Source organism: Delphinapterus leucas, chromosome X (assembly GCF_059928025.1).
Source record: "Delphinapterus leucas isolate spDelLeu-1000000601 "Yukka" chromosome X, BTC_Dleu_Yukka2, whole genome shotgun sequence".
Classification (NCBI taxonomy): Eukaryota; Metazoa; Chordata; class Mammalia; order Artiodactyla; family Monodontidae; genus Delphinapterus; species Delphinapterus leucas.
In genome coordinates, this window is record NC_143150.1 from 42739849 (window position 1) to 42884027 (window position 144179).

The 144179-nt window shown below is 39.9% G+C and overlaps 1 protein-coding gene across 1 annotated transcript; it reads left to right on the top strand.

Annotated features, from left to right (window-relative positions):
* The first annotated feature begins 138206 nt into the window (after nt 1-138206).
* ESX1 (ESX homeobox 1) lies at nt 138207-143448 on the top strand. Its single transcript, XM_089903853.1, has 5 exons — nt 138207-138276; nt 138441-138753; nt 139799-139844; nt 142930-143096; nt 143250-143448. Exons 1-5 carry the CDS (start codon nt 138207-138209, stop codon nt 143446-143448), a joined length of 795 nt encoding a protein of 264 aa, XP_089759979.1.
* Nucleotides 143449-144179: the final 731 nt, after the last annotated feature.

Sequence of the window (144179 nt, forward strand, 5' to 3'; positions counted from 1 at the left end):
TTTACTTTCTGACTCTTGGTGACCTTATCCATCTACATGGCTTTAAATATAAATCCCCAAATTTATATTTCCAGGCCTGATCTCTCCACTGAGTTTCAAATTTATATACCCAATTGCTTAACTGAGACTTCTCAGTGACATACATCTCAACCTTAACATGTTCAAAACTGTAGTCTTAATTCCTACACCCCACCATCACCCAAACCAAAACCCCACTGCTACTAAGGTGGGTGATTTTCCTACCTCAGTAAATATTCCACAAGTTATCCAGTTGCATAAGCTCCTCACTGACTCTTCATTTTCCCTCGTAACTAATAAGTAATTAGTCTGCAAGTCCTATCAAATGTACATTCACAATATATCCTATATCCTTCCATATCCCTTTCGAACTACCATCACCTTCATTCAAGTCACTATAATCTCTTGCCTGGACTTTTCCAATAGTTTACAATTGGTCTTTCTGTTGCGGGTCTTGCCCTCCTAAAATTCATTCCTCATACAGTAGATGGAGCATTTTTAAAAAATAAATGTATACTAAATCATGTAATGCCCCTTTTTAAAGCTCACCAATGGCTTCCCTTTGCTCTCAGAATAAAATCCAAATTCCTTTGTGAGCATACAGAGTTCAGAATTTTTAATTCTTGCCCCTGTTCACATCTCTGACTTCATCTCCTACCATTCTCCCCTTCATTCAATATACTGTAGCTGTACTGGCCTTCTTGCTGTTCCTCAAACACACAGAGCTTGTTTCTGCCTCAGGACCTTTGCACTTGCTCTTTCCTATACATCAAATATTCTTCCTCTGGGGAATTCCCTGGTGGTCCAGTGGTTAGGACTCTGTGCTTCCACTGCAGGGGGCACGGGTTCGATTCCTGGTCGGGGAACTAAGATCCCGCATGCCGAGCAGCGCAGCCAAAACAAAACAAATATTCTTCATCTTTGATTGGCTCTTTCCTGTCATTCAAGCCTCTGCTCCAAGGTCACCTCCTTAATGATACCTTCTCTTACTATTCAGCCTTAATTAGTTTAAGTATGTGCACACACACATGCATTGTGCATCATTCTATCCCATACTCCTGCTTCCTTTTCTTCATAACATTTACCATTATTTGAAATTATCTTTTGTTATGTGTTAGTTATTTTCCTCCCCCTCCAGATTATAAAGTCCACTAGAGAAGGGATTTTTGTCTATTTTGTTCATTGATGTGCACCACACATATTAGTTGAATGAATGCACAAACCAAGGTGGGGTGGTGGTGATTTAAAGTGGCAGATGCCAGAGATATTTTAAAGAGCCAGTCTCCAGGCTGATGCTATCAATATTTAGAGAACATCAAGGTCCCAGATGACTTGTAATCCCCAAATGCCTCCAAAAGTCTAAAACAAGGAAAGGAAATCTAACTTAACACTTTGGGTGGCTCTGGACCCATTTGCACTGCCATCTCTCTGCCTCTTGTCTCAGATCCCTTTCTGCTTCCCTATTTGGTTTTTCTCATCCCTTTGCTTTATCCTTCTCTGGTTATGCCTTCAGCATGCCTATGGGCACCCAGACGTCTGTCTTAGTTCTTCTTTGAGACCTTGGAGACTAAGGGGTTTCTGGATGGTTCCTAGAATCCATTCTGCGTATTATTTTCTTCTACCAAATCTTAGTGATGAATCTCCTTTCTTAAACAGAGCACATCACTCAGGGGTTTGGCGAAGATGATTGCTATAATTCATTTAAAGATGTGAGACATTATGAATATCAGAAAAACATTCTCTCATTCATTTAAGCAAAGCCACTCAAGAACTCTTTTCTAAAATTTTCTAACAGGTTACTAGGTCTGTCCTAATGTCATTGATTTTAAATTCTATCAGAAGGTTTAAGATAGAAATCAAACTAATAGATGGGCTCTGGTGTAAATCAACTATCCCATGCTCACTTCCTGTTGAGTTGGCACCAAATCAATCCAGTTAGCCAAGACACCATAAAAAAAGAAAAATTGAAACACAGACTTTAAACAAACTGACTAGTTCCATGGATACACACAACCAATTTCAGGCCTTTGTAGCTTAAGGAAGAATCTAGAACAGGCAACTCTCTCAACTGTATATTAACCCTAGTTCAGACTCAGCTTCAAGTCTATGAGCTGTGTTCTGATTTTAAACTCACGAATGTTTGATTCATTGTTATCGACAGTTTAGGGCAACTGCTCAGCACCTTTTCTGCTTCATCTGTTCCAAAATCTCAGAAAGTTGGGTGTGCTTCTGAATAAGTTCTGTTTCATGCTGACTTCAGAAAATCACCTCTAGCCTCTTCTATATATCTCTATACCTAGCCATGGTCGCTGAGAACTGTGTCACTCCCCCATCCGCTCTTCCCTGGTGGCAGCACTCACAGAATTCCACACCCAGTAGGATACTGCAAATAAGAATCTCTGTTCAGCAAGACAGGTTTTGCTACAACACTGTTCCCATCTTTTCCCTTCCTTATCCAGCCTTACTTCACTTTGTTTACCCACTGAGTTACCAGAGGTGGTGTGCTACTTTATCCAGTGAAGGAAGCCTCTGGTTCACTCCTGAAGGATTCCTATACCAGAGATTCTAGGACAATGTGTGGATGAACACGATTATGATTGCCAAGGAAGGGCATCCTCCTTCTTCCCCTGCATGGCTACCAGGGAGCTGCTCTCTGTGCTTCCAGGATGAGAAGGAGTTTGAAGCTCAGCCTCAGGGTTGGTCAGCTGATTTGAAATGGACTCAGTGAGTATAATGCCCTAACACACCCTATCAAATAGCAAAGTAGGGGTGTGGGGGTCAAAGGGAAGTGCTCCTGTGTGTACAACGTGGAGAGCTGGGCAATAAGAGGTTATTTGCAGCCTCACATCTGTGACTGGATGCTGTGGGCAAAAGCAAAAGAGCAAAAGAGCAATGAGCAAAAGAGGCAGAAGCAGAAGCAGAGGAAATGGCAGTATTAGGGCAAATGTCTTAGATATTTCCTGGACAGTATCAGCACCAAAGGTTTAAAAGTCTTCTAATATCTTTATCCATCACTATAAACTCCACTGTTCAAAAAGGAATCACACCTGAGACTGACCTTATGCTGTCTCCCTACCTCTGCCACACTCCCCTTGAACCAGAAGGACAGAGGAGGGATCGGGGTTCTCCCAAATCTACTTCACTCCTCAAAAGTGATGGAAACAGACCCCAGTTGCTGCTCTACTTGGAACCCACAATATGATGAGAAGACTTCAGAAATCCATCAAATGGGATTTTGGTGATTTGGCCTGCTCGAGACAGCAGTAACTGAGAAATGGGCCTTTCAGGCACCCATATGCATTATGTAGCTTTGTCCATGATGCCCTGGCCCAATTCAAAGGGGAATCTTCCCTGAAACTCCCTTCTTAAGCCAAAGCTGACAGCACTTACTTAGAAAACTTTGAAAAGCAAGTCTAATTGTGACTTTCAATTCAGGATTTTCCCACCTCCATTCTCCTTTTCATGGGCACTTCATTAATCCAGGTGCCAGGCATGACCTATTCACCCCAGTTTCTTGCCCTACTCTATCCTGATTATTAATATTCATTCTTGTGACACTTTGTTCTAGATTCCAACAATAACATCACAAACACACACACACACACACACAGATGCAACTCTGTTTCTGGTTTATTACCTCTAAATAAACACTTTTGAATAAATTTCTCTGGTCTCCATCAATAATTCAAACTCCATATCATATTCCCACTTTAACTTTTTAAGAATTGTATTTAAAATAAACCTCTACTTCCTCCTCTTTAAAAAAACCTCTCTTCTACCTCTCCTACATGTGAAAAATACTAAAGATCTCATGTCATCTTTCAAGAGACAATGGCAAAGAAATCAGACTAGCCAAATACAAAGAATTCTCATCCGTATGGAACGACAGACGCATAGAGTCTAGACTTTTCTCAGGGTAATACTTGGCAAATCACTTTCATTCTCGGAGCCTATTTCTTCACTGTAAAATTAAGGCATCAGACTCTCATTTGGAAAAGCTAGTTTCTGACCTAAGGATCACCAGGTGGCCTTTGGCTGAGAATTTTTAGTTTTCTTGTTTGTTATTTAATGGCCGACAGAGCTTCCCTGAAAATAACGTGCTTTTTTTTAAATTTATTTTTTATTTTTTAACATCTTTATTAGAGTATAATTGCTTTACAATGGTGTGTCAGTTTCTGCTTTATAACAGAGTGAATCAGTTATACATATACATATGTCCCCATATCTCTTCCCTCTTACGTCTCCCTCCCACCCACTCTCCCTATCCCACCCCTCTAGTTGGTCACAAAGCACCAAGCTAATCTCCCTGTGCTATGCGGCTGCTTCCCACTAGCTATCTATTTTACGTTTGGTAGTGTATATATGTCCATGCCACTCTCTCACTTTGTCCCAGCTTACCCGTCCCCCTCCCCGTATCCTCAAGTCCATTCTCTAGTAGGTCTGCATCTTTATTCCCGCCTAGCCCCTAGGTGCCTCTGACCTTTTTTTTTTTTTTTTTTGGATTCCATACATGTGTGTTACCATACAGTATTTGTTTTTCTCTTTCTGACTTACTTCACTCTGTATGACAGTCTCTAGGTCCATCCACCTCACTAAAAATAACTCAGTTTCGTTCCTATTTATGGCTGAGTAATATTCCATTGTATATATGTGCCACATCTTCTTTATCCATTCATCTGTTGATGGACACTGAGGTTGCTTCCATGTCCTGGCTATTGTAAATAGGGTTGTGATGAACATTTTGGTACATGACTCTTTTTGAATTACGGTTTTCTCAGGGTATATGCCCAGTAGTGGGATTGCTGGGTCATATGGTAGTTCTATTTTTAGTTTTTTAAGGAACCTCCAGACTGTTCTCCATAGTAGCTGTATCAATTTACATTCCCAACAACAGTGCAAGAGGGTTCCCTTTTCTCCACACCCTCTCCAGCATTTATTGTTTCTAGATTTTTTGATGATGGCCATTCTGACTGGTGTGAGATGATATCTCATTGTAGTTTTGATTTGCATTTCTCTAATGATTAATGATGTTGAGCATTCTTTTTAAAAAAAAATCTTTATTGGGGTATAATTGCTTTACAATGGTGTGTTAGTTTCTGCTTTATAACAAAGTGAGTCAGTTATACATATACATATGTTCCCATATCTCTTCCCTCTTGCATCTCCCTCCCTCCCACCCTCCCTATCCCACCCCTCCAGGCAGTCACAAAGCACTGAGCTGATCTCCCTGTGCTATGCGGCTGCTTCCCTCCAGCTATCTACCTTACGTTTGTTAGTGTATATATGTCCATGCCTCTCTCTCGCTTTGTCACAGCTCACCCTTCCCCCTCCCCATATCCTCAAGTCTGTTCTCCAGTAGGTCTGTGTCTTTATTCCTGTCTTACCACTAGGTTCTTCATGACATTTTTTTTTCTTAAATTCCATATATGTGTGTTAGCATACGGTATTTGTCTTTCTCTTTCTGACTTACTTCACTCTGTATGACAGACTCTAGGTCTATCCACCTCATTACAAATAGCTCAATTTCGTTTCTTTTTAAGGCTGAGTAATATTCCATTGTATATATGTGCCACATCTTCTTTATCCATTCATCTGATGATGGGCACTTAGGTTGTTTCCATCTCCGGGCTATTGTAAATAGAGCTACAATGAACATTTTGGTACATGACTCTTTTTGAATTTTTGTTTTCTCAGGGTATATGCCCAGGAGTGGGATGGCTGGGTCATATGGTAGTTCTATTTGTAGTTTTTTAAGGAACCTCCATACTGTTCTCCATAGTGGCTGAACCAATTCACATTCCCACCAGCAGTGAAAGAGTGTTCCCTTTTCTCCACACCCTCTCCAGCATTTATTGTTTCTAGATTTTTTGATGATGGCCATTCTGACTGGTGTGAGATGATATCTCATTGTAGTTTTGATTTGCATTTCTCTAATGATTAATGATGTTGAGCATTCTTTCATGTGCTTGTTGGCAGTCTGTATATCTTCTTTGGAGAAATGTCTATTTAGGTCTTCTGCCCATTTTTGGATTGGGTTGTTGTTTTTTTTGATATTGAGCTGCATGAGTTGCTTGTATGTTTTGGAGATTATTCCTTCCTCAGTTGCTTCATTGGAATATTTTCTCCCATCCTGAGGGTTGTCTTTTGGTCTTGTTTATGGTTTCCTTTGCTGTCCAAAAGCTTTGAAGTTTCATTAGGTCCCATTTGTTTACTTTTGTTTTTATTTCCATTTCTCTAGGAGGTGGGTCAAAAAGGATCTTGCTGTGATTTATGTCATAGAGTGTTCTCCCTATGTTTTCCTCTAAGAGTTTGATAGTTTCTGGCCTTACATTTAGGTCCTTAATCCATTTTGAGCTTATTTTTGTGTATGGTGTTAGGGAGTGATCTAATCTCATACTTCTACATGTACCCGTCCAGTTTTCCCAGCACCACTTATTGAAGAGGCTGTCCTTTCTCCACTGTACATTCCTGCCTCCTTTATCAAACATAAGGTGACCATATGTGCGTGGGTTTATCTCTGGGCTTTCTATCCTGTTCCATTGATCGATATTTCTGTTTTTGTGCCAGTACCATACTGTCTTGATTACTGTAGCTTTGTAATATTGTCTGAAGTCAGGTAGTGTGATTCCTCCAGCTCCATTTTTCGTTCTCAAGATTGCTTTGGCTATTCGGGGTCTTTTGTGTTTCCATACAAATTTTGAAACTTTTTGTTTTAGTTCTGTGAAAAATGCCAGTGGTAGTTGGATAGGGATTGCATTGAATCTGTAGATTGCTTTGGGTAGTAGAGTCATTTTCACTATGTTGATTCTTCCAATCCAAGAACATGGTATATCTCTCCATCTATTTGTATCATCTTTAATTTCTTTCATCAGTGTCTTATAATTTTCTGCATACAGGTCTTTTGTCTCCTTAGGTAGGTTTATTCCTAGATATTTTATTCTTTTTGTTGCAACGGTCAATGGGAGTGTTTTCTTGATTTCACTTTCAGATTTTTCATCGTTAGTGTATAGGAATGCAAGAGATTTCTGAGCATTAATTTTGTATCCTGCAACTTTACTGAATTCATTAATTATCTCTAGTAGTTTTCTGGTAGCATCTTTAGGATTCTCTATGCATAGTATCATGTCATCTGCAAACAGTGACAGTTTTACTTCTTCTTTTCCAATTTGGATTCCTTTTATTTCTTTTTGTTCTCTGATTGCTGTGGCTAAAACTTCCAAAACTATGTTGAATAATAGTGGTGAGATGGGGCAACCTTGTCTTGTTCCTGATCTTAGTGGAAATGGTTTCGGTTTTTCACCACTGAGGACGCATAACGTGCTTTGAGGGCACTAGGAAGGTCAGTTCTCCCTCCTTCTTGGAAAAAATATAGATTCCCCCTATTTGCTTGATTTATTGACAGAATTTCCAGCTGTTTTGCTACCTCTAAGCAGTTCCTTCTAAAATGTGTATCATTTCAGAAAGAGTAGCATGTTAAGCTGTCACCAGCCAAGAAATTGTAAGCTTACTGAAGGGAAGGGGAAATGAAAAGGGAAAAGTTAGCTTCTCACCTTTGGATGCCAGCAATCAGGGCAGACCCTAGCTAGAGGGCTTGTGGACAGGAGGGCACCAGCAGAGGCTTTGGGCATGGTATGGAACGAGGATAGGGTTTCCATCATCAGTTTGCCACATTCTCCAACAGTCTGCTACCAGGTAGAAGAGCTTTGGCCTTTTCTATTTCTCCTAAAAAGAATCTTATTCTTTCCTTCCTCATGTCAGTTGTATGCTGATGGAACAATCTGATCAGTACTTGACAAGACAATATTAGATCAAACAATAATTAGTCTTGTTCAGATGATTAAACATGAACTAGAATTAGATGAGGACAATGAAGATGTCCTGATAGAGGACAGCAACCCAGGCCCTTCACCATCTCTGGAACCCAAATTTTCTCCAACTTCACAAGTTTGCAAGTCTGTAAATTAAACCCAACAATCTTACTGAGTAACTACTAGGTAACAAGCTATGTTCTAGGTGCTAGAAGGGAAAATCAAGCAGCAAAAGCCTAAGCTCTGCCTTCAAGTAGCTTGTGATAGAGGTGAGATATTATATATCTTTGTACCAAACATTGGAGACTTGTTTTAATGCACAAGTTGAGCAAGGGTAAGATCCAGGGAGAACATCCTAGGATGCTAAGGTGATCCAAAACCATGGAGGTGCCAAGTCCCAAGATTTAAGCTGCTGGGAGGAAGTAGAGCAGGGAATGGAATCCTCATAACATGGCAGTCAGAAGCCTGAAAATGGAAACAGATTCCAGGTGAAGGGAAGCCTGGAAGATGGGGAAATAGTAGCTAGAAACCTAGAGCTGGGGAAGGAGCTGGTTCAAACAGAAAATGTCAGACATGGCGACAGGAACCTAAAAGTCAAGGCAGGTCAAACCAGGAAGTTATGCGATGGCCTGTCAGACAGGGCAAAGGCCCAGTAGCAGACAGAAGAATACCAAAGGAAGTCAAAAACTATGTCAAGGTGACTGTCAAAAGTTACACAAGGGACTAAGGAACAAAGGAACAATTTCGGTTGCTTAGCTGCTTTTCCAATTTGCTTGATTTTCTATTCCCCAGAGAGCCATTAAGCAGGGCTTCTCCACATTGGCTGACCATTAGAATCAGCTTGTACCAAAGCCCAAGGTCTACCATGGACCAACTGAATCCGAATCTCTAGGATGCAGCCCAGGCAGCAGTATTTTTAAAAGTTACCCAGATGATTACAATGATTAGTGAGGATGGAACACCACTGCTTTAAAGTGCTGGACAGCTTTAAGAGATTACCATAGGGTTACCTTAGTCAGGAAGGCTTCTGAGAGGATGGGAATGTTGATCAGTATCTTAAAGGGTAAGTGTATTAGTCAGAATTCTCCAGAAAAACAGAACCAACAGGCGGATAGATAATTTTTAAAGGAAATTTATTACAAGGAATTGGCTCATGCAGTTACTGAGGATGAGAAGTTCCACAATATGGGGTCTAAAAGCTGGAGACACAGGAAAGCTGGTGGTATAATTCAGTTCAAGTCCAAAGCCTGGGAACCCAGGAAGCCAGTGGTTTCAGTCCTGGTATGAGGACCAGAGAAGATGAGATGAGATATCAAGCAGTGAGGCAGGAAGCAAAAAGGGGCAAATTCCTCCTCCTACCCTTTGTTCAATTCAGGCTTTCAACAGATTGGATGAAGCCCACCCACAGTAGGGAGGACAGTCTACTGAGTCCACCAATTCAAATACTAATTTCATCCAGGAACACCCTCAGAGACACACCCAGAATCATGTTTAATCTGGGCACCCCACAGCCAGTCAAGTTGACATGTAAAATTAACCATCACAATAAGCAATATTTAGGCTAGATGGAAGGAAGTGGGTCTTCCATAGTGGAGGAACAAGGAACGTGACGGCAACGAAAGATATGATGGAGAAGGAACTGTCTGATATGATCCAACTGCAGTGGAGGGAGAGCCACTGTAAGTCTACAGAAATAGGCCAAGGAGAGGAGAAGGAACCTGGTGGGGGACCCTGAAATTTGGGTCAACCAAGTTGATCTTTTGCACCATATCAGAGGTAGTTCAAATAAGGAATCTATATTCTTGAAGGTTGTTCCCTTCTCTGTCTTTGCCCCCTCCCACCAACTTTCTATTAAAAGTTCCTTTTGAAAAAGTCCAAACTTGTTTCTTATTAACTAAGGTAAAAGGCATTTTCTCCCAATTGGGGAAGATAGATAAGTAATGCTGATACTCTGCTCTCATAGTGCATAGGCCATGGCCTTCTTTAGAGATCAGTAAATGATAGGTTTCTTGTTCAACACTGGCCAGATGGGCCACATCCTACATATCTGCTGAGACCTCCCTGCTCAACTGCTAGATAAACATTGATCCCAAACTGATGATTGAAGATTCGCGGCACAAAGCGCCCCCCAACTTTCTCCCAATGTGACTCTCTGAGCAGCTGGTCTATTTCTTGGCCCAGAGAAAATAAAAACCACTGGATACAAACTCCCCCAACTCCCTAGGCACCTCCCTACATACATTTCTATAACTGTACCCATGCCTACTTTCTTGTCTCTTATGGTGAGGAAAGGTCCTCCTCCTAACTCAGGCCAAACCTCCAGCTGGGTTCTGAATCCCATCCTCTGTCTCCCTCGGAATTATGCTCCAATGATTAGCCTTTATCTCTCCCATATCTTTAACATCTGTTTGGCTCATTCCCCTCCACAAATAAAAATTGAAAAATCTCACTCATCTTAAATAAGCAAATTCCTACCTCCCTTGATACTCTAACCCTTCTTGACACTATCCATCATCTCTCCTCACCTGACCATGCTTCTAAAGCAAGTAATCTACATTTGATATCTCTACATCTCACCACCAACTCTCTTTCCAACCTATAACCTGGCTTTCACTTTCACTGATCTACTGAAATTGTTCTCACTGAAGTCACCAATGTCCTCCTTGTTTCTCAAATACATGGACCCTTTTCAGTTCTTATCTTCTCCTCTCAGCAACATGTGATGCTTGACAGCTCCCTCCATCCTTATTTTTCCTCTTCCTTTGGCTTCTATGATGCCACAGTCTCCTGGTTTTCTTCCTACTTCTCTGCTCTTTTTCAGTCTTCCTACTGTATACCCCATCAGCTCTGAGTCATCAGTTTTCAATTCTTAGAGCATCCCCCTTTCGCATATATCCATTTGGCAAACTCCTTTAAATTCTAAAGGTTTATTTCAAATACTTCTTCCTGCCCTCATGGATCTTACAGTCATGTGAGGGAGATAGACATCGAAAAACTAAATAGATAAATGAAATAATTTCAAAAGTGATGAGTGAGATGAAGAAAATAAAATATGGTGATAAGAAAGAGTAACTGATCATATGGTAGCTAGAGTAGACCTCTCTGAAGAGGTAGAATGTGAGCTGACACCTAAATGACTTGAAGGAGCCAGGCATGAAAAGATCTAAGGGAAGAACATTACAAGAGAAAACATTTCTGTTTATCAAAACTAGCCAGTGAGGGGCTTCCCTGGTGGCGCAGTGGTTGAGAGTCCGCCTGCCGATGCAGGGGACACGGGTTCGTGCCCCAGTCCGGGAAGATCCCACGTGCCGCGGAGCAGCTGGGTCCGTGAGCCATGGCCGCTGAGCCTGTGCGTCCGGAGCCTGTGCTCCGCAATGGGAGAGGCCACAACAGTGAGAGGTCCGCATACCAGAGGAAAAAAAAAAAAAAAGATTAAAAAAAATAGCCAGTGAGGACAGAATAAAATAAGCAAGGTGGATAGTATTGAGCATAGGCCAAATCTTGGAGGGTCCTTTAGTAAAAGTAAAGAGTTACTTTATTTATTAGTAAGATTTTTACATTTATTTATTATAAAAACTAAAAAAAATATTTATTTTTGGCAAAATATTGGAGTTTTTTTCTATATGTGACAAAAAGCCACTAGAAGAGGGACCAAAATATGGTTTACATTTTTAAAAGATCACTCCAGAGGATGAATTGTAAGAGACAAGGGTGGAAGCAGGGAGACCAGTTAGGAAGTTATTGCAGTGGTCCTGGTGAGAGATGATGGAGGGATGGGCTAGGGTAATGGCAGTCAAGGTGGAAAAGTGATAGAAGTTATGACATATATTGAAAGTATACAAGACTGTAAGGTTTTGGAGGGTGAGAGAGAGAAATCAAAGATGATGAGTTTTCTGGCTCGAGCAACTAGGTGGATTGTGGTGCCTTTTACTAAGATGGAGACTACAGGGGAAGGAATAAATTTGTGATGAGAGAGTGGGAATCGAGGCATTTACACCTCTCTAGATGCTCTAGACAAATTATTTTAGACTTTGGAATTCCAGTCTATATCACACTTTCAGCCAAGCTTCTCTTCTACATTCTGCGTCAAAACCCATTTGCCTTCAGCACACTACCTGCAGGTCTTCTAAATGCTCCAGAAATGGCTTCTTTGGTGCTACTTCAGTCACCACTAAGATAAAGTGATTTTACTTCTCTCCACTACTGAATCTTGTGCCCCCTAGATGCACCTTAAAACCATGAAGGTCAGAAAAGATTCTATGGCAACAGTCTTCAAGAACCTTTTCAAACTAGATTGGTTATTCACCTGAATGCCTCTGTAATTCCCAGTCATTCATGGCACTATTTATCCATTTTCTAGGCCCCTGCTCAACTGCCAAAATTGTTAGTCTGGTGGTCTACAAATTTCAGGTTTACAGAGTACAGGTCTGTCTGGACTCCTGGCCCCTAAGGCCAAAGAACCTATCTAATAACTTGTGAACTAGAAAGGGTATGGTGCAAAAACTTCCATCTACATCCATATCCTTTTTAATGAAGGCTTTCCACTGCAAAAGAAAAAAAAAACAAAACACTGTATTTGATCCCCCTTCCAAAGCTTTCCTGGATGAAGGAGATGCTGTCCAGGCTTCAAAAGAACTTCTATCTACCTTAAAAGAGCAGCAATGCCTCCTGAGCAAGTAGCTAACAGGGAGATAACAGACACAATGATAATAACCGCATGGATGAGTACAGACTATGTGCCAGATACTGTGTGATGTGTTTAAAATTCTTTATAGCCTCAGAAAACCCCTATGGGATGGGTGTTATTCTCATTTTGGCATTGAGGAAACTGAGAGGTTTTACAAAATTAAAGTGACTTAGCCAAGGTCACATAGCTAGTAGGACCAGAACCCAGATCTATTGATTCCAAAACCCATGCCTTTAACTACTATATTATATATAAGTAGCTATTAGTGGAAATAGCTATCATTTCGTGAGCACATACTTGTGCCAGTCATCATGTTCTAAGTACTTTACATGCATTATCTCACTTAATACTCACAACAAACATATGAGATAGGGACATACCACTTTTAACCTGTTCTTCAAATAGTCCAGAACTCTTTAAGGTTGGAAAAAACTTACCTAGCCCTCCAGTCATCAGACTCCCCACAAAAAGTGGCACTTGATTAAGAACTTTCATTGACTCAATTCACCTCTCTAGGGAAAACTTTTTCTGTTGCACCTGGCCTCAGTCCAACTCCTGGCTACAAGTTACAGCCCCTGCCCTTGCCACTTCCCCAACTCCCCACTCAAATTTCTTACCTTCCAGGCTCCACAGCCCCTGCTCTATTGAGCCCACCTGCATAGCTGACCAAGAATATCTGTTGGCACAGACTCACATGCCCTAGACCAAAAGGGAGCATTCTCTAGACCCTCACCCTGGAGGATATTTAAATTTAAATTAATTAAAACTAAATAAAAATTTAAATATAGTTCCTCAGTCACACACTCTTAATTACTAATAGTCACTAAAATATGGTAATAAGGGTCTGAATTGGAAGGAGGTGAGTATAAGAGCTACTGAGAAAGGAAGAAGATTCTAGAAGACTGGATGACTGACTACTTAGGTCACAAGGGAGAAGAGGGAGAGAGAGATGAGAAGGAAAAAGAGGATGAGGAGAAAAGAAGAGGAGGAAGAAGAGAAAGGGAGGAGGGGAAGGAGAGAAAAGGGAGGAGGAGGGAGAGGAAGGGGAGGAGGAGAAGAAACAACAACCATAACCATGATGACAACAATGATGACCAACCTAAGCTCCTTAGGAAACAGCCATAGAGAGGGGTTAAGGAGAAACATTCTTGTAAATAAAAAGGAGGTGGAAGAATAAAAGAAGTAAGAAGAAAACCAGGCCAGTGTGATGCCACAGAAGTCAAGGAAGGGGACTGTTTCAAGAAAGGCAAAGAGGAGAGTGCGAACAGTGCCAAATGCTATGGAAAAAATCTAGTTGGATGAGAATTGAGCGAAAGTCATTGGAATGGAAACAGGGTAATATATAGAAGAGGCATTTTAGTTAAGTATTTATCCATAATTCTTTCAATAAATGTTTGCTGATGGCCTACCAGGGACCAGGCACTGTGCGAGGTCCTAGGTAATACATTTATGAATAGAATTATATACTTATTCTCTTCATACCACTTACAGTCTGGTGGGGGAGATAGACAATAAACAAGCAAATAAATGTATAGCAAATCCAATTATTATAAAAAACAAACAGTATGCAGGGGTAGTGAATAATGGAGGGAACCCACTAAATAGTGTGCTCAAAGAAGGCCTCTCTGGGTTGTTGAGTAGCATTAAGTGAAGAAGTCAGATTAAAGAGTGAAAGAGTGAGTGTGTTGTAGGGCAACGAGGCAGACAGTATGATTGCTATGTTCAGAAGTTGGCAATGAAAAGAAGCAAAGAGATAAAATAGTATCTATGAATGATTGAGGGACTTTTATTTCACCCTAGAGAAGTATGAGTAGAAGATAATGAAGAGAGAAAGACTGATTATATTAGAGAAAGAGCAGAAATTGATGGAGTGTAGCCCCACATTTGAAAGGAAAAGGAAAATTTTAAACTCAGGTGGACGGGCTAGCCTCACTTCTTTCACTGAGATAGGAGGGGAAGTTGACAGGAAACTGAAGATACAGAGAAATTCTGAGTAGGTGGAGAAAGTACTGTATAAAAAATGATATGGAGGGCTTCCCTGGTGGCACAGTGGTTGAGAGTCCGCCTGCCGATGCAGGGGATACGGGTTCGCACCCCGGTCCGGGAAGATCCCACATGCTGCGGAGCGGCTAGGCCCATGAGCCATGGCCGCTGAGCCTGCGCGTCCGGAGCCTGTGCTTCGCAATGGGAGAGGCCACAACAGTGAAAGGCCCGCGTACTGCAAAAGAAAAAAAAGAAAAGATATGGAAATCAAGAAATATCTAGTGTTCCACAATCCATGGCCTTCATCTTCTCATGAGGTACCATGCAAGATCATCTACTGAGAGTGTATGAGAGTAGGATTGAGAGTTTGTATACAGAAAATATCTGGAACATCCATTGTGGTGAATATGATAGGATGTCAACAAAGATGAATAGAATAATCGCTGATGGAGCAGTAATGGTAGAGAGTAGGTAAGGTATGAAGGTAGAAGACCAGATAGCATTATTCTGTAGGCCACCTAGTCAACAAATGTCCATGCCTTTCTTCCACAACTATTAGCGTTCAGACGCTGAGAAAGCAGGTGACAGGGATAACCCAAGGTGGAGACAGGCTTGGTGAGCATGTGGCAAAGTCAAAGAGTGTAGAATTCAAGGATATGAGAGCAACCATCAGTGTCATGGCTCGCTGTGGGGTCTCTGGGGAGCAGGAAGGTAAGGACAGGCAGGAATAACATTGTGAATTAGGAAGGGTTAAGGTATCTAGAGTTGCGATATGAGGGGAAGAAAGCAGATTCACCGTGAATAAGGGAGTAGGAGAGTTAAAGGATCACAGGTTATGGAGAGAGAGGGGTAGCTCTGAATTTGAAATCACAGAGATGAAATAATTTGAAGTTCAGAAACGTCCAAGGTGTGGCTGTGGTTGGCTGAAGTGGAGTAGAGAGGAATTGTATAGTTTGTGAGGAAAGTCAAGGTGTTGTACTGACCACCTGTCCCAATGACAGGAAATCAGATTGTTGGGAAACCTGTGAGGCAGGTATAGAAGTCAAAGAATATATGGAAGAAAGTCAGAGACGAGTAGACACAAAACATAGAAAAAGCTTCTCATGGAGCATCTATTCCTGTAGTTACCAAATATCACCATATCACTTATCCTTCCAAGCCCAAAGTGTATTTCTCACATAATAGATGAGGAAACTGAGGTCTAGAGAGTTTAAATAGCATTTCAAGTTCACAGAGCAAAATCTGTGTCAGAGATTGGAATCTGTCACTAAAATATGGAGCTTCATGTACTTTCCAAGTCAGTAGGTGCCTTTACCTTCCATTATACTTTTTGCCTACAAAGACCCTGGCCCCTGAGTTCTACCTATCCATTTCTGCCTCTGCTTTGCTGGAAAGGAGGTAAATATGAGTGATTACATTTCAGCATGGGTGTATGGACTATTTTCTTCTTGTTTTCAAGGACATTCTGTGGCAACTGTTCCTAGAAAGATAATAGAGGAGAGACACAACTTCTTACTTATTACTGTATTAAGCACAAATGTCATGAGAAAGAGCAAGTTTACTGGGATTTCTTAGGCTTCTTTAAAGCATTGAAAACATGCTGATACCTCCATACATTTCATATTTTATCTAGTACTTTGTATAAATACAGGTATCACCAACACAAAGGAGAGATAATATGTAATTGAAAGCAAAGGGAAGAAACTGACAGTAATTTTAGATTTTTTTTTGATGTGGACCATTTTTAAAGTCTTTTTGAATTTGTTACAATATTGCTTCTGTCCTATGCCCTGGGCTTTTTGGCCCCGACCAGGGATCGAACCCAAACCCCCTGCATTGGAAGGCAAAGTCCCAACCACTGGACCGCCAGGGAAGTCCCAACTGACAGCAATTTTATAAGCGATAACAAGATCTGTGAAAGGAACATCCTCTACAAGTTGACACAGCCTAAGGGTAACACAAGCACAGCCTCAAAACACATCATTCCATCTGTCTGGTAGCAACACTGCTGTGGAAAGAAGAGTTTCTAAATGCCACCCAAATTATCTCTGACTTATTTTTCTTGACAGACACCAAAGCTGACTATGGGACAGCCCATCCCCCCCAAAAAAAGGCAGTCATTTCTGCAACAGAAATCCTGGAGGGCTCCTAAATTCCTGTTACTTACTTGACTGTTTGAAAATTGGCTCAAGAAGTTTAAAAGAGCTACTTAGTTCAATCAAGTTGGTTGTTTGATGTGATGATATAAGATCAAAGTTGCCCAAATACCTTTCAACTAATGACTTGGATGATGATGGTAATGATAACAATGATGCTATCACTGCTGCTGTTGCTGATGATCACTAACAGGCAGTGGGTGTGTACTATGGGCCGGGCACTGGCCTAAGCATTTTACCTAAATATATTCAACTGCCTAATTGACATCACTACTTATATGTCTCTTAGGTACCTAAAGTTTACCATGTCTAAAATAGGACTTTTAAAGACAGAAAAGATTTCATGGAGCTTATAATCTAATAGGGGGAGACAAGTAATAAATAAACAAATAAATATGTAATATCAAGCAGTGATGACCATTACAAAGAAAATAAATGATACTGATGGATAATGAATAAGGATGAAAAAGTAGGTGTAGCCACCTTAGATAGGATGGCTAAGACCTTTGAGAAGAGATGACCTTTAAACTTGAGACTTGAATAATGAGAATGAGCCAGCCATGAGGAAACCTGAGAGAAAGCATTTCAGGCAGAGGGAATGAAATTGCACAGACCCAATTACAGCAAGGAGCTTGATGTGCTTAAGGAAAAGAGGCCAGTGTGGCTGGAGCTGAGTTAGTAATGGGGGTCAGGGGTGGAGATGTAGTACAAGGTGAGATGAGAGAGGTGGGCAGGGACTAGATTATGCAGGGTCTGATAGGCCATGGTAAGAAGTTTGGGGTTTATTCTAAGTACAATAGGAAGTTACTGGATTTTAACGGGGTTGGGGGGAGTGGGTTATGGTCTGATTTCAAGCCTATCGTATAGACAGAAAGAGGGCCAGAATGGAAGTATGGATGCCAAATAGTAAGCTATTGCGGTAGTCAAGGTTGAAGATGACAATGACTTGGAAGAGGGTGTTAAAATGCTAAAAGTTGTAAGAGGTGTTCAGATTCTGGATATATTTTCGAGGTAAAAGAGACAGAACTTAGTGGCTGACCAGATGTGAGAGGTGAGAGAGAAGAAAGTGTAAAAATGTTTCCCCATTTCTGGCTTAACTAATTGAGTAAGTGGTATTGCAATTATCAAAGATGGAAAGATTTGGGCAAAGTACAGGTTTGAAGGTGGCATAGAAGCAATCAAGAATTCCGTTTGGAGTCAGCTAAGTTTGAGAAACTAGTGAAACATCCAAGTAGAGATGTCAAGTAGGCAAGCAAAATATATGAATCAGAAACAATCATATAGAAGAAGAAAGGTATACAAATAAACTAGTGTCAATTACATTTTCCCCCAAATAATTATACAAATAATTATTGTTTGTCACCCCTGCTAAAATGTAAGCTCTATGAGGGCAGCAATATTGTCTGTCTTATTCTCCTTGCATTTCCAGTACCAAACACGATTCCTGGGAAATAGTAGATACCCAATAAATATTTGTGGAAGGAAGGAAAAGATGCAATGAATTTCGTTCTCTGATTAGGTCAGATTTTAAATGGAAAGGCATTGAATAGCCATTCTCTGCTCTTCCGCCAGAAGGAGAACTACTGACCTGGTTGGTCTGATATAAGGACACTTTGCGGGGAGGGGTGGTGTACATTTTGAACAGGTAGAGATTTCAAAGAGGCCAAAGACTGATTAAAGTCTCTCCCTCTTCTTCCCACGCAGCAGGAATAAGGACCACAGATAGCTTCCATATGGCTTCCATAAAGGCCACAGTTAACTTCCATATGGGAAAAGGCCAGCTGTCTGCTTTCCTTGAACTAACCTTCCCAAATAGAGAATCGTACTTCAGTCGAGCAAATACAAGTACTTATGCTCCTTTGCTAGACTCTCCAATTTGCATGCATTATTTCGGGGATCAATAAACAATAGCACTTAGGTCAAAGTTGGTCCCCACCTGTTTTTCTTAGCCTGAGAGCTAAGAATGGTTTTTATATTTTCAAATGATTGAAAAGATAAAAAGAAGAATATTTCACAGAACATGAAAATTATATGAAATTAAAATTTCAGTGCCCATCAGTAAAATTTTATTAGAACACATCCATGCTCATTCATTTACATATTGTCTATGGCTGCTTCAGTACTACAATAGCAGAATTGCATAGTTAACAGAGACCATATGGCCTACAAAGCTGAAAATATTTACCACTTGGCCCTTTATAGAAAAAGTTTGTAGACTCCTGCATTATTTCATTTCATGCTCACCACAAAAATATATATATTACTTGGATGATATATTCATTCTCATTTTACAGAAGATAAAGCTAAGGCTTACAACAGCCAGTAAGTAGTAGAACCTGGATTCAATCTCAACACAATAATAAAAATTTAATAGTGATATTTAATAATTTCAACTACCATTAACTGAGTGCTCACCAAATGCCAGAATCAGTACATAGGAGTTTCCAAGATTTAATCCTTTAATCATGTAATCTTCACCACAATTCTATATGAAAGATACTACTATTATGATCTCCATTTCATGGATGAGGAAACTGAGACTCAGAGAGGATAAGTGACTTGGCCAAAGTCTCATTTTAAGAGAACTAGGATTCACAGCCAGCTCTTAAGAAGCTGAATGTTAGGGGCCATCTAACCAGAAAACAAGAAGTTTACTGTAGGCACCTGTCAAGTCAGAGTTGATAAGGAAAGGCATTGGAGACCCTCTCTCTGTTCTTCCTCATGCTGCAGGGCTGGTGTTCAGGTTTGAGCATATTGAGTGACTATCTAAATGGAGACGTTGGAAATTTGCATCTGGAGTTCAGGTGAGTGGCCTAAACGGAAGAGATTGAATTTGGGAGTCATAAGAGTGGATTAGCTCAGCCACAGAGAGTATGCAGAGTGAAAAGAGAAAAGGATCAAGTATGGGAACTTGAAGAAACATCAATATTAAGAGAGAGACTTAGAGAAATGAGTCGATGGAGAGAGGTGAGGGAAGTCAAGAGAGAATGACTCACAGAAGTCAAGGAAGGATAAATTCTCCAGAAAGGAGTGATCCACAGGGACAAACACTGCAAGGGAGTTCAAGGCTATAAAATGCACAGACAAATGTCCATCTAATTTAGCAACATGGAGTTCAGCAGTAACCTTAGTAAAGTGCCAACACACTAAAGTGATGGGAATGAAAAGACACTGCAGTGGGTTGAGGAGGTGAAAGGGAGATGAGGAAGCAAAAGAGGAATGTAGACAATTCCTTCAAGAAACATGGCTATGTAAAGGAGAATAAGGCATTAGCCAGTAGTGGACCCCGGGTCAAGAATTTTTTTTTTTAATGGGAGAGATGTGAACATGTTTATATGCAAGAAGGTAACAGACCATAGCAAGGAAAAGATAATTCTAAATTTCATACAATTCTAAATCAATAAATCTAAATTTGGCTGAAAACTAATTCCACACCTCTCCTGTAGTATAAATTGCACAGCATTGTGACTATTACTTTCCTTGATGTGCTGAGGTCTTTCTCACTTGCAGTCACAACTATTCCAGGTGACTATGGTTTCTGGAAGCCTGATCGCCACATAAAGGTAGTGTTGCCCACTTGCCTTGAGGTCAGTCTTCTGTCACCTGCAGCATCCAAAAAAAGCATGAAACCTGAGGGATTTTGGTTTCTTTTCTTTTTTCTTTTTTCAAAACCGCAAATATTGCAGAAAACAGTTGCTGAAGAGTGGGTGATGATAAAAATAGCCGGAAAACTCCAATACTAAGATTATATGCATTGCAAAGTATAAAAGAAATGTTCCCTGCTTAGTAATGACTTTAAAAATAAAGTCAGTGATATGAAAACTTAGAAGCAATAGAGAAGGAACAAGGAAAAAAGACAGAAAAAAAAGACCAAAGTTACAAAGAAGAAAAGAAAAAAGGAGAAGGAAAAAGTGAGTCAAAGATGGGCAGTGTACCTATGCAGCAAGAGCAGTGCAAAGCAGGGATGGGTGCTGCATGCAGCAGTGATGCTAACAGACGCTCATGTACCTGCCTCCTGTGCACATGTGCAAGAGTTTCTCTAAAGTACTGTATTTCCATAGAAGTCAAATTGCTGGATCAAAGGGTATGCAGAAGTTTAACTTTAACTTAGTTTCAAAAGTGGTGATTCCAAAAAAATATCTATAGTGACAAAAAGTAGATCAGTGATTGCCAAGGACCAAGAGTTGGGAGTAGCGATCAACTGCGAAGAGGTAGTGATTACACAGGTGTATACATTTGTCAAAATTCACTAACCTATATGCTTTAAAGAGGTGCATTTTATTCTATGTATGCTATACTTCAATAAAATTGGTCTCATTTTCTACACACCCTTTTTTTTTTAAGTTCTTCACTTTTCAGTTTTTTAGAAATTTTTACTGGAGTATAGTTGATTCACAATGTTGTGTTACTTTCAGGTGTACAGCAAAGTGAATCAGCCATACACACACACACACACACACACACACACATATATATATATATATATATATATACACATTCCCCTCACATTCCCTTCCCATAGAAGTTATTACAGAATACTGAGTAGAGTTCCCTGTGCTATACAGTAGTACAGTAGGTCCTTGTTAGTTATCTATTTTATATATAGTAGTGAATATATGCTAATCCCAATCTCCTAATTTATCACTTCCCCCCATGTTTCCCCTTTGGTAACCATAAATTTGATTTTGAGATCCGTTTCTGTTTTGTAGATAGGTTCATTTGTATCATATTTTTATTAGATTCCACATATAAGTGATTTCATATGATATTTGTCTCTATCTGACTAACTTCACTTAGTATGATAAATCTCTAGGCCCATCCATGTTGCTGCAAATGGCATTATTTCATTCTTTTTAATGGCTGAGTAATATTCCATTGCATATATGTACCACATTTTCTTTATCCATTCATCTGTCAATGGACATTTAGGTTGCTTCCATGTCTTTGGCTATTATAAATAGTGCTACAATGAACATCGGGGTGCATGTCTCTTTTAGAATAATGGTTTTCACCAGATATACGCCTAGGACTGGGATTGCTAGATCATATGGTAAATCTATATTTAGTTTTTTAAGAAACCTCTAACCCAAAATCTATGGGATGCAGCAAAAGCAGTTCTAAGAGGGATGTTTATAGCAATACAATCCTACCTTAAGAAATAGGAAACATCTCGAATAAACAACCTAACTTTGCACTTAAAGCAATTAGAGAAAGAAGAACAAAAAAAACCAAAGTTAGCAGAAGGAAAGAAATCATAAAGATCAGATCAGTAATAAATGAAAAAGAAATAAAGGAAACGATAACAAAGATCAATAAAACTAAGAGCTGATTCTTTGAGAAGATAAACAAAATTGATAAAACATTAGCCAGACTCATCAAGAAAAAAAGGGAGAAGACTCAACTCAATAGAATTAGAAATGAAAAAGGAGAAGTAACAACTGATACTGCAGAAATACAAAAGATCATGAGAGATTACTACAAGCTGCTCTATGCCAATAAAATGGACAACCTGGAAGAAAGGGACAAATTCTTAGAAATGCACAACCTGCCAAGACTGAATCAGGAAGAAATAGAAAATATGAACAGACCAATCACAAGCACTGAAAGTGAAACTTACTAAAAATCTTCCAACAAACAAAAGCCCAGGACCAGATGGCTTCACAGGCAATTTCTATCAAACATTTAGAGAAGAGATAACACCTATCTTTCTCAAACTCTTCCAAAATATAGCAGAGGGAGGAACACGCCCAAACTCATTCTACGAGGCCACCATCACCTTGATACCAAAACCAGAAAAGGATGTCACAAAGAAAGAAAACTACAGGCCAATATCACTGATGAACATAGATGCAAAATTCCTCAACAAAATACTAGCAAACAGAATCCAACAGCACATTAAAAGGATCATACACCATGACCAAGTGGGGTTTATTCCAGGAATGCAAGGATTCTTCAATATACGCAAATCAATCAACGTGATACACCATATTAACAAATTGAAGGAGAAAAACTATATGATCATCTCAATAGATGCGGAGAAAGCTTTTGACAAAATTCGACACCCATTTATGATAAAAAAAACCTGCAAAAAGTAGGCATAGAGGGAACTTTCCTCAACATAATAAAGGCCATATATGACAAACCCACAGCCAACATCATCCTCAATGGTGAAAACCTGAAAGCATTTCCACTAAGATCAGGAACAAGACAAGGTGCCCCACTCTCACCACTCTTATTCACCACAGTTTTGGAAGTTTTATCCAGAGCAATCAGAGAAGAAAAGGAAATAAAAGGAATCCAATTCGGAAAAGAAGAAGTAAAGCTGTCACTGTTTACAGATGACATGATACTATACATAGAGAATCCTAAAGATGCTACCAGAAAACTACTAGAGCTAATCAAAGAATTTGGTAAAGTAGCAGGATACCAAATGAATGCACAGAAATCTCTGGCATTCCGATACACTAATGATGAAAACTCTGAAAGTGAAATCAAGAAAACACTCCCATTGACCACTGCAACAAAAAGAATAAAATATCTAGGAATAAACCTACCTAAGGAGACAAAAGACCTGTATGCAGAAAATTATAAAACACTGATGAAAGATATTAAAGATGATACAAATAGATGGAGAGATATACCATGTTCTTGGATTGGAAAAATCAACATAGTGAAAATGACTCTACTACCCAAAGCAATCTACAGATTCAATGCAATCCCTATCAAACTACCACTGGCATTTTTCACAGAACTAGAACAACAAATTTCACAATTTGTATGGAAACACAAAAGACCCCGAATAGCCAAAGCAATCTTGAGAACGAAAAATGGAGCTGGAGGAATCAGGCTCCCTGACTTCAGACTACACTACAAAGCTACAGTAATCAAGACAGTATGGTACTGGCACAAAAACAGAAATATCGATCAATGGGACAGGATAGAAAGCCCAGAGATACACCCACGCACATATGGTCACCTTATGTTTGATAAAGGAGGCAGGAATGTACAGTGGAGAAAGGACAGCCTCTTCAATAAGTGGTGCTGGGAAAACTGGACAGGTACATGTAAAAGTATGAGATTAGATCACTCCCTAACACCATACACAAAAAAAAGCTCAGAATGGATTAATGACCCAAATGTAAGGCCAGAAATTATCAAACTCTTAGAGGAAAACATAGGCAGAACACTCTATGACATAAAACACAGCAAGATCCTTTTTGACCAACCTCCTAGAGAAATGGAAATAAAAACAAAAATAAACAAATGGGACCGAATGAAACTTTAAAGCTTTTGCACAGCAAAGGAAACCATAAACAAGACCAAAAGACAACCCTCAGAATGGGAGAAAATATTTGCCAATGAAGCAACTGACAAAGGATTAATCTCCAAAATTTACAAGCAGCTCATGCAGCTCAATAACAAAAAAACAAACAACCCAATCCAAAAATGGGCAGAAGACCTAAATCAACATTTCTCCAAAGAAGATATACAGACTGCCAACAAATACATGAAAGAATGCTCAACATCATTAATCATTACAGAAATGCAAATCAAAACTACAATGACATATCATCTCACACCAGTCAGAATGGCCATCATCAAAAAATCTAGAAACAATAAATGCTGGAGAGGGTGTGGAGAAAAGGGAACACTCTGGCACTGTTGGTGGGAATGTAAATTGATACAGCCACTGTGGAGAATAGTATGGAGGTTCCTTAAAAAACTACAAAGAGAACTACCATATGACCCAGCAATCCCACTACTGGGCATATACCCTGAGAAAACCATAATTCAAAAAGAGTCATGTACCAAAATGTTCATTGCAGCTCTATTTACAACAGCCCGGAGATGGAAACAACCTAAGTGTCCATCATCAAATGAATGGATAAAGAAGATGTGGCACATATATACAATGGAATATTACTCAGCCATAAAAAGAAACGAAATTGTGCTTTGTAATGAGGTGGACGGACCTAGAGTCTGTCATACAGAGTGAAGTAAGTCAGGAAGTGAAAGACAAATACTGTATACTAACACACATATATGGAATTTAAGAAAAAAAAATGCCATGAAGAACCTAGGGGTAAGACAGGAATAAAGACACAGACCTCCTAGAGAATGGACTTGAGGATATGGGGAGGGGGAAGGGTAAGCTGTGACAAAGCGAGAGAGTGGCATGGCCATATACACACTACCAAATGTAAAATAGATAGCTAGTGGGAAGCAGCCGCATAGCACAGGGAGATCAACTCGGTGCTTTGTGACCACCTAGAGGGGTGGGACGGGGAGGGTGGGAGGGAGGGAGACGCAAGAGGGAAGAGATATGTGAACATATGTATATGTATAACTGATTCACTTTGTTATAAAGCAGAAACTAGCACACCATTGTAAAACAATTATACTCTAATAAAGATGTAAAAAAAAAAAAAAGAAACCTCTATACTGTTCTCTATAATGGTTGTACCACCAACATTCCCACCAACAGTGTAGGAGGGCTCTCTTTTCTCCACACCCTCTCCTGCATTTATTGCTTTTAAACTTTTTGATGATAGCCATTCTGACCAGTGTGAGGTGAAATCTCATTGTAGTTTTGATTTGCATTTCTCTGATAATTAGTGATGTTGAACATCTTTTCATGTGCTTTTTGGCTATCTGTCTGTCTTCTTTGCAGAAATGTCTATTTAGGTCTTCTGCCCGTTTTCTGATTGCGTTGTTTGTTTTTTGATATTAAGCTGCATGGGCTCACTTTTCAGTTTTTATTCCATTTTCTTTTCATTGAAGTATATTTGACATACAATATTATATTAGTTTCATGTGTACAACATAGTGATTCAGCATTTATGTACACTGCAAAATGATCACCACAATAAGTCTAATTACCATGTCACCATACAAAGTTGATACAATATTATTGACTGTATTCCCCATGTTGTACATTACATCCTTATGGATTATTTATTTTGTAACTGGAAGTTTGTACCCCTTGATCCTCTTCACCTGTTTTGCCCCACCAACCTCCCTCCTATCTGGCAACCACCAATCTGTTCTCTGTGTCTATGAGTCTAGATTTTGTTTTATTTGTTTGCTTGTTTTGTTTCTTAGATTCCACATATAAGTGAAATCATGCAGTATTTGCCTTTTTCCATCTGACTTATTTCACTTAACATAATACCCTCAAGCTCCATCCATGTTGTTGAAAATGGCAATATTTCATTCTTTTTCATGGCTGAGTAGTATTCCATTGTGTGTGTGTGTGTATATGTATACACACACACACACACACACACACTCTCATACATACCATACCTTCTTTAACCAGTCATCCATCAATGCACACTTAAGTTGCTTTTATATTTTGGCTATTTTCAATAATGCTGCAAGGAACATAAGAGTGCATATATTTTTTCAAATTAGTGTTTTTATCTTCTTTGCCTATGCACTCTTAATTACTATATTTTTATAATGTGCCTTGTAAGGACAAGCCCCCCACTTCCAGTAATGACCTCTTGTTCTTTGGGAGTGTAATGGCTATTACTATCTCTAAGTCTTCCATATAAGTTTTAGGAGCAGCTTATCAAGTTCCATGGAAAACCCTATTGAGAATTTGAATGGAATTGTATTGAATCTATATGAATTTGGGGAAAATTCTTTAATTGCTGGAATTGAGTCTTCCTATTCATGGCATATCTCTCCATTTTTACAATGTTTCCTATAAAGTGCTTGCAATATTTAAAAAAATATTGATTACCTTACATTTATAGTTGCTATTGAATGTTTTCTTTTTTATTATACTTTCTAACATGTCTAGTAATTTTTCCTGATGAATAGAAATGCAATTTATTTCTGTATATTGATTTTTAATCCACCAATCTTGCTAAATTCATGTTACTTTGAATAATTTATCCTTAGATACTCTAAGTTCTTTGAAGTAGAAAATAATATAATCTACAAATAATGATAGTTTATTTCTTCCTTTCCAATTATTAGATCTTCTATTTCTTTCCTTATTTTTATACAACAGCTAGCACTTCTAGCCATACCACTGAATAGAAGTAATGAGAGTCAGCCCCTTTGTCTTGGTTCTTAACTTAAAGGAGATACTTTCAAAATTCCTCCATCAGAAATGATGTTTGGTGTAGGAACTTTACAAATTCCCTATATCAGGTTAGAGTGGTTTCTTTTTTTGCGGTACGTGGGCCTCTCACTGTTGTGGCCTCTCCTGTTGGGGAGCACAGGCTCTGGATGCGCAGGCTCAACGGCCATGGCTCACGGGGCTAGCCGCTCCGTGGCATGTGGGATCTTCCTGGACTGGGGCACGAACCCGTGTCCCCTGCATTGGCAGGCGGACTCTCAACCACTGCACCACCAGGGAAGCCTGAGTGGTTTCTTTTTATTTCTCGTTTGCAAAGTTTTTTCTGTTTTTGTTTTTTTTTTAATCAATGGACTTTGGATTTTGCCTGATGCTTTTTCACATTTACTGAGATCATCATATATTATTTTCTGTTAATGCAGTGAATTACATTAATTGATTTTCTAATGTTATATCGACCTCATATTTCTAGGATAACTCTTGCTTGGCTCTGAAATATTATCTTTCTTATACTTTGTTGGATTTAAGTTTACGATATTTTAAGACTTCTACATCTGTGTTCATGAGTGACTTTGTCCTGTAATTGTAATTTCTTTAATTAACCTTATCGAATTTTGTTATCAAGATTCTTGCCGGCTCCATAGAAAGAACTTAGGTATAGTCCTTGTTTTACCTTCTCTAGAATAATTTGTATAAAATTGAAATTACCTCTTTGTTAAGCATTTGGCTACGCAGTAAACAATCTGAGCCTGGTGTTCTCATTATGGGGCAATTTTAAACTACTGACATTATTTCCTTAATAGTCGTAGGATTAGTTACCATTCACCATCACATTGAGGGTGTGGTCTTTGGATTCGTTGTTTTATGCATGGATTTCCTGTAACAACCATCTGTCTTGACCCTGGGTTTTACCTTCCGTTCCCCACTTCTAATGCAGCTTTTAAGAGGGCACCTCAGAGTCTCTAGAATTCAAGAGAAGCCCTAAGAGAAAAAGCTAGTTTGCAGACTAGTTTACCTCTCAGGGTTCCTCCTGTTTTCAACTACTTTTTGGCCTCTAGAATGCCTCGTTTTATGCCAACTCAGCAAAGTCTGCCATTTGCTGGAAATGGAGGTTTCTGCAGACTTTCAAGGACTAGAAACATATATTCTGTGGAATCTCAAAGTGGGGCTCTATTATAGAGAGTTTCCTAAATTTACTTGACCACAGAAACCTTTTCTCTCAGAGGAACCTGAGGAATAAATGCTCCATAGATCACAACTTGGAAAACCGTGTGATCAATGATCTGTAAGTCCTCTTCGACCTCTAGCATACTATAGCTCTGTCCTTTTGTACCTTTAGAGAAAAATCACAGGCTTACATGAGAGTAAATTTATTAAGTTATTCACGTTAAGGCAGTTGGGTTAATGTTATCCAGGACAGCTCTGAAATTTTAAGCACCCAGGGCAGGAAAATCTGCCAAAACTCATACAAGAGACATTCTTGAGCCTCTGACAGTTAGAAAACACACCAGGCCAATGGAAGCAGCTGTTCTTATACAGGAGCAATTCTTAAAATCAAATGTTCAAACTTCTGGCTAAGCATGGATAACTAAATATACATGTTTATCTCCACTTTCTCCTGAAACCCCACTAAAATTACAATAAATAAATAAAAAGAGATAAACCTATAAGTACAAAGAGAACAGAAGGGGAGAAAACAGCAAACAAGAGAAGTAAGTATCTTAGAAATGTGGAAAGCCAAAGACTAAGTAATAGGTGACTTAGCAGATCAGGTAAATTTGGAATCTAAACCTGTAGTAAGAGTAGTCATCAAGAAGTAAGTATATCTGGGCCTTAAAATCCTCAAGAATTAGAGATACAAGATATTACTGAAAGAAAGGGTATAGAATGAAGCTGATAACAGCCAACTACTTCCTAATCCACCCAGATCAATTGCTAGTAAGGTTAAACCAGACAGGATCTGAACCTGGGGACACCAGGAACAGCTGAAGATGCAAATAAAGGATCTTACTGAAATGAAAGGCATTAAATGAATGTCCTCATGCTGAATACTAAAACCCTCAGCTCTTTTCCCTCATGCATCTCCCACAATGGGCATGATTATATTGCTCAGGCAGGAAATTGAAGGATACCTCTACAGGGATACTGAGCAGCCTGTGACAAAAGGTCTACAGATATTAATAGGGGATCCCCAATTAAAAAGTTGTGTCCTCACATTATTATCCAGTGTGATTTTTACTAGTCGGCAAGTCCTGCCCATAGATGCATGTACATTCATGTCCTTTGATATTTAATAATGCCTCATACTTAAACATAAAATGACAGCCAGGAATCACCAAACATTTTAAGAAAGCCACTAACAGAAAAGAGTTAAAATAATAGGCAATAGAAACAATGCAGGGAGTAGTACATAAAGACTATGATTTTCATCCCCAGAGAGATAAAAGGTATTGCATCCATGAAGCAAGAACAGCATGCTATAAAAAGAAACAAGAGAACAAGAATGAGCTCTTAGAAATTAAAAATATGAAATAAAATATACATGAGAAGATTTTAAAGATAAAATGGAGGAAATCTCTCAAAAAGTAGAAAAAGTGACAAAGAGTTGTAAAATAGGAAAAATAAAAACATTGACATTAGGGAAAACTGAATAAAGGGCATATGGAGAACTCTCTGTAAAACTAAAATTATTTCAAAGTAAAATGTATTAAAAGTACAGTTATTTTTTTAAATGCCTCAATAGCTCTCCACCATCTATAACTGTGCTGTTCAATATGGTAGCCACTAGGTCATGTGGCTATTTAGCCGTTGAAATGTGGCTAGTCTAAAGCGAAATATGCTGTAATTGTAAAATACACATTGGATTTTAAACTCTTAATATGAAAAACAAGAACATAAAAGATATCACTAATTTTTATATTAATTACATGTTGAAATGATAATATTTTAGAGATACCGAGTTAAATAAGATATATTATTAAAATTGAAAAAAATTAAGAAAATTAAGTGTTCACAGAGTGAGCTCTGCTCGTGTTGATCCGAAGCTGCCACTACTCATAGAAACCCACCCAAACAGAACTAGTCATCAGCAGTCAGTAAAGAGAGGTATAGCCAGTTTCCAACTAGGGGTGGGGATTGAGCCAGAGTGGAGCTATGTTGGCCTGGGCTATTAGTTGGTAGGACATATGCTATCCTTGGCTACCTTCCCTACGTGTCTCATTTTCACACTGCTTCCTCTGATGTATTTTCATCATATCAGCATAAAACCTTTACAATATGTGTTAAAATGGCCCCTCTTTTGGAGACTGTGTTCATGGGGAGCAACCTCTCCCCCATGCTCTTCTCACCTCAACTCAGCTCTACTTCTAACAGTATGAAGCCCAGTACCTTACACTGAATGTAACGGGGCTCTGCATCTCATTTTGTACATCATCAGGGAAAGGCTTCTTAATAGATTCAAATTCTGAAGATTAGTTCACTATGCTAAAAGCCCAACATCCCAACAGAAAAAAAATGGTCAAGGAATGCAACAGTTCACTGAAAAAGACATTCAAATGGCTCTTAATCATATGGAAATATGTACAACCTCACTAGTAATAAAAACAATTGCAAAATAAAACTTAAATATACTTTTTAATCTATCAGATTGGCAAAAATAAAAAATCGGATAACTTGCTATGTGGTGAGACTATAGGGAAAGGCATTCTCATACACTGCTGGTAGGAGTGTAATTGGTACATTTCTATGGAGGGCAATTTGACAACATATATAACAAATTTATTACAAATGCATTTACCCTTTGATCAGCTATTCTATTTTTAATAATTTATCCTACAGATACACTTACTAACACAAGAAAGCAAAGGATTAGAAAAAAACACAATTCCATCAATAAGGATTTAGCCAGAGAAAAAGTAGGGCATACTAATTAAATACAATACTATGCAGCTATAAAGAAAGAATGGTGAAGTCCTCTCTATACTGACTTCAAAATATTTCCAAGATATCTTGTTAAGTGAAAAAAGTGAAGCGCAGAATGATGTGTATACTATACTACTATTTGTGTAAAAAAAGGTGGAGATAATCATATATTTATATTTGCTTGTGTATGTAAAGTAAACTCTAGAATGATACTTAACAAAACTAATAACAGCATATTGTAAGAGCCATATAAAAATTCTTTCTCTTCCCCTCAGGAACTCACGCATTCCTGTCAAATCCAGTCTTTTCCTAATTATCTTCATCCATCAACCTTTTATAGAAAGTCAGTTACCCCCATCACTCTACGATCCCTCTATCCACCTGTCTTCCCCTTCATCATCCAAGTCATCTCCCAAGCTTGTGCTGATAAACAATTTTCAGTCCCATTAATGTCTTCATGGGGCAGCTCCGGCTCATAAGATTTTAAGAAGCACTTTCCAAATCTTGAAGGCAATGGTAGGTGTTGGTTTGGTGGTGGTTACCTTGCAAAGCTGACTGGAAGACAAGGAGAAAGATGGAGCCAGTCCTTATGTATTTATGGCATTGCAAAGGCCTTGCACTTTGCAAAAATTTCAAGTAGTAAATGAAAGATCCAATATAGGCTAATATGACCCATTGAAATCAGGTCCTCAAATCCTCAAAGCCCTTGTCAATTATAAGTTGTGACAAGGATTTCTATGAGCTTTGAAGGTCATGTGTTGAAAAAGAAGCATATATAGCATTTGGTTTTAATCTTTTTCTCCAAGTTCTACCTTTCTTCCAGTACCTAGCTCTTTTAAAAGGTCTGAACATTTCCCTGTAGACACATCTAACATTGGAGGGAAAAGGCAGTGCCTCCATCCAACCAGAAGGAGAGTTAGATGATGTGAACGATTTTGCAGGAGGTAAAGGGGAGAAAAGATGATGAAGCTTGCAGAAGTGAAGAGCAAGGCCAGAAAACCTCATTGGGGCCACTGCTTCTTTTTTTAAGATGATGGCATTGGTGGAAAATGTGAGCTAGAACCATTGAAATCCCTGGACAGCCAAAGCTCACAGGGTCCATCGTGGTAGTCTCCAAAGTGAAAGCCTCTGCCAGCCTAGGCGAAATGGATATCTAAAACGTTAGAATGTGTTCACTTCTCTCTCAGAAAAGGCTATTAAATGCTGGGTTGGTTTTTTTGTTTGTTTTCTGAAAGGGGGGGAAGAATAAAGACTATTTATGAAAAGCCTGGCATCTGAAGGAAGGAGAAAAATACCTCCTGACAAACATGAAAACATACAAGTTCACAGACTTTCAGTCATTCTCAGCACCTCCTGTACATCATAAGCCACATTTCATTTTTTTAATCTCTGGGTACAAATGGCTGTCACCATATTTCCTCAGCATGTTAACTCCCTCTCCAACCTCTGTTGTCCAGAAACACAAATATCGTATACGGTACATATGTTCAATTGCTAGGCAACACGCTTACCTCCCCCTCTGCTACCCGCTTAGCACTTTATACCTGAGACTTTGCATTTTCACATCAAATGTGAGATGTGAACCACTCTTCTTAGCAAGGCTTTGGCTAGTGCCCATTAAAGCATGTGCTCCCCAATCCTGGTCTTGATAACATCCCACAGTATCTCCCATGTCTCAAGATGATCTTGCAAGTCTCAATAGAAAATCCACCCTAAATTTCGAAAGCCTTACAGCACCATTGAGGCAACCGGATACATGGTTACAACTTCAAATAAAATATTAGTTTGCAGAGTCAAAAAAACAGGCAGCACCACAGCTACCAAAATATTGGAAAGCACATCACTTATTCTTTCATTAGGAATATATATATTAAGCTCCTGCTATGTAGCAAGTACACTGCCAAGTGCAGAGTACACAAAATCAAATGCAGTCCTTGCCCTCAAGGAGATTAAAGCATGGCAAGAGGAGATAAATATGTAAACAGATGAATACAATAGAGTGCATTGATGGATGTCTGCACAGTGGAGATTGAGGAAGCAGAAGGCGACCTTGGACTTGAGGATATGGGGAGGGGGAAGGGTAAGCTGTGACAAAGCGAGCGAGTGGCATGGACATATATACACTACCAAACGTAAAATAGATAGCTAGTGGGAAGCAGCCGCATAGCACAGGGAGATCAGCTCGGTGCTTTGTGACCACATAGAGGGGTGGGATAGGGAGGGTGAGAGGGAGGGAGACGCAAGAGGGAAGAGATATGGGGACATATGTATATATATAACTGATTCACTTGGTTATAAAGCAGAAACTAACACACCATTGTAAAGCAATTATACTCCAATAAAGATGTTAAAAAAAAAAAGAGAGACTCAAGATTCCACAAGCAAAAAAAAAAAAAAAAGGAATAAATAGGTATTAACCAACCCGATGGTGATGCAGTGAGGGGACATGGGTAGTGGGGTGTTGTTAAACTAGAGAGAACAGCACAAGAAAAGGCACAGAAACATGAAACAGCCTGACATGTCCCGGGAAGAGAAAGCAAGTCTATATGGTGAAGGGAGAAGGTTCAACAACTGAGACATGAAATAGAAAGCATGGTAGACTGTTTTAGTACTGGCCCCCAATTTGTCCACAGATCCCTGGATGTACACCCCTTTGCAACTTTGCCACCCCTACCAACAAATGGTAGACTATTTCTCCACCCTTTGTGTCTGGGCTCAGCCATATGACTTGTTTTAGGCAATGTGACAATACCAATTGTGAGATTTGAAAAGTGCTTGTGTATTGAGGCTTGCCCTCTTTTGTTTTTGGTGATCCTGCAACCACCACCATGTGAACAGGGAGTGGAACAGATATTCATGGATATTCTCAGTTAACCAGAAAACACAACTCAAAACCCATTTTGTTATGATTACCAGTAATTGAAAATGGGCTCTTTATATAAGCAAACTATATTTCATATAAGTAAACTGTTTGGTAAACCCTGTTTGCTTCAGGGAAAGTCACCTCCCCATGCAAAGAAGCAGCACTGTTTTGTGGTTAGAGATGCAGGCTCCAGAATCTGACTGACCTGGCTTCCAATCTTGGCTCTATCGCTTATACAGTGTGTGAATTGGGGCCAGTTATCGAATTTCACTGAGCCATGGTTTCCTCATCTGTATAATGGAGATAATAATGATACCTCTCGAGTTGTGTGAAGGCTAAATGATTTTTGTCATTATTCAGCTTTCTCCCTCTGAGACACCATAAGCATCATTTACTGTAAGCAAGATATTCAGCTGTAACTCTTTCTGCTCAGATTTCACATTTCTCTAAATAGCCTTAATAGAGGAGACTAGTGTCCCACTAAACACACAACAAGTGTTATGAATGAATCACTGGGTAAAGACCCAGTGGCAATAGGAACTTACCAGAGAAGCTAGGTCAGGGACTAAGGGGCACTTGCACTGTTTCTTCTTCTATTTAGCCACCTGGTCTCCCTGAAGTGAGAGAAGGAAAATGACTATCCACTTCCTCCAATACATTCAACTGCTTAAAGTAATCCATTACCAAAGTGTGTCACCTCAACTGAAATATTCCCAGCAGCATTTATAAGTGTCATACTCATCGCCTTCCACTGAGACCAAATTCAATCCCTAGGTTGAAATTTGACATCAGCTTCTAGAATGTCTTTCTCTTCTCCCTACTTCCATGTTTTACCAAATCTGCTTTAGTGCCACACAGAGCACCTCCTTGATCTTCCCAAGGATTGATTTCCTTTCATAGAACTCTGAAGAACTTTCTGCTTCGAAGCAGTTCACTGGAGGAATGCCTCCAAGACATTCTAAGCAGCCAAGATTTCATCATCAAAACTGCCATATAAAATTGCAAAACTGTCATACAACATCTCAGGAATAGTACTTATTAATCAGTCAAGAAGACTGACAGATTTCTGTAATCCTATGAATATGATTAACATGTCTATAACTTCTCCTCGAAAATCCCAAAACTCCTCACTCATTTTATCCCAACAACGATGAAGAGAGGCAGCATGGATTGCACATTGCATAACTTTTATAACCTAGAGGTCAACCTTTCCGTAAGCACCATGAGTGAGGTGAAAGTGATTTATAAAACTTGTCTAGCTAGCAGGCTTCTTGCCTCCAGTTGCAAAGCTCCAGGACTCCACCTGCCTCCTGTTTCCCCACCAGCTGTATTATGATCCTTCATGGCCAAGGTTCTGAGCTACTGCTGTCTCTGTTGGTAACACTCAATCCACCAGTTATGCTTCGTCTTCCAAGACTGAAGTTTAATTAGTTTCAATATTCCTTCTCACTTTTACCAAACCTCAGTGGAGCCAACCCGAAGAACCTCATTAAATTAACTGGCAAAAGAGAAAGAGCTACGTTGGCTTCAGGCAAGCGCTCAAGGACAAGCATTCAACAGTGCTCCAGTTCCCCCAGACCACCTAACAGAAGCTGACCAAGTACGCAGTTATGATTAGAAAGCCAAATAGGTAGATCTGATGGTTCCAAGAATTGGTAAGATGGCCCAATACTTGCCATTTCTAGGAGAAGCAAAGGGATGATTAATAGATGAGGATTGATTTCCTTACCAGCACACATGGGAAAACATGGTTCCAAGCCAACTCTCAGCTCAGTAATCATACCTTTTTCACTCCATTTCATGAAAATGCAGAGCTTCTTAACTTGGTGATAATACAAAGGGAAGATATATGGCAGATGCTGCATTTTTCCATGTGACAGGAGAATTAGCTACAAAGACCAGGACTTTTGCATAAGAAAACCCTAGTATCTTTGCCCCAGTTGTCACATAAAGGCAAACTCACCTGTAGGCCCTTGTCTCCATCTTGTTGAAGTCACTATCTCATGGTCCCTTCCAGGCTATCCAATCCAGAAATCAGTATAAAAACAAGATAAAACAAAGGACACTTATTCTAGGGATTATTGGGTACCAGCCCTACATGTGTGTTGTTTCTGCTGACTCTGACTTCCTGGACCCCTGATCCTGATTGTCCACTTGAATGTTCTGTAACTACATTTTTCTCCACTTTAGCAACTGGTCACTTGGAATTTGACCTCTTTCTTGATGACCTATAAAACTACTGTGTCAATTACTGAGTTAAGTGCTTTAAAGATACCTCATTTAATTATCAGAATAATGCTCTGATTTTGATATTATTACTACTCTCATTTTTTATAGATGAAGAAAATAAGGTCCAGAATAGTTAGGTACTTTCTCAAGACCTATGATATCAGCTCATTCATTCCTGCTCTTCTAAATTCTTATTCTGTTCCTTCTTTTCAAAAAACACTTTATTGATATTTAATTCACATGCCATTCACCCAACATGTACAATTCAGTAGTTTTTACTATATGTACAAGTTATGAAACTATCACCACAATCTAAGTTTAGAAAATTTTCATCACCCCCAAAAGGAAATCCTACAAATAGGAAATTACTCCCCACTCTCCCCCATGCCCTGCCCTAAACCTAGGCAACCATTTATTTATTAGAACAAATCTGAGGTAATTAGTAGTCTACTTTCTGTCTCTGTAGATTTTCATATCCTGGGTATTTCACAGAAATGGAAGCATACAGTATGTGGTCTTCTATGACTGGCTCCTTTCACTCAGCATTATGTTTTCAAGGTTCATCTAAATTTGTGGAGGTCCTTACTCCACCATTTCAGAAGTCCTGTCTCTCTTTCCCTGTCCTTCTTAACCAGTCCTATCCTTGTGGACACCTATACAATGGTGTTACAAAGATCAAACAAGAATACTGATGCTTAATTTGCATAGAATGAAACTTACTAGAAAACCGACCTCACAGATTAATCCTGTCTCATCAGCCTATTACTATACAGAGTCTGTAATGAGCTTAATTATGTCCTCCAACATATCCAAATCAATCTGCTCTGTTCTTTGAAGTAACCGTTAATGTTTCCCTCACCACTGCTGACTAGTTACTTCAGAATTTGGGTTTTCTCACTTTCAACTTATATCCATAGGCTATCAGCCCAATAATCTTCATACTTCCTTAACTGAATAAGAAACTTTAATTTAAGGTCTCCAATTTTCAAACAAGATGAAGTAATATACAGGGAGATCAGCTTGGTGCTTTGTGACCACCTAGAGGGGTGGGATAGGCAGGGTGGGAGGGAGACGCAAGAGGGAGGAGATATGGGGATATATGTATATGTATAGCTGATTCACTTTGTTATAAAGCAGAAACTAACACACCATTGTAAAACAATTATACTCCAATAAAGATGTTAAAAAAAATCTTTTGCACAGCAAAGGAAACCATCAACAAAACAAAAAGGCAAAATACTGAATAGCAGAAAGGATTTGCAAATATGTCTGATAAGCAATTAATATCTAAAATAGATAAAGAACACATACAACTCAATATCAAAAACAGAAAATAACCCAGTTGAAAAATGGGCAGAGCACAGGGAACTATACTCAATATCCTTTGACAAGCCATAATGGAAAAGAATATGAAAAAGAATATATATATATGTATAACTGAATCACTTTGCTGTACAGCAGAAATTAACACATTGTAAATCAACTATACTTCAATAAAAAAAATTTAAATGGGAAAAAAAGAGATGAAGTGATATAGTAATGCAAGTTACATTTTTTTCTTCTAAAAAATGAAAATGTTCCTACTTCAACAACTCAAACAGCAAATTGTGTGTGTTGCTGTGTGTGTGTGAGTGTGTGTCTGATGCTGAGTGGGTGTGTCTGGGAATGCTAACAACCAACTTAGAGAATCTTACCACCTAAGAGTTTTCTGGCTATATTCTGTGCTTTAAAATTAGGTCTCTGCTTGGAAGCCCAGCCCTTCCCTGACTCTTTTTAGTGGTAAGCTCTCTTCTAATTAGTGCTGCTTTCTTTCCCGGTGCTTGGAGTTGTCAAATTGTCCCATCAGGTCAGATGATGAACCAACTAATACTCAACATGAAGATGCAGGTACTACATGCAAGCTGTCTATCCTCATCTACAGGGCATTTCAAAATTGAATTCTAAAGACATACATTGTTTAAAAATTCAAATAAATGGAGAGCCATATGATGTTCCTGGGCAGTAAGTCCAAATATTATAAAGATATCAATTCCTCTATCTGTGATCTATAAATGTACCATAATTCCAATTAAAATCACACTTATTTTACTTTGGTAAAGGTAATATGGGGTAATAAAGAGGAAAGAATAGCTAAAATTTTAAAATAAGATTTTTGCACAGTCTTTATTAAACATATCAAAAACTAAAATAATTGTAAAGGGCACTGGTGCCAGAAAAGGTAGTTCATAGCAAGAGTAGAACAAGTCCAGAAAGAGATATGGATTTAAAGGAGTTTTCAATATACAATAAAGACGCTGTGTTAGTATGAGAGATGAACAAATCAATGATTCCATAAATAATGCCAGACTAACAGGCATACTACTTGGAAAAAAAACATTTAGACCCCTTTCTCAAAATATATATCAACTAAATTCCATGCAGAGTAGAAATTTAAATATTTTTCAATAAAAAGAAAAATGTTATGGGTGTATATTTGAACACAGAGTAGGGAAATTCTTTATTCTAAGGATAAAAGTAAAAAGAAACCATAATGAAAATGTTATAGATTTGACTATATCAAAATGTATACAAAAATGCCATGAATAAAAAGAGGAAAATAATTGGGGAAAGTGTAACATAAGTGACAGATAAATGGTAATGTATTGTTAGTATATAAACACTTCTAAAAATCAATAATGAGAAAAGAGCACACCAATAAAAAATTCAGAAAGAATACACATGGAAATTCATAAAATGATATGTATGACTTACAGACAGGAGGAAAGATGGTAAAGTTTACTAGTGCTCAATTAGAGCAAATTCGATACCAGTTTCACCTGTAAAATTTGCAAAAAATATGGAGAAACAAGCAAATGTTTTATAAACATTTATAAGAAGTGGAAATAAAATGGAATAACATTTCTAGAGAATAATTCAGCAAGGTCCATTAAAGTTCTTTAAAATATGCAGTCCCTTTTATCTAGCAATACCACCTCTAAGAATTCATCCAACAGAATATAATCAGTAAGGTACATAAATATTTATGTAGAGGCATGAGTATCACAGTATTCCATATAATAGTGAAAAAATGAGGAACTTTCCTGGTGACACAGTGGTTAAGAATACGCCTGCCAATGCAGGGGACATGGGTTCGAGCCCTGGTCCAGGAAGATCCCACGTGCTGCGGAGCAACTAAGCCTGTGCGCCACAACTACTAAGCCTGCGCTCTAGAGCCCGTGTGCCACAACTACTGAAGCCCGCGTACCTAGAGCCCGTGCTCCGCAACAAGAGAAGCCACCACAATGAGAAGCCCGTGCACCACAACGAAGAGTAGCCCCCACTCGCCGCAACTAGAGACACTTGCAGCAACAAAGACACAACGCAGCCAAAAATAAATAAATAAATAAGTTTATTTTTTAAAAATGAATGTCTAACAACAGAGGAGGGTAAATAACATTGTGCATGTAAGTTTAATGAAATACTTATACAGATACTAAAATTATTTGTAGAAGAATAGTTAATAACCTGGAAAATGTTCACAATAGTAGGTTAAGTGAAACAAAAAAACAGGTTACAAAACAATGTATTTAATATGATCCCAACTTTGTAAAATGTATATATATGTGGGTGTTAGTGTATGTATGAGTGTATGTGTGTGTGTGCAGAAAAGATTGGAAGAAAAGTTTCCAAATATTAATAATATATTCTCTGAATATCAGGATTATCGGTAATTTAACTTTTCTTCTTTGTGCTTTTCTGTTCTTCCTACATTTAAAAAATGAACATGTGTTACTTTGAACCAGAGAAAAACACACAATAAATGTTACTTTAAAATTGAGTTCTTTGGATTTTGGCTCTTGTTTTTTAAATTTTCATAATTAAAAAAATCTATACACGCTCATGCACACAGACAGAAGCCTCAGGGTATATATGTCAGCTTTGGAAAATATAAAGAAAAAAGTGCCATTTCAAGATAAAGTGTTGTTCAGCCCATCTCTTCCTTCCTAACCTCAAAAAATTACATTACTCTTCCATATAGCCTTCCATTCCTCCTCATGCCACCCCACCCCCATCTTCACCCCAAGAACAAATTCAAGGTGAAAGGCTGCATTCCACAGCATGGTAAGCAGGCCTTCCACAACATGGCCCCACCTCTTCCTCAGACTTTATCTCCCATCACCTCTCACCTCCCTCATAAATCCATAGTAACACTGAAATGCTGAATAGATCATGTTTCTTCACACCTCCTTGCGTATTAGCTCACATCTGTTCTCTCTTCCAGGAATGCCCTTAGCTCACCTCTTCACTCAAACTCTTTTCTATGGTAAATTTTGAACTTGGAGATAATCTTTAAAGATGATTTATCTTTAGGAATTCTATTCTGCCTGAATTGAACATGCATCCTCCTAGACAAGTTTTGACTTTACTACTGCCAAACAACCCAGGAGTATTATGTGTTTGGGACTGTACTTTAACTCTTTACTTTGGGCATCCCTAGACATTCAGGTCTGTATTTATAAATTCTCAGGAGAGAATTTTTTCCACCCAGAGGCCAAAACAAGAAAAGTTCATATTCTTGGAATCTCACTGCTCTGACGGGTTAAAAAAAAAAAAATCCAACCTACGTATAGTTCTTTAAGGGTCTTGGCTTTATTCAGGGATCTCCTTTACAATTCTCACCTCATATGAACCTAAGACAAGGTCTTGCAATGGAATTACAAAGTCCTACTTCTCCTCTAGGGTCCCTACCCCAAAGCTGGTTTGTGTACCTCTACTGAGATTCAGAATTACCCAATGTACACCTCAAAAACTGTACCACACTTTTTAAAACTTTATGTACAAGTCTCCACTGTGAGACTACAAATTCTCCAAGGGCTGGGATGATGTCTTACACACACTTGTATTCCCAGAACATAGCACAATGCTCAGCATACAGCAGGTGCTCAAAAACTGTTTGTAAAATCAAGAGGAGTGTGCACCTACCACTCATTCAGAGGGTGGTCCCTTTGAACACAACCCCACAACATCAATCTCAGAAAATTAGGTAGGCTATTGCTGCCCTGAGAATTTGCTCTAAGATAAGCAAGATCCACAAAGTTATTGTCCCGCTATATGTAGCATCAGTCAGTTCTTCTTAGAGAAGCCCAACCAGCCCGAATTTCTGCACTTTAAGAAAAGCTGGAGAGGTACAGAAAGTTATAGAAATGATCAAAGGAATTAAAAGAAAGTACCCCCAAAGGAAATATTAGAAAGCTATAAAAGATATGGGGTCTTTTAACCTGTAATCAATTGGTCAATCTCCCTTCCTGGTAGGGAAGGAGAAAACCACAAGGGGTGAGCATAAAATGACCTTGGGCAGAACACAGATGAACATGAAGTCTTGCCATCTGAAGAGCTGCTGGAGGAAGGTTTGTCCTTCTTGAGCTCTTGCGGACCTTCAGGCTACTGTCATATCTGGCCAGAAGCTCTCAGCATATAAAAGCAAAAGTGCAGTGGGAAAGGAGAGGAATTAAGAAATGAGCTGGAATTAGGAAATAAACCTGGTAAACACTGCGATGTGTAAAATGATGTCTTATAATTATTACAACAAAGACTTGTAAAAACACTTTAACTTAATGTAAAGATTTTCTTTGTTGGAAAGAAAACAGCATGAAGTTAACACCTGGGTCTCATTAATATGCATGACAACCTGTTTCCGAGATAAAAAACAGCATTCATGTAAACCATTTAATATAAAAGCCATCACACAGAGACATAAACCATCTGATGCATGCTGAGTTTTTAATTTAAATTTAGCCCATAACCGGGCTGTTTAAACTGAGCATCAAAAAAATTAAACGTTTCAGTTTACATTAATTTTTGTTGGATCCTATGGAACTGTAAGTAACATTTAGTTGTGAAATTGGGAAATGGCCTAAGTTTAGGGGTAGGGAAAAGCTTATGTCCATAGCTAACATCTGGTAATCCAACTCAGAAACATTATATATTGAACCTCAAAGGGTTAAAATATCCAACCAATCCGTTGTGAGTTGGTCACATCATGACTAATGTAAATAGTGTTGAACAGAACAAAATCTGGCTCTGATTCATTACTTAGAACATTTTCTCTTATGTAACAAACTGCCTCTAGCTGGTTAGCTCTGCATTGTGTTAGTGAGGCCAGTAATAGCAATAATAGTTCTTGTTGATTAAACAGCATGCCACTCCTCATTCTTCCCAGGTTCTGCTCTGAATCAAAGGACCTCGGTAGTCTGCCTTTGCCAGGTTCCCACGAAATCTGGTTTCCAGCTAGGTTCAGCCAATGGGAGATACTGAAGAGAGACTGTTACACAGCAGGAAGGGGGAAAGCAGGGTTTCTCTCCCTCCCTCTCCCTAGGGTGGCATCTCCTATAGCAGCTGAATCTTCCCTATAGATTCAGCTCCTGACAGACAAGCCCATTACATTTCAAGCTTACCTCAGATGAACAAGCCTCTGGGCTCTGTTAACACCACCTTCTTCCATTGTTCCTCCAAGCCCTAGCTTTCTGTTGTTAATCTAAGGATTACTTTATCATCCCAGCTCCTCCATCCCTTTATTACCAATTCTCCACATTAAATTCCTTTTATTGTCAACCCTTGAAGTGATCTCTATTTCTAAACTTTGACTAATGCAAAACTACCATGCCTTAGGCACTATACTAAATGTTTTGCATGCATGATGTCATTGAATCCTCACAATTTTTGCTCTATATCAGGTCACTGTTATTACCCAATTTTAAATATGAGGAAACAGGCACAAAAAGGTTAAGTAATTTGCCCCAAATCACATAGCAAGTGATAGATTTGAACACAGATCTATGTGTCCCATACTAAATTTCTATGCTATGCTATAGCTATATAAAATAAAGGATTGAACTAGATTACCTCAAAGGTTCCTTGCAGTTATGATACCTGTGATACCATACTGTCATGCATTTCTTCATTCAATAAATATTTACTGAGCACCTACTTTGTTTTTATTTGCCACACTGCACAGCTTGTGGGATTTTAGTTCCCTGACCAGGGACTGAACCCAGGCTCCTAGCAGTGGAAGCACAGAGAACTAACCACTGGACCACCAGGGGATTCCCTATTGAGCACCTACTTTATACCAGTCACTGGTTCTGGGCTCCAGGAACACATTAGTGAATAAAAGAGCCCAAAACCCCTGTACTTAATGACCTTTGATCCTACTGTATAATGACAGACAATAAACAATAAATAGTTTATTTAATATATCAGATGGTGGTAAGTACTTTGGAGAAAAAAATATGTGCAGAGGAAGGATAAAGAGTGACAAAAGGGGCAATGGTTGAAATTTTAATTTTAATAATAAAACTGGTCATCCTATCTGCATTTCCCCTTTCATAAACACAGTAGATAAATTGCCAATAAAAGTGGAAGGTGGAAAAGCTTCTTCCTAAAGATTCAGTTAAATTCAATTAAACTCAACAAATATTTACTAGAACCTTCTACAGTAAATATTCTCTTAACTAATTCTCCATTAATGTGCTTAAGGTAAGTATATATCATGTTTACTTAATATTCTTCTTTTCCTGACTTCTTCAATTAACTATGTAGGTAGAATCACTTTAGATAAGAGGACTTCTATGTATGTTCAAAATATTGTGTTAGGAACTTCAGAAAATAGTCAAGTAAATAAAATTTCGAAAGAGAAAACAAACCAAAATAGATCATAGACCTAAATGTAAAATGCAAAGCCATAAAAGTCCTAGAAGATAATATAGAAGAAAAAAATATATGAGCTTGGGTATAACAATGATTTTTTAGATAAAACACCAAAGACAAGATTCAAGAAAGAAATAATTGATAAACTGGACTTCATTAAAATCAAAAACTTCTGTAAAAGTCAGCATCAAGAGAATTAGAAGACAAGCCACAGACTTGGAGAAAATATTTGCAAAAGACACACTTGATACAGGACCATTATCCAAAATATATAAAAACATTCTTAAAACTCAACAATAAGAAAACAAACAACCTAATCTAAAAATGGGCCAAAAACCTTAAACAAACATCTTATCTAAGAAGATATACAGATGGCAAATAAGCATATGAAATGATGCCCCACATCGTATGTCATCATGGAAATGCAAACTAAGACAACAATGAGATACCACTACACACCTGTTAGAGTGGCCAAAATCCAGAACACTGACAACACCAAATGCGGAAGAGGGTGTGGAGCAACAGGAATTCTTGTTCATTGCTTGTAGGAACGCAACATGGTACAGACACCTCGGAAGACAGTTTGGCAGTTTCTTACAAAACTAAACAAACTCTTACCAAATGATTCAGCAATCACACTCCTTGGCATTTACCCAAAGGAGCTGAAACCTTATGTCTATGGAAAAACCTGTACATGGATATTTATAGCAATTTTATTCATAATTATCAAAGCTTGGAAGCAACCCAGATGTCCTTCAGTAGGTGAGTGAATAAATAAATTGTGGTACATCCAGACAATGGAATATTATTCAGCCCTAAAAAGAAATGAGCTATCAAGCCACAAAAAGGCATCAGGGAAACTTAAATACATATTACTAAGCGAAAGAAGCCAATGTGAAAAGGCTACATACTGTATGATTCCAACCATACGATATTTTGGTAAAGGTAAAATTCTGGAGACAATAAACAGATCAGTGATTTCTGGGGGTGAGAAAGATGAATAGACAAAGCACAGAGGATTTTTAGGGCAGTGAAAACACTGTTTATGATATTACAATAATGGATATATGTCACTATACATTTGTCCAAACCCATAGAACGTACAATACCAACAGTGAACTCTAACGCAATCTATGGACTTTGGGTGATTATGATTTGTCATTGTAGGTTCATCCTTGGTAAAAAAAAAAATTGTACTATTCTGGTGTGTGATAATGATAATGAGGGATATATGAGAAATCTCTGTACCTTCCTCTCAATTTTGTTGTAAACCTAAAACTGCTGTAAAAATATAAAGTCCTTGGGGATATAACGTATAGCATGTAGGCTACAGTTAATAATACTGTATCACATATGAGAAAGTTGCTAAGAGAGAAAATCTTAAAACTTCTCATCACAAGAAAAAAATTCTGTGACTACGTATGGTGATGGATGTTAACTAGACTTACTGTGGTGATCATTTTCCAGCATATACATATATCAAATCATTATGTTGTATACCTGAAACTAATATAATGTTGTATGTCAATTATACCTCAATAAAATAAAAATAAAGTCTTATTTCAAAAGTGGTATTTGAGAAGAGCACTGAAAGATGAATATGATTCTGACAGGTAGAAACAAATTGTTGCGGGGAGCAAGGCATAGAAGGAGCAGAAGGGAAGTGATCTGCAAAGGTCAATGGGGGAATGGGGACAGTTTAAGCAAAAACACAAAGACTACAGGGAAGCACACAGCATATCCAAAGAACAAGTCATGCAGTTAGTCTGGAGTATATGTGAATAGCCTAAGATCAAACTGCCAAATTAGGTTGTGGTCATCATGTGGCAGACCCTGAATACCAAGGTAAGGAATCAGAACTTGATACTCCAGGCATTAGGGGGGCACTAAAGTTATTTGAGCAGAATGTTGTACTTTTAGCATAGATATAATGTAGAAGGGTGATTGCCTTGCCCTTTCACCTCCACCCTGTAAGGTTTTTACCTTGCTCCTTCATCTGCTACATATTTCTCTGTCTTCTCATTTTGTTTAACTTACTGCATTTGGGGTCTCCTTTGTGCAGGCTGCAGGTTCATGCTTCCCATTGTTTTTGGTGTCTGCCCCATGGTTGAGGTTGGTTCAGTGGCTTGTGTAGGCTTCCTGGTGGAGGGGACTGGTGTCTGTGTTCTAGTGGGTGGGGCTGGATCTTGTCTTTCTGATGGGCAGGGCCACGTCCAATGGTGTGTTTTGGGGTGTCTGTGCACTTAGTATGATTTAGGCAGCCTCTCTGCTAAAGGGTGGGGTTGTGTTCCTATCTTACTAGTTGTTTGGCATGAGGCATCCAGCACTGGAGCTTGCTGGCAATTGGGTGGAGCTGGGTCTTAGTGTTGAGACGAAGATCTCTAGGAGAACTCACGGCAATTGATATTACCCGGGGCCGGGAGGTCTCTGGTGGTCCAATGTAATGAAATCGGCTCTCACGCCTCAGAGACTCAGGCCTAACACCTGGCTGGTACACAAAGACCCTGTCAGCCACATGGCTCAGAAGAAAAGGGAGAAAAAAAGAAAGAAAAAATAATAAAAATTAAAATAAATAAATAATAAATAAAAAGATTTTTAATTAACATAAAAAATAATAATTAAAAAAGAAGAGAGCAACCAAACCAATAAACAAAACCACTAATGATAACAAGCACTAAAAACTAAACTAAGATAAACATAAAAATCAGAAACAAATCAGTCACAGACAGGAAACCCCAAGTCTACAGTTGCTCCCAAAGTCCACCACCTCAATTTTGGGACAATTTCTCATCTATTCAGATATTCCACAGACGCAGGGTACATCAAGTTGATTATGGGGATTTAATTCACTGCTCCTGAGGTTGCACAGAGAAATTTCCCTTTCTCTTCTTTGTTCGCACAGACTCTGGGGTTCAGCTTTGGATTTGGCCCCACCTCTGCGTGTAGGTCGCCCTCAGGCATCTGTTCCCGCCCAGACAGGAGGGGTTACAGCAGCAGCTGATTAGGGGGCTCTGGCTCACTCAGGCTGGGGGGTGGGGGGGTATGGTAGTCATAATTGGAATGCGGGGTGAGCCTGCTGCAGCAGAGGCCAGCATGACGTTGCAACAGCTTGAGGCATGCTCTGTGTTCTCCCAGGGAAGTTGTCCCTGGATCACGGGACCCTGGCAGTGGCGTGCTGCACAGGCTTGCGGGGGTATGTGCGTAGTGATCTGCACTTGCTCACAGGATTCTTGGTAGCAGCAGCAGCAGCCTTAGCATTTCATGCCTGTCTCTGGGGTCCAAGCTGATAGCCGTGGTTCATGCCCATCTCTGGAGCTCGTTTAGGTGGTGCTCTGCTTTCTGTGGGCAGATGGGGAAGGAATTCCCTCTCCTTGCACACCCTGAAACAATGGTCTCTTGCCTCTTAGGCAGATCCAGACTTTTTCCCAGACTCCCTCCCAGCTAGCTGTGGTGCACTAGCCCCCTTCAGGCTGTCTTCATGCAGCCAACCCCAGTCCTCTTCCTGGGATCTGACCTCCAAAGCCCAAGGCTCAGCTCCCAGCTCACACCTGCCCTGGCGGGAGAACAGACAAGCCTCTCACGCTGGTGAGTGCTGGTCGGCACTGATCCTCTGTGCAGGAATCTCTCCGCTTTGTCCCCTACACCCCTGTTGCTGCGCTCTCCTCTGTGGCTCTGAAGCTTCCCCCCCCCTGCCCACCCCCCATCTCCACATTAGGAAGTGAAGGGGCTTCCTAATGTGTGGAAACTTTTCCTCCTTCACAGATCCCTCCCAGAGGTGCAGGTCCCATCCCTATTCTTTTGTCTCTGTTTTTTCTTTTTTCTTTTGCTCTACCCTTGTACGTGGGGATATTCTTGCCTTTTTGGAAGTCTGAGGTCTTCTGCCAGCGTTCAGTAGGTGTTCTGTAGGAGTTGTTCCACATGTAGATGTATTTCTGATGTATTTGTGGGGAGGAAGGTGATCTCCACATCTTACTCCTCCTCCATCTTAAAGGTACCCCCTGAGCTTAATTCTTTATCTCTATGATCACCTGTGTTCCTTATCTTGGACTAGTTACTTAAGGGTACTCTATACACATAATTCTTAAACAGTATAGTGTAACAGTTAGGGGAGTGATCTGTGGGCTCAGTTAAAATCACCAGTCTCTACTGTGTAACCTAGATCAAGAAATATAAGCACTCTGAACCTATTTCCTCATCTGTAAAATAATATCAGTAATAGTACCCAATATCATATAGTTCTTGTGGGTATTACGTTAGAAAGTGCTTAGAACAGAGTGAATTCTAATAAACAGCTATTGTTGTTGTTGTTACAATTTGTATACAGATAGATTTTAGTGGATTTTTCAGAAATAACACCATTTCTAACATCGTGTCTTTGAGAAAATGTTTTCAGAATTTCAGCAGAGAGCAGAGGACATGTTAAAAAGAACTTCTCATTCATTCACCTCTCATTCATTCATTTATTCAAAGTCGAAGGCTTTATAAAAATCTACTTATATCCTGAAATTCTTCAGGCACAACAAAGAATATATTTTGCTTCTGTGTCTTTGGCAAGCTCACCATATCTGTGATTCATTAGTGTCACCGGAGTGACTGAAATATTTTGGTTTCTATCTCAGTTGAAAGAAATCTTGTCACCCTTCCAGTGTAAAACATTAAATGCATTCCGATATTTCTCTTATTTTAAAAATCCTGTTCTGGGGGCAGAGTCAAGACGCTGTACTAGGAGGACACAGAATTCACCTCTCCTCACAACTAGGGCACCTACCAGGCACTGGTGGGGGAACACAGACACCTAAGGGGACAGGAGGAACCCCCAGTGATTGGGTAGGATGTGAGGCTTGGGGGGAGTGAAGGGGGAGGAGAAGTGGAGGCGGGACAGGACTGGCACCCCTGAGGGGCAGCTAGGGTAGGGGAATGGATCCCACGCTCAATGGGGGGGAATTGGGGAACCACTGGGAGGGCAGAGGATCAAAAGGGAGTGTGGCAGGTTTACCCTGCCCACTTGGGGCCCCAGGAGCCTGCTGAGATCCCGGGCCTGATCCTCTGCCCACTGAGGCCCCCTCCAGCCATGTGGGTCCTGAGGAAGTGGGAGGGAGGGAAGGGGGAGAAAAAGTAAAGGCCGGACCTCAAGGACTGGCATCCCTGAGGGGTGGCTGGGGTAGGGGAGAAGTTCCTACACCCAGCAGGACCCACCCACAGTTAGGGGTCCAGTGGGCAATGGGGGAGCCCCTGAGGGACACAGTGGGGGAGGAGCACAAAGGAACAGGAGGGAACACAGCCAGTGTCTTTCCTGTCCATTTAGGCACTGGGGAGCCTCTTGGGCTCCCAGGCCTGATCCTCTGCCCTCGGAGACTCCCTCCTGCTGTGTGGAGCCCAAGCCCCTCCCCTACACCCCCACCCAGGCCCCTACCTCTACACTCGGAGGCACCCTCTGAGACACCCTCCAACCACACAGGGCCTAAACCCCACCTACACACCTTCACTCAGGGCCCTACCTCCAAACTCTGTAACTCCACACTCCAGAGGCCCTGCTTTCCATGTGCTGCCTCTCCCCTGCAGGTCCTAAGCCTAGGCCCTGACCCACGCTCAAACGTCACCCCCCACCCACCTAGGTCCTGCCCCAAACTAAACCCTGCCCCTGCCTAAGTTCCACCCCTGCCTAAACTCCACCCCCATAGCTAAGGCTTTTTTTTTTCTTTTTTCCTCTTTTAGTTTCGGGTTCTGTTTTACCTTGTTGATTCATTGCTGTTGATAGTTTTATATTTTTATTAATCTTTTATTTTTCTAATTTTATTTTATTCTTTATACTTTGTTATTGTTCTCTCCTTTTGGCTTGTTCCCCCCACCTTTCTATTTTTCCTTTTTCTCTTGTGGTTTTATTTTACCTTGTTGCGGTTGTTTCAATTATAGTTTTATTTTCCCTAATATATTTTTTATCTTTCTAATTTTATTTATTTTATTTATTTTTTTTTTTACCACACCACAAAGCTTGCGAGTTCTTGGTTCCCAAGCTGGAGGTCAGACCTGAGCTCCTGTGGTGGGAGCACCGAGTGCAAACCACTGGACTAACAGAGAACCTCAGACACTGGGGAATATTAACTGCAGTAAGGCCTGCAGAGGTCCTCATCTCAGCACCAAGACCAAGCTCTATCCAACTGCCTGCAAACTCCAGTGCTGGACGTCTCAGGCCAAACAACCAGTAAGACAGGAATACGGCACCACCCATCAAAAAAAAGAAAAAAAAAAGAAAGAAACAACAAAAAGATATGTTACAGACGAGGTAGCAAGGTTAAAACCTACAAGGCCAAATAAATGAAGGCAAAATAGGCAACCTATCTGAAAAAGAAATCAGAGTAATGACAGTAAGGTGATCCAAATTAACAAAAGAGAATGGAAAAAATACAAGAAACATTTAACAAGGATCTAGAACTAAAGAGCAAACAATGATGAACAACACAATTACTGAAATTAAAACTACTCTAGAAGGAATAAATAGCAGAATAACCGAGGCAGAAGAATGGATGAGTGAGCCAGAAGATTAAATGGTGGAAATAACTGGCAGGGAGCAGAATAAAGAAAAAAGAATGAAAAGAACTGAGGAGAGTCTCAGAGATAACTGGGACAACATTAAATGCACCAACATTGAAATTACATGGATCCCAGATGAAGAAGAGAAAAATAAAGGGTCTGAGAAAATATTTGAAGACATTATAGTTGACAACTTCCCTAACATGGGAAAGGAGTCAGTCAAGTCCAGGAAGCACAGAGTACCATACAAGATAAACCCAAAGAGAAACATGTGGAGACACATATTAATCAAACTATCAAAAATTAAATACAAAGAAAAACTATTAAAAGCAGAAAGGGAAAAGCAACAAATAACATACAAGGGAATCCCCATAAGGGTAACAGCTGATCATTCAGGAGAAAATCTGCAAACCAGTGGCAGAACATATTTAAAGTGATGAAAGGGAGAAACCTACAACCAAGATTACTCTACCCAGCAAGGATTTCATTCAGACTTGATGGAGAAATTTAAAACTTTACAGATAAGCAAAAGTTAAGAGAATTCAGCACAACCAAACCAGCTACACAACAAATGCTAAAGGAACTTCTCTAGGCAGGAAACATAAGAGAAGGAAAAGACCTAAAAAAACAAACCCAAAACAAGAAAATGGCAATAGGAACATACATATCGATAATTACCTTAAATATAAATGGATTAAATGCTCCAACCAAAAGAGATTACTACAAGCAACTATATGCCAATAAAATAAGAGAATAAGACCTGTACATATGCTTTCTACAAGAGATCCACTTCAGACCTAGGGACACATACAGACTGAAAGTGAGGGGATGGAAAAAGATACTCCATGAAAATGGAAATGAAAAGAAAGCTGGAGTAGCAATTCTCATATCGGACAAAATAGACTTTAAAATAAAGACGATTACAAAGACAAAGAAGGACACTACATAATGATCAAGGGACCGATCCATGAAGAAGACATAACAATTGTAAATATTTATGCACCCAACATAGGAGCACCTCAATACATAAGGCAAATACTAACAGCCATAAAAGGGGAAATCGACAGTAACACAAAAATAGTAGGGGACTTTAACACCCCACTTTCACCAATGAAACAATCAACCAAAATGAAAATAAATAAGGAAACACAGGCTTTAAATGACACATTAAAAAAGATGGATTTAATTGATATTTATAGGACATTCTATCCAAAAACAACAGAATACACTTTATTCCCAAGTGTTCATGGAACATTCTCTAGGATAGACCATATCCTAGAGATCTTGATCTTGGGTCACAGATCAAGCCTTGGTAAATTTAAGAAAATTTAAATCATATCAAGTAACTTTTCTGGTGACAACACTGTGAGACTAGATATCAATTATAGGGAAAAAAACTTTAAAAAATACAAACACATGGAGGCTAAACAATACACTACTAAATAACCAAGGATCACAGAAGATATCAAAGAGAAAATCAAAAAGTACCTAGAAACAAATAACAATGAAAATACAATGTCCCAAAACCTATGGGATGCAGCAAAAGCAGCTCTAAAGGGGAAGTTTATAGCAATACAATCCTACCTCAAGAAACAAAAAACAGCTCAAAGAAAAAACCTAACCTTACACCTAAAGCAATTAGAGAAAGAAGAACAAAAAAACCCCCAAAGTTAGCAGAAGGAAAGAAATCATTAAGATCAGATCAGAAATAAATGAAAAGGGAATGAAGGAAATAATACCAAAGATCAAGAAAACTAAAAGCTGGTTCTTTGAGAAGATAAGACTGATAAGTCATTAGCCAGACTCATCAAGAAAAAAGGGAGAAGACTCAAATCAACAGAATTAGAAATGAAAAAGGAGAAGTAACAACCGACACTGCAGAAATACAAAGGATCATGAGAGATTACTACAAGCAACTATATGCCAATAAAATGGACAACATGGAAGAAATGGACAAATTCTTAGAAAAGCACAACCTTACAAGACTGAACCAGGAAGAGATAGAACATATAAATAGACCAATCACAAGCACTGAAATTGAAACTGTGATTAAAAATCTTCAAACAAACAAAAGCCCAGGACCAGATGGCCTCACAGGCGAATTCTATCAAACATTTAGAGAAGAGCTAACACCTATCCTGCTCAAACTCTTCCAACATATAGCAGAGGGAGGAAAACTCCCAAACTCATTTTACGAGGCCACCATCATCACCCTGATACCAAAACCAGACAAAGATGTCACATAAAAAGAAAACTACAGGCCAATATCTCTGATGAACATCGATGCAAAAATTCCTCAACAAAATACTAGCAAACAGAATCCAACAGCACATTAAAAGGATCATACACCATGATCAAATGGGGTTTACCCCAAGAATGCAAGGATTATTCAATATACGCAAATCAGTCAATGTGACACACCATATTAACAAACTGAAGGATAAAAACCATATGATCATCTCAATAGATGCAGAAAAAGCTTTCACAAATTTCAACAACCATTTATGATAAAAACCTTCCAGAAGGTAGGCATAGAGGGAACCTATGCGAACATGGGAAAGGCCATATATGACAAACCCACAGCCAACATCATTCTCAAATGAAACCATTTCCTCTGAGATCAGAAAAAATACAAGGTTGCCCACTCTCACCACTGTTATTCAACATAGTTTTGAAAGTTTTAGCCACAGCAATCAGAGAAGAAAAAGAAATAAAAGGAATCCAAATTGGAAAAGAAGTAAAACTGTCATTGTTTGCAAACAATATGATACTATACATAGAGAATCCTAAAGGTGCTACTAGAGCTAATCAATGAATTTGGTACAGTGGCAGGATACAAAATTAATGCACAGAAATCTCTTGCATTCCTATACACTAATGATGAAATATCTGAAATAAAGATTAATGAAACAATCCCATTTACCATTGCAACAAAAAGAATAAAATATCTAGGAATAAACCTACCTAAGGGGACAAAAGACCTGCATGCAGAAAGCTATTAGTCACTAATGAAAGAAATTAAAGATAATACAAACAGATGGAGAGATATACCATGTTCTTGGATTGGAAAAATCAACATTGTGAAAATGACTATACTACCCAGAGCAATCTACAGATCTAATGCAATCCCTATCATACTACCAATGGCATTTTTCACAGAACTAGAACAAAAAAATTCACAATTTGTATTGTGAAACACAAAGGACCCTGAACAGCCAAAGCAACCTTGAGAAAGAAAAACAGAGCTGGAGGAATCAGGGTCCTGGACTTCAGACTATATTACAAAGCTACAGTAATAAAGGCAGTATGGTACTAGCACAAAAACAGAAATATAGAACAATGGAACAGGATAGAAAGCTCAGAGATAAACCCACGCACATATGGTCACCTTATCTTTAATAAAGGAGGCAACAATATACAATGGAGGAAAGACAGCCTCTTCCATAAGTGGTGCTGGGAAAACTGGGCAGCTACATGTAAAACAATGAAATTCGAACACTTTCTAACAAAATACAGAAAAATAAACTCAAAATGGATTACAAACCTAAATATCAGACCAGACACTATAAAACTCTTAGAGGAAAACATAGGCAGAACACTCTATGACATAAATCACAGCAAGATCCTTTTTGACCCACCTCCTAGGGAAATGGAAATAAAAACAAAAGTAAACAAATGGGACCTAATGAAACTTTAAAGCTTTTACACAGAAAAGGAAACCATAAACAAGATGAACAGACAAAACTCAGGATGGGAGAAAATATTTGCAAATGAAGCAACTGACAAAGGATTAATCTCCAAAATATACAAGCAGTTCATGCAGCTCAGTATAGCAAATCTAACAACCCAATCCAAAAATGGGCAGAAGACCTAAACAGACATTTCTCCAAAGAAGATATACAGATTGCCAATAAACACATGAAAGAATTCTCAACATCATTAATCATTAGAGAAATGCAAATCAAAACTACAGTGAGGTATCACCTCACACCAGTCAGAATGGCCATCATCAAAAAATCTACAAACAATAAATGCTGGAGAGGGTGTGGAGAAAAGGGAACCCTTTTGCACTGTTGGTGGGAATGTAAACTGATACAGCTACTATGGAGAACAGGATGGACGTTCCTTTAAAACTAAAAACAGAACTACCATATGACCCAGCAATCCCACTACTGGGCATATACCCTGAGAAAACCATAATTCAAAAAGAGTCATGTACCACAATGTTCACTGCAGCTCTATTTACAATAGCCAGGACATGGAAGCACTCTTAAGTGTCCATTGACAGATGAATGGATAAAGAAGATGTGGCACATACATACAATGGAATATTACTCACCAATAAAGAGAAATGAAATTGATTTATTTGTAGTGAGGTGGATGGACCCAGAGTCTGTCATACAGAGTGAATTAAGTCAGAAAGAGAAAAACAAATACCGTATGCTAACACATATGTATGGAATCTAAAAAAAAATAAAATGGTCATGAAGAACCTAGGGGCAGGATGGGAATAAAGACGCAGATCTACTAGAGAATGGACTTGAGGAAACGGGGAGGGGGAAGGGTAAGTTAGGACAAAGTGAGAAAGTGGCATGGACCTATAAACACTACCAAATGTAAAACCAATAGCTAGTGGGAAGCAGCCGCATAGCACAGGGAGATCAGCTCAGTACTTTTTGACCACCTAGAGGGGTGGGATAGGGAGGGTGGAAGGCAGGGAGATGCAAGAGGGAAGAGATATGTGTATATGTATAGCTGATTCACTTTGTTATAAAGCAAAAACTAACACATCATTGTAAAGCAATTATACTCCAATAAAGATGTTATATATATATATATATATATATATATATATATATATATATAAAACAACAACAACAACAAAAAACGATCATGCTATGAAGATGTAAGCAGTGAGTGGACTGTGCCCAACAATTCATCCTGGTTCTGCTGCTTCCAAGTGATGGTCATCAATCATTCCTAAACAAATATTTAGAAGGTTGTTTACCACTTAATATGGATTCATAGTTACCCAGATCTTTATTACCTATATTTTGTATATATACTCTAGCCATTTGTTGAGCTACTCAACAGGAGAGAATAGCTTTAGGGCAAACGTCAGGGATGGAAAAATGAGGCCAAAAAGTATAGTGGTATGGAGGAATTAAGCAGAGGTTCTGGGCACAAGTCATCAATTCCCAGCTCCTTTACATCAAAGCACTGATAACTTTATTTATATGAATCATGAACATTTTGAAGACATTTCTATTTAGAGAAACATTTTCTTTGATTGTATAGTATGTGAGAGATTTTTAGGATGGTCTCAGAAAGTGAACTCAATAGCATCTTTGTGTAAAAATAATATGATGGTTTGGGCTTCAGTTATGATATCATTTATCTATATCTAAACTCTCAAATCAATTTGAAGGAAACACATAGGATCCAGAACTGGGTGTGTTAAAAGTATTTGTCTTTAATCGTTTTTCCCAAACCTGGTTTGATGTAGATCAGTCATAAGTCATATTATGTAGTACATACTCCCACACTTTTAAATGGAGGCTACTAAATATAATTTAGTCTTTTCTAGATGTTCCAATGTCCTTAAAATTAATGGGAACGATTGCATTATGCTATACAAGCTATAATACAAAATTATAATATAGTATAATATTAATAGTCCCAATGCTAAGTGACTGCAGACTATGGTACTTTTTGAGATTTTTATGACTTATTTCATTGTTTCCTTCTTCACTTATACAAGTATAAGCTATCATTCCTTATTATTGCCAGTTTCTCTTTAAGCAGATCTTTCTTCTAATTTGATTCAAGCATGTATTCATTCAAAAACGTTTACTGAGTGTCAATCATGTGTCAGACACATGTTGGGCACTGGAGATGTGACAATAAGAGATACAGTCCCTAACATCTAGGAGCTCACAGTGCAATGGTAGGACAGACAAGTGAAGAGGGAATTATAATACCATGTGATATACGCTAAAATAAATGTAATCACAATATACTATAGGGACATATAATAGAGGTTATCTAATCTAGATGGGGTGGGGGACAAGTCAGAGATGTCTGTGTAGTCTTCTTGGAAGAAGTTACCACTGAGCTGAATTTTGAAGGTTAAGCAGGAGTTACCCAAAATGTAGGGGGTAAAGGGTGATTTAAGAAGATGGTTCAGCAGCATATGCTCATATGGTAATCCAGGCAAGAAGTAATGTGGTCTTGAATGGTAGTAGCAGCTCAGATGGAGAGTAGGAGAAAGATTAGAGAGACATTTGGGAGGTATTATTCTACACAACTTAGTCATTCACTGAATGTTGGGGTGAGGGAGGGGCAGAGTCTAGGAATAAGCTTGGGTCATAGGGTGAATAAAGGAATCATTAAGCTGCATAAAAAAACAGAAGGAACAAGTGTGAAGAGGAAGTTAGATTTAGCTTTGAACATGTTAGGTTGGGTGGATATTTTCAGCAGGGAATTTTATACATATTGGATTGTGTACTTGAGACAGGGAGAGAGAGAGAGATGCCAAGTTTTTACATTGCTGTGGGTGAAAGAAACAGAGAACCAAGTTCATTTAATCTGTGCATAAAACAAAAAATAGCTCTGACAGAGGACCTAAGGAATTTCTGTATGAAAAAGAGTTTTATGGCAATGACTTTTTGGCAATGGCTTTTGTGTGTCTAATTGGCATCTTAAACTTAACATGTACAAAGCAGGACTCTTGATTTCCACTGGCACCCCAACATAGTCACTCTATCACAGAGTCCCATCTTATTTTCTTTATAGCATTTGCCTCTTTATGAAAATCGTTTTGCATGTTGCTTTATTGGTTATTTATTGCCTGTTTCACACCTCCCTCAACACACATACTAGAACATAAGAGGGCAGGGATATTATCTGTTTTGCTCATATTTGTATTCATATCTCTTACAATAGTTCTTAGCAGCTAATAATTGTTCAATAAATATTTGTTAGAAGTTGAATAAATGAAAATATTTTTATTATTCAGAGGACTTTTTGTTTCTCACTGCCGGGTTCTGGATTGCATTGTGTTATTCTCTGTGTGTATGTCATGAGATTACAGTCATGACCCTGATATTCTTATGTGGTTCATAAACTGGCTCTGAATATATATATATATATATATATATATATATATATATATACACATACATATTTACCCCAGAAAATTACATTTTTACAGAATGGACAGACATAAAATGCACTCTGTAAAAATAGATTTTCCAGGAATTAGTAATTTGCCCTATGAACATACTGAGAATTCTAATCTATTGATATTTAAATAATGATGGAAGAATAAACTTTCTGACTTCGTATACTTTTTATGATACACTGAAGCACAATAAAAGACAAGTTCTAAAAATATCACTTAAGTCTTCAACAATTATGTTTTGAAAATTTTACTCCTGCCCAAAGAAGAGTCCATCAAAATGGAATTTCCCTTGAGTTTTCAGATAAGTGGGATATAACTTGCATTTACAGGCACCCTCTTGTCTGCGAGCTCATCCTCTGGCTACTACCCTGTGGATAGGCACACTGACAGTAATCACAGGACTTTTCCAGCTCTCACCTTAAAGAAAGAGTCAATGGATCAAATGTCATCCCTGCAAAGGAGGGGTTTTAACCAAACTGCCCAAAACCATTTGCATTTACCCGCTGTCCCTGGGTGACTTCCCCCTGGGTGACTTCCCCAGATACACAGGACTCCTGGAGATTGCTATTAGTTGCTGCCACAGACCTGGGAATGAAGGTGGACTATGTTTTTCAATCACAGTTAGGCTCAGTCATGAGACTGCACATCTTCAGAGGGATTCAGGTCCCTATACCAACACACCCCTTGCTGCTTGTATACCTAGTTATGTCAGAGCAGGCAGGGGATGGGGCACTATTCTGAGAGGTGCTAATGAATTAAGGAGGTTAATTCCCATCTGAGTGACATAAGGATACTCTATTCAGAGATTTCCCTATTCACAAATATCCTCACGGAGCAGTTGTTACACAATCCTATAAAAATCATCTGGCTAATCAATAGAAGAATTTCAATAATGAAAGTTTTACTCAGGGATTAGAATATCAGTTGTTACTCTAACCAAGGCTTTGTCTTCTCATATCAGGGCCAGAGAGACTTGCACTTAAAATACATGAAGTTGAGTGTGTGTACATGGGTGGATAATGTGGGGTTCATGAACCCTTATCTGATCAAATTGTTTTCATAGTGTATTTACCTCACTGGGTAAAAGCTTTTCCTGCAAGAAATACATCCTGAAAGAATTCTATTCCCCATATAAAGAGTGACAGATCCACAGTCAGAAATGCTCTCAAGTGAGATAAAACTGTACATACTGCTCTGTTTGCTACAGATTCAATCGGCAGGAAAAGAGGTAATGTAAATACTACTCTGCTGAAGCTCCTTATAGAAGACAGCAGGAAAACGTGGACTTGAAAGTCTCATGTCAGCTGGTGGAAACATACTGAATCCAAGGCTAACTCCATATCAAGAAAGTTTTGCTTTACTGGTAAATTAGCTCTGCTTAACCCACTAATATCAACTTCTATTTTATAGTTTATAAACATTATAGTGTTTCATTTTGCTTTGTTGGGCATAGAGGAAAGAGGTCCAGTATTATCCATCATGAAATGTTGACAACTCTATCTTCATCACATATGCTGAATCTGACCACTTCTCACAAGCTGCACTGCATCCATCTTGGTCTAAGCCACTCTCATCTCTAGCGTGGATTACTTTCATAGCCTCTTTACTGATGTTTCTGATGCTGGCCTTGCCCTCCCACCTCATTCTACTCCCAACACTATAACCGGAGTGATCCTGGCAAAATAAAAGTCAGATCAAATTTTTCGTTTACTCAAACACCCCACCCCAAGTTGACCACTGTCTCAATCGAAGCAAAAGCCAAATTCTAGTAGAAAGTAGCAAGGCTGGAATTTTAGCCTATTCTCTCTTCAGAGTTCACACCCTTAGCCACAGCTTCCCCAAAGCTTTGAATTTTGAAGCTGGCCTCCAATTAGTTCCTACATTTACTTGTTTACTCTTCCCACAATAGACCTATATCATCCTGTTGTTCTCTGGTATTCCAGACCCATGCTTTGCCCTTCCCCCTAGGCTTGCCTTTTCCTGCCTGTGCCACACATGGGGAGTCTTTCCCTACAAATCCCCCACCTTCTATCCTCAAGCACCACGTACTCATCTGGCATTTATTCATCCATTCGAGATGTATATGTGGACCAACTACTACAATGCCAAGCACAGGAAATACAGACATGAACTCTGCCCTCAGTCTAAGAGCTCACAGTTCAGCGAAACAGAAATGAGTATTTGCCTGCTAACAGAAAGGTGTCAGTAGAGAGAAATCTCAGAGACCAGAGCCGTGATCTCTCTGAGGTTACAGCTAGCTAATGTGCTAAACATTTGCCCTCCCAGATTAAAAATGTGCATTTTGAATGGAAAACTTCCAGAGGAAATGATTGAACTTTGGCCCAGAAGAGTGATGCTAATGGCAGCGACTCCAGGTTCCGTAGCAAGCTGATAGGTTTGATATATTAAGACAGGGGTTCTTGAAGAAGACTCTCAATTAACTTCAGGTAGGTCATTGCTCATTCTGACTACACAAAGGGCATAATCTCCTTAAAGAATGGTCATTATAAACTCAACATTTTTCAGGGGCTAGTAAACAGGGCCAGTATCTGGCTTCAAGACTACCCATTTTGTACCCATGTACACTTGTTTCAGGGCTGATTCTAATCCACGTAACAATAAACCAAAATATAACATGTTGTATCACTATGGAGATTACAAGACAGAAGTTCTGGGAGAAAACATATGCATCCAGTTTGACCAAAATCAGAATATTCTGATGTAAATGGTAATGGAGGTGCAAGGTAGTTATGAAATTACACTGAAATGGTACAGTATTAATATGGTATTTACAAAAATGTAGTACTGAATACATATGTTTTCCTCTTTATTTTCTGGATATTTAAATAAATACATTCTAAAAAGTACTTATCCCACTGCTAGGTAACCACCCAAGAGAAATGAAAACTTATGCTCACCCAAAAACCTATACACAAATGCTTCAAGCTATACTGCTTATTCATAATAGTCAAAAGGTAGAAACAATATAAATGCCTTTCAATGGGTTAATGGTTAAACAAACTATGGTGCATGATACCATGGAACACTACTTAACTATAAAAAGGAAGGAACTATCAATACACATAACTTGGATGAATCTTAAATGCATTTTGCTAAGTTAAAGAAGCCAAATTCAAAATGCTATACATCATATGATTCCATTTATATGACACTCTGGAAAAGAGAAAATCCTATGGATGAAAAATAGGTCAATGGTCGCCAAGGGTCAGGGGTGTGGCGAAGGTCTGACCTCAATGGAGCATCATGAGGGACTTTTTGGAGTGATGAAACTGTCCTGTGTATGGTATCGGTGGTTACACTACTATATGCATTTGTCAAAACCCCATAGAACAGAACTATACATACTTCAGTGAATTTTTTTTTTTGACTGTGTTGGGTCTTTGTTGCTGCGAGTGGGCTTTCTCTAGTTGTGGCGAGCAGGGTCTACTCTTCGTTGCGGTGTGCATGCTTCTCATTGTGGTGGCTTCTCTTGTTGCAGAGCATGGGCTCTAGGCGCGTGGGCATCAGTAGCTGTGGCACTCGGGCTCTAGAGCACAGGCTCAGTAGTTGTGGCTCACAGGCTTAGTTGCTCTGCCGGCATGTGGGATCTTCCCGGACCAGGGCTCGAACCCATGTCCCCTGCATTGGCAGGCAGATTCTTAACGACTGTGCCACCAGGGAAGTCCCCAGTGAATTTTAATGTATGCAAATTTTAGAAAACTCAACCAGAATGTTGGGGGAAGGGGTATAGGACTGCAGACTATGATAAATGAATCTAACTATATTACAAACGAGTTACATGATAAAGGGGATGGGGAAGAAAGGAGCTGACCTAAATAATTTTGGAAAACAGGGTGTTGACTGGTTACTATAAGGCTAAAGACAACAACAAAAACTGGTGTACAAACACTGCACTCTAGTTCATAAATTCGTTTCTCACAGGGGTATTAAGGATTCTGAAACTACTTTATAAATACACTAGGGTTGAAAAATTAAATAAATGTATTGTAGATAATGAGAACCCGGTTTCTCAGGGTCAGAGAAAAAAAGGTACAAATAAGGAAAGGGAGAAGACTAAAATGAACCCTACATGCTGAGTTGGAGTCATAGGTATCAATGTAGACTCGTGGTTTTTTTATTAACATACTCCAGATAGAGAAATAGATAAAAATGTGTATATGTATAAGTTAGCACATATATATACCTATACCCACTGAAAGGAGCCAGAAGCAGTGATATCCTAATAGCAAGCACACTTAAGGCACAGATCATGGTTTTGAAATGCCATTCCTCATTAAACAAAAGGCTGGCTGAACCCAGGGATGGAGTAGGGAATAGAGAAGATGAACCTGGTGCATCTTGTAGTGATGAAAATAAGAACATGATTTTTTTAAAAAAGGTAAAGGGCACGTTGAGCACAGAAGCCAACCTGAAAGAGATTCTAATGGCCAAAGCTGAAATAATTTGAGCAACAAACTAAATAAAGATAATATTATAAGAATATTCTGCAAAGAATAAAATAAATATCCATTAGTGTGTGCTGATATAAATAAAGTAGAGACAACTCTTACTAACAGAAGAATTACAATTTTCCAATTAATAAATGTACAAGGAGTGAGGGAAATAGAAAATCACCATTAGTACATCACAGTAATAACTGCTGCAGGCAAGATCAACTGATGAATGTTAATATTAGTGGGCAAATCTTAAGCATAAATAAAATATTTGCATACTTTCTAATATCCCTCCCAAATATTCTTAAATACAAAGGAGAAAACAGTAAGTTTACTGTGGAGAACCCCGACAGACACCACCTTAACCAAGATTATCACCCGTAATGTATAGCAACATCCTGTCCCCCTGATTGACTGCACAAAGAAGGGCACCTCACTGTGTTAGCATTTCCAATAATATGTATCCTCAATCTAATCTTGAGAAAACATTGGAAAAGCCCCAGTGGAGCAATATTCTACAAACTAACTAGCCAGTACTCTTCAAAAGTCTCAAAGTCATGAAAGATAAGGAAAGACTGAAGAACTGTCACAGACCAGAGGAGATTAAGAAGACATGACAACTAACTGCAATGTGAGGTCCTGAACTGGATTCTGGACCAAAAAAGGGACATTAGTAGAAAACCTTGTAAAATCTTAATAAATTCTATAGGTTAGTTAATAGTACTTTACCATGGTTATTTTCTTAGTTTTTATAATGGTACCATGGTTATATATCAATAATATGCAAACATAAAGGGAAGCTGGGTGATAGGTATGCGGAAATACTCTGGACTATTTTTACCGTTAGTGTAAACTTACCTAAAAATAAAAAGTTTCAAAAAATGAATTACTACTTTTGTTTTCTTGGAAAAGGTAAGTCTAGTAATGGAAAGTACAAGATGTACAGTCCTATTGGCTAAGAGAATAGTTACCCCTCATAACAGTCATTGAAAAGGAACATCATAACTTAAGAGTGAAGAAAAAGAAAAAGGCATACATGTCAACTCTTTCTCTGGGCAATACCTATCAAAGTTACTTGTGTCAATTTTTGTCACTGTTTTTAAGTAGTTTTCTTACCACGTAAGTGGATATACATGGGAGATCACTATCATTTCCTAGGTGATCACTGGGATGCTGAAAGCAATGTATGTACCTGTAGATTCATATATGAAGAAAAGTAGGATTCCCTATATTTATTTCTTCCCCTGGAACTTTAGTGTGCTTGTCAGCCACCATGGGAACTAATATGAAGACGTAGAACAAGCAATCAAGAGGCCAGAACTACTACTTTGGCTTGCTCAAAGCAGAAGACGTGTAATTACTCTCCATGTACCTTTAAATTGTTCTTACCAGGCCTCTGGATGCACGTGAGTGGAAATTAGGATGATGAGGTAAATACAGGAGGCTACATGGCAGCCTAGAGCATCCCTAGACTAGATGCATTTAAATGTAGATGAAGAACTTCATGAACATGGCACCAAATGGTATCCAATAACTTGGGTCCCCATAGAACTATCAGAACCATGATAAATAATGGTAGCTAACATTTACTAAATGCTTAGTATGTTGCCTGAATTAACACTGTTAATCCTCACACTGCTGTATAGAAGAGGTGCTTGTACTATTTTCGTCATTAACAGATGAGGAAATTACTCTCCACTGAGGTTAAATAAGTAGCCCCAGTCCCAGAGTCAATAAGTGGTAAGGCAGACTTTAGACCTAGACAGTCAAGGTCCAGTACCCATAGTCTCAATTACAATGGTATGGTGCCTCCCCATGAAGGCTAGTGTCAGAGAACTCTCATTCTGAAATAACCTAAGAATTGGGAACCATACCGAGGAATGCAGAGTTCTACAATACTGATCTGCTATTTTGAGCCTTGAGTATTGCCATGACTATGCCTTCTGTTTAGGCATATTACATATCCAGTTTGAAAATTTACAAAAATATCACTTGTCTGGCAGTTGACGACATGTTCCCAGTACAGTCCCATTTTCTAAGCATGAGACAGAGGCAGGGGCTGTCCATTCAGCTCACTCACACACTTGAGTTTAAAAAACGATCCCTGTGTAATTGTGAGGACAGTTGGCTGAGAAGCCACCTAAGCAAATCCAGGGAATTCTCAGAAAGCAAATCTAACCCCTGGATTTAGCTGTCATGAATATGGGTGTTTCTAAGGCTCTACTAAGAAACTGTTCAGTGATTTGCTTATATTAAATATTTCTTCTGGAATGATTTAGAAGGTCTTAGAAAACTGTACTCGGACACCACAAGTCTGTTAAACCAGAAAGTTTGAATTGAATTTCAATCCTTAATCAAGAACACTTAACTTAGATTATTTACCCTACAAAGAGTCCACTCTTAACACTTGAGATGATCTTACTGCAGTCTCCACAATTTTGAGGTAGCATAACCTTCAATTTTAGAAAGTAGCTACTCTACACTTGCATGAATATATAAAAGGTTTACTTATCAACTTTGCTGATGAACCAAAGCAGGAAAAGATTAATTCACTGGAAGGCGGAATTCCAATTCAAGATATTTTCAATAGGTTAAAACCAACAAAAATTGAGTTATACAAATACAAGATGGGGGAAGCCTGATTTGACAGCCACAGTTCATGTGCAAAGCACTTGGGGACTTTAGCTGACCACAAATGCACTTGAGTCAATAGTGTGCCGTGGCCTCTAAAATGACTAATTTTAGAGATTGTAATCTGCATTAACAAAAACTGGGTCTAGTCACGCTTTCTGTACACTCAGCTGATCAGTCCACATCTAGAACACTCTTGTCCAGTTCTTGGCACCACATTTTAAAAGGCAGTGGCAGCTTCAGTATTTCTATATAGAAAGGGCTTATGATACTGAAGTATTTAAGAATAAGATGTCATAATGTCTGTAATTTACTTGAAGATATTTCAGTAAAAGAATAAAAGAGATGAAACGAGGATGGCAAAATGTTAACAACTGTTAAATCTAGGTGATGGGGTATATGGGAGCTCATTATGTGAATCTACTTTTATGTATGATTGAAATTTTGATACTAAATGGTAAGGGGCTTTAGTGTAGCAACCTGGTTGGAAGGTGCTTGGGGTGGCTAGGGTATTTGTCTTTAAACTGCATTTACACATCAAGCACACATTTTTATTTAGATCGTGTATTTATTTGACATGGCTTTGGTGGGGACCAACGGAGACTTGGAGGGCATAACTTAAAATCCCCCAAGGTACTATCATTGTGGAAAAGTCCTAATAAATCTCTTACTCCAGGCTTGAAAAGGACCACAGAAAATGTTAAGGGAGGCCAGGGAGTATCAAGTGCCCCTGGTGTAAGCTCCTCTCCCCCAGTTCACCAATACAAAGTGGCCAAGAGAGCAGCCCCAGAAGGAGTCTCTAATTAGCACTGATCATCCACCACCTCCTAAGAGCTCAGCAGGACTAATCCGGACACATCTTCCATCTCCGTTTACATCAGTCACCTCCACAAGTCCCAGCCTCCCAGCATGCATCCTTATCTGGATTCCGAACCCCTTTAGGCTCCATATATTCCCTAATCTTACACAATACCCTGCTTATCAATGAACCCCCAAGCCCTCCTGCCATGGCCTCTGAAACTCAAATCCCATCATCAGCAAATTCCTCTATATCTTCAACATTTAATTCAATTTCTTGTTCTAAAGGAAGTATAGCTCTTCCCTGAGGTCTCTTCTTCCATTCAGCCCTCTCAGATGGTGGATGTTTTCTTTTCCGTACCCTTCGGATCACTCACTGAACCTGGAGGTAGAGGAGTATTTTCCTTCCTCCTCTTTGCCACTTCCAGGCCATTTCTCCTCTTTCCTCAAAAACCCCATCCCAATTTAAGTGTACACCATCGACTATGCCAACTCTCCTTATGGCTGCCCTCAATCAACCTCTTAGTCACTCTCCTTCATTCATTCATTGGAAATGTTAGCACCTGGCTCACAGTTTTTTTCTCCCACCACTTCTCCTGTGATTTCAATATCCACTGGGCAATATAGCCAATCCCTGGGTCCCACCATCCCTTGAAGTCACTTCAAACAATCTTTTATTTCCCATCATCCCAGCACAGCCAAACACTCTAATGGTCATACTCTAGATGTTGTCATGACCAATAATAATTGCATCACCTCCATAATTTCAACTTCAAGCCTCCCTCTCTGCCACATAACCTTCTACCTTCAACCCATGGATCCTTCTACCCTCACTGTCCATCTGTCCTTTCATATCTTTCCACACTACCCAGCTAAATCCCAGGTTCCATCATTATATCCACTGCCTTATATAAATCTGCAAGTAGGGGAGGTGTCCTTGTGCTCCCTCCATTGGACTTAGTCCTGATTAAGAACGACTCCACTTACACAGCAGAATGGTCCCACTTTAAATTTAATTTGACCAGAAATCTTAAGTGAGCCTTCAGCAATGCCTGACAATTCTAGATGTTCCTAGTCAGTTCACTTTCCTTCTCTCTAAGGCAACTGTTTCATGCCTTTCTTCCCCTGTGAAACCTCAAAAACTCCCCTTCAGAATTCTCAGCTGATGATTTCAATTCTTATTTCATGGAGAAAATAGAAACAATCAGAAGAGAACTGCCTCATCTTCAAACAAACAAGTCTATCAACTTACCTGCATCACTATCCATATACCCTGTTACTAAGGAGGAACTGCACATTCCTGTAAGGCCAGTCCTTCCAATTGTGCACAGAACCTCTTCCACTGTCAGTTATTCAAGCATTTTGCTCCAGCAGTTAAGGCCCCTCTCTCTCTCTGATGTCACCAATTTCTCTTTCCATCAGTATGCTGAGGGACCATTCCCATCAGCATATAAACATGCTACAAAATCTCCCCCCTTAAACAAACAAAAAGACCCTTGACCATATATCCACCTGCAGTTATCTCACAATTTCTTTTCTCCTCTTTATAGCAAAATTCCTCAAAATAGTTGTCTATAGTGCTGTCTTCATTTCCTCAACTCTCCTTCTCTCTTCAACCCACTCAAAACAGGCTTGTGTCTCATTGCTATTGACAGCACTCTTACCAAGGTTACCAACAACCTTCATTTTGCCAAGGCCAAAGCAAGCTCTTATTCCTCATCTTATTAAACTTCTCAGCATCATTTGACTCAGTTGATTACTCCATTCTTTTTGAAACATATCTTGGCTTCTGTGAGGACACAGTCTCCTGTTTTATTCTCCTATGTCTCAGCCACTTTTTCTCAGACACCCTTACTGGTTCTTCCCCATCTTCCCAACCTCCAACCATTGGAGTGCTCCAGGGCTCAATTATTGACTGTTATCTCTTGTCTATCTACAGACTGAGGACTCCCAAATGGCAATCTCAAGCCCTGACTCTTCCCTGAGCTCCAGATTATATTATTCACTCCATATTTCCATATGGATATCTAATAGGTAGCTCAAATTTAACATATATCCTAAACAGAGCTCTTGATCCTGTCTCTCCACCTTGTTCCTCACCCAGTCTTCCCCATTTAGTAAATGGTACCACCTCCCATCCAGTTGTTCAGGCCAAAACCCTAGGGTAACATCCCTGATTCCTCCTTGTCCCTCACTTAATTCATTAATCCATCAGTAAACCCTGCTGGCTCTGCCTTCTACCCTAACTTAACTTCTCACTACCTCCAGGGCACCATCACCTCTTATCTGGATTATTTCAAGAACTGCTTAACTGTTCTCTCTGCTTCTATTCTTTTCCCCTAGTCTATTCTCCAGACAATGGCAAGACTGATATTTTTAAAACATAATTCATAGCGCTCCTTTTTTTTTAGTATTTATACCTCTGATCACCATTTATATTTTATTTTTTGCAATTTTCAAATTCAGCAAAATAAACATTTATTTAGTAATATTTATATAATTAACTAATATTAATTTTGTCAATTACCCAAATATATCTTTTTTAACATCTTTATTGGAGTATAATTGCTTTACAATGGTGTGTTAGTTTCTGCTTTATAACAAAGTGAGTCAGCTATACGTATACATATATCCCAATATGCCCTCCCTCTTGCACCTCCCTCCCATCCTCCCTATCCCACCCTTCTAGGTGGTCACAAAGCACCAAGCTGATCTCCCTGCATAGCACTCCATTTTCCTACCTAAAATCTTCCAGTAGACTGCAATCACGATTAGAATAACATTCAAATTTTGCACCGACTTTTTCCTCAGCCTAACTTGCCCTCCTACTTTATTCAGGTCTCTACTCAAATGCTTCCTCAGAGAGGCATTTATGTGACCACCCTACGTAAAAGAGAACTCCCGCATCACTTGCTGTTTCCTACCTTGCTTTGTTTTCCATTGTAGGACCTATCACATCTGTTATATATTTGCTTACTTACTTTTGATCTGTCTCCTACACTTAGAATATAAACCTCAGGAAAGGAAAGGGATTGTTTATTTTTTCACTACTGGTACATAGCATTTAGGTGCTCAATAAATATTTGTTTAATGAACTACTGCATCCAGAGACAAAATGATCAGGATAATCTGACAACCATAACATAGCTTATAAGAAAGAAGAACTAAAGGTGCCACAACTGCTTTAATCTAAAACTCAAGTGCTTTGCCTTATTCTGTACAGAAGAATAAGCACTAGAGCTATGGGATAGAAATCACAGAGAGGCAGGAGGAGGAATATTTCTAAAAGCCAGAGCCTGAATAAGCTGCCTCATGAGGCAGTGAGATACTAGGTATTTCTTTCAGTGATGGGAGGACAGACATTCATTCAGAGCCTGATATATACCAGGTTTTGTACAAGGCCCTTAATATAAGTTAGGTGCATTGCCTTATTTTGTTTAATCTCCACAACTATATAAGGTTGATTTAATTATTATCATCCCCATTTTATAGATGAGGAAATTAATCTCATGTGTCCAACGTGGAACCTTTTCACTATAACACACTGTGTCCAAATTTTTCAGTTGAGCAACTGCTATCTAACAGGAAGACTGTAGAGCAACAATTTGCAAAGTGTGGTCCAGAGACCCCTGTGAATCCCTGAAACGCTTTCAGATGTTTAGTGAAGTCAAAACCATTTTTGTAATAATTCTAAGCAATTATTTTTTCACTCTCATTCTCTCATAAATGTACAGTGGAATTTTCCAGGAGCTATATGATATATGATGAAACATTGCTTTGACAAGTAACTAAATAAATGCTGCATACTCTTTTGGGTTTTTTTAAATTTTTCTCAGTTTAAATTTTTCATATGGTAAGTATTGATAGATATAAAACACAGAAACAAAAGCACATTGGGGTCCTCAATAATTTTTAAGAATGTAAAGTAGCCCTAAGGTCAAAAAGTTTGAGAACTGTTGAGGAGGAAGGGAGGGTCTAAAATGCAAAGGCCTCTTGAAGTCCCTTCTAACTCAAAGAATCAAGGATTTCAATGGAATTGTCTGGAAAACAGAGTTAACCCCAAAACCTGTTTTGGTTCAACTCCCAGGTGTAGAAGTTCTTTGTTAAATGTCTGTGTCCTCTTCACTGCCTTGGTCACTATAATGAAATTTTTCTTTGGATACCCAGTATCCTGCATGGCCTCAGAGTCACTAGACTCTATCGTTAGGGGTGAAGAAGGTACAATAATAAAGTGTGTGCTCAGTCCCAAAATCCTGTTACTTTGGGTCTAGGAATTTCTTTTCACTTGGTGTTTTGTTGTGGATGTTTGTTTAATTTATAAAAATTCAATTAAATTTAAAATCATTGATGTGGGTTTGTTTGCTTTTTTTGTTTGTTTTTGTGGGGTCTTTTCTTGGATCACAGTTTTCTTCTAACAGCCAAGTAATGAGGGAAGGAGAGTGGGCATAAAAGAGAACTTTCCTTAACTACACACCTACTGTATGCCAGGTACAATGTAATACACTTTAGCCGTCATTTGCTAAATACCTAGTATACCAGTCACTTCACTCAATTCTTGATATGCATTATCTCCAATTCTCACGAAGATCCTAGAAAAAAGGTACTACCAAGTCTATCACAGATTGTCTGGGAAAAAAATGACTGCAGTAATCAATAAGCTTCCCTACATCCATGTCTTTGGTTAGTCCCTTCCCACACCTACTCTGGGATTGGTCACATGACTTACTTTGACCAATGGGACAATCGCAAATATAAGCAAGCCAAGGCACTTCCCTGGTGGCGCAGTGATTTAATAATCTGCCTGCCAATGCAGGAGCAATGGGTTCGAGCCCTGGTCCAGGAAGATCCCACATGCCACGGAGCAACTAAGCCCATGAGCCACAACTACTGAGCCTGCGCTGTAGAGCCCACAAGCCACAACTACTGAGTCTACGTGCCACAACTGCTGAAGCCTGCGTGCCTAGAGCCCATGCTCCATAAGAAGAGAAGCCATCACAATGAGAAGCCTGCACACTGCAACAAACGGTAGCCTCTGCTCTCTGCAACTAGAAAAAGCCCGCACGCAGCAAGGAAGACCCAACACAGTCAAAAATTAATTAATTAATTATTTTAAAAACCAGTAAGCAAGCCAAGACTTGAAAAGTGTTTGCACATTGGGTCTTGCTCTCTTGATGTTCTTAGCAACCTCATTCATTAGGTGAATGAGATAGGCCAGCACACCTGGTGATGAACGACACACAGCCCAGTTATTTCCATCACTTCTGTTGACGACCAGCCAACTACCAGACATACAAGTGAGGCCAGTTGACATAAATGGATGAGTGAACCCAGATGACAAACATGAAGCAGAGACAGTCCCAGCTGAGTGCAGTCCAAACTACCAACCCACAGAATCATAGAAAATAAATGGTTGTTGTTTTAAACCACTATCTTTTGGGATCTTGAGATTTGGAAACTGTACCAGCTTACCCAAGTGGGCCCTTGGGTAAGTGCAACCCCAAGAGACCTTATAAGAGAGAGCTTAGGGATATTTGAGACAGAAAAAGAGGAGGCAGTATGATCACAGAGGCAGGGATTGGAGTGATATGGCCACAAGCCAGGGAATGCCAGTAGCCACCAGAAGCTGGAAGAAGCAAGAAGAGATTGTCTGGTACAGCCTCTTGGAAGCAGCACAACCCTGCAGACACCTTGATTGTGGCCCAGTGAAACTGATTTCAGATTTCTTGCCTCTATAACTCAGAGAAAATAAATTTCTGTCGTGTTAAACCAAAAGAAAAAAAAGAAGAAAAAACACTACCTTTTTAGGTGGTATATTATGAAGCAAATGCTGTCTCTCCCTTTCAACTCATCTAGTACACCACCATCGGGCTAATCTTCTGACTTCCAAGTCAGAAGCCTCACAGTCTTCCAAGTCTTATTTTATTTTATTACTATTTTTGAAGTATGACTGATTTACAATATTATATTAGTTTCAGGTATACAGCATAGTGATTCAGTATTTTTGCAGATTATACTCCATTATAAGTTATTACCAGATAATGGCTATAATGCCCTGTGCTATACAATGTATCCTTGTTGCTTATCTATTTTATACATATTAGTTTCTACCTCTTAATCTCCTACATCTAATTTGCCCCTCCCCCCTCCCCTCTCCCCTTTAGTAACCATTAGCTTGTTTTCCTTGTCTGTGAGTGTTTCTGTTTTGTGTACACATTTGTTTGTATTGTTTTTTAGATTCTGCATATTAGTGATATCATACAGTATCTGTCTTTCTCTCTGTCTGATGTATTTCACCAAGCATAATATTCTCTAGGTCCATCCACGTGGCTGCAAATGGCAGAATTTCAACAAGGCTTCTTTTAGTTCAAAGTTCAGTGCTCCTTTCAACATGTCACCTAATTAATCCAAAAATCTTCCATAAAGCCTGTTCCACTGGGCCAACAGACCTTAGCAATCATTGGTCCTCCAACATTTTCTCTGCCTCTCCAAAGGCTGACTCTACCTCCTGGCTGGTAGTCCTGTAAATGTAATTCCAAAGAACACCTGCAACAGAAATACCTAGGGTGTGTGATATACATGCATATTCACCTCGGACCTAGTGAACTGAAAGCTTCTGACAGTGGGGCCTAGGAATCTGCACTTCAGAAAGCTTCCCAAGGAATTTAAATGTATGCTAAAGTTGGGGAACCACTTCTTACTCTCCTGCTGTAAAAAGAATCCCTCATCATCCCCTCTGTATGTTCCCTATTGCTGTGTAACAAATTACCCCAAAACTTAGTGGCTGAAAACAAGACATTATCTCACTGTTTCCATGGGTCAGAAACCCAATCATGGCTTAGGTGGGTCCTTTGGCTCAAGATCTCTTAAAAGGCTGCAGCCAAGGTGTTGGTTAGGGCTGTAATCATCTCAAAGCTCAACTAGGGAAAGATCTGCTTCCAAGTTCACTCACCTGGCTGTTGGCAGGATTTAGTATCTCGTAGGCTTTTACTGAAGGCCTCAGTTCCTCACTGGTAACTACCCTCATTTTCTTGACATCTGGACTTCTACTAGGTCAGCAACTTGTTACCTCAGAGCAAGCAAATAGAGCCAGAGAGAAAGAGCCAGCAAGATGGAAGTCACAATCTGCTGTAACCTAATCATAGAAGTGGCATCCTATCACTTTTGCTGTGTTATATTTGTTAGAAAGAAGTTACTAGGTCTAGCCCCCATAAAAAAGGAGAGGATTTCACAAGCATGGGAATACCAGGAGGTGGGGATCCTTGGAAGCCATTTCAGAAGCTACCTGCCCCACCCTCTTCAACATCATCTTTTAGCTCATGTTCTTGCCTATTTACCCAGCCACTATGGAAAAACTAGATGCAATAGTAGTGTGGTTTACGAGAAGAAAATACATAAAGATATGATTACCCTAGTTGGACTCTTTACCTTACAAAAGTCTCAGACTTCAGTGAAGGAGAAAGCAGTTGATCAAGGCCCAAAGTGGACATTTGGGACCTTCTGACAAACACATATTCATCAGTTGGACCAGCTTTCTACACTGGCTGCAGATTAGAATGCCTGGGGAGCTTTTATTAAAAAATACTGATACCCAGGGTCCCACTACAGACCATTTAAATCAGAATTTCGGAGTCTGGAACTCTAGAATCAGCACTATTACAAGACCTCTAAGTGATTCTAATATACAGCCAGGATTGGAAGCCCCTGGGCCATCCTCACTTGCTTTTTTGAGAAATGTTATATGGAACCAGCTTCTGCTTAGGACAGATTGGAAGCCCCTTCCAACTGATTTGGAAATGCCCTATGAAGAAGAAAAATTTGGTGCCAGCTTGGAAAAACAGGAAAAGAAGTCTCTTAGTGGAAACTGACAGATGTGTCCTGAGAGACGGCATCAGGCTTTAGACACACCTAGGCCAGAACAAGAACACACAAAAGTCAATATGTATTTAGTCAGTGCCTGCTATAAACCCAGTAATGGGCTAGGAACTGCAGGGAGGGAAAAAAAAAGATGCATTCCCTAGCTCAGAGGTTGGGAACTGGCAGCCCACGGATCAGATGCGGCTCACAGATGTGTTGTACAGGTGTGCCCATGTGTGTGTGGCATAATATGTGTGTTTTTGTTCACTGCCATCAAACTTTACATAAATGGATATTTATTTCTACATACAACTTATCCACATTTGGAAAAAAAGATGAGAATTTAACATGCATCCTTGGTATATTAAACTCTGAATGCCTACATTTTCTTCCAACAGTCTTATAGCATTGCTGAGGAATTAAACTCTAAAATATAAATAAACCATCATTTAAACTGATTTACTATCAGTGAAAACAGGGAGGGAGTCAATTTCTTATTAAAAACACTAGAATTAACATAGAAAGTGGGGAGTCCTTACATTGAACAATAGTATCTAGAATTAGCAGTGTTCATAAGAAGCACTAAATATTTTGTAAGTCTGTGAATTAAATATCCTTATCTATAATTTAATTTTTCCTATCAACAGATCTTTTTGTAATCTAGAATAGTGCTTTTTAAAAATTGGAATTTCTTGCCAATATTTAAAATAAGGAAATTTCATGTAAAGGTCCAGATCTGGGGCTTCTCTTTTTAAAACTGGCAGCTCTGAGGACACTGTGCTTACATTCCCACATGTAACAATTAGCAAAGAGTAAATAGTGGCTCCCACTACCTCCCCATTTCTCTCCCCAAATGGACATACCTCACTCTTTGACATCCTCTGCCTTGGCCCAGCAGGCATCTGGAAGGCAGTATAGGAGGGTGCTTAAGAATGTAGATTCTGGAGTCAGATTGCTTTGGTCCAAAGGCTGCTTCTGTCTATCATCTTTTAATGGTGTGACTTGGTAAGTTATTTAACATCTCTGTGCCCCAGTTTCTTTTTCTGAAAATCATGGATAATAATAAAACCTACTTTATAGAATTTTAAGAGGATTAGTGAGTTAATACATATGAAAAGTTTAGCGCGTGTTTGGCCAAAAGGTAAATAAGCACTCAGTAATTGTTAGCTATTGTTATTTGAGTTGAGTGCAGCATAACACAGTAGTTGAGAGCCTGTGCACTGGACTCAGGGCCAAAATCCCAGCTCTAGAGCATACTAGTCATGTGGCCTTGAGCAAGTTACTATTCTTTAGTTTCCTCATCTGTAACTTGGGGATAACAAAAGTACCTACTTTGTAGGGTTGATGTGAGGACTAAACATGATAGTGTTTGTAGGGTACCTGGCACAGAGTAAACACTCAATAAATGTTACCTATTATTATTCCAATACATCAGGAAGATGAGATTAGCACACAAGATACTGGCAAGGAAGATCAAATCAAGAGTCAAGTTGGGTGGTTTGTAGACTAAAAAGATTGAGGAGCAGGAGATGACAAGAAAGTCTTAAAGCATTTTTGAAGACCAAAGTAAACATTAGGGATTTACTTCAGAGGCTGACTCTCCAGAGGCTAAGAGCCAAGGGAATTTACTTACTTAATCTGCCACATACCCAAGCACTTTGGAAACCCACCCCCTAAGCCCAAATCCCTTGCAGGGCTACCTACTATCTTTGTAACCCATCAGTGTGACCAACATGATACATTAATTGTGTCCTTAGACATCCAAGATAATTAAAGTACTAAAAATACGGGTTCCATATATATGAATGTTCCTGAAATTGACAGATGTGACAAGTAATGGAAGCAGAAATAACAGAGTACAGGAGCAGCACTGCTGTTCCTACCTCTCCTTGCCTGGCCTCTGACAATGTAATCAAAACACATGCAGAAGAGTTGCATTTCCATTGGATTGGTGACATTCATGCATTAATGGAAATCAAACTTTAACGACGACAAGATTTAGAAAGAAGAGAAAAAAGCAGGAGTCTGTCTCCTGCTTCCCCAAAACTGGGGTCCTGGGAATCTCACACAGGAATCACTGATAATTAGTGATGAGAGTGTTGGTCTACAATTCACCGAGGAAGCCTGAGAAAGAGTGTGAAAGAGCCCAAGGCAGGTAAAACACATCTTAATTACTGATACACTGTCGCCTCACAAGGCTGTTGCACATCATCTCAAGGATTATCTTCAGGAAAATTTTAATCTCAGGGAGACTTTCCCCCACCTCTGAGCTCCCTACGCCCACGGATATGTGCTCATGAAATACATATTTATTTTAATATTAGTCTAGGGAAAAAAAACCACAATTTTTTTAAAAGCCTGCAAAACAAAAACTAATACAGTACCTAAAACCATTGCAGTTGAAAAGAAATTCTGCCAGTTTTGTTGATATTTGCTGTAGAAGTGGTCCATGCATTGTATTACTGAATCTGCTAATGCTGTGGGAATTAGTCACAACAAAATTTTAATTCCAGGCTGTTCTGACTTTGTTTCCAAGAATGCCCCAAGGCATCTCTTCCCTAATACTCAGCTGGGTGCTCAACTCAGCAAGTGGTAATGTTAACATTGAAAGAAGTAAACCAGAACTTGGAAAGTAGATCTGCCAAAAACATCAAATGATTCATTCTGAGGTCAAGGGCTAATGATCTGTGGATTAGCATGACTAATGGGAAGCTGGCTGTAACTCTCATTATTAAGTGCTACCCCACTCAGGAAAGGTCAACAGTGGAAATCAGGTAGGAAGGTCAATGTTGAGATAGCAGTGGATGATACTGAGGAGAAAAAACTGATAACTGATGTTGGCATCTGTTCTCCCCTCCTCAGTGTCCAGAAATGAGAAGCCAGCACTGTATTTCTAAATTGCTACTTCTCAAAACTTTAATGTGCCTCACTGGGGATTTTATTAAAATTCCGATTCCTATTGGGTAGGTCTGTAGTGAAGCCTGAGGTTCTGCATTTCTAACAAGCTCACAGATGATGCTAACACTGCTGGTCCCTGCACCCACGCTTTGAGTAGCAAAAGTCTAAAACAGATCAGCAATCTACAGCCCAGCCCACAGGACAAATCCAGCCTGCTGACTGTTTTGTAAACTAAGAATGTTTTTTAGATTTTTTAAAATGGTTGGGGGGGGAAAACCAAGAAAAGAATAATATTTTGTAACACATGAAAATTACGATAAATTCAAATTTTGGTGCTCATAAATGAAGTTTTATTGGAAGAGCACGTCCACTCATTTACATATTATGCTTTCTACCTGAGGTGAGTGTTTGCAACAGTGACCATATAACCCACAAACCCCAAACATCTGAATCTTTACACAAAGAGTTCTTTGACTCCTGGTCTAAAGGATTAATGAAGGGGATTCTGCTGCATCATTCCATAGAGAGATGGGTTTTGAGCTGGGAAAAGGGAAGCCACTGAGCCTGAGACAGAGCTGCACTCCCACCCACCGAGACTGAAAGAGGTCAGAGAATTGAGTGACAAAGCCAGTGCACTGCGTAGAGACACAGTGCCCCGCACGGATCAGCAGTCAAAAGGGAAGGCCTTGATGAGCAGCATCTCTGGGCCCACTCAGAGAAGCAGTGCCCAAAACCAGTCAACAGGAGCCTGCTAATGGCAACCTCTGGGATCCCAAGGAACAACCAAAGCTGAAACCACTAAGCACTAAGGACCTGGCCCTCACATGATTTTCTGGCACAAGAAAAGCCCAGGAGTCATCAATTATCTCATATAGGAACGTAGGAAACCCCCAAAATAACTGAGATTGAATTTCCTGCCCATACAACATGTTGGGAGCTCTGAGAAGATTACATTTAATCTATAGAAATAAAGGAACAGGACATATCTTGCCTATATTAACTTACTATGGCTGTTCTAAAAAAACATCACAGACCGGGTGGCTTAAACAACAGAAATATATTTCTCACAGTTTTGGAGGCCGAGAAGTTCAAAATCAAGGTGCTGTAAAGGTAGGTTTCATTCCGAGGCCTCTTCTCTTGGCTTGTAGACCAACCTCCATTTCGCTGTGTGCTCACATGACCTCTTTGTGCACATGCATGGAAGGTGAGTGGCGGGCGGGGGGGGGGGGAAGAAAAGAGGAAGGGGGCAGAGAGAGAGAGAATACACACACACACACACACACACACACACACACACACACACACACACACACACACACACACACACACACACACACACACGAGCGCTCAAGGTGTCTCTTATAAGAACACTAATCCCAACCAATCAGGGTCCCACCATTATGACCTCATTTAACCTTAATTAGTTTCTCATAGGCTCTGTCTCTAAATACAGCAACACTGGGGATTAGGGCTTCAACATATGAATTACCCTTAGTGATGTGGACAAAAACTTATATCTGCCAAACCCATTTATATCCCTGATCTTATGACAGAAGATGACTAACTTCTGATCTGATTTGATGTGACAACATAAAGAGGTAAGCTTGTCTTAAGCTATCTCCTCCTCTGATCTACCACTCGCCCCCAACCCAACATCAGAATTATTCCTTTAAGTGAAGCTTACCTTGCTCAAAGGTTCAGGCCAAGCTATAAATCCATTACATAGAATAGCTGCATTTTAACCTAAGGGCAGAGAAACCTCCCTAGGTCTGGAGGGCACAGCCCAATCTGTCCTTGACAGCAAATACAGGATTGTAGCTAACAGCATTAACTCTCAGCCATATTGCCACTTACTCTTTGACCCTGAAGAAGTCATTTAACCACCCCATGCTTCAGTTTTCTCATTCATATAATTGGGTTAAACATAGTAACCTACTTCTTAAGGTTGCTGTGGAGATTAACCTAATTAAAAGTACCAAGCACTTAGAACAGAGTCTGGTACACAGTAAGTACTCAGTGGGCATTAGTTACTATTTTATCTTAAAGATTTAAGAGAATTTTTCATTTTGCTCCAGGATATATTCAAATTAGTTGTCACCAAGAAAAAGTGACAGTCCAGGAGGGGGCTACACATACCCCCTGCCACACTGTCATGTATATCCAGGCTTTGCTAAGTCCAGTTTGAAAAGCATGAAGCCAAGGACAACCTTGGGAAATAGAGGTAAAGACACTGAAGAGCAGAAACTCAGGCAAAGGATGGAAATCTGAAAAAAAAAAAAATCTGGCTCTTAGAGTGTTGTCCAGAAACGACCAGTCTAGATGAAACAATGGGGGCACAGTGGAGGCAGCATAAGGACTCTGAGTGCCTGGGAAGAGAGGAGTGCTTGGAGGGTGCAAAAGATCTTTCTTGTGAGTCTCAATATCTGAGTTTCTCTAAGGCCGAAAGATCTTTCAGCAGTCCCAACCCAAACCTGCTCTGCTCCAAACAGGGCCATGAGCTTTGCCTAAAATATCCAGAATACTGGAGAGTTTGCAACAAAAAGGCCATTTTCTCTTCCCAGAACAAAGTGGTGCGATGCAGCAATAGCAGCCAAGACACTGTCGTCTTTCATTCAGAAAAAACAAAGGAAATTATCCTTAGGAGACACAAGCCCATGTACAAAAGACGAATGGGCAAAATATTTGCCAGGCTGTAGGCCCTTTACTCAGTATGCAAATGAGTTGAATCGAAGGCAGGAAATAATCAAAAACAGCTGTTCTGTTTTCTTTCTCCTGTGTTGACCTAGAAGAAATGATTTTTCAAGTGGTTAAAAGAAAAATGACTCTACAGCTATATTGCTCCTGCTGCACAAGCAGCCTCCACACTTAGATTTCTTATTGTTCCACCATCCTGAATACATGTAATTATTTTAGGTCTGGTATTATCTGTTCCACACAAACAGCAGAGTATCTTTCTGAACTTGTGTCCTGTACCACAAGGACCTACCAAAAACAAACTCCACAGAATAACAGGAAGTGAAAAGATGCTTCAATGTTTGGTGCAAAATTGTCCGTGGGGAGGGCGGAACCTATGTCCCCAGCTTCTCTCTGTCCCCACTATGCACATGGGCACACAAACGTGCCTACACACACACACACACACACACACATACACACTCCTCAAGATCCACATACTTCCCTCAGGACTTGAGAAAGGAACATAATTACAGATCCTCAAAGTCCTTCCACTGCATCATGATTGGGCTGTACTGTAGGGATGCAGTCGCCGCCCACACACAGCCTGGAAAGCGACCGGCTCTCCTTAGAACTGCCTCAAGAACCATATGTGCATCGGTTGCAAAGCCAACTATGATTTCCTCCTGGGCACATGGTTCAATATATGTTTTTGCACAGGCAGGCATGGACGTGAAAGTCATTTTCCAAGAACTCAGATCCTCAGATATACATATTTATACACATAGCCCTGCTACGGAGCTTTCTATTGAGAGGGAGACATCTTGTGGATTATCTCAGAACTGAGCCCTTCTGGAAGGTAAGCCAGGAACAGGAACAGCACCACTGATAACAGCAGTCGCACTTTTCTAAGCACTTCCTATACACCATGCTCGGTTCTAGGAACTTTACATTGATTGCCTCACTTAATCCTCGGAGTAAACATGGGAAATAGGGACTATTTTCATCATTATGCAACTAGAGAAACTGAGGCTTAGAGAGATTAAATAACTTACCTCACATCTGGTAAGTGGAGGAGGCAGGATTCAAATTCAGGCTTTATTGGCTGGAAAGATATCTTGCTTTCCTTATGTTGTAAAACCACCACTATACTTAGCAGAAGTATGAGAAATGACAGTGCAAGGTTAATTGGCTAAGAATGCGGGCTCTGGCACCACACTGCTTGAGTTTGATTCCAACTCTGCTGGATGTCCTTGATAGGAAACTATCCAGATGATGCTGGTGGCATTTTCCCTCCCCCTTTTGGTAGTTTGACCAGGAGTCAGCTCAGCTGCACTGAACATGACTGCAGAGAGATAAGACTTTTGGCTAATGTCGCCATTCTGAGAAGACAAGTCTGTTCCTATGGCCTTCAGTATGCAGACCCTAGTGCTCCAGATGCCTTTTCCCTGGTGTGGTCCCGTACCTGGGAGATTCTTTGATATATTTCTTGTCACTTAAAAAACTAGGTGTCCCCTAGCTCCTCTTAGGCTAATCTATAAATGTAATGCGAGTTAGGGATAAGGCTCACTTTCACACTTGGTGTGCTCTCTGTCCCAAGTCTAGTGTGATGGCCCAGACACAGCCCAACCCTGCTGGGACCTTGGCTACACAGAACATCTATGCCTATAGAACATCTATGGCTGGCCAGTGCCGTGGCATGATGAGAGTTCAGGGGACCACAAGAATTCTGCTACTTCTTTGTTTGTAAATCTCGCCCATACAGAAATCCTATCTGTACCATGTGGTACTAGTGGTACATGTCCATGACCCTCTTGTGTGACAAACTTTGAACATATTACTTAACCTTATTGTCCCTTGATTCCCTTCTCTGTAAAAGAGGTGATATAAGCATATCCCATCACAAGGGCTGTTAAGTGAATTGATAAATATACAGAGATTACAGTGCCTGACCCAGAGTAAGCACTCATTAAACATTAGCAATGGGTGTGGCTATCTTCAGAGTAGGAATGGATCTTAGAGGTTATGGAGTTCAGCCCTCTCACTTTATAGTGAGGAAACAGAAGCCTAGAAAATAGAAGGAAAGTTGAACATGTGGACACAACTACTTAGTGTGAGGATAAAGCAAGACCCCAGATCTTTCTCTCCCAGTCCAGTGTGATTCAAAATGTTTGCATGTGTAAACAGAACTTGATAAATTGAATCCTAACATCTTAAGAGTGTCAAGTACTTAAAAGAATCCTTAATGAGTCCTTAGGCAATGTGATAAGCACCTCTCATTTACCCTTGCCCCTCCTCCCAGCCAGATCCTCCCCATCCTTAAAAGCTCAGCTCAAAACATTACCTCTAAGAAGCCTTTCTCTCTCTCGCCTCCCTCCCCTCCCCATTCTCTGGATTCTTGCAGCACGTATCATCTCTGCTGTACCATTTAGCACTTAATACTCTCTTGTATTAATACTCTCATGCTGTTAATCTCACCTGTCCAGCCAGACTGTAGGTTCCCCAAGGGTAGGGAACATTTCCTCTTCTTCATCTGTATTTCCACAGGCCCTAGCTTTAAGCTGAGAGTCTCTTGGTAGATGTTCATTATTTCTTTACTGGTTTTTATATACGTTTTACCAAAGCAAAGTACACCTGGGTCATGCTAAACAGAAAGCTGGAGGTACACAATGCCAAAAAATACGTGTGATTCATTCAGGTACTCACTCAGGATGGTCCTTTGATACTGGGGCTGGCTGTGTTTATACAGTGCCCTCCCACTCCCACAAAATTCCCTTCCTCTAGAAATTCTGTCCATTCCATGCTTTTTAACATTTTCAAAATAAAATGTCAAGTTCTGTGCCAAACACTTTATATATATATATATATATATATCCATTCATTTAATCCCTACATTAAAAACAGGTACTACTATTATCTCCATTTTACAAATGGGAAAAATAACGTTCAGAGTGGTAAATAAGTTGTGCAGGATCACACAGCTAATAAGTGATAGAATTAGGATTCAAACCCAAGCAAATCTGGTTCTATAGCCCACACTTTTAACCACTCTGCTATAGTAGAGCCTCTGAACCTTCACACTGATCTTCAGTGGTATATGTGCCATCTGTCTTCTCCAAAGGGGAAGACAAAATATTTTCAGTGGTAAAACAAATGAGAAAAACCAAATATCCAAACTTACCATATGCCTACACAATGCCATGACAACAGAAAAGGCTGAGGAAAGCAGGCCAATAATAATGAGTCCTGCCATTATGCAGCGCTTGTTAAACGCCAGGTACTGAGCACTTTATGTCCATTATCTCTTTTAGTCCTTACAACAACCCTGTGAGAGCATGTTGTTATCTCCATTTTTAGATGAGGAAATAGAGGTTTACAGAGTCCAAGATACAGCACTATCAATAATTAAGAGGTACAGCATGAATATTAACCCAGATATGCCTGCCCCCAAAGCTTGGGCTCTTAAGCACCATGCTACACTTGTGATTTGATTTTGTGCAGGCATAGATGATTGGAACTCATGTTTGCACACTAAACTGGTTATACTAGCAACAGGCAAGGGAGTCTGAGTATTATTTGCCATTCTAGACAGCCACAAAGCCAGGGTCACCAGACACGGGACAAGAAGAGACAACCCTGTGGTACATAAGGATTCTGGGACAAACTGACACTAGTGTGAAGGCATCGCCTGGGCCAGCAGAGCACCACAGAGCAGTGATTCTCAAACTTGAGTGGGCCTCAGAGCCCCCTGGAAGGCATGTCATAGCACAGGTTTCTGGGACCCCATCCCAAAGTTTCTGATTCACTAGGTCTCGGGTAGCACCTGAGAATTTGCATTTCTATCCAGTTCCCAAGTGATGCTGATGATGAAGGTCCTGGGACTACCCTTTAAGAATCACTGCCATAGGAGATTCCAGGTAGGAGGCAAAGCTTTGGCCTATCCATGAGCATGTGAGGTAACTGACAACTGCTAGTTAGAAGAGATGGAGATGGTAAACAAACAAACAAACATAAGCTAAGAATTTATCCTGACATCATGTATTGGAAGCCCTACCTGCTTCATGGTCTCTCCCTACTTTGTACCTGCAGGCTCAGTCCCACTCCTATTTACAGGACAAATCCTTACTATGAGCAAGAAAGAATTAAAGAGCTTCCCTTGTCAATATCTTGGGAATTAGCACCAAGTTAAACTGTGAAATCAGTTTCTGTCTCAGTCTCAATTCCCGTTCCTTGCAATCTAATATCCCAACCATCTATAAAGGAAGTCCTGCTTTGCTGATGTCAGACCCACCCAAGGGCTAGGGCTTCTGCCTCTGCGTTCCAGCTCAGTAACTGATGTGTTGCTACCTGCTGTCTGGCCTGGCCAGTGCTGACTGTGGGTCAAACACTTTAACTTCTAGGGGCACTTGAGGCTACATTTTCCCTCACCAAGGAGAAGAATCCCTCATAGGATCAAGGCGTTCTCAGTACCATAAAAATCTACTTTAGCAGGATTCTCAAATGCAAAGATCTCTGGAGAGAAGAGTGAAGGGGATTATTCATCTTTTCTTCTAAGTCTCATATGATTGGTATAGGATGACTGGGCCTAGACAGTCCTCCTGCTGGAGGCCTTTGGAAGGCCAAGAGGAAGAGGGTAGGGTCTCAGAGGCAGGAAGAAAGGCATGAGTGGCTTACATTTGCTCTGCTCTCAATCTTCAGGAGAATCTCTCTCTCTCTCTCTCATTCCCTTTCTTCCCTCCCCCCCCCCATGTTGGAATGGTAGGAACCAGAAGGTTAAATGAATGGTACCAGAAGGACTCTGGAGGAAAAGAGAGGCCAAGTGTAGCCTGCCTCCAGCGGGAGCTTCATGCTAAAGTGAAGTTTGACAAGAATCCTCAAGGTTTGTGAATGGCTCAGTCCAGCTCTCTTAGAGTCAATCAGTACAAGAATTGGGGGAACAAAATCCCAGCAATTGGTGAAGAACATGCATTTGCCTGTGGTGTCCCCTCCGTGCTTTATATCACTAAGTCTCTAGCATAACAAAAGCAATAAATGACTGGAAGGGACTTAAAAGACAGCTGGACTCAAGATATGTCGTAAAAGCAGCATTGACTACCTGAGTGACAGCTCTGAGCTTCAGTTCCCTCGCCTCTAAAACGAACATATTCCCTACCTTACAGAATTGTTGAGAGGATTAGATAAGATGATACGTGAAAAGGACTTAGAACAGTGTCTAGCATGTAATAAGTGCTTTATAAGTATCTGTTACTAATATTATTATTTATCATTATTATTTCTCAGTGCTTTCGGACTGAGATGGGGCCTTGACTTACTATGTGACATTCATCTTACTACTCTGGGTTTCAGTTGCTTTATCTGTAAGCAAGGAATACAAATATCCGTGCTACCCACCTCACTAGTATGGAATGAGAACAAAACTAACTGCATATGCTTCAACGAAAAAGATAAGAGCCCAGGACTTCCCTGGTGGTCCAGTGGGTAAGACTCTGCACTCCCAATGCAGGGGACCTGGGTTCGATCCCTGGTCGGGGAACTAGATCCCACATGAATGCTGCAACTAAGAAGCCCGCATGCTGCAATGAAACAGGCCGCAACGAAAATCCCGCGTGCGGCAACTAAGACATAGCGCAGTCAAAATAAATAAATAAAATATTAAAAAAAAAGATAACAGCCCAAACTGAATGTCAGCTAATAAGAAGTGTTGTTACCTGACTTCTAGAAATCATTATTCTCATGACAAATAATTTAATAAAACAGTCAACCCAGGCTTCCCTGGTGGCGCAGTCATTAAGAATCTGCCTGCCAATGCAAGGGACACGGGTTTGAGCCCTGGCCCGGGAAGATCCCACATGCTGCAGAGCAACTAAGCCTGTGCACCAAAACTACTAAGCCTGAGCTCTAGAGCCCGAGAGCCACAACTAATGAGCCCATGTGCCACAACTACTCTAGGCCTGCACGCCTAGAGCCCATGCTTCACACCAAGAGAAGCCATGACAATGAGAAGCCTGTGCACTGCAACGAAGAGTAGCCCCTGCTTAGTGCAACTAGAGGAAGCCCGCGGGCAGCAACCCAACACAGCCGAAAATAAATAAATAAATAAATTATATTTTTATATTAAAAAAAAGAAAAAGTCAACCCAGCATTAGTCAGTACCATCCCCCTATTATCTCCATCAGTCATCTTAAGATGACAGATTTCTGTGTTGACTTGAAACACATCTTATGGTGCATTTTGTAGACTTCTTAATTTAAAACCTAATCAATATAGATCTCAGTTTCATTTCCTGAAAACTGCACAGAAAATTTTGTATCAACACTGAGTGGGGGAGAAAGTGCTATGAAACATGGCTAAAGATGTAGGCAGGGGCCAGAGCAGACCATTCAGGCCCTTGCAGACCATTGGAATGACTGTCTTTATCCTAAGGGCAATGGGAGCTATTGCAGGGTCTTAATCTGAAATGGGTGGGCTATGGTGAAGACATAGTTTAATTTACTCTGCCTGCTCTAAGGAAAATGGATTGAAGGGAGGCGAGAGTAGAGGTAGAGGGGCTAGTTAGCAAGCTAATGCAGTCGTCCAGACGAAGGATGTTGGTGTTTTGGTCTAGAGTGACATCAGGGAGTATGGAAAGAAAAGGAAATATGTGAGACATCATCTAGCAGATAAAATCTGACAGGGCCAGGTGAGGAGTTTAATGAAGGTGGGAAGGGAGAGAGATCAAAAACAACCCCATTAGAATGTAAATTGGTGTAGCCACTATGGAAAATAGTATGGCAGTTTCTCAAAAAAGTAAAAATAGGGCAACCATATCACGCAGCAATTCCATTCCTGGTATATAGCTGAAAAAAACAAAACAAAACACTACTTCGAAAAGATACATGCACCCCAGTGTTCACAGCAGCATTATTTACAATTGCCAAGATATGGAAGCAGCCTAAGTGTCCACCAACAGATGAATGCATAAAGAAGATATAACATATATATGCAATGGAATACTACTCAGCCATAAAAAAGAATGAAATTTTGCCATTTGCAGCAACATGGATGGACTTGGAGGGCATTATGCTAAGTAAAATAAGTCAGACAGAGAAAGACAAATACTATATGATATCACTTATATGTGGAATGTAAAAAAGACAACAAACTAGTGAATATACCAAAAAAGAAGCAGACTCACAGATATAGAGAACAAACTAGTGGTTACCAGTGGGGAGAGGGAAAGAGGGAGAGGAAATATAGGGGTAGGGGAGTAAGAGGTACAAACTATTAGGTATAAAATAAGCTACAAGGATATATTGTACAACACGAGGAATATAGCCAGTATTTTATAATAACTACAAATAGAGTATAAACTTTAAAAATTGTGACTCACTATATTGTACACCTGTAACTTACATAAGATTGTACATCAACTATACTTCAATTAAAAAAAAAATAATGGACTTCCTTGGTGGTGCAGTGGTTAAGAATCCACCTGCCAATGCAGGGGACACAGGTTCGAGCCCTGGTCCGGGAAGATCCCACATGCTGCGGAGCAACTAAGCCCGTGTGCCACAACTACAACTACGGAGCCTGCACTCTAGAGCCCACAAGCCACAACTACTGAGCCTGCGTGCCATGACTACTGAAGCCCGTGCACCTAGAGCCTGTGCTCCACAACAAGAGAAGCCACTGCAATGAGAAGCCCACGCACTGCAACAAAGAGTAGCCCCCGTTTGCCACAACTAGAGAAAGCCCACATGCAGCAACGAAGACCCAACACAGCCATAAATAAATAAATAATAAATAAATAAATAAATTTATTTAAAAAAGAAATAACCCCACCAGCACTGCTAGGTTTCTGGTTGGAGCAACTGGATAGATCATGATGCCTTTCACTGAAACAGAGGACACTAGAAGGGAAACTGGCTGGGGAAGATGTATATCACCAGTACAATTTGTTGTTGAGTTTGAGGTGACTGTAGGACTCCAAGTAATACATAGATGGATATACGGGGGTGGAACTCGGAAAAAAGAAGTCTGAACTGAAGGTATGCTTGAGATACACTCATTCTTTTTTTTTATTCTTTTTGTCTTTTTTTGTTTTCTTATTTTTTCTGGCCACGCCACATGGCTTTCGGGATCTTAGTTCCCTGACCAGGGATCAAACCTGGGCCCTAGGGAGTAAAAGCACAGAGTCCCAACCACTGGACCACCAGGGAATTCCCTACATTCACTCTTGCCACCAACTGTTTTCCTGGACCAAAACCTGGAACTTCTGACTGTATTTGCTTCCCACTCTCAACTACACCCTTCTAGTGCCTGTACCAACCAGTGTTTAGCTATAGTCCCAAGTCTTTGCCCTTGCCAGGCTGGTGCTGCTGCAACAGTTAACTGAGCCATGGTCAATTGTGTCCTGAGATGTAATACCGTGCCCATTAGGTGTGTCTGGAGTATGGATGTCTACAGGACAGAACAAGATGGGTTAGGGTAGTAGCTCGTGCTGGTTAATGTTCTCTACAGGAAAGAGATCCCAAATATAAGTCAACTGGCAGCCTAGAGTATGAGGTGTATGTCTGTATGTCTTAAATTCTGAAGCCAAAACTGATCTACAGAGATCCAAAACCAAGAGGAAGGCATAAGGAAAACCTGAATGAATGCATACATTGGTGGTGGCATTTAGGCATCAATACAGACACTTAGGGAATGGAGTAAGAGCGGGGACTCTTAGGTAATAATGTTTCAAGCACCAGTGTATGCTAGTCTCAAGCACCTTTTGTTAGTATTGATAATTGAACTGTTGAGATGGTGTTATACTGCAATATCATACATATATTTACACGAATAATCTTAAGACCCTGAATGGGATAGTGTAGCAATGCCATAATTTCTACAATAAAAGAACATGAATAGAAAAGAGGGACTCTGAGACGTGTCCTAAAGTTCTGTTTACCTGAGTGCTGAGCAATATGATCAACTGACAAGGACTGATCAGCAGAAATGAAACGAAAACAAGAACACAATTAGCAACACACATATGTGCAGGCACGCACGTGCACACGCACACACACACACACACACACACACACAAGGACACACATGCAGAACTTAACTGGATTTTAGCAAGGTGGACTTTTTCCTTCCTAAAAGCCAGTCAATTATTCCAATGGTGGATTATAGCAGAACTTTCCAACCCTATAAACTGTGACTACTTGGTGTGCCACAAAAGTGTTAGTTTTGCTGAGATACTGATCTCATTGACCTTCAGGGCAGCCGGGCGGAGCCTGGAGCTGGCAGCAACCTTACCCATTGACCTCACTGTGTCTTACAAATATCATTTTGTGTCCTGTGACATTAAAAATCTTGGGAAGCACTGGATTTTAATATGTATTCATTCTCTTCCTTCATACAAAGTATGTTACCATCAGCCTGAAGGTTTTATAGACATACTTAGCTGATATTTTCTTTGAATGTATTGATTATTTTTAAATTTGGGGTTGCTTTGGGGAAGTCTGATGGAGTGCAAAGTAACTCAAGCACCTACCTGCTTTCCCTTTACTTTTCCATTGATGGTAAAGAGCAATGTTTCCAAAGAACAGTATGTGTTCCATTGGTAGTGCAGGAGTTGATCTGAGATGGCACCCAGACAAATTATGTGTACACACACACACACACACACACACACACACATCAAAACCAATGATTTTCAAGATATCTTTCCTTTAGGAAAGGCTAAAATAGTGAAAAAAATTGAGATGATTAAAAGAAAAAACATCAGGTGATATAGTAGAGGCAGTACCTAAATTACAAATAATGGAATTTTGGAGGTGCTAATCTAGTGTGAAGTGCACGTAGGTTCTGAAGTTAATAGACCTGGGTTCAAATACTTAGCTTGCTACTTATAAGCTGTGTGCCCTTGAGCATATTTCTTCCCCTCTCTGAACCTCAGTTTTGTCATCTACAGGTTACAGGCAACAAGATTGTTGTGAGAGTTAAATAAAATAACACATACCCACAGTCTATGATATAGTACCTAGCACATAATAAGAGTTCAAGAAAAGTTGGTTCCCTTCTCCCTGAGCCTAACAGTGTCCTTTTACCTAATCACTCACTAGAGCTCAAACAGAAACCACCCAAACTCTAACTGGGTGCTTTCAAGCGCTCAGCCTCAATGCTTAAAGTGCTGGATACAGCAGATTTAGATCTTCCCAGATAATTATGTTCATACTCTGATATTTAGGTATGAAGTGATTTTAGCTGAAAGTGAGGCCAGTCAGAGGAAAATTTCAAATCTGAACTTGGCTCTGGACAGCAAATCACTGAATTGTCTTTCTCTTTGGAGACTTATCTATTGGTTTTCTTAAAGCTTTGCCATAGCTGTGTGAGCTCACTGACACTCATCAAATAGTAGCTATTTACTTTTCAGGAAAATTTTCACACAGATGACAGAAAAGCATCAAGAACTGAAATGATAGAATTCTGATCACTTTGGCATCATTTGAAACCTTGATTTGCTTATGAAACAAGTCGGAATAATAGCTTACATGTGTGGAGTGCTTTCACATTTACCATCTCTGTCTGACTCCATCTCCCTTGCAGGGATCCAAGAAAACTTCTGCTGGTAGACCCTGTCACCCAAAACATAAAGAGATGGCACACTCCAAGGAGCAAGCAGAGCTGAGAATTAGGCGGGGAGGTGTGTCTTTTAAGCCAAACAAATCCAGGAAAGATCACCAAAACCTATGCAGCTGAATACAGACATTTTTTAAAAGGAAAACAATGCCAGCAACTGGAGGGCCAGTCATATGAGAGCAGGAGAGAGGGGCAACAGAGGGGTGGGGCTGGACCTGGAGAAATGAATGGGAAAAGTGCTATATTCATGGCTGGGTTTAAAGGGCTAGGGCCAAATATTTTTTTGTTAAATTCACCCCACTGTTTCAGTTGTATTCAGCTTTGCAAAGCATTGTGTATTCAGTAGAGATGTAATAACACTGAGCCACCAGTACTTCTCGAGATCAGTCTTATGCAGTATCACTTGACTGTGAGCTCCTTGAAAGCAAGGACTGTGTCTCATTTCATACGTAACCAGCCGCCAGGCTCAGTTCTACTGGTTTCCTATCTTTCCAGCAATCTCACGCTCTACTCCCACCATACACACCAAACATACTGCATCTCCACCTGGATGGTGCATGAGCACTTCAGACTCATTAAGTCCAAAGTTAAACTTATTATCTCCACCACAAGAGAAACCTGCTCCTCTCCCTCTGCTGCCTATCTCAAGCACATACTGCTATCCCAACCCAATGGTTTGAGTCAGAAACCTAGGATTCATCTTTGAATGTTCCCTTTCCTTTGCCTACCATTTCCAAGCAGTTGTTAAAGTCCTGTCAAGCCTACCTTCTAATGGCCAACAGGCACATGAAAAGATGTTCACCATCGCTAATCATCAGGGAAATGCAAATCAAAACCACAATGAGAGATCACCTCACACTTGTCAGAATGGCTCTCATCAAAAAGAACACAAATAACAAATGTCGGTAGGAGAAAAGGGAACCCTTCTGCACTGTTGGTGGGAATGTAAATTGGTGCAGTCACTGTGGAAAACAGTATGAAGGTTTCTCAAAAAACTAAAAATAGACCTACCATATGACCCAGCAATTCCACTCCTGTGTATATATCTGAAAAAACAAACAAAAACACTAATTAGAAAAGATATATGCACCCCAGTGTTCATAGCACCATTATTTACAATAGCCAAGACATGGAAGCATCCTAAGTGTCCATCAACAGTGCCCATCTTTATTAATGGATAAAGAAGATGTGATATATATACATGATGGAATACTAGTCAGCCATTAAAAAAAGAATGAAATTTTGCCATTTGCAGCAACATGATGGGCTTGAAGGGCATTATGCTAAGTGAAATAAATCAGAGAAAGATAAGTATTGTATGATAGCATTTATATGTGGGATCTAAAAAACACAGCAAACTAGTGAATATAACACAAAAAAGCAGACTCACAGATATAGAGAACAAACTAGTGGTTACCAGTGAGGGGAAGGGGCAATATAGGGATGGGGGGTGTGAGGTACAAACTACTAAGTGTAAGATAGGCTCAAGGATGTATTGTACAACATGGGGAATATAGCCAATATTTTGTAATAACTGTAAATGGAAAATAGCCTTTAAAAATTGTATAGGGCTTCCCTGGTGACGCAGTGGTTGAGAGTCCGCCTGCCGATGCAGGGGACACGGGTTCGTGCCCCAATCTGGGAAGATCCCACATGCCACGGAGCAGCTGGGCCCGTGAGCCATGGCCGCTGGGCCTGCACGTCTGGAGCCTGTGCTCCGTAACGGGAGAGACCACAACAGTGAGAGGCCCACGTACCACACACACAAAAAAAAAGTATAAAAATTATAAATTAAATTAAAAATAAACTTTACAAACACTCTACTTTCTAAACCTCTCTCTCCCTCTGTCTCTCATACAATAGTTCTCAAAAGTAATTATGCACCACGATCACGTGGGAGGAGATTGTTTTAATGGAATTGCTTAGACTCCACTCCAGTCCTACTGACTCAGATTTTGGAGAGACAGGATCTAAAATCTATATTTTTATAAGCTTCCCAGGTGATTAGAAGGCTTATAGTCCAAGGATCAAGCTTTGAGAATCACTGTCCCCATCCATCCCCTCTTCTCCAGTCCCCCTTCCATTGTCTTAGTTCAAGAATTCCTCATCTCTCCTCTATAGACTTTAAGGTTCATGAAAGTAGGAATCATGGCTGTTTTGATCACTATTGTATCCCCAGTGCCTACCTAGTGTGATACCTGGCACATAGAAAGCTCTCAAAACATTTTTGTGGAATTAACGAATGAACTAGGGTGAGAAGGTAGCAGTAAAATACTCAGGATAGAATGTTAAACACCTTATTGCCGTTAAGTTAAAAAATTCGCTTTTTGGCCAAGGATACAGCTTATCTAATTACAGTCCTACAAAGCACATTTTACCCAAGAATCTCAAAATTCCATGTTTGTTAGTTAGGATAATGCTAGCTGCTGTAACAAATTAACCTAGTGGCTTAACACAATAGAAATGTACTTCTTGCTCATCTAACAGTCCAATATCGATGCTTCTGGTCAGCAGGTGACTTTTCAGATGGAAACATAGGTACCCAAGCTCCTCACATCTTCATTACACTTAATCCCAAGGTCACTATGGTTGTCTGTATGAAGAAATGATGTAGAATGAACACCTGCTTCTAAAAGTGACACAAATCACTTCTGCTCACATTCCATCAGTGAGTATCAGTCATATGGCACCACCTAAATGCAAAGAGAGCTCAGAAATGTAATCCATAGAGATAGGGAATATTAATTTCTTGGTGATTAATTAGCCATCTTTACTACACCATATAAGCTGGTAAGCTGACTCTGCAAATCCACTTGGCCAGTATATTTAATTGAACTTTAACCTTAGAGACAACTTACAAAATAATTTTCATTTCAGAGATTGGCAGCACTGTTCAACTGTACCAGAAGGAACAGAGAGTTGTTTTCGAGCAGAGAATGTCCCTGAGGAGCTTAGCTAGGAATGGAACCAAAAGTCAGGTGAGCTAAAGGTGCCAATTGGCTCACCTCTCCTAGTTTGCTGTGCATCTCCTTGCTGGCAAACTCGATGAAAACACAAAGTACAGTTATTTCCAAATGTGGGCTTTTGACCTCAGAGTTCCAAATCCCTCCTCTGGGGGTATTTAAAGCCCAAATGGCAGCTCAGCTAAGACAAAGAGTTTGCACCTGAAAGATACGCCCAGAAAGTTGCAATGGCACTAACTCATCTCCATCAAGATTTTGCTGCTTGAACACACACGCAAAAGAACTGTTTGGGTATATTTGTGCCAATCTTCTACACTATCATTGAAAACCTCTGGGGCAGAGACATTTAATCATTCTGGAACAGAATGACTTTTGGGGACAGCATGTCTTTGGGTCTATTTCTATTCAGTCTTAAAGTGCCTCAAGCGCCAGGCTGGCCTGATGGATTAGGCACTGAACCCTAAGGCTCTTGAGGTCAATGATTTATGGCAGCTGAAAGCTGTGAAATGTCATTCTGCTGAGAGGGCCATGCAGCTTTCAGTCGACAGAATTAGCAGACACTTGAACACGTATTTTAGCACCAGCTGCTAGGTCCTCTAGAGATATTCAACAAATCCAGATGTACGCTTCCCCGGAAGGACCATCAGAGCCTCAACAGCAGCCAGAGCCAAGGCTAGCCTAGCTACATGTGACATATTTGTAATGTTGTAGGAAATAATGCAACCAATGGAGACCTTATTATAGATCCACACCCTTCCTAAGTCCAGTGAATGAACAGTGATTGAAGATGAGGGAAGAAACAGAAATGTATTAGCAACCCAGGCTCAATAACCACTCCCAGTCATCTCCAAGTCGTTGAAAGAAGAAGAGCCCAGTTCCATTCCCAACCTTCCTGGCCCAAGTGAATCTAGCTCATCCGCATAAGCTTGAGTCACAAATGGAAGACCCTTGCTCCTAGTATGCGCCACTGTCATCTGCCCCCACATCTGTGGAAGGAATCTAGGCTAATCCACCCTGCCTCTTGCTGGGCTACTCTGTCCCTCACACTAGCATTCCTGGTCTTTAGCTTTGCCTCCAGATTCAACTTCCTTAGGCTCCCTCATTTAACAATCTGTTCTAGACTTACCTTTTTGGCTCAGTAGCACTCTCTCTCCCTTTGTTCCCTCCAGCCCCAACCACAGTTCTTTACTTGGCTCTGAGCATCACACACCACACTGGCCCTGGCACTGTGGGACAAGTCTGCCCCACTTCCCCACACAGAGAAGGGAAATAGACATCTCTCAATAGTTCCTACAGAACAATATCTCATTGAACACCTTACCGTCCAGGATTGTCAGTGGCTGCCCCATCTCAGCCCCATCCCAGATGTTTGAAATAAGCATTCAACTACCTGTATACTGCCCATCCCATCTTGTCTTTTCCCCAGCACTAGGTCAAGGTGCCAGACACTTTCACAATATAATCAGGTACTAGGCCACTAGTACATTAATAGATATCTACTCCTGATACAAATTAATTTATTTATTAACAGAAAGAAACTCACAGACATAGGGAACAAACTTATGGTTACCAAAGGGGAAAGGGGGGAGGGATAAATTAGGGATTTGGGATTAACATATACACACTACTATACGTAAAATAGATGACCAACGAGGACCAACTGTATAGCACAGGGAAGTATATTCAATATCTTTTAATAACCTGTAATGGAAAGGAATCTGAAAAAAATATGTATATGCATATAACTGAATCACTTTGCTGTACACCTGAAACATTGTAAATCAACTATACTTCAATTAAAATAAATAAATATCCTCTGCTGCATAACAAATTATTCAAATGCTTAGCAGCTTGAACAACAAACGTATGACCATTTCTGAGGGTCAGGAATCCAGGAGCAGCCTAGCTGGATGGTGCTGGCTCAGGGTGTGTCAGGAGACTGCAGCTATAGGCCAAAGCTGCAGTCATCTGAGGGGGCTGGAGAAGCTCACGCTTGTGGCTCCTGAAGGAGGTTTCAGTTCCTCAGCACATGGGCCTTCCACAGGGCTGTTCATATAACATGGCACCTGGTTTCTCCCAGAGCGAGTAGTCTGAGAGAGAGACACAGTCCTCAGGATGGAAGCCATGGTCTTTTCATAAAGTAATCTTGCAAGTGACAGTCCATCATTTCTGTTCATTAAAAGCACGTCGCAAAGAACCAACCCATATTCCAGGGGAAGGAAATTAGGCTCCACTTCTTGAAAGGAGGAGTATCAAAGAATTTGAGCACATAGCATACTTCTATTGGGCACTCAAGGCATCTCCATTCTCCTCAGAGCTTGGGTGCCCAGTGGTGGGGAAAGCCTTGCCCTATATTCCAGCTACCTGCCTCACTTGCTGTTGGCACTACTTCCCATTCGCCAGGCCCTGGTTTTACCACTCCCTGCTTAGTTTAAGAGTCCCCTGCATTTACCTAATCTACATCTGAGGTTTTGCTGTACCTGTCCTGTACTTCTATAGTAGGAAGAATATGACAATCCCAGGTCATATTCCCTGCACCTGCAAGACTGGCTGGGATTTGCCAGGCCTCCGTCTGGACTTCATTTCTAACTGCACAGCTCCCCTTGGAGCCAGTTCTGCTATCTTTGCTCTTTCACCAGCATTCTTGCCAAGCTTCTCACTAAATTGGTCTCTTCATTCCCAGCTGATGATGACAAGATGCTGAACTGGATCCTTTCCAAATGGAAGCCCAACATGCACTTCCTGAAGACGGAGAAGAACTGCAAGCCCTCATGGGAAAAGGTCAGAGAGCAGATCCACTTCTAGCCCATCCAGAGATATTCTTGAGACCCCTTCTTAAGCTCAAAGTACAAAAGGGACAATCAGGGAGGCAACTCCTTTATGCCTGAAAAAAATGTGTTTTCTTTGATTTATTATTTTTAATTCTGATTTTAAATACCCTATCTCAAACCCTTAATAACACTACATTTGGCTACAGATATTAATCCATATTATATCACCATTAATGTCATATGTATTCAGATATTATCACATATTTATAAGTTTATACCTATATTTTATTGTCTTTTTCATTTAATATTACTTCAGATACAAATGCCCATATATCAATATAGTCCCCATGTTTGTCATTTGAAATAGTCATAAGGCATTCCATATCATATACATACATGATTTTGTTCAACCATTTACCTCTTGCTGACTAATTAGTTGTTTCCAGTTTTTGATAGTTATCATAGAACTCCCATTAACATTTGTACAAATTACTTTCCTTTGTTTTAAGGTTACAAATTAATTTCTTTTGTCTTAAGATTATTTCAGTTGAAACGTTTTGAGTATATTTCGGATTTTTTAATCTAATTTATACCCTTCCTACATCTAAAGAGATTCTAGATGGCTTACAATAAAAGCTCATATACAATACAAGGCAATATGTGCAGGAACACTGATAGGACAATTAAAATACAGATAAAAACATAACTAAAGTCTAAAAGATACATGCACCCCAAAGTTCATTGCAGCACTATTTACAACAGCCAAGACGTGGAGGCAACCTAAATGTCCACAAACAGATGAATGGATAAAGAAGACTTGGTTTATTTATATAGTAGAATATTACTCAGCCATACAAAAGAATGAAATAATGCCATTTGCAGCAACATGGATGGACCTAGAGGTTATCATACTAAGTGAGGTCAGTCAGAGAAAGACAAATATCATATGATACCACTTCTATGTGGACTCTAAAATATGACACAAATGAACTTATCTATGAAACAGAAACAGACTCACAGACATAGAGAACAGACTTGTGGTTGCCAAAGGGGAAAGGGGGGAGGGATAAATTAGTAGTTTGGGATTAACATATACACACTACTGTATATAAAATAGATAAACAACAAGGACCTACTGTATAGCACAGGGAATTCTATTCAATATCTCATAATAACCTTTAATGGAAATGAATCTGAAAAAGAATATATATACTCTTAATATGTAATATATACATATATATGTATAACTGAATCGCTTTGCTGTACACCTGAAACTAACACAACATTGTAAATCGACTATATTCAATTAAAAAAACATAACTAAAAACATTTATGTAAGGGCAACAGACTCTAAACCACATAAGTCATGTTTTGAGATGGCATAATGATCCCTGTGAGTTCAGACTTCAGTTTCTTCCTTTCATGGTATTCGTTTCTGCCCCACAGAGAAAACTTTCCATGCCAAAAATAATCCTTCCCTGGGACTTCCCTGGTGGTCCAGTGGTTAAGAATCCGCCTTCCAATGCAGGGGACATGGGTTCAATCCCTGGTGGGGGAACTAAGATCCCACATGCTGCGGAGCAACTAAGCCTGTGCACCACAGCTACTGAGCCTGCGCTCTAGAGCCAGCGTGCCACAACTACAGAGAAGCCTGCACACCGCAACGAAAGATCCTGCATGCCTCAACGAAGATCCCACGTGCCACAACTAAGACCCAACCCAGCCAAATAAATAATTAAAAAATAATAATCCTTCCCTACTCTGTGACTTGCTACCCATGTATCTTTGAGCAAATCACTGAACTTCTCAGTGTTCCTCAGTTTCCTCAAATGTAAAATGAGGCTAATAGCTTTACCTATATCACAGGGCCACTATGAGAAGGAAATGAGTTAATAAATGGAGTATAAGCTTTAAAAATTGTGAATCACTATACTGCACACCTGTAACTTATATAATAAAAACAGATTTATATTCTGATTTCTTGGCTAGTTAGCCCCACTATTGAGAAGATTCTATTAACTGCCCAGTGTAATCATATTCTCTGCACTCTGCAAGGGCCTTTTAGAAAAACCTATAATAAAAGTTTAGCATCAATAATTTTTTTAAAAAAAGAAGTAAATGAGTTAATACTTTTAAAGCACTTAGAGCAGTGCCTAGTACCTAGTAAATATTTTTAAGTGTTCGTGAAGTAAAAAAAACAATGATACCTCTATGCTTACAAGATAAAGAATAAAGAGAAGTGAGGGAAACACATTTAAAGCCACAAATACTTTTCTATTCGGAAATGCATGCCTCATGTGGATACAAGAGAAAAGAGTAAAAGGTGACATAAACACTTCCACACACAAAAGGTCATTTTACAGAGTCCCTCTTGATGCAATAATGTATCTTGAGTTTTTCTAGTAGTAGGTGTTTAGAGGTGGAAGTGGTTTGGGAATATCAACTTTGGAGTGCGGGAGTGATTAAAAAAAAAGCATATACAGTAATTCTGTTCTTAAAATAAGTAAACTTAATTGGTTTTGGAACATAGCAAATGCCTGCACCTCATCCAGAAACCATTCTTCCAGATACAGTGTTTGGGGTTTCTAATCAAATAGTTCCCAATTTTTCTAAGAGATATTTCTTCTTCTCCCCTAAAAAGAGATTTCCTCTTTTTAAAAAAATCTGTTGAAATTCTATCTCATGCCACTACCAGAATAAATACCAGATGGATTAAAGATTAAAATATAAAGAAAACTAGTTGGAAACTAGTAAAATATATATGTGCATGTTATATAATCTCAGTGTGGAGAAAGTCTTTCTAAGCATAACCCCAAGGACAGAAAATCCAAAGGAAAAAATTGATTTATTGACTAAATAAATATTTATAAATTTAAAATATGGATACCAGCAAGTTAACATACTCAATATATAATGAGCTCATAAAAAATCAATAATAAAAGATAAATATCCTAATAGAAATATGAACAAATTATATAAGTAAGCATTTCGCAAAAGAAGAAATGCATAAGGGAAATAAATGTGACCTTTCCAGTAATCACAGAAGTGCAAATTAAAGCAATGCTAAAATATAGTTTTTCTTGTATAAAGTTGGCAAAATTATTAAATGTTTCACTAGAGTAGGGGAATTAGGTGCTCTCACAACTTGCTGGTGATAGTAAACATCACTTCTGGATGAATGGAAATACAGAATAAGCAAAAGTCTTATAAAATGTATATACCTGTTGACCTAAAAATTCTCCCCCTAAGAAATTACCATAAGGAAATTACCAATAATATGCACAAGATGTTCACTGCTGAGTACATACAACTTCAACAGCTATGTGACAGAAGTGTAGACACACCTTTAAAGATTATATGACTGAAGAATGGGAAAATATACAAGACGAACTGCTAAATTAAAAACAAAAAGATTAAGAACCAGTATGAATTGGAAGGATAGGCTTTTTCAAGTCCCTGATTAAAACTGTTCAGTGCTTTTTCCATTGTCCTTAAAATAAAGTTTAAACCCCTTAACCTGCTAGTCTGTCTAGCCCTTGCCTTCGATTCTGTCTCATGATCCCCCACATTCCCCGTTTCCTGTCACCTTAGCCTTCTTTCAGGTCCCAGAGCAGGGGTCAGCAAACCTCTTCTGTAAAGGTACAGAGAGTACATATTTTAGGCTTTACAAAGGTGTCTGCAGAAGTATACAATGGGGCAACTATTCAACTCTGCAGTTATGCACAAAAGCAACCACAAACACTATGCATATGAACGGGCACAGTCTTCATATAAAGCTTTATTCACAAAAACAGGAAATGTTCCAGCAAGTCTAGTTTGCTTTCCCACCCCTACCCTATAACATCCCATATTCCCTCTTAGACACTGGACTTTTGCTTTTCCCACATGCCATCACCTCAGCTTGAGAGGATCTTCTCATCTCACCCTTCCCTCCCCTCCCCACTCCCTCATCACTCAAACCTCTAACTACTTCCTAATCATCTTTCAGATTTCAACTAGAATACCACTTCCTCCAGAAAGCTTTCCTTGATGTCTAGACTGGCTCCCCTCCCATACATTCTCACAGCAGAGCATGCCTTTTCTTCATAGCAGTTAACACGATTTGTAACTGCTTGTTTACTTGTTTACTTTGTGATGATGGAAAAATCCTCATTAGACTCTGAGCTCCATGGAGACAAAGACAGTGACTGTTTTGCTCACTATTATTATATCTCCAAAGCTTACAAGAGAACCAATAAATCCTTGCTCAATAAATCTTTCCTGAATGAATGAGTGAATGAATGAGTGACACATATCAGATGGTTATCTTTGGGTAGTAGGATTATGGGTGATTTCTGGTTCTTCTCCTTTGTGCTTAAATGTGTTTTCTGTTTTCCAAGTTGCACTCAAATTGCTTTCGTAATCAGAAAAATAAAAACAGAAGATGCAAAATTTTAAAACATTGTAAAAACAATGCATCAATAAGTGTGAAATGATGACATAGGAATAAGAAGACTTTGAGTAAATTGCACGATCAGAATGGGTGGAGTTACTCTGGAGGGTCTCCCTAGAAGTGGTTTTCATGCCAGGTCTTCAAAGTGATGGTTGTATGTAAACGGGTAAAGGGAGAAATGAGGGCACAGCAGGTGAGGTGACTAGGATGTACAGGGACATAAAGGTAGGGAGTAACATGTGCTCCTGTACTGCAACACGAAAATCGAAATGGAAAATCACAAAACCAAAAACTTCCAAAGAGACCAGAAACAAACAGCATACAGGAGGGTTAACGGTTTCCACTGAACTTTTCCCCTCTCTTTTCCGTTCTTCATCTTGCTTTTGAGAATGTACAAAATGGCAAAACCGCAAGAGTGCCCCTGATGTGCTCTCTAAAGAATCCAAGACAGATCACATTTCCAATCAAACTTGAATGCCCTGGCTTAGCTGAGGCTCCGTGGAGACATGTGCTCCCACCTGGGTGACACATCAAATGAAATCTCTCACTAGAGAGTACCAGTGATAATTAAGCTACTTTTAAAAAGTGCAATGGAATGGCATTTTCTCAGAGAGTGGTTGCAGGTTCCTCTCAGCTCCTTGAATTTCAGTTCTTGCTCCTTATCTATCAAAAAGTCTCACTCCCCAGCTGAGAATGAGGCAAACATTTTGACCAAGTACTTATCTGCACAACCACAAAACCGGTATCATCAGTTAGGGGAAAACAATTTTCTCTGGCAAGTAGAGACAGCCTAATTGCTTAATCTGACAGGTTATTAATGGTTCAAGCCAACCAAAAGCATAATGGATATTGATAACCACTGGCAGGTTGGACATTTGATGTATACAGTATTGCTAGAAATTACTTACATCAAGGGTTGCAACTGACCGTTAGAGTAAATTGTCCAATCTCCGTGGGTTTCATTAAAACGTTCTATCAACTTGATAAAGTGGAAAGCCAGAAAGTTAGCCCATTAACTATAGCTCTAGAAAAAAAATAAGTCTAACAGGGTGGAGGATATTTACAGTATTTATGTTCCAAATCAACGTGAAAATAAATCTCCTCTGCAAAATTGTGCTCTGGGTGTTGGGGACAGTTTCCCACCCCCACTCTATTCGGATGGTTTGGGGAACCCGGCCTAGACTAAACCATTGCCTGGAAATGACTGTGATTTGGTGGGGAGCTGACAGTGGCATTGAGTTTAGTGTTCCAGGATATTCAAGGCATGATTCATTACTCACTGGGCTCTTCTGGAGAAAAATCCAAGTCTCACGCAAAGCAGGCATCATTTCCTCATGCCCCATCTCTCCTCTGCAGAGCAGCAGGGATGGGCTAACATACGGACAGAAACTGCAACTGCCCCGATCCCACCAGTGGGGGCTGAATGCAGCCCTGAGCTTAATTTGGGTGGAGAGGACTTTGAAGAGGCACAGGGAACCCAGGAATCATGGCCAAGCTACCACAGGGGAAATAACTCACAGCACCTTGGGACTGCCAACCTACATTCTTCCTTCTTGTACATTAATAAGCCCCTTCCATGATCAGTAACAGCAGAATGCCAAGTCTTAAAGATTAAACTGGATTAAAAGAAGAGAAATAGCTCTATTAAGCACAATAGAATAACAGAGAGACTAAGAACCAAAACAGCAAGAAAAGCAACAATGAAAACAAGGCCTCTTTTCTCTCAGGGAGGCAGAGGGGTTGAGAGCAGTAGCACAAAGCCCAGGAAGGCTGCTGCTACAATCCCCCAGGGGAGAGATGATGTAAACCTGAACTAAAACAGTGGCAAAGGCAGTGCAGATGGAGTATAGGGGATGGGAATAAGAGATATTTAGGGAGTAGAAACAACAGGACTTAGTTACTCATGGAGTAAAGGGCACTGAGGAAGGAATCTAGGATTGTGATGCTAACACACAATCCCTCAAATAAAATTAAATTAGTTAATATTTATAAGGCACTTAGAACAGTGCCTGCTACATAATAAGAGCTATTTAGGTGCTGGCTGTGATCACTGTTATCTTAGAAGCCAAACTGGAAGTGTGAAATGCCAGACTAACCAGGATGTGGCAGAAGTTCCACATTCAAAAAGAGGTTCTACAAGTCTGTGATGTCAACAGTTCGCACTGCGCCACCCTCCTCTATCTGTCCTCCTGACATGCAGGTGACTAGCTGAGGACTGGGCTGCTGCTGGTGTAATACCACTAACTAACATCATTACACCCCTCTACCTTGAACCAAGTGCTTTTACATGTCATTCAATCTGACCCTCACAAGAATCCCATGAGGTTGGCAGAAGTGTGGTGCTGGCTCTTCATATCACTACGTTTAGTGCTTTCTCCAGTTCCAGCTCAGGCTCTCTGGGGGCAAAACTGTGTCTTTTCTCCTTCATTATCCCCCATGGAACCTAGCACTCGGCAGGCAGCTTCAGGTGGTCACTTAATTATGGGAGCAGGGTTTAAACTACTGGCTCTGGAACCAAATGACCTGGACTTGAAGCCCAGCTCCACCACTGTGTGACCTTGAGAATTCAGTTCATTTCTCTAAGCCTCAGATACCTCATCTATAAAATGGGAGTAATAACAGTGCTTTCCTCAGAGGGATATTGGGAAGATCAAGGGAAATAATGCACGTAAGGCCCTTAGCACAGTGAGAAATGAGAGTTATACTTAGTATTGTTTGAATATATGGAAGCACAATTAATAGAAAGGAGTTTTAAAAAGTGAAGGCAAGAGTTAAGGTGTAAAATCACGGGGATTTTTGGCTATCAAAAAGATAGAACAGCGTGTGCATGGAAAGGGATTTGCACAGCCTTAGGTCTAGTTCCAGGAAAGGAGCAAAGAGCTCTGAGGGTGAGGAGGAAAAGGTATGAGGGAAGAAAAGTCTAAAATAGATTCAGGAACCCGTTGCTTGGCCTGGAAACATGAAAACTCAGAAGTCGGATCCTCTGAATATTATTTCCCGATTCAAAAATGTGAGCTCGATTACGTTAGGATCAAAATGCTCTGGCATGAGCTGTAAACAGCTGGGCTCTTGCTATAAATTCCCTGCTGTGACCGAAGCAAAATGAAGTTGGGGCTTTTTCATGTGCATTTTTTTTTCAAGCTGCCAGAGAAAAATATAGCTCTAGAAAGTGAAGAAATGCAACTGCCCTTGTTAGACTCTATTTAAATCTATTTAAATCCAGAAATGGCATGTTCTTGCCAGTCAGACCTAAATGACTTCACAGGCATCCCAGCCGTGCCGAAAGGGGGCACACCGGCTTACCAAAAACAAGATCGTAGCCGTGAAAGGCCAGAAATGCCCACTTCTCTCCTCTAAACCCTGAACCTGGGCCGCTTACCAGCACCTTTCTGCAGTGCTCTGAAGAGGCCCTCAACTAGCTCGCCAGGGTGGCAGCCGGGCTTGGCAGGCAAGGAAAGACACCAAGGTAAATGCATCTTCCACCTCGCTCAGTAGCATCTCTTGGTAGCTGCCAAGATAGAGTTGTTAAGGACTTGCTTCCTTTAACCTAGTGTCTTTCTGGATCACAAAAGATCTATAAATAAGCCATAAATTGTTGAGGCGTTCCCTGGCCCTGGGAGGAGAGGGAAGGGTGAGAACACAATCCAAAATACCAGTGCCACAGCACTGCTTTAGGCCTGAGGAAGGACTTAAACCTATGGGCCATTTAAAACCAACTGCCTGAAGGGAAGGGCTAATTTGTCAACTCAAAATATTTCGCCCAGGGACTTCCCTGGCGGTCCAGTGGTTAAGACTCCTAGCTTCCACTGCAGGAGGCGTGGGTTCGATCCCTGGTCAGGGAACTAAGACCCCGCATCCCGCGTGGGGTGGCCAAAAAGTAAAAAAACAAACCAAAAAAACTGCCCAACAAGATACTGGTCATATTCTTCCTTCATCTCACAGTGAATTCTGAATATTGAGGGCTGTCTCTCCCAAACAAACAGTTTCTGGTGACAATTTAAACAGTTTTCTCAGTGTAATATTACTGATTAGCTGGACCACATATAAATGATCCTGTACTGGTAGCTATCTTTTCACGTATCATACCTCACTTTTTCAGTTATGCTGTAAGCTTGTGGAAGTCTGAGGTTGTGTCTTCTGCTTTCTATAGAAGTCCCCAGAACCTGAATGGCAGTGATGCATTGGAAACAATCCTTGGGAGAGCTGAGATCAAATCTTGGCTCTGCACATAGTAGGTCTATCACACTGACTCAGTTTCAGGGCATCTCTGGACTCCAGGTGGCTCATCTGTGTAAGAGAGAGACTTTTATAAGGGAAGGATAGTGCTTCTACAACTGGAGAAAGTGAACCTGGGATGCAAGAAGCCATAAGATGAATATGGAACCCCCTGGAGCATTCACTTTACTCAAAGAGGAATCTTAATTTTTTTCATTTCTTCATTCATTCATTCAACAAATATTTCCTGAAAGTCTGCCATATGCTGAGCACTGGAGACATAACAGTGAACAAGACAAGAGTAGAGTAGGGGGAAAATAAATTGATGAAGAGAAGATCATGCAGGGTTGGGAGGCCATAGCAAAGAATTTGGGTTTTATTCTACATGTGATGGGGTGGTTTCAAGCTTTCCATCATACTTTAAATAAAATCCAAATTCTTTAATGTAACTAAAAGACCCTCCAAGATTTGGCCTATGCCTAACACTATCCTTTGTGCTTACTTTGTTCCATCCTCAAAGCTATTCCTTTCCTTCAAAGTATTTGCATTTTCTGTTTCCTCTGTCCTGGGAAGTTCTTCCCCCAGATCTTTGCTTTCCTGGCCCCTTCAAATCATTTAGGTGTCAGCTCACATGTCACCTCTTAGAGAAGTCTACTGTACAGCCAATGACTCTTTTGATTAACCCTTTTTGTTTTATCATGTCACTTATCACTTTTGAAATTATTTTATTAATCTCTTTAGTTGTTTGGTGTCTATCTTTCTCATGTGATTGCAAGCTCCATGAAGGCAAGAGTATTTGAACTGTACTTTTAGGATCCAAAGCAGTTTGCCCAATGTGTACATGAGAAAAGGGGAATGTGCCAAGAACTGAAAAATTAAAACTATCTCTTCAGAACTTCTGGAGTATAGAGAAAGAGGGTAAGGTGAGGGAGATGAAGAGTGGTGGGAGGTGAAACAACTGCATGTTTAAAAATATCACTTTGGCTGCCAAATTGTAGTGAGCCAACAGTGTAAGACAAGAGACCATTTATTTGTTCAAGAATATGTATTGACCACCCACCACATGGCAGGTACAATTTGAGATCTCTCCTCGAACAAAACAGATAACGATTTTTGTCCTCTTGGAGACTGCAATCAAGTGGGGACCAGTTATGTAGATAGATGATGATGATGTCTCACTAGGAGTGAGGCAGTGGAGATGGAGAGAGCTGGTTGGATTCGGGATGTGTTTGGGGGGAAAGTGGAGTAGATAGAACTTGATGGTGGATGGGATAGACTGGACATCATTCCCTCCAAAGTTTTCCTTGGACCCCCAATATTACATTAGGTATCACAGCACCCCATGTTTACCCTATTGTTACATACCCTGTACTGTAAATATTCCTTCATTTAACTGTCTTATCTGGACCTTATCAAATTATGTATCAGAACCCATGGCACAATGCTTGGCACAGAACAAGTACCCAATAAATGTATTAAATTTTAAAAACTTAATGATAGTAGTACTTATTATTATTAAATAAATGTATTAAATATATAAACTGGGTCTTTTATCAGGGTAGAATTCATTGTCCACCCAGTGGAAATCACTTTTAGTCTGCTGCGGTTTTATTCTGGTCTTTGATTGATACAAAAAGTTCCTTTCTAGATTGATATGACAACAGCTTCTATTTATAAATTTATTTATTTATTTATCATTTTTATTTTTGGCTGCATTGGATCTTTGTTGCTGCGCACAGCTTTCTCTAGATGTGGCGAGCGGGAGCTACTCTTCCTTGTGGTGCACAGGCTCTAGGCACGCGGGCTTCAGTAGTTGTGGTGCACAGGCTTAGTTGCTCCGCGGCATGTGGATCTTCCCGGACCAGGGCTGGAACCTGTGTCCCCTGCATTGGCAGGCAGCTTCTTAACCACTGAGCCACCAGGGAAGCCCAACAGCTTCTATTTAAACTATGAAAACATTTGTGCAAAGACTGGAAAATTACATTGCCTCATTATGACAGTCGCACCTGATTAAACATTACACAACGTCAGAAAATTAAAAGTTCAAGATTATAAATGTAGTGCCAGGGAGCACATTTATAAGAAATCAAATATTCAATCAGGCTGTTATGACATTTAAAAGGTCAGTGGCCAAAAGCCCTCCACATCTTCAAGTAATGGTCAATGCAGTTCTATAGCACCAGTCACAGCTCAGAAAATACTTTAGAAATAAATTGTAATGGAATTCAAATTTACGGGATCCCAAACAGCCACAAAATTCAACAAGAAATGAAGAAAAAAAAATGTCACATGCATCCACACACCAGAGCCTAGAAAGTAATGACTGTTGCTGTTATTTTAAAAACCATGTCTCCACATTCCCAACTATAAATATCTAGTACTATAGAACTCCTCCTATTACCCAGTGGAAGATAAAAGCTCAGTTATTAGTGACTGATATTTGGTGACTACTTTCAAATCCACATCTCCATTATAAATGACTATGTATAAATGGCTTTGTGCTCTCCAGTACCTATGAGCCCCCGTCCAGAATCAAGAAGCATATGGAAACATGTTAAGTCCGATTGCAGTAGCCAAAACGACTCTAGAGAAACAAAGAGTTCAGTTAGGTGCCACTCGAATCTTCTACCCCTTTCTCCAGCCAAAGTTTTCAAAGCACTCTCCTCCCCTGTGAGTGACCATCATTTCACAGGTTAGGCAACCAGGAAAGGGATCATCTGGCTGTTCCCCAGTGTCACACAACAACTAAACTACAGCTGAGACTAAAACCCAGTAGCCCTGACTTCTGATCCAAGAAAGGATTAGGAACAAAACCCTGGGCTCTCAATAATCAAAATTCTCACATATCAGGACTTTCCTGGTGGCACTGTGGTTAAGAATCCACCTGCCAACGCAGGGGACATGGGTTCGAGCCCTGGTCTGGGAAGATCCCACATGCCGCGGATCAACTAAACCCGTGCGCCACAACTACTGAGCCTGTGTGCTGCAACTACTGACATCCATGCGCCTAGAGCCTGAGCTCTGCAACAAGAGAAGCCACCGCAATGAGAAGCCCACGCACCGCAACAAAGAGTAGCCCCCACTCGCCGCAACTAGAGAAAGCCCGTGTGCAGCAACGAAGACCCCACACAGCCAAAAAATAAATAAATATTTTAAAAAAGGATTCTCACATGTCAAAACATTCCCCTGAAAAATGCCAGCTTGTCTCAGCTCAAAGTACCTGAAACCCCACTCCCTCCACAAGGCATTCCTAGACTGATCAGTGGAAAGGGGGTGGTTTCTCCAAGTTCCTTGTTTTTTGTCTCACCTCACAGGTGAAATTCCCATGACCCTATAGGAAACCCAACCTTATCTGCATGTGTGGTTTTCGACATTAGCTTTTCTGACATCTGTGTGTCAAAACCTGTGGTCAAACAAATGGACATCGTGCTCATTGAGAAGGACATAGCACCACTTCTATGATACTCCCACCCAAAATGCATAACCTGAAACTTACAATGAAGAAATATCAGACAAATCCAAATTCAGGAACATTCTATAAAATAGATGGCCTGTACTCTTTAAAATGTCAAGGTTGTGAAAGACTAAGACTGAGGAACTATTTCAGATTAAAGAAGACTAAAGAGACACAGCAAATTAAATGTAATGCAATGAGTGATTTTGGATTGGATCCTGTATTTATAATTTCTATAAAGGACATTGTGGAACAACTTGAAAATTTGAATCATCTCAATATTAGAAAATAGTATTGTATTAATGTTAATTTCCTGGTTTTGATCATTGAATTATAGTTATATAAGTGAATGTTTTTGTTTTTAGAAAACACACACTGAAGTATTTAAGGATAAAAGAGCATCATGTCTGTAACTTATTCTCAAACAGATCAGAAAAAATATACATATTTATAATCATAGAGAGAATTGTGGAAAGGGGAAGTCGTCTGCCATTCCAGTAAACAACAAATCTTGCCCACCATGAAGCCAACAGCCACTGCAGTAGCAGGAAACCCCACCACCCCCACCCCTCGCATGGTGCACCCTGAAGGGAATTTAGGATGTCAGGATGGAGAAAAACAGGAACTATTTTCCGGACACTGGCCCTAGAGAGTTAAGATGCATATCTAAGAAACAATTTCAGTGAGCCCAGCCTCTTGCATCTTCCAATACACAGTAAAGCACTAAAATGATTAACTTGAGATGTCTTTTCTCTGTGATTAGCAGTAATCTTTTTATGTTCCACTACATGTTTTGTTTTTTTCAGCAAAATCTCCTATATGTCCTGGCTCCTCCCTTGCATCTTCAGAGCAGTTCCTCAGAGCTATCTGAGAGGCTGTCTCCTGGGCTACAGTCCTCTGTAAGGTCCCTAAATAAAACTTGACTTTTATTTTAGATTGTGCGTTTTTCTTCAGTTGACACTTTTGGTGATCACATGAAGGGACCCAGAGCAGACTTCTCTCCTTCGCCTGAACTCTATAAGGATCCAGAGGCTTGGTACCAGCAGAGGCCCCTTGTGCTCATCTGCCTCCTCAGAAGGTCCAGATGAATTTGGGTGAGTCTGTCCTGATTCTCAGATCTCCCAATTAGTGGCTGATGATCCTGAGTTTTATTTGGCAGTGTATAAAATGTACCTGCCCCCTGCCAAGTTGAAAGATACTGGGGAGATTTTGCTCAGTTGAAAGACACTGAGTTGGTTACCCCAGCTGAAAGATACTGAGAAGATTTTATTATGTATGTGCAGAATTTATACTTACAAGTACTTGCTTAACTGGAAATTAAAGGAAATCTTGTCCTAGCCCTAAAAATGACCAAATTGGGGTTCTTCTGTCATTCCAAAATTAATATTTTTGTGGGTGCAACTAGAGAAAACTGGCTTGATAAAACATCTTTTCAGAATTCTGACCTTAAAGGAACAAAAGCCCTTCCAGGAGAAACTTGTATTTCTCTCCTTGTGTCTTTGAGATGCAAACGTTCTACCTGATCTTAGGCATTTTTTTCCCTCTGTTTTGGGAACTTGGTCTCTGCCCTTTGGAAGGTACGTATTCAGTGTATATTTGGCAGTCAGTTGAATAGACTGGGATTCTGAGCAGTCTTTTTGTCTAGCTGTGCCAACTCTCAGGGAAATTTGTCATAAGGGGTCCCAGCCCATAAGTAGGTTTCATCATCTTAAACTTCGTTGCATCTACCTGTACAACAAAGGCCCTATACTTTCTTAGATAACTTCTGGGAGTAAACTTTCTAGATCTTGTGACGGCTGCATCCTTTGCACTCTCTTGTGGGGGCGCCTACTACGCGATACTGGTTTGAGTTGCTATTAAGATACTACTGGTCAATGGCCAGACGATGGAGCCTTTCAACTGAAGAAACTTCTAAATTGGCAAATTTTTAGAGAGCTCTCATTATAAACAGCTGTTCTATTGATACCTATGAAAAGGCCAAATTAGAAGGTAGATACAAAAAAAACCCAACAAAACAGAATGACTAACCTAAGGACTCCATTAGTTTAAAACAAACAAAACCGGTTTGGGAAGCCTTACTTGTGGTCTCAGCTTCCCCTGAATGGCTCCTTTAGATGATAATAAAAACATTAGATTGTGAATTAGATTGATTAACAGGGGAATAAGAAGAAACTGAGGGGAAAGTCTAAAGACTTCTTCCCAACAAGGTGGAAATTTTAAAGGGACTCATCCCAAAAGGATAAAAATCTTTAGATGTTTGTTAAGAAATGGGATAAATAAAATAGACATTAATGAGATTTAAAAACTTTTCATAAAATACTACCTAAGGTTGGATGGGCCAAAGGGTCCCCCTATTGGTCACCAACATTAAAGGGACCCAAACAAATCTGCTCTATTTACCCCAGCTAATATTTAAATATAAGAAATAATTTAGGTTTACTTTAATACACTATTAAACTATTTTACTCCATGAAGCACTGTGAGAAGGAGGTGATGTAGGGAGTTCAAAATAAACTTGGAAAGATTATTCCAGGGATGCTATGCCAATCAGCTTGAGAACTGGCACCCTGGAGGTAAGAATGCCATCTCCACACAAGCTGCCCTGCTGGGTGCCTACCAACTTGCCAAGCACCAATGCCTATTCCAAGATGTTCGTCCACAGTACTAACTTCCATCCAGAGCCATTGCCGCAGTATTACATTTGGCCACTTGAGGGCATGCTAAAATTACTTTCTCTTACTCGGGGATTTCCAGGCATTGAGGAGAGAGGTGTGTGGGAGGTGTGAGTACCAGGTGTCTTCAGTTCCCTTTGAAGACTCCTGATGGGACAGAAAAGAGAAGGAGTGGTAGTTCCGACCTTAGCAAAACTGTGTTGTCTTCAGAGTTCAGCTTCAGTGACTTCCGCCTGCATTACTGGCCCTCTTCTGCCTTATTGTCAGAGTGTTTTCTATACCTCTTCACCCCTTTCTCTTCTCCATATATCCAGAGCCCTCTTGGTCTCTTTCACCTTCCTCCAAAGGTTTTACCCAAGGCACTCATTCCCACTCAGGTGTAAGACTGATAATGATAATAATCACCAGAGCAGAATGTCACCAATGTAAGAAACTGATAATGATGATAACCATGATAGCAGAATGTGGCCCATCTCAAGACAGATTTGAATTTTGACAGGAATCCATGCCTCAAACTATAGGATTAGGCTCAGATTAGAAATCCAGGCCTCAAAACTGGTGGAGGAGAATATGGTGGCCCATAGAAGCCTTAATTACACTCCTGGAATCAGACATTGAGTGCCAAAAGGAAGAGCCTGGTTATCATCCAGCTAGGCAAGGAAACAGGGTGCCTGGGATTTGTGGGGTTTGAGGAGGGCACATTTGAGTTTCAGGGCAGAAAACCAGACTCTAGAAAGGTGCTGGCTGTGAGGTAGAAAAACAGATGGAGTGAAGAACAGTCACCACTAGGGAACTTGGCAAATCCCCAGGGTTATCACAACCTTAAAAAAGGCTGAATAATTCAACTGTAAAGCAAAGATTGCTGACTCTTTTTTAGTTTCCCTTCTTCTACCCCCCTAAAAGCAGAGTTCTCCTTTATTTTAAAGCAGAGAGGAAAGCTGGTATGATAGAGCAATCCCAGCAGTTAAGACTTCTGGGAGAACTGGTGGTGACGTGAGATTAAAGTCTATCAAAAGGAACACTCATTCCCTAGAACAATGTTCTCTTGAAACATCTAGTGTCTGCCACCTATTTTAAGAGAAATTGATTATCAATACCTCTGAAACCACTAATTTAAAAACTTGTAGACTTATCTGTTTATTCATTCAATAGTTATAGGCCTGGATTTTAGATGCCTTTTAAGAAATTCTATTCAGGCCAGTCCGTTTTAACCTGTTGTCTCTGTGAATGAACTTCAGAAATTATCCATCAAATTCTGAGCCCCAGGCTGGTCTGTCTCTGCCCCAATTCCCACTCCCCAGCCCAAATGAAGTTGCCACTCTACCGCAATTTGTCGAGATTTCCCTCCAGTGAACCAAATCAATGTCTTTATTCACCCAAAATAGTGAAGATATATAGTGAAATGTTCTAGACTACCACCTCCTGGAAAGCAGGAGGTGTGCCTCTTTCATTAAGGAACCTGTACTTTGTTGTCATTGGGTTCCCTGTGCTTCATACATCTCTGGCACTGTGTATTTTAAATAAGTAAATAAGTAAATACATTTTTTGTGAGTTTGTGGTGTTTTTAAAAGGATTTATGAAGTAACACACCACCCAAACCTGGCAAATACTTATCACTCACTCAAATCTGTAACATCAAATGATTATGTCTCAGTTAAAATCACTTTTCTAAAAATACAGGAAAGCAAATAGCTAAAATACTGCCAAAGTCAACCTTTAGAAATGCACTTCCTTCTATACTAAAATTTCCCGCATTATACACATCATACCTTCCAATTAATTTAAAATTAACTTGAAATAAGAATGCCCTTAAGACCCACAGCATGAATATTCTTTTATGCCTAAAAGCAGTGTCATGTTAACAAACAAAATCACCCACAACTTGCCTCAGGAGACCTGGATGTAAATTTTTGTAAATGTAAATTTTTATGGCTAAGCCAGGCTGGAGGTTCCTGTGCTTTTTCTTGCCCTCTCCCTCCTGTCTGCCAAGAGGACACCACTTATCTTTCAGGACTCAGCTCAAGGGTCATAGCGCTCTGTGAAGTCTTTCCTTTTTATAGATCTTCCCCTGCTGCCAGTAAATTTGTCCAGCACTGCCCTCTGCTCATCCCCCTGCTGTGCCACTACAGACTTCACCCCCTCACATTTGTCTGAGCATGCGTCTGTCTCCTCTGTTAAACAGCAGGCTGTATTTGTCTTTGTAGCTCCTCTTCCTGGCTCAGTACCTGGCAATCCATAAGCCCTCAGTATGTGTCCATATACTTGTATGTTTTCATAATTATGCATTATATTCTCCCACTTGTCTGCTCCTTTCATTCTCTCCTCATAATTGATTGTACACCTAAAACATGAGTCAACCTTAAGACAGAAACTTGATTGTCCAGCAGAGGGAGCCCCAAAGCCCTGGTCAGTGCTGGAGGGGCCTGGCAGATTTCCTCTCCAAACTGCAGCCTTTCCCAGGGCTTCAACCTTTCCCAACACCCCCTTCCCCCTGCTCAGGAAAACTTGCCTATTGGCAAGCCCAGACAATGTTGGGATATAGATGGGAAGTTGGAAGTACAGGGCCAGTCACGGGGGTCCTTCCAAAAAGAGATGTGTTCAGTTTGTGATCTAAGCAAGCAGATATCAACACCAGAAATGAGCACTAAAGGAGGCACCAACATCCCAAGTAGAATAAAAATTCTTGTTGTTCTTGTTGTTGCTACAGATAACATGATGCGAGCATGGATTATATGTCAGGCACAATGCTAAGTGTTTTGCCTGTGATTTAATCATCAAAACAACTTTATAATGTAAAAGCCATTATCATCTCCAATTCACAGATAAGGAACCTGAAGCTCAAAGAGGTTCATGGAACTTGCCTGTTCATCTCGATAGTAAGTGATAGAGCCAGGATTCAAAATCCTGTTTGTTTCATGCAGGGCCCCGACACGTATCTAGTGTGCTATGCTGCCTTCTATACCGAGATGCCGAAAGCCATAATTAAAGGCAGAAACTGAGACCAGGAAATGTGGTTAAATAGGAAACAAGAACATGGGTTGGTCACTGGACAGTTGATTTTTTAAGAAATTTAGTCAATGCACCACCCAAAATTATCTCTCATACCACTTTTTGGGAAACACTGATTTTAAGTAAGGAGGAATTGTCTCTAGAAGGCCCCTCATTCAGTTACAAATACATAAACTCAGCACTGTTAAATATGCTACTGCTGAGTGTTTACTGGACTAATGGGCTTCCATGACTAGAGCTTTGAGAGGACAGGACACAGGGCAGGTGTCAAGATCAAGGGGAGCCTTTAAGATGCTATTGGGGAAAGTGCCCTGAGCGAACTAGAAAGACCTGTAACAAAATCACTGTGCTACTCAGAAGCTAAACCCAGGCTCCCATCTCCCGATACCTGATCCTGCTCGAGGTCCCCATGCCCAGCTAGTCCAGAGGGAAAGGTGTTGGAGGTAAAAGTGTTGCACTTGTAATTGCCTCCATGTAAGAATTAGGGCGTGATATAAAATAGATAACCAACAAGGACCTACTGTATATAGCACAGGGAACTATACTCAATATTTTGTAATAACCTATAAGGCAGCTGTCCCCAACATTTTTGGCACCAGGGACCAGTTTCGTGGAAGACAAATTTTCCACGGACGGGGAGGGCTGGGGGTGGGGATGGTTCAGGTGGTAATAGGAGCGATGGGGAGCGATGTGGAGCAGCAGATGAAGCTTCACTCACGTGCCCGCTGCTCACCTTCTGCTGTGCACCGGGTTCCTAACAGGCCATGGACCGATATCGGTCCGCGGTCCAGGGGTTGGGGACCCCTGCTATAAGGGGAAAAAATCTGAAAAAAAATACTGTACATATATATGTATGTAAAACTGAAACACTTTGCTGTACACCTGAAACGAACACATTGTAAATCAAATATACTTCAGTAAAAGTAAATTTTTAAAAATAAGAATTAGGGCAAGAATGCTGGTATTTCACTTTCCCTTCTGATACTAGGCATCTGTTTCATCTCTAAGGGTAGCTGTATTGCTGTTTCATCTCTAAGGGTAGCTGTATTGCTGTATGTCTCACCCCAAGGAGGTCTGATTTCCATTCGGATATTAATTCCTTATGGAGGAAAAAGCCAACAAGGAGGACCCCATATGTGCCCAAGCAGAGCACCCATGGAGGTGACTTGCGAGATTCACACACCCACTCTAGCAGACGTGGCAACGCAGCAGAGTGGAAAGTTGCCTGTCGAAATATTTGCCAACTCAACGGGGGTCACAAATGTTTATGTGGATGCCATAACCTCTGTCTCAGAGTGGTTAGAGATGTGTCACAGCAGCACAAATTCCTGCCAAGTGCACTCATCTTGAAAGGACCCTGAGATAAACTGTTCACAGCTAACCTGGCCTAGGAACACATATTCCAGGGGTCCCTCTGCCTGTCACTGTTGATGAAAAAGGAGGGAACTTGACCTTTGGACCCTCAGAGAAAGCCCACTGCTGCCACTTGGAAGGAAAGCCAGTCTTGGCAAGAGTATAACTAGCACATCACACCGGTGATCACACGGATATTATGGGTTAGTACAAGGCTACAGTTAAAAGGTGATGCCCTTTGAAACTGATTTTTTATTCACTTTTTTAATTGCATTTTTTAAACATCTTTACTGGACTATAATTGCTTTAAAATGCTGTGTAAGATTCTGCTGTATAACAAAGTGAATCTGCTATACATATACATATATCCCCATATCTCTTCCCTCTTGCATCTCCCTCCCTCCCACCCTCCCTATCCCACCCCTCTAGGTGGTCACAAAGCACCGAGCTGATCTCCCTGTGCTCTGCAACTGCTTCCCACTAGCTATCTATTTTATATTTGGTAGTGTATGTATGTGCACGTTACTCTTTCACGTCACCCCACCGTACTCTTGCCCCTCCCCGTGACCTTATGTCCATTCTCTACATCTGCGTCTTTATTCCTGTGCTATCCCTAGGTTCATCAGAACTATTTTTTTAATTTTATGTTATTGATTTGTTATACAGCACGTTCTTATTAGTTATCCATTTTATACATATTAGTCTATATATGTCAATCCCAATCTCCCAGCTCATCACACCAGCACCACCACTCCCCCGCCACTTTCCCCACTTGCTGTCCATAAGTTTGTTCTCTACATCTGTGTCTCAATTTCTGCCCTGCAAACTGGTTCATCTGTACCATTTTTCTAGGGTCCACATATATGCTTTAATATACGAAAATTGTTTTTCTCTTTCTGACTTACTTCACTCTGTATGACACGCTCTAGGTCCATCCACCTCACTACAAATAACTCAATTTCATTACTTTTTATGGCCAAGTAGTATTCCATTGTATATATGGGCCACATCTTTATTTTCCATAGAAAAATATATAGTTTATTTTCGTTAACTTTCTAGGTTCCCTATTATTTTGTGTTTAGCAAATGTACTTTTCCAATGGTAATTTTGGTTTCGATTCTTTATTCATTGGAAGATGTACAGAAGCCATCTCTCTCCCTCTCTTTTCTTTCAGCCTTTGTTCCCCAGAGAAATAAAATCTGACACACTAGAAAGATATAGGGGACATGAGAAAGTCACAGCATAGGTAAGGCTAGTTAAATGCCTAAAACATACCTGAGATTTCAGATACCTCACTGTGTCCCTAGAATACGGTCATCAAGGAAAGTGCAATGACCCTGTGTCTCTTTCTAGAACACTAATTTTTTTAAATCTTAATTCCATTTTATTCCGTGTGTATTTATTGTTTTTTACCCTTTCTTGTTCGCAGTGAATTCACGAAAATATGCAGAACCTGGAAGTACTAATTCCGTATTACTCTTTTTTTTTAAATGGGAACATTTTAATGTGAATTTGATATTAGATGCTATGAAGGAAATATTTCTATATTTTGGTGCTATAGTGGTATTGTGAAGGGTTATTTCAGGAACTATGTTTTTTTTTTTTTTGGTTTGTTTGTTTCTGCTTTATAGTCAAGTGAATCACCTATACATGTACATATATCCCCATATCTCTTCCCTCTTGCATCTCCCTCCATCCCAACCTCCCTATCCCACCCCTCTAGGTGGTCACAAAGTACCGAGCTGATCTCCCCGTGCCCTGCAACTTCTTCCCACCAGCTATCTATTTTACTTTTGGGAGTGTACATGTGTCCATGCTATTCTTTCACTTTGTCCAACCTTACCCTTCCAACTCACGTTGACCTCAAGTCCATTCTCTATGTCTCCGTCTTTATACCTGTGCTGTCCCTAGGTTCATCAGAACCATTTTTTTAAAATTTTATGTTATTTATTATTTTATGCAGCAGGTTCTTATTAGTTATCCATTTTATACACAATAGTGTATATATGTCAATCCCAATCTCCCTATTCATCACACCACCACCAGCAACACCCTGCAACTTTCCCCCCTTTGTGTCCATACGTTAGTTCTCTACATCTGTGCCTCAATTTCTGCACGGCAAACAGGTTCATCAGTACTATTTTCCTAGGTTCCACATATATGCATTAAAATACGATAATTGTTTTTCTCTTTCTGACTGACTTCGCTCTGTATGACAGGCTCTAGATCCATCCACTTCGTTACAAATAACTCAATTACATTTCTTTCTATGGCCGAGTAATATTCCATTGTATATATGTGCCACATCTTCTGGGTTTTTTTTCCGCAGAAAAATATACAATTTATTATCATTAACATGCTAGGTTACATACTATTTTGTGTTTAGCAAATGTACTTTTCCAATGGTAATTTTGGTTTGGATTCTTTATTCATTGGAAGATGTACAGAAGGCGTCCCTCTCTCTCGCTTTTTTTCCTCCTTTGTTCCCCAGAGAAATAAAATCTGACATACTAGAAAGATATAGGGGACATGAGAAAATCACAGCATAGGTAAGGCAAATTAAATGCCTAAAACATACTTGAGATTTCAGACACCTCACTTTGTCCCTAGAATACGGTCATTAAGGCAAGTGCAATGACACTGTGTTTTTTTTTAGATCACTATTTTATTTTATGTTTTTTACATCTTAATTCCATTTTAGTCCATGTGTATTTTTTGGTATTTTTTTCCTTTCTGGTTAGCAGTTAATTCTCGAAAATCCCAAGAAAATGGAACTACTAATTCTGTATTATATTTTTTTTCTAATTTAGAAAATTTATTGTGAATTTGATATTAGATGTTATGAAGGAAATATTTCTGTATTTTGGTGCTATAATGGCATTGTGAATGTTTATTTCAGGAACTATGTTTTGTTTGTTTCTGCTTTATAACAAAGTGAATCAGTTATACATATAAATATGTCCCCATATCTCTTCCCTCTTGCGTCTCCCTCCCTCCCACCCTCCCTATCCCACCCCTCTAGGTGGTCACAAAGCACCGAGCTGATCTCCCTGTGCTATGCAGCTGCTTCCCACTAGCTATCTATTTTACGTTTGGTAGTGTATATATGTCCATGCAGCTCTTTCACTTAGTCCCACCTTACCCTTCCCCCTCCTCATGACCTCAAGTTCATCCTCTACATCTGTGTCTGTATACCTGTTCTATCCCTAGGTTCATCAGAAGTTTATTTTGAATTTTATGTTATATAGTTTCTTATACAGCAGCTTCTTATTAGTTATCCATTTTATCCTTATTAGTGTATATATGTCAATTCCAATCTCCCAATTCATCACACCACCACCACCACCCCCCTGTAACTTTCCCCCCTTGGTGTCCATACGTTAGTTCTCTACATCTTTGTCTCAAATTCTGCCCTGCAAACCATTTCATCTGTACCATTTTTCTACGTTCCACATATATGCGTTAACATACGATAATTGTTTTTCTCTTCCTGACTTACTTCACTCTGTATGGCAGGCTCTAAGTCCATACACCTCACTGCAAATAACTCAATTTCATTTCTTTTTCTGGCCAAGTAATATTACGTTGTATATATAGGCCACATCTTTTGTTAATTTTTCCGTAGAAAAATATATACATTATTTTTATTAAAGTTCTAGGTTCCATATTATTTTGTGGCTAGCAAATGTACTTTTCCAAGGGTAATTTTGGTTTGGATTCTTAATCATTGGAAGATGTACAGAAACCGTCTCACTCTCTCTCTTTTTTATCAGCCTTTGTTGCCCAGAAAATTGAATCTGACATACGAGAAAGATATAGGGGACATTAGAAAGTCACAGCATAGGTAAGGCTAGTTAAATGCCTAAAACATACTTGAGATTTCACATACCTCACAGTGTCCCTATAATATGGTCATCAAGGAAAGTGTATTGACCCTTTCTCTTTTTTTAACCACTATTTTTTATTTTACATCTTAATTCCATATTATTCCATATATTTTTTCCCCTTTCTTCTTAGCAGTTAAGTCACGACAATCCAAGAAAATAAAGTACAAATGCTATATTACTCTTTTTTTTAATTGGGAATATTTTAATGTGAATTTGATATTCGAGGCTATTAAGGAAATATTTCTATATTTTGGTGCTACAGTGGTAATGTGAATGGTTATTTCAGGAACTATGCCTTTTTTTTTCTTTCTGCTTTATAACAAAGTGAATCCGCTATACATATACATATATCCCCATATCTCTTCTCTCTTGCATCTCCCTCCCTCCCACTATCCCTATGCCACCCCTCTAGGTGGTCACAAAAGGCTGAGCTGATCTCCCTGTGCTCTGCAACTGCTTCCCACTAGCTTTCTATTTTACATTTGGTAGTGTATATATGTCCATGGTACTCTTTCACTTCGACCCAGCTTACCCTTCCCCCTCCCCGTGACCTCAAGTCCATTCTCTACATCTGCGTCTTTATTCCTGTCCTGTCCCTAGGTACATCAGAAGCATTTTTTTTGAATTTTATGTTATTTATTTTTTTCTACAGCAAGTTCTTATTAGTTATTCATTTTATATTTATTAGTATATATATGTCAATCCCAATCTCCCAATTCATCACACCACCACAAACAACCCCAGGCCACTTTCCCCGCTTGGTGTCCATACGTTTCTTCTCTACATCTGTGTCTCAATATCTGTGCTGCAAACTGGTTCATCTGTACATTTTTCTAGGTTCCACTTATATGCATTAAAATACGAGAATTGTTTCTCTCTTTCTGACTGACTTCACTGTGTATGACAGGCTCCAGATCCATCCACCTCACTACAAGTAACTCAATTTCATTTCTTTTTAGGGCCGAGTAATATTCCATTGTATATATGTGTCACATGTTCTTTTCTTTTTTTCTTCCCAAGGAAAAATATACAGTTTATTTTCATTAGATTTCTATATTACACATTATATTGTGTTTATCAAATGTACTTTTCCAATGGTAATTTTGGTTTGGATTCTTTGTTCATTGCAACATGTATAGAAGCCTTTTTATTGGCCTTTGATCCCCAGAGAAATAAAATCTGACATACTACAAAGATATAGGGGACATTAGAAAGTCACAGCAAACGTAAGGCAGGCTAAATGCCTAAAACATACTTGACATTTCAAACACCTGAAGTGTCCTTAAAATATGGTCATCAAGGAAAGGGCAAACACCCTGTGTCTTCTTTTACACTACTTTTTTTTTTTTTTACATCTTAATTCCATTTTATTCCATGTGTACTTTTTGTTTTTTCCCTTTCTAGTTCGCAGTGAAAACACGAATATCCATATAACATGGAAGTACCAACTTTGTATTATTATTTTTTTTAATTCGGAACATTTTAATGTGAATTTGATATTAGAGGCTATGAAGGAAATATTTCTGTATTTTGGTGCTATAGTGGTATTGTGAAAGGTTATTTCAGGAACTATGCTTTTTTTTTTTTTTTTTAGTTTCTGCTTTATAACAAAGTGAATCAGCTATACATATACATATATCCCCATATCTCTTCGCTCTTGCATCTCCCTCCCTCCCACCCTTGAGATCCCACCCCTCTAGGTGGTCACAAAGCACTGAGCTGATCTCCCTGTGCTATGTGGCAGCTTCCCACTACCTAGCTATTTTACATGTGGCAGTGTACAAGTGTCCATGCTACTCTTTCACTTAATCCCACCTTACTCTTCCCCTCCCGGTGACCACAAGTCCATTCTCTACATCTGTGTCTTTATTCCTGTCCTGTCCCTAGGTTCATCAGAACTATTTTTTTTAGTTTTATGTTATATATTTTTTATACAGCAGGTTCTTATTAGTTCTCCATTTTATACATATTAGTGTATATATCTTAATCCCAATCTCCCAATTCATCACACCACCACCACAACCCCCAACCACTTTACCCCCTTGGTGTCCATAAGTTGTTCTCTATATCTGTGTCTCAATTTCTGCACTGCAAACTGGCTCATCTGTACCATTTTTCGAGGTTCCACATATATGCGTTAATATACGATAATTGTTTTTCTCTTTCTGACTTACTCACTCTGTATGACAGGCTCTAGGTCCAAACACCTCACTACGAATAACTCAGTTTCATTTCTTTTTATGGCCGAGTAATATTCCATTTTATATATGTGCCACATCTTGGTTTTTTTTCTATAAAAAACATATATACTTTATTTTCATTAACTTTCTTGTTTCCATATTATTCTGTGTATAGGAAATTTACTTTTCCAACGGTAATTTTGGTCTAGATTCTTTAAACATTGGAAGACGTACAGAAGCCATTACAGTCTCTCTTACTGTTCGGCCTTTATTCCCCAGAGAAATAAAATCTGACATTCTAGAAGGATATAGGGGACATGAGAAAGTCACATCATAGGTAAGGTTAGTTAAATGCCCAAAACATACTAGAGATTTCACATACCTCACAGTGTCCCTAGAATGTGGTCATCAAAGACAGGGTGATGACCCTGTGTCTTTTTTTAACAACTATTTTTCTTTTTACATCTTAATTCCATATTATTCCATGTGTATTTTTGGGGTTTTCCCTGTCTTGTTATCCGTTAAGTCAGGAAAATCCCTAGAAAATGGAAGTAGTACTTCAGTATTACTCTTTTTTTTCTTTTAAGTGGGAACATTTTAATGTGAATTCAATATTAGATGCTATGAAGGAAGTATTTCTATATTTTGGTGCTATAGTGGTATTCTGAATGGTTATGTCAGGAACTATGCTTTGTTTTTTTGGTTTTTGTTTTTTTTTTAGCTTCTGCTTTATAACAAAGTGAATCAGCTATACATATACATATATCCCCATATCTCTTCACTCTTGGATCTCCCTTCCTCCCACACTCGCTATCCCACTACTCTAAGTGGTCACAAAGCACTGAGCTGATCTCCCTGTGCTCTGCAACTGCTTCCCACTAGCTAGCTATTTTACATTTGGTAGTGTACATGTGTCCGTGCTACTCTTTCACTTCGTCCCTCCTTATACTTCCCCCTCCCCGTGACCTCAAGTCCATTCTCTACATCTCCATCTTTATTCCTGTGGTATCCCTATGTTCATCAGAACTATTTTTTTAAATTTTGTTATATATATTTTTTATACTGCAGGTTCTTATTAGTTAACCATTTTATACATAATAGTGTATATATCTCATTCCAAATATCCCAATTCATCACACCACCACCACCACCACCCTGCCACTTTCCTCCCTTGCTGTGCGTACATTTGTTCTCTATGTTTCCGTCTCAATTTCTGCCCTGAAACCTGGTTCCTCTCCACCGTTTTTGTAAGTTCCACATATCTGTGTTAATTGTTTTCCTCTTTCTGACTTACTTCACTCTGTATAACATGCTCTAGGTCCATCCACCTCAATACCAATAGCTCAATTTCATTTGTTTTTATGGCCGAGTAATATTGTATTGTATATTTGTGCCACATCTTTTTTTTTCATACAAAAATGTATAGTTTATTTTCATTAACTTTCTGGGTTCCATATTATTTTGTGTTTAGCAAATGTACTTTTCCAATGGTAATTTTGGTTTGGATTCTTTATTCATTGGAGGATGTACAGAAGGCGTCTCCCTCTCTCTCTTTTTTTTCGGCCTTTGTTCCCCACAGAAATAAAATCTGACATACTACAGAGATATAGGGGACATGAGAAAGTCACAGCATAGGTAAGGCTAGTTAAATGCCTAAAACATACTTGAGATTTCAGATACCTCAATGTGTCCCTAGAATATGGTCATTAAGGAAAGTGCAGTGACCCTGTGTCTCTCTCTAGAACACTAATTTTTTTTCTTTTCACATCTTAATTCCATGTGTATGTTTTGCTTTTTCCCTTTCCTGATCGCAATGAACTCACGAAAAACCATTGAACATGGAAGTACTAAATCTGTATTACTCTTTTTTTTAATTGGGAATATTTTAATATGAATTTGATATTAGATGCTATGAAGGAAGTATTTCTATACTTTGGTGCTATACTGGAATTGTGAACGGTTATTACAGGAACTATGCTTACTTATTTTTTCTTCATTTATAACAAAGTGTACCAGCTATGCATATATGTATATATATATATATATATCCCCATATCTCTTCCCTCTTATGTCTCCCTCCCTCCCAAACTCCCTACCCCACCCCTCTATGTGGTCACAAAGCACTGAGCTGATCTGCCCAGGCAATGCAACTGCTTCCCACTTGCTAGCTGTTTTACATTTGGTAGTGTATATATGTCCATGCTACTCTTTCACTTCGTCCCACCTTACCCTTCCCTCTCCTCGTGACCTCAACTCCATTCCCTACTTCTACGTCTGTATTCCTGTCTTGTCCCTAGGTTCATCAGAAGATTTCTTTTTGAATTTTACATTATATATATTTTTATACAGCAGGTTCTTATTAGTTACCCATTTTATACATATTAGTGTATATATGTCATCGTAACCTCACAATTCATCACACAACCACCAACACCTCCCTGCTACTATCCCCCCTTGGTCCATACGTTTGTTCTCTACATCTGGGTCTCAATTTCTGCACTGCAAACCAGTTCAGCTGTCCCATTTTCCTAGGTTCCACATACATGCGTTAACATACGACAATTGTTTTTCTCTTTCTGACTTACTTCACTCTGTATTACAGGCTATAGGTCCATCAACCTCACTACAAATAAATTCATTTAATTTTTTTATGGGCGAGTAATATTCCACTGTATATATGTGCCACATCTTCTTCTTTTATTTTTCCGTGCCAAAATATACAGGTTTTTTCATTAACTTTCTATGTTCCTTACAATTTTGTGTTTAGCAAAGGTACTTTTCCAATGTTAATTTTCGTTTTGATCCTTTATTCTTTGGAAGATGTACAGAAGCCGTTTCTCGCTCTTTTCTTCCAGACTTTGTTCACCGGACAACTAATAAGATATAAAGGACATGAGAGTGTCATTTCACATACCCCAAAGTGTCCCGAGTATATGGATGTCAAGGAAAGTGCAATGACCCTGTGTCTCTTTCAAGAACACTAATTTGTTTTTTATATGTTAATACAATTTTATTCTGTTTGTATTGTTTGTTTTGTCCCTTTCTTGTTCACAGTAAATTAACAAAAATCAGTAGATCATGGAAGTACTAATTCTGTATTACACTTTATTATTTTCCATTGGGAAAATTTTTATGTGAATTTGATACTAGATGCTATGAAGGAAATATCTATATTTTGGTGCTATAGTCGTATTATAAGTGGTTATTTCAGGAACTATGTTTTGTTTGTTTGTCTGTTTCTGCTTTATAACAAAGTGAATCAACTATACATATATCCCCATATCTCTTCCTTCGTGTGTGTCCCTCCATCCCAAACTCCCTACCCCACCCCTCTATGTGGTCACAAAGCACTGAGCTGATCTGCGCGGGCAATGCAACTTCTTCCCACTAGCTAGCTATTTTACATTTGGTAGTGTATATATGTCCATGCAACTCTTTCACTTCGTCCCAGCTTACTCTTCCCCCTCCCCGTGACCTCAAGTCCATTCTCTACGTCTGTGTCTTTTTTCCTGCCTTGTCCCTGCATTCATCAAACCCTTTTTTTTAAATTTTTATGTTATTGATTTGTTTATACAGCAGGTTCTTATTAGTTGTCCATTTTATACATATTAGTGTATATATGTCAATCCCAATCTCCCAGTTCATCACACCAGCACCAGCCGCCGCCACTTTCCTCACTTGCTGTCCATACGTTTGTTCTCTACATCTGTGTCTCAATTTCTGCCCTGCAAACCGGTTCATCTGTACCATTTTTCTAAGTTCCACATATCTGCGTTAATATTTGATAACTGTTTTTCTCTTTCTGACTTATTTCACTCTGTATGACACGCGCTAGGTCCATCCACCTCATTACCAGTAACTCAATTTTATTACATTTTATGACTGAGTAATATTCCATTGTACATATGTGCCACATTTTCTTTTTTTTTTCCATAGAAATATATATGGTTAATTTCATTAGCTTCCTACATTATATATTATTTTGTCCTTGCAAATGTACTTTTCCAATGGTAATTTTGGTTTGGATTCTTTATTCATTGCAACATGTATAGACGCCATCTCTCTTTTTTTCAGCCTTTGATCCCCAGAGAAATAAAATCTGACATACTACAAAGATATAGGGGACATTAGAAAGTCACAGCAAAGGTAAGGCAGGCTAAATGCCTAAAACATACTTGACATTTCAAACACCTCAAGTGTCCTTAAAATATGGTCATCATGGAAAGGGCAAACACCCTGTGTCTTCTTTTAGACACCCTCTTTTTTTTACATTTTAATTCCATTTTATTCCGTGTGTATTTTTTGTTTTTTCCCTTTCTTGTTCTCAGTGAAAACACGAATATCCGTATAACATGGAAGTACTAACTTTGTATTACATTTTTTTTTAATTCGGAACATTTTAATGTGAATTTGATATTAGAGGCTATGAAGGAAATATTTCTGTATTTTGGTGCTATAGTGGTATTGTGAAAGGCTACTTCGGGAACTATGCTTTTTTTTTTTTTTTAGTTTCTGCTTTATAACAAAGTGAATCAGCTATACATATACATATATCCCCATATCTCTTCCCTCTTTCATCTCCCTCCCTCCCACCCTCGAGATCCCACCCCTCTAGGTGGTCACAAAGCACTGAGCTGATCTCCCTGTGCTATGTGGCTGCTTCCCATTAGCTAGCTATTTTACATTTGGTAGTGTACAAGTGTCCATGCTACTCTTTCACTTCATCCCACCTTACTCTTCCCCTCCCGGTGACCACAAGTCCATTCTCTACGTCTGCGTCTTTATTCCTGTCCTGTCCCTAGGTTCATCAGAACTATTTTTTTTAGTTTTATGTTATATATTTTTTTATACAGCAGGTTATTAGTTATCCTTTTTATACATATTAGTGTATATATCTTAATCCCAATCTCCCAATTCATCACACCACCACCACAACCCCCAACCACTTTACCCCCTTGGTGTCCATAAGTTGTTCTCTATATCTGTGTCTCAATTTCTGCACTGCAAACTGGCTCATCTGTACCATTTTTCGAGGTTCCACATATATGCGTTAATACACGATAATTGTTTTTCTCTTTCTGACTTACTCACTCTGTATGACAGGCTCTAGGTCCAAACACCTCACTAAGAATAACTCAATTTCATTTCCTTTTATGGCCGAGTAATATTCCATTTTATATATGTGCCACATCTTGGTGGGTTTTTTTCCATAAAAACATATATACTTTATTTTCATTAACTTTCTAGTTTCCATATTATTCTGTGTATAGGAAATTTACTTTTCCAATGGTAATTTTGGTCTAGGTTCTTTAAACATTGGAAGACGTACAGAAGCCATTACACTCTCCCTCTTATTTTTCGGCCTTTATTCCCCAGAGAAATAAAATCTGACATTCTAGAAGGATATAGGGGACATGAGAAAGTCACATCATAGGTAAGGTTAGTTAAATGCCTAAAACATACTTGAGATTTCACACACCTCACAGTGTCCCTAGAATATGGTCATCAAGGAAAGTGTAATGACCCTGTGTCTTTTTTTAACCACTATATTTTTTTTACATCTCAATTCCATATTATTCCATGTGTATTTTTGGGGTTTTTTCCCTTTCTTGTTATCCGTTAAGTCAGGAAAATCCCTAGAAAATGGAAGTAGTACTTCAGTATTACTCTTTTTTTTCTTTTAAGTGGGAACATTTTAATGTGAATTCAATATTAGATGCTATGAAGGAAGTATTTCTATATTTTGGTGCTATAGTGGTATTCTGAATGGTTATGTCAGGAACTATGCTTTGTTTTGTTTTGTCTTGTTTTTAGTTTCTGCTTTATAACAAAGTGAATCACCTATACATATACATATATCCCCATATCTCTTCACTCTTGCATCTCGCTCCATCCCACCCTCGCTATCCCACCCCTCTAGGTGGTCACAAAGCACTGAGCTGATCTCCCCGTGCTCGGCAACTGCTTCCCACTAGCTAGCTATTTTACATTTGGTAGTGTATATGTGTCCATGCTACTCTTTCACTTCGTCCCTCCTTATACTTCCCCCTCCCCGTGACCTCAAGTCCATTCTCTACGTCTCCATCCTTATTCCTCTGCTCTCCCTAGGTTCATCAGGACTATTTTTGTAATTTTATGTTATATATATCTTTATACAGCAGGTTCTTATTAGTTAACTGTTTTATACGTAATGGTGTATATATCTCAATCCAAATCTCCCAATTCATCACACCACCACCACCACCACCCTGCCACTTTCCCCCCCTTGCTGTGCATACGTTTGTTCTCTACGTCTGTGTCTCAGTTTTTGCCTTGAAACCTGGTTCCTCTCTACCATTTTTCTAAGTTCCACATACCTGTGTTGTTTTCCTCTTTCTGACTTACTTCACTCTGTATAACAGGCTCTAGGTCCATCCACCACAATACCAATAACTCAGTTTCATTTGTTTTTATGGCCGAGTAATATTCTATTGTATATATGTGCCACATCTTCTTTTTTTCATAGAAAAAATATATACTTTATTTTCATTAACTTTCTGGGTTCCATATTATGTTGTGTTTAGCAAATGTACTTTTCCAATGGTAATTTTGGTTTGGATTCTTTATTCATTGGAGGATATACAGAAGGCGTCTCCCTCTCTCTCTTTTTTTTCGGCCTTTGTTCCCCACAGAGATAAAATCTGACATACTACAAAGATATAGGGGACATGAGAAAGTCACAGCTTAGGTAATGCTAGTTAAATGCCTAAAACATACTTGAGATTTCACATACCTCACTGTGTCCCTAGAATATGGTCATCAAGGAAAGTGCAGTGACCCTGTGTCTCTTTCTAGAACACTAATTTTTTTTCTTTCTACATCTTAACTCCATTTTATTCCGTGTGTAGTTTTTGTTTTTTCCATTTCTTGTAAGCAGTTAAGTCACGAAAACCCTACAAATTGGAAGTACTAATTCTGTTACTTTTCCTTTTTAAATGGGGACATTTTCATGTGAATTTGATATTACCTGCTATTAAGGTAATATTTCTATGTTTTGGTAGTATAGTAGTATTTTGAATGGTTACTTCAAGAACTATGCTTTTTTTTTCTTTTCTTGTTTCTGCTTTATAACAAAGTGAATCACATATACATATACATATATCTCCACATCTCTTCCCTCTTGCCTATCCCTCCCTCCCACCCTCCATATCCCACCCCTGTACGTGGTCACAGAGCACCAAGCTAATCTCACCGTGCTATGCAACACCTTCCCACTGGCTATCTATTTTACATTTTGTAGTATATATATGTCCGTGCAACTCTCTCACTTCATCCCAGACTACACTTGCCCCTCCCCGTGACCTCAAGTCCATTCTCTATGTCTGCGTCTTTATTCCTGTCCTGTCCCTAGGTTCATCAGAACCATTCTTTTTGAATTTTATGTTATATATATTTTTACACTGCAGGTTCTTATTAGTTACCCATTTTATACGTATTAGTGTATATATGTCATCGTAACCTCACAATTCATCACACAACCACCAACACCTCCCTGCTACTATCCCCCCTTGGTCCATACGTTTGTTCTCTACATCTGGGTCTCAGTTTCTGCACTGCAAACCAGTTCAGCTGTCCCATTTTCCTAGGTTCCACATATATGCGTTAACATACAATTGTTTTTCTCTTTCTGACTTACTTCACTCTGTATTACAGGCTATAGGTCCATCAACCTCACTACAAATAAATTCATTTAATTTCTTTTTATGGGCAAGTAATATTCCATTGTATATATGTGCCACATCTTTTTTTTCGTACAAAAATATACAGTGTTTTTTCATTAACTTTCTATGTTCCTTATAATTTTGTGTTTAGCAAAGGTACTTTTCCAATGTTAATTTTGGTTTGGATCCTTTATTCTTTGGAAGATGTACAGAAGCTGTTTCTCGCTGTCTCTTTTCTTCCAGACTTTGTTCGCCGGACAACTAATAAGATATAAGGGACATGAGAGTGTCATTTCACATACCCCAAAGTGTCCCGAGTATATGGATGTCAAGGAAAGTGCAATGACCCTGTGTCTATTTCAAGAACACTAATTTGTTTTTTACATGTTAATACAATTTTATTCCATTTGTATTGTTTGTTTTTTCCCTTTCTTGTTCACAGTAAATTAACGAAAATCAGTAGAACATGGAAGTACTAATTCTGTATTACACTTTTTTATTTTCCATTGGGGACATTTTTATGTGAATTTGATACTAGATGCTATGAAGGAAATATCTATATTTTGGTGCTATAGTCGTATTATGAGTGGTTATTTCAGGAACTATGTTTTGTTTGTTTGTCTGTTTCTGCTTTATAACAAAGTGAATCAACTATACATATATCCCCATATCTCTTCCCTCTTGTGTCTCCCTCCATCCCAAACTCCCTACCCCACCCCTCTATGTGGTCACAAAGCACTGAGCTGATCTGCGCGGGCAATGCAACTTCTTCCCACTAGCTAGCTATTTTACATTTGGTAGTGTATATATGTCCATGCTACTCTTTCACTTCATCCCACCTTACCCTTCCCTGTCCTCGTGACCTCAAGTCCATTATCTACATCTGCATCTGTATTCCTGTCTTGTCCCTAGGTTCATCAGAAGATTTTTTTTTAATTTTACGTTATACATATTTTTATACAGCAGGTTCTTATTAGTTATCCATTTTATACACAATAGTGTATATATCTCAATCCCAATCTCCCAATTCATCACACCACCATCACCACCACCCTGCCACTTTCCCCCGCTGGGGTTCATACGTTTGTTCTCTACCTCTGTGTCTCAATTTCTGCCCTGCAAACCGGTTCCTCTCTACCATTTTTCTATGTTTCACATATATGCGTTAATATACGATAATTGTTTTTCTCTTTCTGACTTACTTCACTCTGTATGACAGGCTCTGGGTCCATACACCTCAATACCAATAACTCAACTTCATTTATTTTTATGGCCGAGTAATATTCCATTGTACATATGTGCCACATCTTTTTTCCATAAAAAAATATATAGTTTATTTTCATTAAAATTCTAGGCTCCATATTATTTTGTGTTTAGCAAATGTACTTTTCCAATGGTAAATTTGGTTTGGATTCTTTATTCATTGGAAGATGTACAGAAACCGTCTCTCTCGCTCCCTTTTTTTTGGCCTTTGCTCCCCAGAGAAAAAAGTCTGACATACTACAAAGGTATGGGGGACATGAGCATGTCACAGCATAGGTAAGGCTGGTTAAATGTCTAAAACATATTTGAGTTTCACATACCTCACAGTGTCCCTAGAGTATGGACATCAAGGAAAGTGCAATGACCCTGAGTCATTTTTTACCACTATTTTTTTTTTGCATCTTAATTCCATTTTATTCCATGTGTTTTTTCCCTTTCTTGTAAGCACTTAACTCACGAAAATCCTATAAAATGGAAGTACTAATTCTGTATTACTCTTTTATTTAGAATTGGGAACATTTTCATGTGAATTTGATATTAGATGCTCTTAAGGTAATATTTCTATATTTTGGTAGTATAGTAGTATTCTGAATGGTTATTTCAGGAACTATGCTTTTTTTTGTTCTGGTTTCTGCTTTATTACAATGTGAATCATATATACATATACATATATCCCCACATCTCTTCCCTCTTGCCTCTCCCTCCCTCCCATCCTCCATATCCCACCCCTGTATGTGTTCACAGAGCACCGAGATAATCTCCCTGTGCTAGGCAACTGCTTCCCACTAGCTATCTATTTTACATTTTGTAGTGTATATATGTCCATGCAACTCCTTCACTTCGTCCCAGCTTACTCTTCCCCCTCCCCATGACCTCAAGTCCATTCTCTACATCTGTGTCTTTTTTCCTGTCTTGTCCCTGCGTTCATCAAACCCTTTTTTTTAAATTTTATGTTATTGATTTGTTTATACAGCAGGTTCTTATTAGTTATCCATTTTATACATATTAGTGTATATATGTCAATCCCAATCTCCCAATTCATCACACCACCACCACCACCACCCTGCCACTTTCCCCCCCTTGCTGTGCATACGTTCGTTCTCTACATCTGTGTCTCAATTGCTGCCCTGAAAACCGGTTCCTCTCTACCATTTTTCTAGGTTCCACATAAATGCGTTAATATATGATAATTGTTTTCCTCTTTCTGACTTACTTCACTCTGTATGACAGGCTCTAGGTCCGTCCACCTCAATACCAATAACTCAACTTCATTTCTTTTTATGGCTGAGTAATATTTCATTGTATATATGTGCCACATCTTCTTTTTTCTTTTCTCCATAAAAAAATATATAGTTTATTTTCATTAAAATTCTAGGTTCCATATTATTTTGTGTTTAGCAAATGTACTTTTCCAATGGTAAGTTTGGTTTGGATTCTTTTTTCATTGGAAGATGTACAGAAGCCATCTCTCTCTCTCTCTCTCTCTTGTTTTTCGGCCTTTGCTCCCCAGAGAAATAAATCTGACATACTACAGAAATATAGGGGACATGAGCATGTCACACCATAGGTAAGGCTGGTTAAATGTCTAAAACATACTTGAGATTTCACATACCTCACAGTGTCCCTAGAATATGGTCATCAAGGAAAGTGCCATGACCCTGAGTCTTTTTTTGACCATTCTTTTTTTTACAACTTAATTCCATTTTATTCCATGTGTTTTTTCCCTTTCTTGTAAGCACTTAAGTAACGAAAACCCTATAAAATGGAAGTACTAATTCTGTATTACTGTTTTTTTGGGAATTGGGAACATTTTCATGTGAATTTGATATTAGATACTATTAAGGTAATATTTCTATATTTTGGTAGTATAGTAGTATTTTGAATGGTTATTTCAGGAACTATGCACTTTTTTTCTTTTCTTGTTTCTGCTTTATAAAAAAGTGAATCACATATACATATACATATATCTCCACATCTCTTCCCTCTTGCCTATCCCTCCCTCCCACCCTCCATATCACATCCCTGTACGTGTTCTCAAGACACCAAGATAATCCCCCCATGCTATGGAACTGCTTCCCACTAGCTATCTATTTTACATTTTGTAGTGTATATATGTCCATGCAACTCTTTCACTTCGTCCCAGCTTACTCTTCCCCCTCCCCATGACCTCAAGTCCATTCTCTACATCTGCGTCTTTATTCCTGTCTTGTCCCTAGGTTCATCAGAACCATTATTTTTGAATTTTATGTTATATATATATATATATATATATATTTATACAGCAGGTTCTTATTAGTTATCCATTTTATACATATTAGTGTATATATGTCATCCCAATCTCCTAATCCATCACACAACCACCATCACCTCCCTGGTACTTTCCTCCCTTCGTGTCCATACGTTAGTTCTCTACATCTTTGTCTCAATTTCTGCCCTGCAAACCAGTTCATCTGTACCATTTTTCTAGGTTCCACATGTATGCGTTAATATACGAAAACTGTTTTTCTCTTTCTGACTTACTTCACTCTGTATGGAAGGCTTAGGTCTATACACCTCACTACGAATAACTCAATTTCATTTATTTTTATGGCCGAGTAATATTCCATTGTATAGAGGTGAATCATTTTCTTTTTTTTTTCCATAGAAAAATATATGGTTATTTTCATTAGGTTTATATGGTACATATTATTTAGTGATTAGCAAATGTACGTTTCCAATGGCAATTTTGGTTTGGATACTTTATTCATTGGAAGGTGTACAGGAGCAGTCTCTCTCTCTCTCTCTTTTTTTTTTTTTTTTGGTCTTTTTTCCCCAGAGAAACAAAATCTGACATATTAGAAAAACAGAGGGGACATGCGAAAGTCACAGCATAGGTAAAGCTAGTTAAATGCCAAAAACACATTTGCGATTTCAGATACCTCACAGTGTCCCAAGAATATGGTCATCAAAGAAAGTGTAATGACTCTGTGCCTCCTTCTAGAACACTAATATTTCTTCTTTTACATTTTAATTCCATTTTATTCCGACTGTATTTTTTGCTTTTTCCCTTTCTTTTTCACAGTGAATTCACAAAAATCCAGAGCATGGAAGTAATAATTCTGTATCACTCTTTTTCTTTTAATTGGGAACATTTTAATGTGACTTTGATATTGGATGCTATGAAGGAAGTATTTCTATATTTTGGTGCTATAGTGGTATTGTGCATGGTTATTTCAGGAACTAGGCTTTTTTTGTTGTTGTTATTTTCTGCTTTATAACAAAGTGAATCAGTTATACATATACATATATCCCCATTTCTCTTCCCTGTTGCATCTCCATCCCTCCCACACTCGCTATCCCACCCATCTAGGTGGTCACAAAGCACTGAGCTGATCTCCCTGTGCTTTGCAACTGCTTCCCACAGGCTAGCTATTTTACATATTTTAGTGTAAATATGTCCATGCTACTCTTTCACTTCATCCTACCTTACTCTTCCCCCTCCCGTAACCTTATATGCATTCTCTACATCTGCGTCTTTATGTCTCTGGTGTCCCTAGGTTCATCAGAAGTATTTTCTTTTGAATTTTATGTTATATTCTTTTATACAACAGGTACTTATTAGTTATCCATTTTATACATATTAGTGTATATATGTCAGTCCCAATCTCCCAGTTCATGACACCAGCACCACCACCCTCCCACCACTTTCCACACTTGCTGTCCATACGTTTGTTCTCTACATCTGTGTCTCAATTTCTGCCCTGCAAACGGGTTCACCTGTACTATTTTTCTAGGTCCCACATATATGCGTTAATATACGATAATTGTTTTTCTCTTTCTGACTTACTTCACTCTGTATGACAGGCCCTAGGTCCATACATCTCACTAACAATAACTCAATTTCATTACATTTTATGGCCGAGTAATATTCCACTGTATATAGGAGACATATTTCTTTTTTTTTCAATTGAAAAGTTGATGGATATTTTCCTTAGCTTTCTACGTTACATATTATTTTCTGTTTAGCAAATGTACATTTCCAATGGTAATTTTGGCATGGATTCTTTATTCAATGGAAGGTGTACAGCAGCCTTCTTACTCTCTCTCTCTTTTTTTTCGGCCTTTGTTTCCCAGAGAAATAAAAATCTGACATACTAGAAAGATAGAGGGGACAGAGAAAGTCACAGCATACATAAGGCTATTTAGCTGCCTAAAACATACTTGAGATTTCAGATACCTCACAGTGTCCCTAGAATATGGTCATCAAGCAAAGTGTAATGACTCTGTGCCTCCTTCTAGAACACTAATATTTCTGTTTTTACTTTTTAATTCAATTTTCTTCCTTGTGTATTTTTTGCTTTTTCCCTTTCTTGTTCGAAGTGAACTCACGAAAATCCATAGAATGGAGGTACTAATCCTGTATTACTCTTTTTATTTTAATTGGGAACATTTTAATGTGAAGTTAATATTAGATGCTATGAAGGAATTATTTCTATATTTTGGTGCTATAGTGTCATCGTGATTCATTATTTCAGGAACTATGGTGGGGTTTTTTGTTTGTTTTTTTTTGTTTCTGCTTTATAACAAAGTGAATCAGCTCTACATATACATATATCCCCATATCCCCTCCCTCTTGCATCTCCTTCCCTCCCACCCTCCCTATCCCACCTATCTGGTGGTCACAAAGCACCGAGCTGATCTCCCTGTGCTTTGCAACTGCTTCCCACTAGCTAGCTATTTTACATTTTTTAGTGTACTTATGTCAATGCTACTCTTTCACTTCGTCCCACATTACTCTTCACCCTCCCATAACCTTATATCCATTCTCTACATCTGCGTCTTTATTCCTGTGCTGTCCCTAGCTTCATCAGAAGTATTTTCTTTTGAATTTTCTGTTCTATTTTTTTATACAGCAGGTTCTTATTAGTTATCCATTTTATACATATTAGTGTATATATGTCAATCCCAATCTTCCTATTCATCACACCAGCACCACCACCCCCATGCCACTTTCCCCACTTGCTGTCCATACGTTTGTTCTCTACATCTGTGTCTCAATTTCTGCCCTGCACACCGGTTCATCTGTGCCATTTTTCTAGGTCCCACATATCTTCGTTAATATACAATAATTGCTTTTCTGTTTCTGACTTACTTCAGTCTGTATGACAGCCTCCAAGTCCATACTCCTAACTAACAGTAACTCAATTTCATTACTTTTTATGGCCGAGTAATTTTCCATTGTATATAGGTGACACATTTCCTTTTTTTTTTCCATAAAAAAATATATGGTTATTTTCATTACCTTTCTACATTACATATTATTTTGTGTTTAGAAAATTTACATTTCCAATGGTAATTTTGGTTTGGATTCTTTATTCATTGGAAGGTGTACAGAAACCAGCTCACTCTCTCTCTTTTTTTCCAGCCTTCGTTTCCCAGAGAAATAACATCTGACATACTAGAAAGATAGAGGGGACATCAGAAAGTCACAGCATACATAAGGCTAGTTAAATGCTTAAAACATACTTGAGATCTCAGATACCTCACAGTGTCCCTAGAATATGGTCATCAAAGAAAGTGCAATGACCCTGAGTCTTTTTTTAGACCGCTTTTTTATTATTATTTTTTCTTTTGCGGTACGCGGGCCCCTCACCGCTGTGGCCTCTCCTGCTGTGGAGCACAGGCTCCAGATGCGCAGGTTCAGCGGCCACGGCCCATGGGCCCAGCCACTCTGTGGCATGTGGGACCCTTCCTGACTGGGACATGAACCCATGTCCCCTGCATCGGCAGGCGGACTCTCAACCACTGCGCCACCAGGGAAGCCCAAGCATAAATTTTATATGCACTGGGAAACAAAAAAAAATCTGTGATGCTTTGTTATTTGCTTTATTGCAGTGGTCTGGAACTGAACCCACAGTTTCTCTGATGTATGCCTGTACTGTGATCATTTCAATGAATTCTCACAACAACCTCATGAAGTAGGTACTGTTAGTTATTCCCATTTTACAGATGAGAAAACTAAGGCACAAGGAGAATAAGCAACTCACCAGGTGAGCCAGCTAGCAAGTGGCAAGCAAAGCTAGGATTCAGACACCGGCAGTCTGGCTTCAGGGTCCCTGCTCTCAACTACTGCCATGCTCTACCTCACATAAATTCGGTATATCAAGCCCTGGAATTCATAGCTATTTTTTGCCTAGGATGAGATTCAATTAGGTATTTAAGGTTTTCAAAAAGTGAATCAATTTAAGTAAATATGTTGAGTGAATACTACCATGGCTGGTACCCAGGCATGGCAAAACTTTCAAGGGCACATGAATGACTGAGGTTTAGAAAACATTGGAGTAAACCATGTAAATCTAAGATATGACAGAATATACCTGAGCTGTTACCAATGTACTAGGTAGGCTACTGCCCACCATGATTAAAATCTGTATGGGGAATTCCCTGGTGGCCCAGTGGTTCAGATTCCACGCTTCCACTGCAGGGGGCACGGGTTCAATCGCTGGCTGGGGAGCTAAGATCCCGCAAGCCACTCTGCGTGGCCAAAATACAAATAAATAAAAATTGAAAAAGAAAACCCGTATGGATCTCTTGTGTAATAACTCGTCCCAGGCCATAACTGTTCACCAGGTATCTAGCCAAAAGAGACGGAAGCCTGCAGAACTCAGCGAAAGCTGCCCTGAGGAGGAAACATCTTGATTAAAGTTGGAGAGAGGTTGTAGAGGTGCCATCCCTTGACATCTGTTTGAAAGTGAATCGGTCAACCAGCCATCTATTCCCTGGTTTCCTACCCACCACCCCCTGGGAACATGACGCACAGCAGTCACAGTGCCCCAAAATATTTTAATTTCTTTTTAAATTAAAAGAAAAAATTAATATGATCCAGCCCAAATTATATTTGTCTTTATACCAACAGGCGTAAAATATAATTTTTAAAAAAATGTTATGGAGGAAGAGGCCCAAGAAGGCAGAATTGCCTAGGGCTCACAAAAGTCCTAATGTGGCCCTGATACTGGGGTGGGTCTCATGACCTCTCCCTCCTGACTGTGTCTTGAAGGAACCAGTTCAGAAGCCAATGCACGCAGCACCCTGATCCTATTAGCATCCCCTCAGTGTTGAGAAAAGTAAAGGTACCACATTTGGGAAACCCAGCACTCCTGGATCCCAAATCTCTGGCTTAGGGAGACTCAGCCAAGGCCCTGGTGCAACGGGGGAGAGGCTTGAACCAGCGCAGGAGGAGGTGGACTGGCACTCAGGATTTTTTTTTTTTTTTGGCCACGCTTTCCGGCATGTGGGATCTCAGTTCCCTGACCAAGGATCGAACCCGCGTCCCCTACAATGGAAGCGTGGAGTCTTAACCACTGGACCACCAGGGAAGTCCCACTCAGGATTTTTAAAGACTGCCCAATGGCCTGCTTCCCCAAAATACCTTTCCCCCTCCTCCACTCCTGCCTGGAATCACACCATTATTTACTCCTTTGAAATAAGACAGCAAGAATATTGTGAAAAGTGCACAAACTCACTCGTGTGCCCATGGTCAAGTTGCCTGGCTTCCCTGGGGCTCAGTTTTCTGTGTAAAAAGAATGGGGAGATAATAACGGTGGTTGTAAAAGTAAAAGTAGGATAAATTATGCACAGTGCTAGGCAGAGGACTCATTTCTTTTTATGTGAGTCTTTTCCAGATCTTACTTCCCCGACCAGGGATCGAACCTGTGCCTCCTGCAGTGGAAGTGCGGAGTCTTAACCACTGGACTGCCAGGGAAGTCCCTTAGAAGTGATTATTATAATATGAAGGACGTGAAAACGTCCTGGAACACCTGCAAACACTTCTTGGAGGAAGAACCACAATCGTAATTCGCAGCCTGGCCCTTTTTTTTTTTGCGGTACGCGGGCCTCTCACTGTTGTGGCCTTTCCCGTTGCGGAGCACAGGCTCCGGACGAGCAGGCTCAGCGGCCATGGCTCACGGGCCCAGCCGCTCCGCGGCATGTGGGATCTTCCCGGACCAGGGCACAAACCCGTGTCCCCTGCATCAGCAGGCGGACTCTCAACCACTGCGCCACCAGGGGAGCCCCTGGCCCTTTTTTTAAATTTGACACATTGGTAGGGAAAACAGCTCAGTAAGATAAATCTAGAAAAATGGAGAGAGAGGAGAGGAAGCGGCAGTGGGGAAGGCAGGAACTCTTCCCAAGTCGACAGTACCCGCCCGGGAATAAGGCGCGCTTTAGGCGTCTGCAGAGCCGGGTGCCTTGAGGTGAGCAGAAACCCAGAACAGCAAATATTGCATGCTCCAGGAGCTGACCGTGCAGCACAGGCATGGTTGGATACATTAAGCGCTTGGCAAGTATCTATATTTGAACTCTGACGTGGGTTCATTACTAAATAAAGTCCTTGTAGATTTCACAAGAGGCACGCACGCATCTGAGCACCCGGACTCCTTTGCAAACCTAACTGCAAACTACAGGTCTCGGAATGCTGGGTGGGGTCTAATTTCAAAAACCCCGTGCAAACAGCCTCCACGCCAATCATTTCGTCTTAACCACTAGCTGGATTCGAGCATTCCGCGCGCGAATGTAAAAAATTCAGATAGTCCCATCCATTCCACCAACTTCTAGGAAGGGAGAACCTTGCTCAGAGCCCAGTGCAAGATAAACTAACTTCGCTTTAGCGCGCTTTGTTTTCTCGGGGCTCGTGCTTTACCCAGCTGTATCTCTCCGCCTTTTCCTTTGGGGAAGCAAGGAACACCGCGACACTGCCGGGTTGCAGAACATCGAGGGTTGGGCGGAAGAATATTCTCCAAACACTTCACAAGCTCCAGGAGCTAGTGTGAAGTCTTGCTCCCCGCCCGCAAACTGCTTTCGCAGTCCAGCACAGCCCCTTCCTCCAATCATACACTTCGTACAAGTTGGAAGCAGTCAGTTAAACGAGTCACCGTTCGCCGAACAAACGTGCCCACTACCAGCACCACTCACACGCACTCGCCCTATTTTTTTACACACCGTGGACGCGAGCGCGCCCCAAAAGAGTCCCACCGACCCCCACTAGAGGCAATGTGAATTCTAGTAGGGGGCGTTTAACCAACGCGAGCGCGTATGCTTTGAACCCGCGGAAGCAACATACCCCTCTATATAAGGTGCGCAAGCTCCAGCCTCGGCGCCAGAAGAGGTCCCGGCGTCAGAAGAGCAGACCTCGAGGTAGTTGCCACGGCCCCAGCGCGGAGTCTGCTGAAGCGCAAGCCTTCATCGACAGCAGTCAAGGCATGGCGTGCAGCCACCGTGACACCGGCTACCGCAGCCTGGGGGTCGACGAGGACGAGGAAGAACTGCATAGTTAGTGTCTATACGGGGACAGGTGCTTTGGCAAATTCCAGAAAAGGAACTTTCCGTGGGAAGGGCAGGTGGACGGGACGCTGCGCGGCAGTGGCCGTCCTGCAGCCCGCGCACCGTGGGCTCTCTCGCCCCGGTCTCTCCCCTTTGCTTTTCTCTTTTCCCAGATGCGGAGCCTACCTTGACCTCGGAGACTAACCGGAGGAGAGGAGGAGGTTACGCTGTCCGAACTGAGCCCGGAGAAGCAGCAGCAGCAGACTACTTTGATGCGGTCGGTCCCAACTTCTTGGACGAAAACCGTGAGGGCGGCGGCGGTCTTGAGCCCCCGCAGCAGCAGGAGGAGCTGGCCCCCCCGGCCGCTGAGGGGCCACAGATCGTACCGAGAAACCTGCGCCGCAACCGTACGGTGTTCACCATCTTGCAGCTGCGGGAGCTGGAGAGAACTTTCCAGCGCACTCGTTACCCCGACGTGTTCGCGCGGTAAGTGGCTGGCTCCGGAGACGCCTAGTTCTCCCGGAGCCCGCACTCATCCCAGGGCGCCTTAGGCTCTTTCTCAGGACCCTCCCCCTCCTCTCCTGGGCCAAAAGCTACTTAGGAGGCTCGAGGGCGCCGGGTCCGCCCTAGCTCTCTGGGCGTGGCGCAATGCCTATAGAGTTTGCGGGGGTGCAAGACGGGAGCGGAACTCGGGTGGAGAAAGGAAGGCAGTGCCGATTAATCCTGCTTTAATTTAAAGTCTTGGTAATTTGTTCATCATGGAGTTTTGCATTCCTTTTTACATTTTGAAAATTGCATTAAAATATTTATCGTAATTACTCAGCTTTTTCGCGCCCTTTAAATTTTGCTCACGAGGCGAGCGCCTCATTGGCCTCACCCTAGTCTTGGCCCTGCCTCGTGGAGCGCTGTTTCCAGGCGACAGTTTCGACCCTTAGAAAGCCAGTGACTTATTCTCGTCGCTTACCTTCCCCGGAGAATTTGTGGTCCAGACAAGGGGAAAGCCTGTTCTGGCCCGGTAGCAATGGAGGACGAGGACAAATAGGTGTGAGGTTTAGGGGCGCCCTTTCAGGTTCCATTGTATTCAATCTTCGCCCGCTAAAGAGCAAAAAGAATTTCCCTTGATTGCTTGGCCAATGTGGTTTGAAGTTTCTCCCTGAGAGTTTACTGCTTCCTTTTACAATAAACAGAAATAACTCTGGTTCAGAACGCCGCTTTTTTGGTATTTTGGCGTTTTATTTATTTATTTTTAACATCTTCTTTGGAGTGTAATTGCTTTACAATACTGTGTTGGTTTCCCACAAACGGAAAAATTAATTGAGTCATATTCAACTAACAGATACACTATCAGGAATTTTAATATGTATTCCCTTTTAATATTTTATTTAACAGATGAGTTGTCCATGGGAAAACTCTCCCTAAAGTAAACCTCAAGCTGTATTACAGAAAACTGCGGGGAGGGGTATAGAAATGTAAATGATATATTTTATCCACAACTCCAAATACTGAACATTTGCACTTTTCACCCCCTCAGAGAGGCGATTGCAAGACGCTTGAATTTGCCTGAAGCCATAGTGCAGGTCAGTAAATCTTAATTTTAAAATTGGCAGGACAGCCATTCTAAAACATGCTTTAGGTTTTGCCCTGGAAACTCTCAGGTTGGTGTGTTTTGTTGTGTTTTCCGTGTTTAGCAAATAACTTTTGAACAATGGGCGCTTTGGGGGTGGGAAATAGGACAAGTAAGTTCGAGCTTATGGAAATTGTAGTTTACCAGAGAGAATTCGATTTCCTAAAGGGAAAAATATAAAACACACACGTCTCTCCTCCTCTCTTTATACACACACACACACACACACACACTTTATTTTCCAATAAATAAAGCTCGTCTCCCTCTGACACTGGCATCTTTTAGGAAGGATGTTAGTATTCCCTAAAGGAATATTTCTATGTGGAATTTATTGGGGCTCAGTCTCACCTGGGAAGTATTCAAATGAATACACGGAAGAGCTAGGTTATAAGAAAGTTCAACTGTACTGAATTATTTAAAATACTTAAAACCAGGCATAAGCTCTTGGCTAAATGAGTGAACATATAAATATTTAGACATTGGGGTGAGAGAGTAATTCAAACACAGAACATAGTACATGAGTAACTAATACACATTTAGTTAAACTGAAACTGATGCCCGGGGGTGGCTAAAAAGCCCAAGTCCCAGTGCCTAATCCTCCTGCCGCTGTTTTTAAGTGTTTTGCAAATCAGTGTAGAGAGTGGCAGTCTTAAGTTCTAATATTTTTGGAAGACTTTGATGTCAGCCTGAAGACATTGCTAAAATATTGCAGTTACGGTGGTAATGGGAAAAGGTTTGTAAGCTTTGGAAAATTATCCTCAAAAAATGAATCCAAAAAAGAGAAAGAATAATTTTGAATTAAGTTCCATTGACCTAAGAAGGAATGAAAGGTTAGAGAAGAATCGTTTACATTCAAATATGTGCATCGCAGGTGACATACAAATTCAACTTTATGAAACTACTAAATGAATAAGTGAATATTCTCTTGAAGAATTTTTAACATCTAAGATTTTTTTTATCCTTTTTGGTGGTATTGTTTTGAAAAGGTGGATTTCCGGAATTTGATTGGTTGTGAGGGTGATCTCACTTCAGGCCAGATTCTCACCTGTGCTAATTTAAAATACTTTTTCATTTATTCAGGCAGTGATTACAAATTTGTAGATCATGGAATCAAAAAGTGACTATCTGAGGGCATAGAACACCATAGTTACATCAAAGAAGTATTTTCCCCCCTCAATATAAATATATAAATAAATGAATACATATATATACATATATATACATATATATACATATATATATATATATATATATATATATATATACCTACCTCAGATGGCTTACTTGTTTTGCCCCAGAGCACATGCATGAGTACAGTGATGGAAACGTACTGCCCATCTGTCTGTGGTATGCAGAAAAGCAGGCCACTGGATGGTGGCATCCTAACGCCACAGGCTGGACCAACAGTCAGGCTTGGTCTCAGGACGAGTCTCAGACAGGCAAGGTAAACCCAGAGGAAAAGAAAAACAAGGTTTGCTGAATTGCTTTTCCTCATGCCTTGGTTTACATAGTCCTCTTAATGGATTTCTGAAGGGAAAATGAGCCAGAAGACACAAGTAAGGAAAAAGACAGTGTTCTCATAAATTTCCAAACACTACAGCATGAATTTCCCCAAGAAACTTAATAGATGCTTCTCCCACCCATCTTGTGCAAATATAGTAGATCTCTTTTATGAAACCAGTATTGGGAATATGGACCTAATATTGACCCATACCAAAATTTGCCATACGTGGGCTTTTGGTTATGTTTAGGGAGATTAGACCACAGGTACATTTGAATCCCTCCAAAATGAGCTCTATTATGGTGGCCTTCTTCAGACTATATATCCATGTAGTAGAAGGACACCAAATCCTAAAATGGGAGAGAGAGAAGGTGGCTTCGGGCAGGCAGAGAGAAGAGGCCATTTGTCTCACTTAAAACCTGCCATTTGGGCACGTCCAAAAGGATTAAATACCATGTAAACCCCATCAACTAGTACACTAAGAGGACACTAGAGTCTAACTGATAGCTTGTTTGTTTGTTTGTTAATAGTTGGCAAGCATTTAGGGAGGAGCCTCTTTTGTGACCCCTGTCCCCACAGGATTGAACATAATTGGACCTTCCTGCCTTAGGAATGAGTGATGCTGGCAGGGCCTTGGGTACCCTAACACTCTGGGTAACAGTGGCTCCTGTCCAGCATCCTGAAACTGAAGCTGGGACCGAATGAGCTGACCTTGTCCTGAGCCCAGAAAGGTTTGGAGGGTAGGGCAAATTGGAGAATACAAAATTGACAGTGGTGACAATAGGGTGCCCAATATCTTATCTGGGGAAAAGGATTTTGGCTTTAGTGAATTTGGATTTAGTTAAGCTAAACTTTCCTTAACACTAACGGCTGAAATATCAAGGCAGTGTCCAGGGCTTCAGCACCTCTCATGTCCCAGCAAGACAAGCCACAAAGTCCCTGGGACCCCCATGATCAGGCCTCCATTGACATACCATCTGCTTTAAGTCTTACGAGGTTTCAGAGAAAGAATGATCTGTTAAACATCATTGAAGGAAACCTTCTGTCTAAAAGTGCACCATGCCCCTATGGATTAGTTACTTCAGACTGAAGATGGGCTTTGCAAATAGGGTATGGTTCCCCTCGGTATGACTTTAATTGGACCCATCTTTATCCCACACTCAGCTTCCCTCACAACCATGATGACGCTACTCCTGGTGAGAAGGGGGTGGAGGCAGCTGGACAGTGATAGTCCCAACAGCAGGGACCTGGTGCAATTCATCAGTTAGGCCTGTATCCAGGACTTGGAAAAAACCCATTAAGGAATATTAAAAATGAGAGACAAATCAATGTGCCAAAGTCTGGACTAGGCTTGGTTCACTAAGGGTTAGCTGAGGGAGGTGTGCTGTTTGCTTTCCTAAGATATTTTAGCAATAAGGGAATAGCTTCTCCTGCTGCAGTGTAAAATCTCAATGGCAGACTTGCCTGGTGTGTGTTTTCTATTATGACATTAACTGTTCAATATACTAAACCAATCTCTTTTTCCCTCTGATTGAAGGTTTGGTTTCAGAACAGAAGGGCCAAGTGGAGAAGACAACAGAGGGCACTGATGTTCAGAAATCTGATCCCCATTGCCTTGCGCCCCCATGTGGGGATAATCTTGAATGGGCCCTATCAGGCAGTCCCTGTTATAAGGCCTGCATGGAGATGTGTTCCTGCAGTGCCACTTGCACCACCTGTGCTACCCGGGCCACCACCTCTGCCACCCAGGCTGCCACTCGGGCCACCACCTCTGCCACCCAGGCTGCCACCCGGGCCACCACCTCTGCCACCCGGGCCACCACCTCTGCCACCCGGGCCACCACCTCTGCCACCCCGGCCACCACTTCTGCCACCCGGGCCACCACCTCTGCCACCCGGGCCACCACCTCTGCCACCCGGGCCACCACCTCTGCCACCCATGCCACCCGGGATGCCTTTGCCACCCCTACCACCTGTGCCTCCCTTTGCTGTGGCCCCTGTAGGTATTGCATGGGGCCCTGTCATCAATGGTCATTTCACAGGTCCCATTTTCTGAATATGGTATTCATGATAGTTATTCCATTGTATTGTTCTGCCAGATAGAAGTTGTTCACAGCACATCAAAAGTAATTGATCAGAATCCTGTTAGATGAATAATTGGACAAAATCAGTGCATGTTGTTTTTGGAGAGCATGTTGTGTTTTCAATAAAGATACAAGTTAGCAATATATTGATTTTTGCTGTCAAATGGACTAAGTTGGGTATGCATGGGAATGGCTAAGGCAATGCAATTCAAAGAGAATGTCGAAGAAGCTTCCTTTCATAATGTGATAGCTCTGAGTCACCATAATAGGTAACAGAGTCCTCCCAGTGCCTGTGGCAGGTTTACACTGACCACATGTTCTCCTCCCCCCATCCCCATCCGTACCCTGACCCGTTGGGAGCACATACATGTGCGAGATGGGAAGGGATGACCCTCTGCTGAGAGTACAGTATGTTTCCAGGCAGGGACATGTTCTATTCAAGGAGCTCAACAGCCATGGACTCTAAGGGAATCTTTCTAAGAGGCTGCTCACAGGGCTGTAAGGAAAGGAGGTGGCAGCCAAACATCCATCTGGTCTCCAAATTCTGTTCACTGCCCTCCATTTTATGGAGGTGATAGGGGAATAGGAACCATTCTGGTCCCAAGACACAAGAGGGGGCTCCATTAAGATCAGAAAATGGTTCTGTTTTCTCACCCCACACTCCCAGCCCAAAAGAGCCTATTATTGTAGCTTCCCCAGCCCA

Coding starts and splice junctions, on each gene's coding strand:
- ESX1 (XM_089903853.1), top strand. CDS start 138,207: ATGGCGTGCAGCCACCGTGACACCGGCTACCGCAGCCTGGGGGTCGAC. Junction 138,277..138,440: donor GGACGAGGAAGAACTGCATA/GTTAGTGTCTAT, acceptor CTCTTTTCCCAG/ATGCGGAGCCTACCTTGACC. Junction 139,845..142,929: donor TGCCTGAAGCCATAGTGCAG/GTCAGTAAATCT, acceptor CTCTGATTGAAG/GTTTGGTTTCAGAACAGAAG.